Source organism: Microcaecilia unicolor, chromosome 3 (genome assembly GCF_901765095.1).
Source record: "Microcaecilia unicolor chromosome 3, aMicUni1.1, whole genome shotgun sequence".
Lineage (NCBI taxonomy): Eukaryota > Metazoa > Chordata > Amphibia > Gymnophiona > Siphonopidae > Microcaecilia > Microcaecilia unicolor.
This window is the reverse complement of record NC_044033.1, coordinates 242,047,778-242,191,956: the sequence shown is the minus strand read 5'-3', so window position 1 is coordinate 242,191,956 and position 144,179 is coordinate 242,047,778. Positions and strand designations below refer to the sequence as shown.

At 42.2% G+C, this 144,179-nt stretch overlaps 1 protein-coding gene across 1 annotated transcript; it reads left to right on the top strand.

Annotated features, from left to right (window-relative positions):
• Positions 1 to 69,673: 69,673 nt before the first annotated feature.
• LOC115464521 (vomeronasal type-2 receptor 26-like) lies at positions 69,674 to 134,081 on the top strand. The gene is made up of 6 exons (XM_030194885.1): positions 69,674 to 69,840; positions 83,285 to 83,576; positions 105,315 to 106,104; positions 124,424 to 124,647; positions 127,361 to 127,487; positions 133,177 to 134,081. Exons 1-6 carry the CDS (start codon positions 69,674 to 69,676, stop codon positions 134,079 to 134,081), a joined length of 2,505 nt encoding a protein of 834 aa, XP_030050745.1.
• Positions 134,082 to 144,179: the final 10,098 nt, after the last annotated feature.

The following is a 144,179-nucleotide window of genomic DNA, read 5'->3' as shown; positions in this document are numbered from 1 at the left end:
GCCAAACTGACAAGTTAAAGAGTGATAAATCACCTGGACTGGATGGTGTATACCTAAGGGTATTGAAAGAACTCAAACATGAAATTGCTGATCTGCTGCTAGTGATCTGCAACCTGTCGTTAAAGTCGTCTGTAGTACCTGATGACTGGAGAGTGGCCAATGTGACACTGATTTTAAAAAGGGTTCCAGGGTTGATCTGAGTAATTACAGACAAGTATTGGGCAAAATTTTGGAAACTATTATAAAGAGTAAAATTTCAGAACACGTAGACAAACATGGTTTCATGGGACAGAGTCAACATGGATTCAGCCATGGGAGGACTTGCCTTACCAATTTTCTTCATTTCTTTGCGTTTTTACTACGATTTTGGGTCACTTTTTTTGGACCCTTTTTTTTCACGAACAGGTCCCAAAAAAGTGCCCCAACTGACCAGATGACCACTGGAGGGAATCGGGGATAACCTCCCCAGATTCCCCCAGTGGTCACTAACACCCTCCCACCAAAAAAAACCCCACTTTACAAACTTTTTTTCCAGCCTATATGCCAGCTTCAAATGCCGTACCCACCTCCATGACAGCAGAATGTGTTCTATCCTGTGACAGCCTTTCCCTGGTTCTGATGTGGCTCTCGGGTGAGTGTGACACCTTTTGTGTTATGCGCACTGCAGAGTCTCATCAGCAATGCATCGTGGTGGGTGTAGGGTATTGGGCTCCGTGATTCCAGTAGCTTGTGGCAAATGCTCACGATGTTGGTAGTTGGTAGGTTCTACTCCCATGGTGCTTTCCCCCCTGCTTACTGGGTCAGAGTGTGCCCTGTTTTGTTTCCGGTAGTCCATGAGGTAGTGGCCATTTTTGTAAGCCAGTTTTAGATCCCTTTCACGTGTTAGCCACGTTACAGAACTTAGTTCTTCCCTTGAATGTGGCTGAAAGAGGACATTGTACAGCATTGTGCCAGCTCTGACCTACTGCTCATCTCAGTACCAGGGAGATTCGTTGCCAGTGGGGCACAACCTCTGATCTGCAGTTAACTGTGAGTAAGCGTGCTTATTCCAATAAAGGACATTTTCGGAGAGATTAGTCTTCAGGTGTCAACTGGTGTGCCAATGTTATATAGCAGCAACCAGTCCTAGAGGCCTGCGTGTATGCAGGTCCCTGGAGCACTTTTAGTGGGTACCGCAGTGCACTTCAGCCAGGCGGACCCAGGCCCATCCCCCCCTACCTGTAACACTTGTGCTGGTAAATGGGAGGCCTGCAAAACCCACTGTACCCACATGTAAGGGCCCCCTTCACCCCTAAGAGCTATGGTAGTGTTGTACATTTGTGGGTAGTGGGTTTTGAGGGAGGGGGGTTGGGGGCTCAGCACCCGTGGTAAGGGAGCTATGCATGTGGGAGCGTTGTCTGAAGTCCACCGCACTGACCTCTAAGGTGCCCAGTTGGTGTCCTGGCATGTCAGGGGGCGAGTGTACTACGAATTGTGGCCCCTCCCACAACCAAATGGCGCTGATTAGAACGTTTTTGAGCTGGGCATTTTTAGTTTCCATTACTGCTAAAAAAAACAAACGCCCAGCTGAAAAATGTCCATTTTTTCGAAAATACGGTCTGTCCCGCCTCTTCACGTACTCGTTTTTGGACATAGACGCCCATGGAGATAGGCGTTCGCGTTCGATTATGCCCCTCAATGGCTCTGTATCACTTTAAGTATTGTGTTCAATTCTGGTTGCCGTATCTCAAAAAACATATAGTTGAATTAGAAAAGGTTCAAAGAAGAGCAACCAAAATGATAGAGAGGATGGAACTGCTCCCGTATGAGGAAAGGCTAAAGTGGTTAGGGCTCTTCAGCTTGGAAAAGAGATGGCTGAGGGGGGATATTATTGAGGTCTACAAAATCCTGAGTGGAATGGAATAGGTGGAGGTGAAACGATTTTTCTCTCATTCAAAAAGTACAAAGACCAGGGGGCACTCAATGAAATCGCATGGAAATACTTTTAAAACAGATAGGAGGAAATATTTTTTCACTCAAAGAATAGTTAAGCTGTGGAACTCATTTCTAGAGGATGTAGTAACCACGGGATTAAAGAAGGTTTGGACAAGTTCCTGGAGGAAAAATCCATAGCCTGCTATTAAGATGGACATGGGAAAGCGTAGAATGGTACTACTTATTGTGTTTCTGCTAGGTACTTGGAACCTGGATTGGCCACTGCTGGAAGCAGGATACTGAGCTGGATGGACCATTGGTCTGTCCCAGTATGGATGTTCTTATGTAAATTGTGAGGTTTCCTGTGAGTTTTCTGCCATTTTGCACACAGGTCAGCTCTAGCAACCTATTAAAATTAGTTGGATAAGAATGAACCCCCAACATAACATGTGCAGGAGCAGCCCCACGGGGATATTTTCCAAGCTGTTTTGGACTGGAGCAGTGTTTTTGGAGAGATTTGATTGGCTGGTATTTTGAGCCAATAGGGGAGTTTCTTTTAGCTTTCTTTCTGTGGAAGGGAGGTTTTTTTTGCTGGCTCTGGTCTGAAATATTTTGTGGTAATTGTAATTTGGTGTTTGTGAAGCTGTTTTTATTTTTCACTTTGTGAAAAAATATTTTGTTCACGGTAGTCGGGTACATTTTGGGTGGAAAGAGCGTGCCGGGGAGTTCATTTCTGGTGCTGGTGCAGTGTGATTAGTGGTGGTGGTTTGAACAATGCTGCAGTAGCAGAAGAAGAATACAGTGAGTGATTGGGCTTTTTTATTTTGCTTTGGAGGATTTGGGCAGTTTGTGGTTTGTGCTTTGGAATTGGTGGAACGGAGGTAGTAGTGAGAATTTGTTTCATTTGAGTGGCAGCACTTCTAACAAGTTGGGTATTTGAATTGAAGTGAATGGTTGGGATTGTAGGTTTCCTGGGGTTAACTGGCAGTCTGGTTTGAATTATGGGTCCTAAGATAAATGTTGTTGGGTTGAGGGGAAGAGAGGTCTGGAGTTGGGAAGAAAAGACCCAGTACATCGGCTGCTTTGACTAGGGAGTCTTTGGCTCTTAAGGCTGCTAAAAGAACAATTGTAAAAAAGTGCAGTGGTTTCTATGAAAAATAAAATTACACAGGATGTGAATAAAAATTCTGGTGTGAATTTGAATAAAAGCCAATCTTAGAAGAATGCGGAGAGGAGTAATGCCAATAATCTGGGTTCCTCTATGGGGCTGAGGTGGAAGCGATTGGATCAAAAAGAATCTGAGGTGGTTAATAAGAACACTTCTGCTCAGTCTGATGGTAAGGATTGTTTTATGGGGAGGATTGTTTTACTCCTTCTTGTTCTAGTAATGGTGGAAAAGAGAGGTCTGGTAAGAAAAGAAGGAAGGGGATTGCACAAGCGCTTAAAAGATAAAATGTGTATACACAACTTGCATCACGTAGTAAAGAGATTAGATAGTGAAAAATGTAAGTGCAAGGATGTTGGTAAGAATCCAGCTGATGTTTGGGAGTCTTCTGTCTCTTCTGAATCATGCTCTTCATCTTCTAGTGATAGTGATTCTGAGGGTGCTTTGGAAGTTAGACCTGAAAAGCCTAGGAAGGACTTGCAGGTTGCTGAGCACAAGGTTGTTGATCGTGCCCTAAGTAAATCCAAGCATACCTTTAATGCTTTGCCCCCACTTCCTGCTCATGCTTCTTTGAAGTTGAAAAAAAAACTTTGAAAGAAAAATTTGTTGACCTGTTTGTTTTGTTAGTTAAAGAACAGGATTATGAAAGTAGAAAAACTGATGAAGGGATGGAAGAGAGTAAGAAGCGGGTGAAAGTACCTAAATCAATTCATAATTGGCTGTTGGGATTTAACATTAATGCAGTGATACTTGGGGAAGCAAAGCCTAATTTTATTCTTCATTTTTGCAGTATTCTGATATGATTTTATTACACATATTGACTCGTAACCACTTGTAACCACTCGCCTCCACCTACCCTCCTCTCCTCCTTCCTGTACACATTAATTGATTTGATTTGGTAACTTTATTTTTTGTCTATTAGATTGTAAGCTCTTTGAGCAGGGACTGTCTTTCTTCTATGTTTGTGCAGCGCTGCGTATGCCTTGTAGCGCTATAGAAATGCTAAATAGTAGTAGTAGTAGTACATATATATTGCACTTATGGTGGATGGTCATTGTTGAAGTATGATGCTAATTTCAGAAAATGGTAGCGAAGGATAAGTCAGATGCTTGGGGATTTAGAGATGTAGATATTTGGCTTAGATGATTCCTTTGCTGCCTTGGTCCTTTCAGAATTATGGACAACAATCGGGATTTGCAGAGTATGGGATCTCGGGAAGTCATTGGGGAAGTAATGCTGGAGGAAGTTGGCAGACAAGGTCAACAAATGGAGGCATCAGTTTGTTTGGAGCAGGTGTTGGGGGAAAAGGTGTTGGCATTGGCAATGCTTGTTTCCACCTCAATTCGGGACAGTGTCTCCATCAATTCTGTAATTTTCGGTACAGGTGTTCCATTTGTGGAGGAGGTCATGCACCCTTCCATTGTCAAGTCAAAGATGGTGTGGCTTCCAAGAACAATGAACCCCAGCTCTTGCCCCCTGGAGGTGTTTTGCAAGACCTAGAGGGGCATAATCGAACGGGGCACCCAAGTTTTCATGAGGGCGTCCTCGCAGGACGGCCCCGTAAATGGGTGGGGCAACCCGTATTATCGAAACAAGATGGGCATCCATCTTTTGTTTCGATAATACGGTCGGAGACGTCCAAATCATGAAATTTAGGTCGACCTTAGAGATGGTCAGCCTTAGGTCGTTTTTGAGATGGTTGTCCCCGGTTTTCGTTGATAATGGAAACCGAGGATGCCCATCTCAAAAGCGACCAAATCCAGGCCCATTTGGTCATTGGAGGAGCCAGCATTTGTAGTACACTGGTCCTCCTCACATGCCAGGACACCAACCGGGCACCCTAGAGGGCACTGCAGTGGACTTCAGAAAATGATCCCAGGTGCATAGCTCCCTTACCTTGGGTTCTGAGCCCCCCAAATCCCCCCCCCCCCAAAACCCACAATTGTACACCACTACCATAGACCTTAGGGATGAAGGGGAGCACCTACATGTGGGTACAGTGGGTTTGTGGAGGGCTTTGGAGGGCTCACATTTACCACCACAAGTGTAACAAGTGGGGGGATGGGCCTGGGTCCACCTGCCTGAAGTACACTGCACCCACTACAACTGCTCCAGGTACCTGCATACTGCTGCGATGGACCTGAGTATGGCATTTGAGACTGGCAAAAAAGTATTTATAAACGTTTTTTGTTATGGTGGGAGGGGGTTAGTGACCACTGGGGGAGTAAGGGGAGGTGATCCCCGATTCCCTTCGGTGGTCATCTGGTCAGTTCGGGCACCTTTTTGATGCTTGGTCGTGAAAAAAAATGGACCAAGTAAAGTCGCCCAAGTGTTCGTCAGGGACACCCTTTTTTTTCCATTATTGGCCGAGGATGCCCATCTCCTAAGCACGCTCCAGTCCCGCCTTCGCTACACTGCCGACATGCACCCGTGAACTTTGGTCGTCCCTGTGACGGAAAGCAGTTGAGGGCGCCCAAAATTGGCTTTCGATTATGCCGATTTGGCCGACCTTGCGAGAAGGACGCCCATCTCCCGATTTGTGTCGGAAGATGGGCGCCCTTCTCGAAGATTCACCTGCTAGTCTTCAATTAAGTTGGGAGCTTTGGAGCACTGGTTAGTAAATTATCCTAAAGGAAGTGATGCGGAATTGTTTCTTGGGGGGGGGGGGTCATGAGGGTTTTAGGATTCCTTTTTGTGGTCCTGTTTTGGTGCATAAGTTTTGTAATGCTTCATCTGTTATTTTGTATGAAGATAATGTGGCAAAAAAGTTGTCCAAGAAATTGGATTTGGGGCATATTGCAGAGCCTTTTTGTAGTCCCCCATTTAGGAATTTTGTTGTTACTCCATTGGGTGTTGTGCCTTAAAAAGAGAAAGGTAAATTTGAACTAATTCATCTGTAGCCCAGGCCCGAAGATGGTTGGCTGAACCTAATATTTTGGTGTTGCACTTCAGGGGTAATGATTTGTGTAATATGAAGGGAGTGGACCTTATTAGACAGATGAAGCAGGATGTTTTGGAAATTTATAATTTATTTCCTGGGTTAAAGGTTCTTTGGTCTAATATTATCCCGAGGAAAGTATGGAGAGGTGATCGCAAGGTGAAAGCTATTGAGTGCTTAAGGAAAAGGGTGAATTCAGAGATGGCCAAGTTCATATTGGTGACTGTGGGCTATGTGGCAAGTCATGATTTGATTTCTGTGGATTGCCCTGGTCTTTATAGGTCTGATATTGGTGTTAGTATTTTATTGAATCATTTTTGAGATATTTTGGAAGTAGTGGGTTCCTTTATCAAAGTCTCAGCTGTTGGTGGGAGCTGAAGTCAAGTGAATCACTGTCTTCACTTATGGCGGTGGAAAATAAGGTATGCCTGAGAATAATCCAACCTGAGATGTTCAGTTCATCAATTTTGAGCATAAGTATACACAGTGGTGTGCTGGAGCAGGCTCTCACGGGCTCGCGAGAGCCGTTTGTTAAGTTTTTAAGAATTTTGGGAGCTGGTTGTTAAAGTAGGCCTCCCCATGGCTACTTTAACAACTGACTCCCAAAATGTGGGCTTGGGCCCCCTCCTGAATTCTCTTTTACTTTGCTGGCAGTGATGCTGGCCCCACCAGCCAAGTAAATAGACTGTTGCTGCTCCCTGCTCCTTGTTTCTGACTCTGAGCATCAGGCTGGGACTTTTCATGCAAGCGCAAGAAGGTTCCATCATGCTGCTCAGAGCCAGAAACAAGCAGCAGAGAATGGTGGCAGTCCATTTATTGGCTGGTGGGGCTCAGCAAAGGTATGCCTAGCGTGCCTGCACAAGGGAGGGGAGAGAGAGGCATGTATTCCCCCCCCCCCCCCCCCCCCCCCAAATTTCAGGGCCGGCTATGCCCGGAGAGAGAGTTCGTTGTTAAAAATTTACCAGCACACCCCTGAGTATACATCTTCTCTTGGTCACCGCTTGAGAATGATTAGTGTGCTTTCTGAATAATTTATGAAGGTATTTGATCTGTGAGGGCCCTTAGCGTTACTGCAAGGGTATTCGATCGTCAATGTCATAAGAACCAACTGACTAGCTCATTATTGTCTAGTTGTACAGTTGAATAAATGTTATTTTGAATACGCTTCGCTGGAAGGGCAAGATTGAATTACTATAATGTTTTGTGAATATTTATGAATAATAAAGCTGTGGCCTTGATGTTCCAACATAAAAATTGTTTTTTTTTTAAGGGGAAAATGAGTGGAGTCTATGAATTGCACACGTTTGAACTTTTATATACAGTATAAGGGGGTAACCGTGAGATGTGCACCTGGGACCTTTTATGTGAAGTACTCTGCAGTGCCCCCTAGGGTGCCCAATTGCTCTGCTGGGATGTCTGTGTGGCCAGTTTACTAAGAATACTGGCTCCTCATACATCCCAATGGCTTAATTTTGTACATTTTTCACGTGGACTTTTTTTTTTTCCGAATATTATCCAAAAAGATAGATGTAGTGAGCACAAAAGCATCTAGCAAATGGCCATTTTGAAAACAAAAAGAGAGATATTTCTCAGGTTTGAAAACGGCTATGTTTGCTACTGCATTTTTGGATATTTTCCATAAAATATCCAAAGTCAGATTTAGACTTCATATTGAAAATGCCTATCCACATTTAAAAACACAATCTATGCAGTAAGATTCAGGAAAGTTAGTTGTGTGACCTGAGTTTTCTGGTACTGATGTACTCACCCCAGTGGCATAGCCACGGGTGGGCTTGGGTGGGCCAGGGCCCACCCACTTAGAGTTCAGGCCCACCCAACAGTAGCACACGTTTAGTGGTATCTTGTGGGGATCCCAAGCTCCACCAGCTGAAGTCTTCCCCCTGATGGTAACAAAAACACTACTCTCCATGATACCGGCACCTGCGCATGCTCAGTTTTCAGGGCATGCCTGCTGCAGACTGCCAAGGTGGAAAGAAGCATTTTCCCGCCAGCTGAGATATTTTTGGGGTGGTTGGGGAGAAGGGGGAACTCTTGGTGCCCACCCACTTCTTGCCTAGGCCCACCCAAAATCTGTTGTCTGGCTACGCCCCTGACTCACCCTTGAGTTTTCTGCCTTTTAACAGAAAAGTCAGCTATAGCTACCCATAAATGCAAATCACATTTCTCTTGCGGTGAAGTGGGTATGAAAACTTACAACATAGATTAGCCACATTTTGAAATTTACTAAAGTTTGCAAAGCTAAAACCATATTTTCCTGTGGTTGCGTGTTTTCTGCATTGTGTGCCTTGTGTGAATGGTGTGAGTATAATAAAGATCGGCATTCAAGGGGACTATTGCAGAGGGGGTTTGACAGTGCCAAACTGCTTCTTCCCACTTTCCTTCTCTTTCCACTTTCTCATTCTCCCAACATTTACTCCCCATTCTTTTTTAATCTCACCTCCTTTCCCCTTCCCTTTCCTTCCATTCTTTTCCCATCCCTTCCTTTGTTATTCTCTTGTGTCTGCTCTTCTCACTAACAGTCTGGGACACATCTTCACCTGTGATGGATATAAACTTCCGCTAACACTTCCAGCTGTTTCATCATAGGTCTGGTCTCATTTTTTTTGGTAGGGACTGGGGACTGGGAACTTCCACCCATGCCACCTCCACCTTGGGGATGAAGTGGAGAGAGAGTAAAGAAATGCATTTAATTTGTGCCAAACCAGCAGCATAAATTTTCCATTTTTTTTTATAAATACATATGAGAAGAGCACCATTTCTAACCCTCATTCTAACCCTATTTAACTCATGTCTTCTACCAATGTCTATGTCTCTGTATCTTATAGTTTGATGCTAATTTTATATTATCTGAAATTTATTGTCTTTAAAGTCCTGTGTCCTTGAATTATTACAACTTCTTGGCCTTTGTGTCTGCGGTGGAGGAAATTAACAACAGCTCGGAGCTCTTACCCAATCTCACACTGGGGTTCCACATTTATGACCCTTACAACAATTTATTCTTAATGTATACAGCTGCCATGAATATATTGTCAGGAATGGATATTGGAATCCCAAACTACAGCTGCAAAACATCTGGACCACTGGCTGCTGTCATTGAAGGTCTTCCAGCTGAGAAATCGAGTGAGTTTTTCAGCCTGTCCAGGATATACCAGTACCCACAGGTCAGGAAATATCTTGATTTTACTTCACACACTCTTCTATAAACTTTCCTTAAGGAACATCATCCTCTAGCAAAATTAAACCAAATTATTAACCCCTCACCTTAACTGTGATAATCTGCAAATTTCAAATGGTGATTTACAGTCAAAAAGTTGTTAAAAAATGCATAGAAGAAAATAATCACCGAGGCAAATATTTAGTCATTAAAGCAGTGGGCTAAGAGCCAGGGAATCCAGGGTTCAAATCCTATTCCCCAACCAGCACTGACAGTACTTATGACTCTCAGGCCAAGATGCACTAAAGTCGTCGTTAGAGCCGTTCCGTACTGAATTTCATAGCGAATCGGTAGGGAACGGCTATGCATGAAGGAAAGGGAATGCAGATGCTGCCCACCATAATATGACTTTAAGAAGCTTTTGGCAGCACCCCATCACCATGTATATACAAATGCTTTCCAGCCTGACGTGTAGGCACGGGACCATCGGTACTATAATATAGCTAAAAGAACACAACTCCTGGGGAGAAGGGAGGGTATGTGAGAATACATGTCCTGCTGTACTCAGAGAACACCTGCTACAGGTGAGTAACTTTGCTTTCTCCAAGGACAAGCAGGATATCCATTCTCACATGTGGTAATCCCTAGCTACCAGGCTCACTGAAAATATCCACATAAATAACAAGTCCAAGAAAAACAGCAGAGGTGGTCCAGGAAAGAAGGAAACAACAGAGGGTTCTTCAAACAAATTTTAATTGAAGAATGACCCTACTTGGTCAAATTTCAGCAGTTACCTTCATCAGGGGTCATCACACTCTTTAGTATTTGCCCAATTGAACACAAGTCCATATGAAATCTCCTTCTGACATTGGATGGCCCTCTGTACTGCAGTGGCATCTGCTGCTTTTCTTATACTTGCCAAAAACATCACAATAGGATAATAGATACTTATTTATTTAGATTTTGCTCATACCTTTTTCAATAGTAGCTCAAAGTAAGGTACTCTGGATATTTCTCTGTCCCAGGAGGGCTCACAATCTAAGTTTGTACCTGAGGCAATGGAGGGTTAAGTGACTTGCCCAAGATCACAAGGAGCAGCAGTGGGATTTGAACTGGCCACCTCTGGATTGCAAGCCCAGTGCTCTACCCACTAGGCCACTCCTCCACTCGCAATGGTAAGGCCAACTCAAAAAAAAAATCAACTTATATACAGCCTGTTATAAGTTGATTTTTTTTTTTGAGTGCAGCCTGAAACAGAAGAAAATGGCCCTAAAAGGGTGGAGTTGGATTCTACACATCAAACAAATTTTGCAGGACTATCGGACCAAACCGATAGTCCTGTCAGGTGTGCTGTTCAAAGCAGTAATGACATGTGAATGTGTAGACTGAAGACCGCATTGCTGCCTTGTAAATCTCCTCAATGGAGGCTGATCTCAAGTGAGCTACCAATGTAGCCATGGCTGTGACACTGTGAGCTGAGATATGGCCCTCCAGAGGCAGCCCAGTCTGGGCATAAGTGAAGGAGATACAGCTCACTAGCCAACTGGATAAAATGCATTTACCAATGGCTACCCCCATCGTGTTTGGTCAAAAGAAAGGGACAGGGACTTGATATACTGCCTTTCTGTGGTTTTTGCAACTACATTCAAAGCAGTTTACATATTATATACAGGTACTTATTTGTACCTGGGTCAATGGAAGATTAGGTGACTTGCCCAGATTCACAAGGAGCTGCAGTGGGAATTAAACCCAGCTCCCCTGGATCAAAGTCTGCTGCACTAACCACTAGGCTATGCCTTAAAGCTTGGTTGACTCTCTTTGTGCTTTAATCCACTCGAGACAGAAGGCCAAGGCTCACTTGCAGTCCAAGGTGTGCAGTGTACTTTCACCAGGATGGGCATGAGGCTTTGTGGAAGAATGCTGGCAGAACAATTGACTGATTAAGATGGAATTCTAACACTACCTTAGGAAGAAATTAGATGGGTGCGGAGAACTACTCTGTTATGATGAAATCTTGTATAGGGTGGATCAGTTACTAGAGCCTGAAGCTCACTGACTCTGAAGCTGAAGTGACCATCATCATAAATTTCCTGATATTCAGATATTCTATTTATAATTATATGGTTGGAAATATGCAATACATTTACCCCCTGATTCTATAAAAGTTTAATTTAGGTGCACCCTCAATGTGCACATGCAGTTTAATAGAATAATGAGCCAATCAGTGCCAATAACTTGCTTTTTAACAAGCAGTTATTGGCACTAATTAGATTTAATTGGGTCTTGCATGAATTTAGGTGTGGGACCTGTGCCTAAAATTTAGGCACAGCCAGAAAAATGGGACGGTCTTGGGCATTTTGTGGCAGATCAGAAGTGTAGTTTTGAGTTATGTACCTAATAATAGAATATGGGTGCTCCAAGTGTAAATTTAGGCATGGGAATTTGCACCACATTATCATTGGTGGAAATGGCAGTGCCTAAATTTTAAAAAACAAGGAGTGGGAACTGGATCAGGCTCTTCAACAACAGACTCAGGACATAAAAGTTATAGGTGTTTATTTAACCTGACTCTACACAGTTTGGGCAAATATGTGCCTGCCTCAGGAGTCTTGGTACATATACTTGGCAATCACATTAGTCCTTGGTAATGCGTCTGTTGAAATGAACATAAGCTGGTCTTTAAAAAAACATTACTGAAAAATGCAGATAATGATTAGCATATAAAATGCCGCTGTGCTTCAAAGTTAATGCCTCTGATAATAGAATCCCTTAGTAACAACAGTTTGCTGGTATGAGTTTCAATATTCATGCTTTGAAGGTGTCTGTTCTCTTTGGGCACCTTCATTGCTTTTTGTTCTACCTCAATTCTGTTTTCAGGGACATCACAGTGCTGTAATGGAGCAAAAGAATTCTGTAGGGGCAAAACTTGTGAGGGCGGACACTTCTGTGCCATGTGTCATAGTCTGCCTGAGCCTACTGTGAACCATCTATTCTTAGGTGGTTTTATTCTTTGAGACAGTGGTGAGAAGTTGGTATAATTCTGGTTTAAGGTCATCCAATTCCTGGTTTAGTTTGTTGAGCTCCTGTTTTATAATAGCAGGCTGAAGACAGATAGAACAAGCCTTAAGTCTCTAGATGGTTTGCCTTGGAACTAAAGCACAACAATTATTACAGAGAATAAAAGTTGTCATCATTGGTTGGAATGGGTATGAACTGGTGTACTATGATAGGGTTAACAGTCTGCAAGATTACCTGTGTATGAATGAGGAGTAAAGTTAATGATTTTCATTTTTTCTATATATGACTCACAAGTCCCAGTGAGTCAGCCAAGTGCTGTATCAAAAACAAGTTCTCTAGATTTGGCCAGAAATGATACAGTTTGATAAAAACAAATTCAGTTTGATCCAACAATCAAATTCAGCTAGAATATAACTTTCCTTTTGTAAATCTAAATATTCCCAATAATTATAGCAGTTTCATCAATGTAAAATGCAAATTTAAAACCAGTTGGGAGACTAAAGCTGCTTTCTTGTTGTTGATTTTGTTTGTTTAGTTTTGTTTTTTTACCTAGGACTGGCAGAACCTGTCCACAAAGTTAGAATGCTGCAGCAAGAGTTAACAGGGTATAGGCAAGAAGCAGTTAGAAAAACCTATCCTCTCTACTATCAGAGCTAGTCAGGAAGGGTAAGAGAGTTTTGTTGTTGTTTATTTTTTTGGGGGGGGGGGGAGCAGGGTTAAAAGACAGAGAAGAACACCACTTGAAAAAATTAATTAAGCAATAAGCAATAAATTCAAGAGAATTGATATATCAGGTAGCTAAACCTGTAGCCAGAATGTTGAGAAATTAGAATAAAATAATCAGAAATGATTTAGCAGTATTTTGGTTCAGGTCCAGCACATGGAATGCTCACTCACCCATACACATGCCCATCACAATAGACAGACTATAAAGTCATTACTTGTACATTTCTGCTAGTCAATATTCTATAAGGAGTCATTTATTTGCATCATTGACTAGAATACAATTATTTACATACCTTTTAGCTGCCAACAACTAGGTGGATCTTTGTAGAATTACCCCCAAAGGAGGAGATTCTATACACGGCACTTAAAAATTGGTGCTGAAATCAGTGCTATCTCAGTGCCTAGAACTACATGCATCCATTTACACCAATGAAAATGTGGCGTAAATCCCACACACCCTGGGTCATTTTCTATAACTATGCATGTAAATTTTGGAACGCTCAAGGAATGCCGATTTCCCCACCCATAACCACACTCCTTTTTGCCTGCATGTGTTAGAAGTTTGGCGCACTTTGTTGCAGAATACGCTTAGTGAGTTGTGCGCGTAAATTCAAATCAATGCCAATTAATGCTCGTTAGTGCTTATTAAGTGTGGTTATCAGCGCTTATTAGCATGCTAAGTTTCCTTTATTGTTATAGAATGGCTATTAGGGCACAGCCCTATACAGAATCTGGGGAAAAGTGTAGAAATTTACATATACAAATCTCTGTGCCTAAGCGACCCTTTTATAAAGCTGTGCTATGTGCTAATACATGTTTAATAGAGCTTAAAATGGTGTACTATGAGAAGTGGTCAGGCGCCCTGCATTAACTGCCAAATCTGCATACAGCATGCTAAAAGCTATTTTGTAATGATATGAGCGGGCAGAAAGTGGGCATTTCTGTGCTAATCAGTTATTCTAGCTGCATTATCGTGCACTAACTAGTTAGCACAGGAATACTGTGTGAGTTCAAACTGTCTACAAAATGGGTGGCAGTAAGTACTCACATGGTAAAAAAAAACTTTTAATAGCTGTGCCCTAATGGCAACATTAGCACGTGGACATTAATAAAAAAAAAATATATAAAGGCCATTTTTACGACTGTAGTAAAAATGGCCTTAGTGCATGGGAAAAACCCGGACAAGGGTGAGCTAAGGCCACTTTTCCCAAAGCTTAGTAAAAGCACTGTTCCCTCTAAACTTGGTTGGAGTCCTCCATCTACAGTCCTGCCACTGGAGGGAGCTGTTTCACTATCACGTTTTCAATACTGAGGGACAGGCAAGCTCTGCAGGACTCCAGGGAATCTGCCTGTCCCGCCTAGAGATTCAAAACACAATATTGAAGCACCACCCTCTATTGATAGTAATGCAGTTGAGGACACCTGAAAAGTGAGGTGAAGGAATCTATTAGAGCTAAAAGAAAATCCTTCAGAAAATGGAAGAAGGAACCAACTGAAAATAATAAGAAACAGCATAAGGAATGTCAAGTCAAATGCAAAGCGCTGACAAGGAAGGCTAAGAGAGACTTCGAAAAAAAGGTGGCGTTGGAGGCAAAAACACATAGTAAAAATGTTTTTAGGTATATTAAAAGCAGGAAGCCAGCAAAAGAATTGGTTGGACCGCTACATGACCGAGGAGTAAAAGGGGCGATCAGGGAAGACAAAGCCGTAGCAGAGAGATTAAATGAATTCTTTACTTCGGTCTTCACCGAGGAAGATTTGGGTGGGATACCGGTGCCAGAAATGGTATTTGAAGCTGATGAGTCGGAGAATGAATGCTCTGTAAACCTAGAGGATGTAAGGGGGCAGTTCTACAAACTGAAGAATAGAAAATCTCTTGGACCGGATGGTATTCATCCCAGAGTACTGACAGAACTGAAAAATGAACTTGCGGAGCTATTAGTAATATGTAATTTATCCTTAAAATTGAGCATGGTACCAGAAGATTGGAAAGTGGCCAATGTAACGCCGATTTTTAAAAAGGTTCCAGAGGAGATCTGGGAAATTATAGACCGGTGAGTCTGATGTCGGTGCCGAGCAAACTGGTGGAGACTATTATAAAGAATAAAATTACAGAGCATATTCAAAAGCATGGATTAATGAGACATAGTCAACATGAATTTAGTGAAGGGAAATTTTGCTTCACCAATTAACTACATTTCTTTGAAGGGGTGAACAAACGTGGATAAAGGTGAGCAGGTTGATATTGTGTATCTGGATTGTCAGAAGGCGTTTGACAAAGTACCTCATGAAAGACTCCAAAGGAAATTGGAAAGTCATGGGATAGGAGGTAGTGTTCTATTGTGGATTAAAAACTGGTTAAAAGATAGAAAACAGAGAGTAGGGTTAAATGGTCAGTATTCTCAATGGAAAAGGGTAGTTAGTGGGGTTCCCTAGGGGTCTGTGCTGGGACCGCTGCTTTTTAACATATTTATAAATGACCTAGAGATGGGAGTAACTAGTGAGGTAATTAAATTTGCTGATGGCACAAAGTTATTCAAAGTCGTTAAATCGCGGGAGGATTGTGAAAAATTACAAGAGGACCTTACGAGACTGAGCGTCTAAATGGCAGATGACGTTTAATATGAGCAAGTGCAAAGTGATGCATGTGGGAAAGACGAACCAGAATTATAGCTACGTCATGCAAGGTTCCATGTTAGGAGTCACAGACCAAAAAAGGGATCTAGGTGTCGTCATTGATGATACGTTGAAACCTTCTGCTCAGTGTGCTGCTGTGGCTAAGAAAGCAAACAGAATGTTAGGTATTATTAGGAAAGGAATGGAAAACAAAAATGAGGATGTTCTAATGCCTTTGTATTGCTCCATTGTGTGACCGCACCTCGAATATTGTGTTCAATTCTGGTCGCCGCATCTCAAAAAAGATATAGTGTAATTAGAAAAGGTACAGAGAAGGGTGATGAAAATGATAAAGGGGATGGGGCGACTTCCCTATAAGGAAACGCTAAAGTGGCTAGGGCTCTTCATCTTGGAGAAAAGATGGCTGAGGGGAGATATCATAGAGGTCTATAAAATAATGAGTGGAGTGGAACAGGCAGATGTGAAGCGTCTGTTTACGCTTTACAAAAATACTAGGATTAGGGGGCATGCGATGAAGCTATAATGTAGTAAATTTTAAACGAATCGGAGAAAATATTTCTTCACTCAATGTGTAATTAAACTCTGGAATTTGTTGCCAGAGAATGTGGTAAAGGAGCCGACGAGAGAAGGAAAAATTCTAGACTTAGTCATTTGTGGAGTGCATGATCTGGTACGGGAGGTTACAGTCCGGGGACCACTTGACAACAGTGATCATAACATGATCGGCTTTGAAATTTGCTTTCAATGAGGTAAATATAGGAAGTCAAATATGTTAGGGTTTAACTTTAAAAGGGAAGCTAAGATAAAATGAGAAGAACGGTAAAAAAAACTTAGAAGAGCGACTGAGAGGGTAAGAAACCTACAACAGGTGTGGATGCTGTTCAAAAACACCGTCCTGGAGACCCAGGCCAAACATATTCCACGTATCAGAAAAGGAGGATGGAAGACAAAATGACAGCCGGCATGGTTAAAAAGTGAGGTAAAGGAGGCTATTGGAGCTAAAAAAGGAATCCTTCAGAAAATGGAAGAAGGAACCGAATGAAGAAAATAAGAAGCGGCATAAGGAATGTCAAGTCAGATGCAAAGCGCTGATAAGAAAGGCAAAGATGGATTTTGAAAGAAAGATAGTGTTAGAGGCGAAAACTGATAGTAAAAATGTTTTACAAACATTAAAATCAGGAAACCGGCAAAAGAATCGGTTGGCCCGCTGGATGACCAGGGTGTAAAAGGGGCGATCAGGGAAGACAAAGAAATTGCAGAAAAATTAAATGAGTTCTTTGCGTCTTTCTTCACCGAGGAAGGTTTGGATAAGAAACCGGTGCCGGACAGGGTATTCAAGGCTGACGAGTCGGAGAAACTAAATGAAATATCTGTAAACCTGGAAGATGTAATAGAGCAGTTCAGCAAACTGAAGAATAGCAAATCTCCTGGACCAGATGGTATTCATCCCAGGGTACTGATAGAACTGAAAAATGATCTGGCGGAGCTACTGTTAGAGATATGGAATCGAGCGTGGTACCAGAAGATTGGAGGGTGGCCAATGTAATGCCAATATTTAAAAAACCTTCCAGAGGAGATCTGGGAAATTATAGACCGGTGAGTCTGACGTCGGTGCCGAGAACAAAATTACAGAGCACATTCAAAAGCATGAACTAATGGGACAAAGTCAACATGGATTTAGTGAAGGGAAGTTTTGCCTTACCAATCTACTACATTTCTTTGAAGGGGTGAACAAACATGTGGATAAAAGTGAGCCGGTTGATATTGTGTATCTGGATTTTCAGAAGGCGTTTGACAAAGTACCTCACGAAAAAAAACCAGAGGAAATTGGAGAGTCATGGGATAGGAGGTAGGGTTCTATTGTGGATTAAAAATTGGTTAAAAGATAGAAAACAGAGGGTAGGGTTAAATGGTCAGTTTTCTCAATGGAGAAGGGTAGTTAGTGGGTTCCACAGGGGTCTGTGCTGGGCAGTGGCGTACCGGGGGGGGGGGGGGGGGGGGGCGGTAGGGGCGGTCCGCCCCGGGTGCACGCCGCTGGGGGGGGTGCAGCGCCTGTCGGCTCTTTGTTTTCATGCTCCCTTTGCCCCGGAACAGGTTACTTCCTGACATCAGACGCACGCAGAGAAACTTGCAGAGAAGATGATTGAGGAAGCAACGCAAAGGGCACAACAGCACTTCGGCTATCGGGGGTTTGGGTCCCCCGTCAGCACAGGTAGTCCACAACGGCGGCGGGGGGGGGCGGTTTTCGCTGGCACGGGGGAGTCAACAGGGTTGCGGAAGGGGGGGGTCGAAGGGGCCGTAGCGGAAGGGGGAGGGAGAAATTGCCTGCCTAGGACTCGTTTCCTTGCCTTCAGAAACGGGCCTTTTTTACTAGTTTATTATAAAGCGGAGGAAGTTTTTCTTCACTCAACGCATGGTTTGACTCTGGAATTCATTGCCGGAGAAGGTGGTTGGGGCGGTTGGCTTAGCGGAGTTTAAAAAATTTTGGACGGCTTCCTGGAGGAAAAGGACATACAATATTATTGAATGGATGTAGGAATAATCCACTATTTCTGGGATGGATGGGATAAAATGCTTGTTCTTTTGGCTGCTGTCGGAGACAGAGTGCTGGGCTCGATGGACCCTTGGTCTGTCCCAGCATGGCGATTCTTATGTCTTATGTGGTAAAGGTGGTTAGCTTAGCGGGGTTTAAAAAAGGTCTGGACGGCTTCCTAAAGGAAAAGTCCATAGACCATTATTAAATGGACAGGGAAAATCCACTATTTCTGGGATAAGCAGTATAAAATGTTTTGTACTTTTTGGGGATCTTGCCAGGTATTTGTGACCTGGATTAGCCACTGTTGGAAACAGGATGCTGGGCTTGATGGACCTTTGGTCTTTCTCAGTATGGCAATACTTATGTAAATTAGAGGGAACAGTTACAAAGACTCCTAAATTTCTATGAATGTATGTTTTGCCTGTTTAATCATACATTGGGGATGGACTGAGGCAGGCATAACTCCTGCTGCAATATTTATAAAACACAGGTGCGCATCTCAGTAGCCCTGTGTCCTGGATCAGAGCAGGAGTTAGCCAACCTACTGTATGTATAACTACCACCCACCCTCAAGTTATCTGGCAATTTTGAGAAACAAAAGGTAGATTGTTCTTGTATTTAGAATAAATGCATAAATAGAGGAGCTGCGGGAAGATCTCCGGGTTGGCTCTTATTTAAGAATTTTATTGCCACCAGTGACAGAGATCACTTAGATGAAGATATAGATTTTTCCCGTCTGTTTCATTATACTTTTATTACTATTGTTATGGGGTTTTATTTGTTTGATTGACTTTAAGGAAAAGAAGCAACCGGAATATGAAATGAAAATGAATGCAAAAGAAAAAAACTTAACCACAAATATTTCCTGTGCATAGCTACCGTTTAATCTTCCATCTCTCCATGGAAGCTCGGTACAGCTTTTCTGATACGTCATACCAGTTGGCTTTCTACATAAGTACATAAGTATTGCCACACTGGGACAGACCAAAGGTCCATCAAGCCCAGCATCCTGTTTCCAACAGTGGCCAATCCAGGTCACAAATACCCGGCAAGATCCCGAAAAAGTTCAATACATTTTATGCTGCTTATCCCAGAAAGAGCAGTGGATTTTCCCCAAGTCTATTTAATAAAGGTCTGTGGACTTTTCCTTTAGGAAGCCGTCCAGACCTTTTTTTAAACCCCGCTAAGCTAACCACATTTAACACATTATCTAGCAATGAATTCCAGAGTTTAATTACACGTTGAATGAAGAAACATTTTATCCAATTCGTATTACAGTGGTGGAAATAAGTATTTGATCCCTTGCTGATTTTGTAAGTTTGCCCACTGACAAAGACATGAGCAGCCCATAATTGAAGGGTAGGTTATTGGTAACAGTGAGAGATAGCACATCACAAATTAAATCCGGAAAATCACATTGTGGAAAGTATATGAATTTATTTGCATTCTGCAGAGGGAAATAAGTATTTAATCCCTCTGGCAAACAAGACCTAATACTTGGTGGCAAAACCCTTGTTGGCAAGCACAGCGGTCAGACGTCTTCTGTAGTTGATGATGAGGTTTGCACACATGTCAGGAGGAATTTTGGTCCACTCCTCTTTGCAGATCATCTCTAAATCATTAAGAGTTCTGGGCTGTCGCTTGGCAACTCGCAGCTTCAGCTCCCTCCATAAGTTTTCAATGGGATTAAGGTCTGGTGACTGGCTAGGCCACTCCATGACCCTAATGTGCTTCTTCCTGAGCCACTCCTTTGTTGCCTTGGCTGTATGTTTTGGGTCATTGTCGTGCTGGAAGACCCAGCCACGACCCATTTTTAAGGCCCTGGCGGAGGGAAGGAGGTTGTCACTCAGAATTGTACGGTACATGGCCCCATCCATTCTCCCATTGATGCGGTGAAGTAGTCCTGTGCCCTTAGCAGAGAAACACCCCCAAAACATAACATTTCCACCTCCATGCTTGACAGTGGGGACGGTGTTCTTTGGGTCATAGGCAGCATTTCTCTTCCTCCAAACACGGCGAGTTGAGTTCATGCCAAAGAGCTCAATTTTTGTCTCATCTGACCACAGCACCTTCTCCCAATCACTCTCGGCATCATCCAGGTGTTCACTGGCAAACTTCAGACGGGCCGTCACATGTGCCTTCCGGAGCAGGGGGACCTTGCGGGCACTGCAGGATTGCAATCCGTTATGTCGTAATGTGTTACCAATGGTTTTCGTGGTGACAGTGGTCCCAGCTGCCTTGAAATCATTGACAAGTTCCCCCCTTGTAGTTGTAGGCTGATTTCTAACCTTCCTCATGATCAAGGATACCCCACGAGGTGAGATTTTGCGTGGAGCCCCAGATCTTTGTCGATTGACAGTCATTTTGTACTTCTTCCATTTTCTTACTATGGCACCAACAGTTGTCTCCTTCTCGCCCAGCGTCTTACTGATGGTTTTGTAGCCCATTCCAGCCTTGTGCAGGTGTATGATCTTGTCCCTGACATCCTTAGACAGCTCCTTGCTCTTGGCCATTTTGTAGAGGTTAGAGTCTGACTGATTCACTGAGTCTGTGGACAGGTGTCTTTCATACAGGTGACCATTGCCGACAGCTGTCTGTCATGCAGGTAACGAGTTGATTTGGAGCATCTACCTGGTCTGTAGGGGCCAGATCTCTTACTGGTTGGTGGGGGATCAAATACTTATTTCCCTCTGCAGAATGCAAATAAATTCATATACTTTCCACAATGTGATTTTCCGGATTTAATTTGTGATGTGCTATCTCTCACTGTTACCAATAACCTACCCTTCAATTATGGGCTGCTCATGTCTTTGTCAGTGGGCAAACTTACAAAATCAGCAAGGGATCAAATACTTATTTCCACCACTGTAAATTTGCTACTTTGTAGCTTCATTGCATGCCCCCTAGTCCTAGTATTTTCAGAAAGAGTAAACAAGAGATTCACGTCTACCCGTTCCACTCCACTCATTATTTTATAGACCTCTATGATATCTCCCTTCAGCCATCTTTTCTCCAAGCTTAAGAGCCCTAGACACTTCAGCCTTTCATCATAGGGAAGTTGTCCCATCCCCTTTGTAATTTTCATCATAGTAGATGATGACGGCAGAAAAAGACCTACACGGTCCAACCAGTCTGCCCAACAAGATAACTCATATGTGCTACTTTTTGTGTATACCCTACTTTGATTTGCACCTGTGCTCTTCAGGGCACAGACCGTATAAGTCTGCCCAGCACTAGCCCCGCCTCCCAACCACCGGCTCTGGCACAGACCGTATAAGTCTGCCCAGCACTATCCCCGCCTCCCAACCACCGGCTCTGGCACAGACCGTATAAGTCTGCCCAGCACTATCCCTGCCTCCCAACCACCAGTCCCGCCTCCCAACCACCGGCCCGCCTCCCAACCACCGGCTCTGGCACAGACCGTATAAGTCTGCCCAGCACTATCCCTGCCTCCCAACCACCAGCCCCGCCTCCCAACCACCGGCTCTGGCACAGACTGTATAAGTCTGCCCAGCACTATCCCCGCCTCCCTACCACCAGCCCCGCCTCCCGATCTTGACTAAGCTCCCGATCTTGACTAGTACATAGACAAAATGCTAAAGTATTGTAAGCAGTAGCTTACATTCGCTTAAAAAAAAAAATCGCCCTTCTCTGTACCTTTTCTAATTCCACTATATCTTTTTTGAGATGCGGCGACCAGAATTGAACACAATATTTGAGGTGCAGTCGCACCATGGACTGATACAAAGGCATTATAACGTCCTCACTTTTGTTTTCCATTCCTTTCCTAATAATACCTAATATACTATTTGCTTCCTTAGCCGCCACAGCACACTGAACAGAGGGTTTCAACGTACCATCAACAACGATGCCAAGATCCCTTTCTTGGTCGGTGACTCCTCATATGGAACCTTGCATTATGTGACTGTAGTTCGGCTTACTCTTTCCCACATTCATCACTTTGCACCTGCTCACATTAAACGTCATCTGCCATTTACACGCCCAGTCTCCCAGTCTCGTAAGGTCTTCCTGTAATTTTTCACAATCCTCTTGCAATTTGACAACTTTGAATAACTTTGTGTCGTCAGCAAATTTAATTAACTCACTAGTTACTCCCATGTCTAGATCATTTATAAATAGGTTGAAAAGCAGTGGACCCAGCACAGACCCCTAGGGAACCCAACTATCTACCCTTCTAAATTGAGAATACTGACCATTTAACCCTACTCTCTGCTTTCTATCCTTAACCAGTTTTAAATCCACAACAGGACACGACCTTCTATCCCATGACTCTGCAATTTCTTCTGGAGTCATTCATGAGGTACTTTGAGAAATGATTTTAGAAAATCCAGATACACAGTATCAACCAGCTCGCCTTTATACACATGTTTGTTCACCTTTTCAAAGAAATGTAGTAGATTGGTGAGGCAAGATTTCCCTTCACTAAATCCATGCTGGCTATTGTCTCATTAATCCATGCTTTTGAATATGCTCTGTAATTTTGTTCTTTATACTAGTCTCTACCATTTTGCCCATCACCGACGTCAGGCTCACCGGTCTATAATTTCCTGGATCCCCACTGGAACCTTTTTTAAATATTAGCGTTACATGGGCTACCCTCCAATCTTCCAGTACCACACTCGATTTTAAAGATAAACTACATATTACTAACAACAGTTCTGCCAGTTCATTTTTCCATTCTATCAGTACTCTGGGTTGAATACCATCTGGTCCAGGAGATTTGCTACTCTTCAATTTGTCGAACTGCGCCATTACATCCTTCAGGTTTATAGAGATTTCTCTGACTTGTCAGCTTTGAATACCATTTCTGGCACCTGTATCTCTCCCAAATCTTCCTCATGGAAGACCGAAGCAAAGAATTCATTTATTCTCTCCACTTTTGTCGTCCCTGATCGCCCCTTTTACCCCTCGGTCATCTAGCGGTCCAACTGATTCTTTTGCCGGCATTTTGCTTTTAATATACCTAAAAAAAATTTTACTATGTGCTTTTGCCTCCAACGCAATCTTTTCTTCACAGTCCCGCTTTGCCTTCCTTATCAGCGCTTTGCATTTGACGACATTCTTTATGCTGTTTCTTATTATTTTCAGTCAGTTCCTTCTTCCATTTTCTGAAAGATTTTCTGTTAGCTCTAATAGCTTCCTTCACCTCATTTTTTAACCATACCAGCTGTCATTTGGTATTCCTCCATCCTTTTTTAATACGCAGAATATATTTAGCATTTTTAAAAGCATGCATGCCTGAGGTAAATTTTTGACCCTCGCAGCAGCTCCTCTAAGCTTTTTTTTTTCACTGCTCTTCTCATTTTATCGTGGAGGGGCATAATTGAAAGGGACACCCAAGTTTTGCTGAGGACATTCTCGCAAAACGTCCTGATGGAGGGGCGTGGAAACCCGTATTATCAAAACAAGATGGACGTCCATCTTTCGTTTCGATGATACAGTCGGGGATGCCCAAATCCTGAAATTTAGGCCGTCCTTAGAGATGGTCATCCCTAGTTTCGCTTTTCAGCACAAGGAGAAGGCTCCTTATAGAGCTGCATTTTCGCTACTGTGGCAAACAGTGATAATTTTACGCTGGGGCACTGAACAAACTGTGACCCTTCTAGACCCCTGAGGAAGGCATTGTTTAGCGCCGAAACACGGCCCGTGTCGGGTCATCAATAAAGAACTTTTATGTGTCCCAGTCTTGAAGGCCCCAGTGTTGCTTTTTTTGTTTGTATACTTTCTGTGTATGCTGTATTACCCCCTCTATCTGTGTCATCCCTAGACTTGGTCATTTCTGATTTTTGGCGATAATGGAAACCAAGGACGCCCATCTCAGAATCGACCAAATGCAAGCCTTTTGGTCATGGGAGAAGCCAGCATTCATAGTGCACTGGTCCCCCTGACATGCCAGGACACCAATCGGGCACCCTAGGGGGTACTGAAGTGGACTTCAGAAATTGCTCCCAGGTACATAGCTCCCTTACCTTGTGTGCTGAACTCCCCCCCCCCCCCCCAAAACCCACTACCCACAACTGTATACCACTACCATAGCCCTTACGGGTGAAGGGGGCACCTAGATGAGGGTACAGTGGGTTTGTGGTGGGTTTTGGAGGGCTCACATTTACCACCACAAGTGTAACAGGTAGGGGGGATGGGCCTGGGTCCGCCTGCCTGAAGTGCACTGCACCCACTAAAACTGCTCCAGGGACCTGCATACTGCTGTGATGGTCCTGAGTATGACATCTGAGGCTGGCAAAAAATATTTTTAAAGATGTTTTTTGAGGGTGGGAGGGGGTTAGTGACCACTGGGGGAGTAAGGGGAGGTCATTCCCGATTCTCTCCGGTGGTCATCTGGTCATTTCAGCCACCTTTTTGTGGCTTGGTCATAAGAAAAGCAGGACCATGTAAAGTCATCCAAGTGCTCATCAGGGACGCCCTTTTTTTCCATTATGGGTTGCGGACGCCCACGTGTTAGGCATGGAAAGTCCTGCCTTCACTATGCCTCCAACACGCCCCTGTGAACTTTGGTCGTCCCTGTGATGGAAAGCAGTTGGGGATGCCCAAAATCGCTTTCGATTATGCCGATTTTGGTGACCCTGTGAGAAGGGCGCCCATCTTCTGATTTCTGTCAAAAGATGGGCGTCCTTCTCTTTCGAAAATGAGCCTGTCTCCTTTTTGAAAGTTAAACGCTAATGTATTGAATTTCCTGATTATACTTACTCCAAAGCTAATATCAAATCTGATCATATTATGATCACTGTTATCAAGCGGCCCCATCACCATTACCTCCCGCTCTAGATCATGCGCTTCGCTAAGGACTAGGTCTAGAATTTTTCCTTCTCTCGTCGGCTCCTGTACTAGCTGCTCCATAAAGCAGTCCTTGATTTCGTCAAGGAATTTTACCTTCCTAGCACAATCTGATGTTACATTTACCCAGTCAATATCGGGGTAATTGAAATCACCTATTATTATCGTGTTGCCAAGTTTGTTACCCTCCCTAATTTCCGATAACATTTCTACATCCGTCTGTTCATCCTGGCCGTGTGGACGGTAGTACACTTCTATCACTATCCTTTTCCATTTACACATGGAATTTTAATCCATAGGGATTCCAAGATGTGTTTTGTTTCCTGCAGAATTTTCAATCTATTTGAATAAAGGCCCTCCTTAACATACAGTGCTACCCCTCCACCAATTCGATCCACCCTATCACTACAATATAATTTGTACCTCAATATGACAGTGTCCCACTGGTTATTCTCTTTCCACTAGGTCTCAAAGATGCCTATTATATCTAATTTTTCATGTAGTGCAATATTTTCTAACTCTCTCATCTTATTTCTTAGGCTTCTGGCATTCGCATATAGACATTTCAAACTATGTTTGTTGTTCCTATTTACATCATGCGCCATACTTGACAGTATTAATTTACAATCTTATGTCTGATGTTTATTTTTATTTAAGGACACCTGATCTACTACGGACTCTTTTGCAACCTCACTATCAGGATACCCTATGTTCCCTGTTTTGGTGATATCTTTAAAGCATACCTTATTCTGAACCATGCGCTTTTGAGCGACTGTCGGCCTTCCCCCATTCTCTAGTTTAAAAGCTGCTTTATCTCTTTTCTAAATGCTGATGCCAGCAGCCTGGTCCCACCCTGGTTAAGGTAGAGCCTATCCTTTCGGAACAGGCTCCCCCTTCCCCAGAATGTTACCCAGTTCCTAACAAATCTAAAACTCTCCTCCCTGTACCATCATCTCATCCACGCATTGAGACTCCGGAGCTCTGCCTGTCTCTTGGGCCTTACGCATGGAACAGGTAGTGCTTTAGTGCTTTTTCTCCTTCACTCTCTATAGTATAAATATGTTATAAACATTCGATAAGTGAATAAATGTAAAATTTTCATGACAAAAATGGTGATGAATTCAATGTTTTATTCTCAACAGATCAGCTACGCCTCAGGGAATCTTCTCACGAGCGACACAGTTAAGTTTCCTTATTTCTACCGAACTGTCCCCACTGACCTGCACCTCTGTGCTGGGATAGTCAGATTACTGAAGCATTTTGACTGGACTTGGGTTGGTATCGTTGCATCTGATGATGAAAATAGCGTGAAGGGTGTGCAGATCCTGAGAGAAGGGATTGAGCAGAGCGGAGGTTGCATTGAATTCATAAAAACTTTCACTCCCTCCAGTTCGATAGTACTTCAAAATATGAAGACTATTTCCAAGACCATCCGTACATCTTCAACTAAAGTGATTATTTTGTATTGTAATACAGATTACTTAGAGATAATAAAATATACAGCCATTTGGGAACCACCTGGAAAAGTCTGGATCATCAAAGGTGAATGGGAATTTGTCTTACCCTCATATAGTTTTGATAGGAAAAACACCTTAGCTTTTGCTGTTGCAAAGAAGACTATTCCAAGATTTCATAAATTTGTGCGTGAGGTGAGTCCTGCCATGTTTCCAAATAATTCATTCGTAGAGATGTGGTGGAAGGACCTGTGTAACAACCAGTGCCCCGAGAGCATCCAAAGGTCCTGCAGCACTAATGAAACATCTGCTTACCTCCTACACTGTGACACCATAAACTCTGGGAACAGTTATAATGTATACAATGCTGTGTACGCCCTGGCGCATGCACTGAATGACATGGTCACTTCTGCTTCTGGAAATACCATGTGGAATGGAAGAAGTTGGAGATTTTTGGAAATTTTGCCATGGAAGGTAATATCCTTCATTAGAGGGATGCTCTTTTCAGAAACAAGGAAGCAGGATGCAGTTTTCTGTGTCCTCTGGTATAGTGTGGGTGAGACAGTGGGAGCAGTCCACCCTGGGTGCATTAAAGGGGTGCATGATCAGGGCCGTGCCTAGGGTCTCTCGCGCCCCCCTGCAGACTATCAGTTGGCGGCGGCGGCGGCCCTCCCCCCCCCCCCCCCCCCCCCCCCGTGAAAATGATCGCTCACCACTTGCCACACTGACAGGAATTGTCAGCAATATTCTTAGAAACAAATTGCTATACATTGCAAAATAAGATAGCAGATGTAAATTCTCAAAGTGGACATATTCCAAACACTAAAATGAAAATAAAATGATTTTTTTTCTACCTTTGTTGTCTGGTGACTTTCTTTTTCTGATCATGCTGGCCCAATATCTGATTCTGCTGCTATCTGTCCTCTTAACTCCGTTTCCAGGGCTTCCTTTCCATTTATTTCTTTCCTTTCCTCCTTTCTTCTTCATTTCTGGTCCTCAGCTTCTGCCTATTTTCTTCATCCATGTGCAGTTTTTCTCCTCTCTTCCTTTTCCCTCATTTCATCTCCTTCATCTCTCTTCCCTCCCCTCTATGTCCAGCAATTTCTCCTCTCTCCCTGAGCCCTGCCCTCCCATCCATGCTCCTCTGTCCCCTGCCCCCTCCATTCATCCCTTTCCAGCAATTCCCCTCTCTCCCTGAGCCCTGCCCTCCCAATCCATGCCCATCCATGCTCCTCTGTCCCCTGCCCCCTCCATTCATCCCTTTCCAGCAATTCCCCTCTCTCCCTGAGCCCTGCCCTCCCAATCCATGCCCATCCATGCTCCTCTGTCCCCTGCCCCTCCATTCATCCTTTTCCAGCAATTCCCCTCTCTCCCTGAGCCCTGCCCTCCCAATCCATGCCCATCCATGCTCCTCTGTCCCCTGCCCCCTCCATTCATCCCTATCCAGCAATTCCCCTCTCTCCCTGAGCCCTGCCCTCCCAATCCATGCCCATCCATGCTCCTCTGTCCCCTGCCCCCTCCATTCATCCTTTTCCAGCAATTCCCCTCTCTCACTCTCTCACTGAGCCCTGCTCCTCCCATCCATGCTCCTCTGTCACCCTCCATTAATCCCTATCCAGCAATTCCCCTCTCTCCCTTCCATGACCCCGCCTCGCATCCATGCTCCTCTCTCTCCTCTCGCTCCCATGTCCCATCATGTCCCAGTTGGCCTGGCCTGGCCCACCCTCTTCTCCCCTCCCCCTCCTTCACTGACGCTGCGCTGCCGGAACCGCCACGGAGGTAAATTTAAAAAGGAAAAAAAAAAGAAAAGGGATGTTGGGGGGGGGGGGGGGAAGAGGGCGGGAAGTTGAACAATGGGAGCGGGAGGGCGAGCGAGGTGAGCATGGTGCGGCGGCGCCCCCCAGAGGGAAGTGCCCCCCTGCCATGCTTACCTCGCTTACCGTGTTGGCACGGCCCTGTGCATGATGCAGGCACAAGACTGCTCTGCCAGTCCCCTTCCTCCTCTGACATCAACTTCCTATCAGGGCTGGTCTTAGCAGTTGTGGGGCCATGTGCAGACCAGTTTGGTGGGTCCTCCACCCCATCTAGCCCCGCCCCACCTAGCCCTGCCCCTTGTAGACAAGATGTGTTTAAAAAAATGTTTATTTCAAATAAAGACAAATCAAGCAAAACTTGTACAGAAAAACTAATTCAAATAAGCACAATGCTAGCATGCGAAACCTTTGGGTTTAAAAAGCAAAACCATGTGCATGTAAGGACTGGATACATGAATTTAAAAAAAATGCCCTTAATATGTAATACTTGGTAGCAATAATGAAACAGTGATTGAATATTCACATAGCAAGCAGCCTGAGCCAACAGATTTATTTTCCATTGAACATAATTAAATTTGTATGAAGTTAGCTGCTAATAGTGTGCTGAATTGGACAATATTATTCCTGCCGACTGCTGCTCACCCTCTTGCTGCCGCATCTTCTTTAAAATAGCTGCTGAGACTTCCAACGGCAGCATCATGAGGCCGCCGCTGGAAGGCTTGACAGCAATTTTTAAAAAGTGATGTGGTAGCAAGTTATTAGTGGTAAAAGTCTGTTATTAGTGGTCTATTCTCCTGCAAAGACCTCCTTCCTTTCTCAGCCAAGCTTGGCTACTTTGTTCACTTACTGTTATTTCCTGGTCATTCCTACTATATCTGTCCTGATGGGTCAGCTAGGTTTTGACCTTTCCCTGCAATTTAGGACTGCCTGCTGTGACCACCTCTGTTACCTAGTGGCAGGTTCTATTCATATTGGTCCTTTTACCTCCCCCTCCCTGGGCTTCTGTGGGATCTTTCTTGATCTCCCCTTATTCACCAGACATTCTCCATCTTGATTCAGACAGCACATGTCCTGCTACCCCCTCCCCCCCCAACAGCAAACTTGCTTTTTACCTCGTTCATTCTTTCTCTCAAGATATTGCACAAACCCAGCACCCTATCTCTGAACTGCTTTTATCTACCTGACCACTATCCTACCTCTGTAATAAGCTTCCTTTCTTCAGATTTCCATCTCCAACCACTGATACAGATCTCAGAATTACGAAGTCTCTTGCCTCGGGGCAATAAGTTCTGAAGATCTGCTGAGTAAACTGGCTAAGTTTATTCGATAAACTAAATTTCAGAAATTAAAGAGGCTTCAGGTGTGTGGTGATGTGTCGCGGTTGTACTTCTTAAACATTAAAGCTTTAAAGATATTATTCTTTAAAACACATTGTCAATGAGTCCAAAGATGAACCAAATGGGTAAATGAACTAAAGTTGAACCAAACTGAAAATTTTGCTGTGCACATTCCTCAAATTTGTGCACGTAAAGAAATTAAATACATACTGGACAACTTGTCCCATGTACGTTTTCTTTGTTGTTTCATTTCCAAATGAAAGCCCTTCACACAATCAGGAGCTGCTTGCATGTGCTTGACATTAGGAGTGTATCTCTTCACTTAATGTCACTAATAAACATGTTTCTTTTTTTATTAGTTTCATCATTATATGAAGAACCTCCACTTTCAGAATGCTCTGGGTGAGGAAGTCTTTTTTGATAATGGTGACCTTGCTATTGGATATGACATTATAAGCCCAGTCTATCTATCTGATGGGACGAGGAGTAATGACATTGTTGGAAGTTATAACCCTTATGCTTCACCAGGGCAGGAATTTACCATCCATGAGGAGGTGATCATGTGGGAGAGCACATTCACCGAGGTCAGATTTAAGTAACACAAAAGCCAAGATGAAAGACCGTGAACCATGTACAAACTTCCTTGAATTCTATATATAGTGCTCAGAATTGCACGTCCAAATTTGGGCATGTGCCCAATTTGTGTGTGCAAGCCAATTGAATAATGAGTCAATTAGCCTCAATAATTGGGCCTTAATCAATTACCAGTGCTAATTGGGATTAATTTAAATTTACACGCATATATTTACACACTGGGATCTGCACATAAATTTTATATGCAGCTCCAAAAAGGGGTGTGGCCATTGGAGGATCATGGGTAGATCAGGACTTTCCTGCAATTTATGCACTCTGTTATAAAATAAGAGGAATTCACGTCTAATTTAGATGTAAGGATTTACACTAGGGTTATTTGGTATAAATCTTCGCACCTAAGGTTAGGCAAGTGATATTCTATAAATGGCACCTAGCATGGGGTTTTCTTGGCACTGATATTTCAGCATCATTTGTAGAATTTGGCTCATTGTGTATGCAGTTATAAAATATATAACAATAAAAAAGCCAATATTATAACTTAGCTACAAATTCAACTAGGCATCTAAAAAATTTAGGGGGGAAGTTATCAAAGTGAGTTGGATTATTTTTATTACAACTCATGCTATTTTAGCATGAGTTGTGATAAAAATGAGCTAAAGGAACTGAAAACAAATTGTAGGAAGATGGAAAGGCAGTGGCAGAAGAATAAAACAGAAGATAACAGACTAAAATGGAAGTCTGCAACAAAAAATTACAAACTATTCTGAGAAAGACCAAATTCCATTTCTACAGTGAACAAATCAGTTTGGACTATAAGATCACCAGAAAATTGTATAACTTAATGAATAGACTCCTAAACCCTGAGACATTTACAAAAATAAACAAGCACCCACCCCAACAGATGAACTAGCTAATATTTTGAAGATAAAATAGTAGCTTTAAGCAGAGGTTTCCTAGGAAGAGAAAAAGACTGGGAAGCTTACATGGATGAGCTAACTAGAGTCGATGAAGCGAAAGATGCAGAGTTTGGACCTCATTCATATATACAGATCCAGAACCTGTCTGGTACATGCTGACTAAATTCTCTAAAGCCCATTGTATGCTGGACACCTGCCCAAACTACCTATTGAAAGAAGTACCCACCATATTTACTGACCAACTCACACCATACATAATAGTTGTACTGTCAAAGGGCCTTTTTCCTCCCACCCCAAAAAAGTCAACATCATCCTAACACCTATACCGAAAAATGTGATATCTTCTTTCGCACCATAGACCAAGTATCCTCAAATCCAGTCCTCGAGACCTACAACCCAGTGAATGCAAATAGATCTCATACATATTCATTGTGGAAATACTGAAAAACAGGATGGGTTGTGCAGCTCGAGAACTGGATTTGAGTACCCCTGCCATAGACCATTTGTGGTCAGGTCTGGTTCTGGATAGTGGACACAGATTGGATTTCTCAACAGGAGCCTTGATGTCAAAGTGAAATGGAAGCTCTGGGATTTCTTGGATCCATCTGAGTAAACAGCTGTGGTGCTCCAACAATGAACATTTGGTAGGGAAATATTGCTCATTATTGGTAGGTTTGCTTGTTATATGACTTCAGTTTAACAGCCAACTTTGATAAATGTTTCTGAAAATGAAGGTACCACCATAATGGAACTTATCACCAATAGAAAACTATTGATTATATCTAGGACCATTAATAGATCTGAGTCACAGAAACTTTGTCTTTTCTCTGTTCAAGTTAGACAATGACCTGTGACCCAATCTTCAATGATCCTATACAATTCTAAGTATCTGATAAGAGTATCTGATCAGTCCTTTAATACTGGCAATAAAACAGTAATTTTATCTGCATATATAAAATGTTTTGCTTTAACCTGATCTAAAATCACCCCAGTGGTTGCATCAGAACATTAAAGAATGAAGGTTATACCAAATTAGTTAAGGATCTCTGACATTGTCATGATCAACCAGATCAAAAACACTAGAAAGACTGAACTGAATAATGATAACGCATTGCCCTTTACTCAAAAAATTTATTTTCCATGGGCTACGAAAGTGCCTACCACTGTTTCTGTACTATAATTTTTTTTCCAGAAACCAGATTGGGAAGCAAGGAGAATATCATTTTGGATTAAGTAGTTCTCCAACTGTTCAGTAACATAGCCTTCCATTATTTTTATGATTAATGGAATAGACGCTACCAGACAATAATTAATTTACTTCTGACAGACTAGCTTTAGAGTTCTTAGAACTAGATGTAAGGACTATAATCGCTTAGGGTGTGAGAGGAAGGCATAGATATGGGCGGTGCATGGGTTATGTCTCTGAGATATGTATGTAAGTTATAGAATTCAATATGTTACGTGCACTTTATGGCATAATTAAGTGACAACAGTTACAACTGCCATGAACTTCACATAACTGATGGCACCTAACATTAGGCATGCCCATGCTGACTTAGGCTAGTATTCTAAAACAATCTTGGCACCAAGATACCACATTGGCGCTAAGCACATGGCATTGGAGATGTAAATCTTGATGCATATTTATACAATTGTCACTTTATTGATTATTTGTCTATATATCTTCATGCTATATTCAGTGGTAGTCCACTGAATATGCCTGCAAACTTTATATTGATAACTTATTTGTATAAAATTAGAACTGTTATTTCTGAGGCATAATTTACTAAGTATGAATAACAGTTGAACATTGTAATTTTCTGTAGAATTTTAGTCCCTACTACAGGAAAATTCTTGGGTATATATTGACTTATAAAGACAAAATATATCCATTTGGCAAAGCAACACATTTAAACAAAAGCACCCAATACTGAGCACATAAGTCCTTTTGAAAATCGACTCCATTATATAAATGTTCAAACTCAGAAGTAAAAATGTTGGCTACAAAATTATCATCTAAATGTCTTATTCTCATAATCCAAGCCTTATGAGTAGAGGGAAATTTCAAAGTTAATTGAGAAAGCAGAGGTATGTTTCCTACTGTTTAATCAAGTTATTAACTTTAAGGGTGACCTGCACAGGAACATTGCTCAAGACATTCCCTAATCAACTTGAAAAAGATTCCTGGCCAATTAAAATAGGGCTCATACCTTACTTTATATTCTACTGTATATCTTAGTAAGGAGCTCAAAAAACAAATTGGACAGAACTGACTCATGTTTAGACTGAAAAGTAATTCTACATTTGAAAAGTCATAACCCAGAGTTACCTCAAGTTATTCAGATTTTTTTCTCAATCCTCAGACACCTCCGCGGTCCAAATGCAGCCTAAGTTGCCCTCCTGGGTTTAGGAAATTAACCAGGGAAGGACCGGCTGTCTGCTGCTATGACTGTATCCCCTGTCCAGAGGGAGAGGTCTCCAACCAAACTGGTGAGTAAGTGATACCATTATAATGTAACTTGCCCTTGGGCACTGGTTAGTCACTATCAGAACCATATTCAGTATTGGCAGTCAGTGATTTCTTTTTTAAATGGTCACCATGGCTATGAAAGTTACAGATATTCAATGTCATCTAGGACCTTTTTTGATTATGTCGTATATAACACATTAGATTAGATTAGAACATCCAGATAAAGTTAGTACATACATACATATGTATTATATGAACTATAAGGCCAATATTTAATGCTAGGAAGCAAGGCACGGATGCCCTTATCGAGGGCTGACACCGGGAAAAGCTGGGGAGTCGGCTGAGGCACAGGTTGCAGAACCACTAGAGTAGATGCGGGAGCTGAATCTCAGCTGCTAGGAGACAGGTGCATCGGTACCTCCTGTATGGGGGGGGGGGGGGCCATCATCCTGACACTGATGCTTCTTGGATACCAAATCCCTCAACGCCCCTGAGCTCCAGACATCATGTGTTGAGGGTGACTGATGACAATGCTTCTTGGTCTTTGCTCAAAAGTGTCACCAAGGCTCCTTGGTGCCAACGAGGACAACGTCAAATCCTCATATCGCCTTGATGTCGAGTCCGTTGATGGACAGTCCCAGTGGCCCTGTACAGCAGGAGGCCTCAAGGCAGGGGGAGACCCACTTGAAGATTCACTGCTCCCAGGGTCTATGGTCTAGTAGCAACCATGCTTACCGACACTCCTGATGCCAGTGTGATGCTCAACGTTGATGCAGACATCTCTGACCTCGATGCTGATGTCGATGTCGAGGAACCAGACTTGGATCCAAAAATCCTCTCTTGTTGAGCATCTCTGAAAAGCTGAGTCCTCTTTTTCATGCAAAGACAGAGAACACAGTTAGCAGGGCTATGGTCGGGCCCAAGACACTGCAGACACCCAGAATACGTGTCAGAGATTGTATGATTGCACTGGGTACAGTGCTTGAAGCCAATGGGAATCTTTGTGGACATGGATGGAAAAGCTTTGACAACTAAATTAAACGATGCAATGGTACCTGAAAAAGGGGCAACCATCTGTCATAACAAGAAAAACCCAGCGCCTAAAACATTTTTCGACTGAACTTTCAGTACAGCATTGTTCAGTACAATATTTTAAAGTGAAATTGTGCCCTCTAATTTTCTTAATCTTATTTGGAAATTATTATAGAGAAAATTGTTTAGAATGAATTTTATTATGTGTAAAAAGGACCTCAGTTGCACATAGCGTGCAGCGGCGGTTCATTTATCAAGAGGTACAAACACCTTAATTCTCTTAACTCAACTTTGCCTCTTCATAGGTCCAAATTACTTATCAAATTTGATAAATTTGTAAATTTGATGTTCAGTCGAAAAATGTTTTAGGCGCTGGGTTTTTCTTATTATGATAGATGGTTTAAGATGGCCCCTGCTGTGAGAAGAAAAAGTTTAATTCTTAAGGTTGGCCATTAGTATGTTTGAAAAAAGGGGCAAGGCACGGAAAAAGGAAAGGAAAAGTCCCGGCTGAAGTCAGGGCCTAAAAGCAGCGTGATGATTACGGAAAAACAAAGAAAACTTAAAACCAGGCAATAAAAAAAAAAATCTAATGAAATTAAAGGAAAGGAAAAAGGAGGTTCCAACAACAGGAACACAATTAGGAAATGAAAAAACAGCCAGAAGGACAAAAAAAAAGCTTTCTAAGACCAAGCGAATGAGGAAATGATAAGAAAAAGCACCTTCTCCTCACACAGAAAAAGAAGAACTGAGGAGCCAGCGTTCGCGCAACGGTCAGGAAGGCACTCGCTCATGTGCAGTGGAGAGCAGCTCGTGCTCCACAAAGCTCTCATTTGGTTTTGTAAATGCTACACCAGCAACGCGGATCGGTGTCACCCACTTGTGAGAATACAGAAACCTGCTTGTCCTTGGAAAAATACATATACATGGGGAAATTTCTCTATTGAGTATTACGTCAGCTCAAAGGCATGCACAGATTTTTAACAAATGCTCCCTTTTGGCCAGGATTTTATACAAGGGACTGAGAGATTAATTGTCCTTAATCCCTGGTCATTTATTTCCATCTCCAAAATAAAGAAATGTAAAAATTGTGGCCTTACTATTTAATATGACAGACCTCATAGATCTGCCAACCAGAAACACAATAGGATCAGCTCGAACATACCTAAGTCTCCACTACCCAAGCTGCAAAGGAATCAAATACAAATCAACTTATGCATCCAGCTTTTCCTATTTAAGCACACAACTATGGAACACACTGCCAAAAGTTATAAAAACAACGTATGACCACCTAAATTTCCTGAAATCACCAAAAACAAACCTGTTCAAAAAGGCATACCCCACCGACCCAACATAAAAGCCTGAATATCTGCAACACAATGAAAACAAAGCTCATAATGGACATAACTTAACTCTTCCTCTCTAAGATCCCCTAATGTATCTGTCACACATGAACCTTATTCTACCACCACATCACCTTGTATTTGTTCATACTGGAATTGGCGAACGCCGATACGGTACTATGTAAGCCACATTGAGACTGCAAATAGGTGGGAAAATGTGGGATACAAATGTAACAAATAATAATAATAATAATTGGTGGCAGTTATATGTATAGGTTTGGAAAATTGTACAGCTAAATGTGAAAATGGTGCCAGTAAATACACATGGAAGTTTCATGCCAGTAAATACACATGCACTCCCGTGTGTCCTTACAGGTATTTTCCAAAAGGCTCCACTATTGGCAGAGTCTTTTGTTAAAATAAAAATCAGTGCTGGAATTGAGCAGGACCCAATCGGGACGTGTCAGTTGCAATCTCAATGTTCCATTTAAATGGGCTTTCACATGTCCTAGTTGAACAGCCCAAGGGCCCCGTTTACTAAGTCCTGCTAGAGATGAGTTAGTGCTTTTAGCATGTGTTAACCATTAGCACGCACTGTGTAGGTGCCCACAATATTCCTATGGGTGCCTACACAGTGAAACCTAATTTTGTGCATGCGCTAAAAACACTAGCGCACCTTAGTAAACAGAGCCCTTAATGACTTATCCATGACTAGGAACTGATCAATACCTACAAATCTAATCACACCTCTATTTTGTGAGAGATATAGAGGGGGATAATCGAACGGGGGCACCCATCTCTAAGGATGGCCCCATAAAGAGGCGGGGTAACCCGTATTATCGAAAAAATATGGACGTCTATCTTTCGTTTCGATAATACGGTCGGGGACGCCCAAATCATGAAATTAGGTCAACCTTAGAGATGGTCGTTCCCGGTTTTTGGCGATAATGGAAAGCGAGGACGTCCATCTCAGAAATGACTAAATCCAAGCCATTTGGTTGTGGGAGGAGCCAGCATTCATAGTGCACTTGTCCCACTAACTGAATAGAAAAGCCCTTCCCTTACCTATCCGGAAAGGAGTGGGCATGCATGAAGGAAATTGCTTGCAAATGAGCTGCTCATTTGCACACGATTTCCTTCCTAAGGAGGGGAAGCGACGGCAGTTGAGGACGTCCTTCCCTGCAACAGCAGTTGAGGACTTCCTTCCCTGTGAAAGTCCAAAATGTGGATGTTTCTGTGAGAAGGACATCCATGCCTTTGCTATGCCTTTGACACCTTTTTTATTTTTTGGATTTTGGATCACAAGCAACAGCAGTGGGATTTGAACCAGCCACCTCTAGATTGCAAGACCAGGGCTCTAAACACTAGACCACTCTGCCACTCCTCCACACTATTTTACTCCACTCCCTTGAAATTCCCTGTGGGGGGGGGGGGCAGTTGAGGACTTCCAAAATGTTTGAAAGAAGGACGTCCACGCCTTCGTTATGCCTCCATTGACACACACATACCCCCCCCCCCCCCACACACACAGGGATGGCCAAATTTCAGGGGAATGGAGTGAAGTGGAAGAGTGGCCTAGTGGCTAGAGCACTGGTCTTGCAATCCAGAGGTGGCCAGCTCAAATCCCACTGCTGCTATTTGTAATCCAAATAAATAAAGAGGGTATCAGAGACATAGCAAAGGCATGGATGTCCTTCTCACAGAAACATCCACATTTTGGACATCCTCAACTGCCAGAGGCATAGCAAAGGATATACTCTAAAAGATAAAAGTTTTTGAAGTTGTTTTTTTCGGTGTGGGAGGTGGTTAGTGACCACTGGGGAAGTCAGGGGAGGTCATCCCCGATTCCCTCCAGTGGTCATCTGGTCAGTTCGGGCACCTTTTAAATGCTTGGTCGTGAAAAAAAATGGACCAAGTCGCCAAATGCTCGTGAGGGACGCCCTTCTTTTTTCCATTATTGGCCGAGGACACCCATCTGTTAACCACGCCCCTATCCTGCCTTCAGTACACTGCTGACACGCACCCTTGAATTTTGGTCGTCCCCGCGACGGAAAGCAATTGATGGCGCCCAAAATCGGCTTTCGATTATGCCAATTTGGGCGACCTTAGGAGAAGGATGCCCATCTTCCGATTTGATCTCCTTCGAAAATAAGCAGGATAGAATCAGGGGCGTAGCCACGGGTGGGCCTGGACGGGCCCAGGCCCACCCATTTTCCCTCCAGGCCCGCCCATCCACAACCTTTGCACGCTGTCGCTGCCCTTTTGTCCCGCGGAGGCAGCGTTCAGTGTTTCCATCCTGCCCTGTCTTTTCCCCAAGCTCCGCTGCATTGGTCCCTGCAAGTGGAAATTTGGAATCCTTCTCCTTTTCGGCTGTCGCGCTGCGCTGCCATTCACACAAGCAGCTTTGCTCCTCCCTGCCGCGTCCATTCTGGCCCTCTATGATGCAATTCCTGTTTAGGGCCGGATGATTGCGGTGGGGGAGAGCGAAGCTGCCTGTGTGTATGGCAGCGCAGCGCGACGGCTGAAAAGGAGAAGGATTCCACTTGCAGGGACCGATGCAGCAGAGCCTGGGGAGAAGACAGGGCAGGAAGGAAACGCTGAACGCTGCCTCCGCGGGACAAAAGGGCAACGACAGCGCGCGAAGGTTGTGGATGGACGGGCCTGGAGGGAAAATGGCTGAGCTGCTGGGACATGGGAGGGAGAGGAGGAAGGGATTGGAGGGAAGGGAGAGAGCTACTGGGACATGGGAGGGAAAGGAAGAAGGGAATGGAGGGAAGGGCGAGAGCTGCTGGGACATGGGAGGGAGAGAAAGAAGGGACTGGAGGGAAGGGAAAGAGCTGCTGGGACATGGGAGGGAGAGGAGGAAGGGAGAGAGCTACTGAACATGGGAGGGAGAGGAGGAAGGGGCTGGAGAGCTGCTTGACAAGGGAGGAAGAGGAAGAAGGGACTTGCGGGAAGGGGAGAGAGCTGCTGGACATGGGATGGAGAGGAGGAGGGGATTGGATGGGAGAGAGCTGCTGGACATGGGAGGGAGAGGAAGAAGGGACTGGAGGGGAGAGAGCTGCTAGACATGGGAGGATAGGGAGAGAAAGAGGGGAGATGGATGAAAGGATGCAGAGAGAAAGGGGAGAGATTGGAAGGATGTGGAGAGAGAGGGGAGACTGAACAGAAAAGGGTAGAGAGATAGAGAGACACTAGATATAAGGAGAGGGGAGGTAGAGACACTAGATGGAAGGATCAGGAGAGAGGGTAGATGGGTAGAAGTATGAGGAGAGAAAGAGGGAAGAGACTGGATGGAAGGGTAGGGAGAAAAAGGAGACGCTGGATGCAAAAGAAAGAGGGGAGACACTGGAAGGATGGGGATAGAAAGAGGGGAGCTGCTGGATGGAAAGAGGGAGAGGACAGAGTAGGGAAAGACTGGAGAATAAGAGTAAGGGGCATGTGGAGAACAAGGGTGAGGAAAAGATGAAAAGCCATAGGTGATGAATGGACAGGAAACCCTGGCAAGAGAAAGACGAAGGAAAGCAGAAACTAGAGACTGGGAGCAACACAATGAGAAAAAGTAAATGGCCATACAACAAAGGTAAAAAAAATAATTTTATTTTTAATTTAGGATAAAGTAATATGGTACCTGTGTTAATAAAGTTTCAGAGACCAATACTTCCTTCCTTAGGTCAGGAGAGGATACCATAACAGCATTATACTGACCTGAGGCAGGAGGTTTTGGCCTCTGAAAGCTCATTGAAAAGGGTGTTAGGCTATTAAATTATTTTCTGAAACCTGATGCACTGAAAAGCAGCACTTTACCCCTGTGTAACAAATGCATCTGATTAGTGTGACTAAATTTTGCTGGGGAAGGGGGGTAGAGAGAAAATTTTGTGCCCACCCACTGTAGGTTCAGGCCCATCCAAAATTGGCAGTCTGGTTACGCCACTGGATAGAATCCATGAAAAGCTTACGTTTCAGGTACAACTTCTAACAGAAAATATATGCTTTGATTTGCAGTAAACTCATTGTACATTACTTGTTTAATATTTGATATTGCCAATTAAATGTTAAGACATGTTTCAAAACAGAAAGGTGATCATTAGCTGAGAGATAATATTTTTAATTCTCAGATATGGATACCTGTACAAGATGCCCAGAGGATCAACTGTCTAACCAGAAGAGAGATGCCTGTATCCCAAAACTGATAACCTTCCTGTCCTTTGAAGAGTTTTGGGGGATAGCTTTGACTCTGATCAGCATTTTCTCTTCTCTCATCACTGCTTTTATTCTGGGAATCTTCATTTACTACCAAGACACTCCCATAGTGAAAGCCAACAACCGAGACCTCAGTTACATTATCCTTATCTCGCTCATGCTCTGCTTCCTCTGTTCCTTGATATTCATCGGCCGTCCTGAAAAGGTGACTTGTATTCTCCGACAGACTGTCTTTGGGATCATTTTCTCCATTTCTCTCTCCTCTGTTTTGGCAAAAACCATCACTGTGGTGACGGCCTTCCAAGCCACCAAACCGGGAAGCAAGCTCCGGAAATGGATGAGTTTCAGGGTCTCAGTTTCTATAGTCCTTTCCTGTTCCCTTATTCAAACTGTTCTATGTCTTGCCTGGTTGTTCACTGCTCCCCCGTTCCCATATCTTAATATGAAATCAGAAGTTGGAACAATATTAATTGAATGTAATGAAGGGTCAATAGTTGCATTTTACTGTGTTCTGGGATATCTAGGATTTCTGGCTGGTATCAGCTTCATCGTAGCTTTCCTAGCAAGAAATCTACCTGACAGTTTCAATGAGGCCAAGTACATCACCTTCAGCATGCTGGTGTTCTGTAGTGTCTGGGTCTCCTTCATCCCAACCTACCTGAGCACCAAGGGCAAATACATGGTGGCAGTGGAGATATTCGCTATCCTAGCTTCAAGTGCTGGACTTCTGGGCTGTATCTTTTTCCCTAAATGCTACATTATTCTGCTGAAGCCTGAAAGGAACTGCAGAAAATACCTAACAAAAAACTGGAATGATTAATATTTATGCAAATGATATCCAACAAGGGGCTAAAATCTTAAATTAATCCAAGTCCAAGTTGAATGATATGTTCTTTTCCCAGGAACAGCATTATTTGTTTGTTTGTTTACATTATGGCTAAAATAACCTTGCCTTTACAAGTTAAACATACATGTTTTGTAAATATAAGTGTTAAAAAATGTTATTGGTGATAGTTTTCTTGCAGATTAACTTTACACATCGTAGGAGCCACATTAAATTTGCAAAGAAGCACTTAGAGGGGGCATTTTTGTTATTTTGTCTAAGTAGGACTTTGGATGTTTTGTGTATTTTTTAGGGTGTATTTATCCCTCCCAATATAGTAGTCCACCTACCGATACCTAAGAAGAAATAAATCACCCAAGGCTGCAGCAGAAGTGTTCTTTATTAGATACCTTATTTCTTATCAAGTATTTGTACAATTAGCAGATCAGTGATATCTCACTGGGAGTAGAGAACATTGCTACACAAAATTACTTCTATATCTGAGACTCCAAAGAATATACAAGCAATCGAATACTTCTATTTATTATTCTCCAAATATATGTACAATTAATTGCTTATGGGAATTCAGTACCATAGCTACACATAGGTGTTATTCTGGGTCTGAGTCTCAGAATGAGAAAGCAAAAGGATTCAATTGATTGGTTTCTCATGAGAGAAAGCAGCCCTGCTTGCACAAAGGTACTGGCTGTGACTGTCTCTCTTCAAAGAAATAGGAAGTACAATCACTTATATATGCTCATTAACATAACAGGTCATTCTGACAATAATCCCATTTATTGGATATATGCTAATGTAATGGTTAACACTGATTGGTTATGGCAATGAGTTGATTAGTATTTACTGAAAAAGCTTAATAATAGACTAGCTTTTACTGGAAGACTAACCTGCTTATTTTTGAACGAGAAGGGCGTCCAGCTTCTGACACAAATCGGGAGATAGCCGCCCTTCTCCCAATGCCGGCCAAATCGGCATAATCGAAAGCCGATTTTGGCCGGCTTCAACTGCTTTCCGTCGTGGGGCCAACAAAAGTTCAAGGGGGTGTGTCGGCAGGGTAGCGAAGGCGGGATGGGGACGTGGTCAACAGATGGCCGGCTTCGGACCATAATGGAAAAAAGATGGCCGGCCCTGACGAGCTTTTGGCCGGTTTTACTCGGTCCATTTATTTTTAGGACCCAGTCTCAAAAAGGTGTCCCAAATGACCAGATGACCACCATAGGGAATCAGGGATGACCTCCCCATACTCACCCAGTGGTCACTAACCCCCTCCCACCCTAAAAAAAAATTAAAAACTTTTTTTGCCAACCTTTATGCCAGCTTGAAATGTCATACCCAGCTCCATGACAGCACTATGCATGTCCCTGGAGCAGTTTTAGTGGGTACTACAGTGCACTTCAGGCAGGCGGACCCAGGCCCATCCCCTCCCCACCTGTTGTACTTGTGGTGGTAAATGTGAGCCCTCCAACCCCCCCCCTGAAACCCATGGTACCCACATCTAGGTGCCCCCCTTCACCCATAAGGGCTATGGTAGTGATGTACAGGTGTGAGGAGTGGGTTTTGGGGGGATTTGGGGGGCTCAGCACCCAAGAGAAGGGAAGTATGTACCTGGGAGCAATTTGTGAAGTTCACTGCAGTGGCCCTTAGGTTGTCTGGTTGGTGTCCTGGCAAGTCAGGGGGACCAGTGCACTACAAATGCTGGCCCCTCCCATGACCAAATGCCTTGGATTTGGCGGGGTGTGAGATGGCCGGCTTCAGTTTCCATTATGGGCAAAAACCGAGCCGGCCATCTCTAAGTCCGGCGATCTCGACATTTAGTTCGACCTAAATGCTGAGATTTGGCAGGCCCCAACCGTATTATCAAAACGAAAGATGGCCGGCCATCTTTTTCGATAATACGGTTGGCTCTGCCTCTTACCGGAGCCGCCCCCGGAGATGGCCGCCCTTAGAGATGGCCGGCCATCTTCGATTATGCCCCTCTAAGTCATCTTCCTGAGGAGTTATCTTGTTCTGTTTTTCACCAAAACATCTGTGACCACCATGTTGCCAAACGATGCCACTCTGTTTTTTCACCTACACCCGTTCCTCCTGCTGCATGAATGTCACAACAGATCATGAATCCTGCAGTCACACTTGAAGTTCAGGTTAAAGTCATGGGCCTGTAAGATTTTTTCCTCATTTTAGATCCTGAACCAAAGTCTCAGGCCTTGAATCAAAGTTCATAGCTGTGATAATAATAGACATTTGCACTAAATGTCCCAAATCTAAATAGCAAATATAATCGTTTTCAAAACAGCAAAATAACCACATGCTAGTTGGTTTCGTGCTCTGTGAATGTATCTTTTTGGTTAATTTTTGGAAAAAATACCCTATCCAAGTGCAAAACGCACAAAATCTAACCATTGGGATGTAGGTGGAGCCAACGATTTCACCATTACACCCTTATCTTGTCCCCAGGGCCTTCCAGAACCCACCAAAAAATCACCGACCCAACTGTATGCTACTACAATTGCCCTTATGGCTGAAGGGGTCACCTAAATGTGGGTGCAGTAGGTTTTTGGTGAGTTTTGGAGGGATCACAGTTTCCATCACAAATGTGACAGGTAGAGTGAGATATGGGCCTGGATACCCTTCTCTACAGTGCACTGCACTGACCAATACATTACTCCAGGTACCTGCTTGCTGCTCTAATTGAACTGGCTAAAAAATCTAAAGCTGTTATAGAGGCTAGTAAGTAATATTTTTATTCACATCTTTGGGGGGTGTGAGGGGTTCAGTGACCACTGGGGGAGTAAGGGGTGGTCATCCCTGATTCCTTCCAGTGGTCATCTAGGGCACCTTTCAGTGCCTTATTTGTTCTAAAAACATGTCTAGATCAAAATGTTGAAGTTTTAGCCCTACACATTTTAGCTTTGTTCCATTATGGCTATAAAACATCCAAGTGTTAGGAATGCCCTAAGCCCACACTAATCCCACCCCCAAAACACCCTTCACATGCCCTCTTGCAATTTGAATGCTTTGGATAAACTTCAGGAGGGCACTTTTCACAATATGTTTACTCAGGATTTAAGGTTGTCTGAAAATTTCCCTCTCTCTACATTGGAAAAAGTGCACACAGAGAAAAGTGTATTTCTATCTGCCATGAAGGTATGAGGACTTGGGAAAAGACAACAACACATCTAGTTGTGTATTTCTATGATTATTTTAAAGGGAAAAATATAGACAGAAAAATATGAAAGTCTGAGCAGGTTAATTTTTCCCCCAGGGCAACTTTCAAAAGGAAAATACTCATTCATTATCTGAGAGAACTGGTAAAAAGTCTAGGGGTTTTATCTGCAGTTCATGCAGTGAAAAAAACCCAAAACAAAGCAAAAGCCTACAAGCCTGTCTGAGATAGGAACTAAACCATGATGCTATTTACAACACTTGTCCTTCAAATAAGGGAACAGTTGCAAAGGATGGTTGATCAATTGAATAAAACATTTCCTAAGCTATGAGTCCCCCAATCATGATGCCCCTATCTCTATGGTATCCTGGTTTTAGTTCTAATGGCAAGTAGTGTACACTGACACTCAGTTATCTTCCACAGGATGTCACAGAGCATCAATACAATCAGAACCAGATGAACTTCCGTCTTTAACATTGTTAAAACACCTTCTCCTATGATAATGCTCGCTCTTCCCATTCTAGTTATTACACTTGGGTATTGTGGGGATGATGTATAGTTCTTGATTGTTCTATCAAATCGAATGTTTGAATGATTGGCAGAAAATATTAAGTATTAATTAGACCTGTGCTTTTATACACAAAGAGAATGAGGAAAGAAAGTGAAATGGTAATGCTGACTTTGAGGTGACCGCTCTATTTCTAGCTGAGCTCAAACACCTGTGAGGAAACTGTGTGGTCTCTGATAGACCCTGCTGCTCAGAAGTTCAGCCTAAAGGGATTTCTGCTCCTGACATCTGCATTTATCATGAAATATAGGTTGTTTCTTTTAAATATAATCTTATGGATCCTGTGTCTTCATTTACATAAAGATGAATATGAATGAAATGCTTGTGCAGGACACAATGTAATAACATAATAGTCAAACATAGTTGATGATAACAGAAACAGATGAAAATGGCCCAGTGCAGTCATTCTGTCCATATTGCCTTAACTACTTCTGAGATTCCAGTCAGAGATTGTGACTGATACAAACGGGGGAAATTATCAAGGTGCAATAAAAGGTAAGCCTGTACTGCATCTTGATTTACTATGGAAGTCACCAACCTGTGGTACCTTTGTACTACAGGCTGTTGACTCCTATGGTAAAGGACTAATGCTTCTGGGCCATATTACTTAAGGGTCAGTACTGGCCAAAAGTATCACTGACATAAGGATCTCCCCCAAACTAAATTCTCCTCTAAGATGCTCCCTCCCCACAAGACCTCCTTCCAGAGTGACTTCACAATCTGTCTAGCCCCCTAGTAGTGGAGGTCAAATGAAAGTGGCCTCCCCTCAATAACCCCTGGTGATGGTTATTAGGGGTATGAGCAATTGAAACATGCCCTTATATAGAAACATGACCCCCCTAATGGTAGTGTTACCTCTAGGGGATCACCAGCACCATTTTAGTTTTAGGTGTCAGCAAGGGAAGGAGAAAGTGAGCATTGCTTCTTCCCACACCACTAACCACCACCGATTCCATCAAAGTAGTCCCATATGTCCTTCAGGTGAATGGGGAGAGGGTCTGGGGTTGTTCCCTTGGACAGCTTGCCCAGGGAGCAATTCTGCCTGAGCCCCACCACTAGCAGGAGCTAAGTAAGTTGGGGGGGTCACTTTGTGGGGGGGAATGCCCTGAAGAACTATTTTGTTTTTCATAAAACCTCAATAATCATAAGTTACAATAATTTTCAATAGCCACAACCTTCTAGTATGAAATATAACCCACAACTTATTCGGCTCAGGGGTTCTATTAATCTAAATATAATGGCATTTTGATTAATTTCTATATTCCTGCACAAATGGTATAAATGTTACATTCACATTCTGCATTCGTCCAACATTAGTTGCCATATAAAAATTAATTAACTCAACTTAAAGGCTGCATACTGGGTAAGTTCTCCCTTCGAGTTCACAGTCAGTAACCATCAAAAGACATCAACCCAAATATTATTTATATTTATGTCTTAATGTTATAACAATCTCAATTTTCAACTGGATTAACCAAATTACCAAACTTGTTTGAAAATCCCCCACTATGATCATAATGTCATCCATTCAATTTGTTTATTGAGAACATTTGGGGTAACTGTATTCCGCTCATAAACGAATCACTGCTCTTTCTGAAGTAAAACTTGTTCCCTGGATAAGCAAGTATTATATCCTCTCTATATGCATTCATTCAATGTTTGTGATTAACTGGAGAAAAGAGTTCAGATGCTTCCTCATTAGTCAGAAAAACCTCCGGATATTCAATCACTTTTCAAGAATAATTCTATTTTTTTCATTTTTTTTTCTTTTTTCTTCATCTATGATAATAAACCTTATATTTTAAATAATACTAAAAGGGCACTTATCTGGAGCATGGCATACATAACATGGTTTGCTCTACAGAGAGCCTCCGTTTCACATTGAGCTTCTTTAGGAAATCAATTGCCCTTTAGTGTCTTGCCCTGCAATGAATAATAACTTGGATATAAAAAAAGGCACCTAGATTTATTCAAGGTACACTGATTTTCAAGCATTCTGCCTACCTTCTTACCACACGTCCTTCATTGAAACAAGTGACTCCAATTTGTCCTCAAACGAGATCACAGAACCAATGGAAGAAATCATTTTTAATCTGTCCTCTAGAGTCCTAACTCCTATTAAAATATCAGTACTATCAAAAGGGTTACCATTTGTACCTTTTCAATCCTTTGAGTTTTTCCAAATTCAAATTGATATAGAGAGGTTCATTAGAACCTTAAGTTTAAAGCTGTATTTTGCAGATAAAAAAAAGATCCCAGATAGGTCCATTAAGAAAAATAAATCGATTTGGTCTCCACCGAGTCATCTTGACTCTTTGTTAGCTACCTTTAAGAAATTAGTTTTACAAGATGTGTCACACATAAAATGCAATAACAGAAAAAGTCCAAATCTGTCTTCTGAGTAGTACAAGTATTAAAAACATTACAGACAGATGAATCAAGGGAAGTTGTATATATATATATATATATATATATATATATATATATATATATATATATATATATAAAGTTGTGTTAATTAGTTATTGAAGTAAAACTTGTGAAACATCATCACCATGATCCTTGTTGATCACCACTATAACAGTGAACCTAAAGTCAGCAAGCGTATGCTTGGCTGAATGTCAATGCAAAACTAGAGGAGCTTCCTCTTTCTGCATCTGTAAACAACTTAAATGCTCCGTAATTCACAGTTTGATTTTCCTCCGTGTCTGTCCTATATAATATAAATTACAAGGGAACTGGCCACAGTGCACTACTTGAGCAGTGTGCAATGTAGAATAATGAGAACATTGATATATTTTGCCTGTTACTGGATGCATTTAAAAAGTAGCCCTGTGGTATAATCACAATATATACATTGATGACATTTATAATGCCCCAAGCACTGATCAGTTGAAAATTCAAAATGTTTTTAAAAGGAAATTTCTCCCTCAACAGTTGGCAAAAGTTGGTCGCTCCCCAAACTCATCATCAATCTGTAAAACATGCCAATATTTCTGGATTAAATTGATGATTGCACTTGAATATGCTGAAGTGTTTGCCATCAAAAACAATACCTTCCACGTCAAGAACTTCAGGTGGAATGTTAAGCTTTATGCTTCAGAATTGTATTTATTTATAAACATCGTGTGTAGCCATGGGCTCCACTTTTGCATCATCTATTGCAAATTTGTACATGACTAAGGCGCGTTAGTGTTTTTAACATGCCTACAACTAGCGCGTGCGCTAACTGTGTAGACACCTATAAGGATATTGTAGGCACGTACACTGTTAATGCGCATACAAGGTTAATGCATGTTAAAAACTGTAATGCGCCTAAGTAAACTGGGCACTAAATTTGAAACATAATCGATAATGAATTCACCTTTTATTAAGCTTTATAGATGATACAGATTATAAATGATATATTGTTTTTACTGTGACTGGAGATGTACATGAATTAAAAGGGTATTGTAACTGGCTCAGTTTCTGTTCAGCATGTATACAATTTACTTGTCTATATTCTTGGGGCAAGATTAATTTCCTGGTTGTTGACATTTTTCAGATGGATCATTTTTCCACTAAAATATACAGTAACCCAACTGACCGTAATACTGTTTTGCATTCTACCATCACAGTGTACAGCAGTACAGTATTTTCTCAGCTTACGGAAGCCTAACAACTACACTCCTCTTGATTAAGCCATCAGCCAACACAACAGATTTCATAGACCCCTGATGCAGGCCTTGGAGCTGAAACACGGCTGTGTCGGGTCATTTTTTTAGGTGTTTTATTAAAGACCTCCTTACATCCTCCTTCAGCTGCCCTCACTTTTTTGTTTTATTGCAATATCAGAACTGTCATCCTGTTAACTTGAAGAATAGTTTGCTCTATTCACCATTACTGCGGTACAGGAAGACTTTTTCTCACACTTCAGATTTTAAGAAAGAAGCAAAGGGTTTGATGTGGAATTTAAAAAAACAGAGGATAGCCAGACAGAATTCTTAAATAAGGTGAACAACAGATCCAAATACAATCATTGTGAGTTATTGTGAGCGAGATGATAGTTTACAGACTTGCATTTTGCGATTTACTGAAGATTTCATATGGGTCACAAGTATCATCAGAAAAAGGTGGGAGATTATGCCGCTTCATCTGGTGATTAAAGACAGAATTAAGAGTTGCCTTTTTGGGACACAAAAATCTTTAAAAAGATTTTGAGTCCAGTATTAACAGCAGATCAGCGCAGTATAAGTAAGAGAGTTATTACTTCATTGTCTGGACTTTTCCAGTGCAGTATTTATTTACTTCTGCATTTGTACCCCACATTTTCCAATCAGGTTTAAGACAGGCAAATTAAGGAGTTCATCTATCCACTGTAAAAAAAAAAAGAAAAGAAAAATTTGTTGTCTCTGCAATATGTTACATGTGGGACAAACTCCTAGAGCATTATGTATTAGAATGAATGATCACAGATCCAGCATTAAAGAGGAAACAGTTGGATGTTGTCATGTCCCCTACCTCAACGCAAGCGGTGTCCTCGGGCTGCGCGGGGTCCCGTCGACATGCACACTTGACTGGCACTGCCTGAGCCATGTGTGTGTAGTCCTCTTTGGGTTTGTTCAGAAAGCGGTGGTTGCAGGCTCCTTAATTGCTTTGCTTCCATGCACCTGTTTCTGCTCTCTCTCTCTCTCTCTCTCTTTGACTGGCTTCCAGGCTCCTTGATTGCTTTGCTTTGCTTTGGTCTGCTCTTCCTCTGCCTGGCTTCTCTTGCTTCTATCTTATTGGTCTTCTGGTTCCTCCTTCCCCTGCTCTTGTCCTATGGCTGTGCCCCTTCTCCCTGCTGATGTCAGACGCCAGCACTATCAGCTGAGCTTTCCCTAGACTCCATGCTTTGGCTTCTACTTTGGTAGGTGTTTCTAACTCTGTAGTCTGTTTCTTATCTACTGGGCCCTCGTTGCTGACTTTGCTTGTACCTGGATTACCCTTCTGCCTGCCTACTGACTTTCGCCTGTACCTGGATTACTCTCTTGCCTGCTACCTGTCTACTGACTTTCGCCTGCATCTGGATTACTCTCTTGCCTGCCACCTGCCTACTGACTTTTGCCTGTACCTGGATTACTCTCTTGCCTGCCGCCTGCCTACTGACTTTTGCCTGCATCTGGATTACTCTCTTGCCTGTCGCCTGCCTACTGACTGCTGCTTGTACCTGGATTACTCTCTTGACCTGCTGCCTGCCTGGCCGATACATTCATCACCCCGCTTCTATCTCCGTCCCGTAAGTCCTGCAGGCCACCCACACCTAGGGGCTCAACCTCTGGGGAACAGCGGTCAGTGCAGGTGAAACCCGGGATTGTCCAGCCGTCAAGCAGAACCTGGCCCGAGTACCAGGCTCAGCAGTGCTCTACTTGGTTCAAGAACTCACAAGTCTGACAGATGTACCTTTAAAAGCCCATTGTGTTGATCAATCTCACAATTTTTCAGAGTTAAGATGTTTAACAATTGATTGTGAACCCTCTTATAGGAGAAGTGGTGACCATGGAAAGAGATCGAAACAATAGAAACAGCAATGGATGAACTGTTTAAATACAGTGATGCCAAGTGGTCTTAACAGCGATATAGAGTGGCGTGTCTTTTTTTAATATTTGAAGAGCATTTCCTATCGTATTGTATTGCTTTAAGATGACATCATATATAGAATTTTCAAAAAGTTACAAATAACTCCATCAAAATAATAGCATAAAAATTTCTCAATGTGCTTAATGCTTTTTTAGCCAAAGATGGAGGAAAAAGCCTCACAATTCCATTTGAGTAAATTCATGGACCACACAAGGCAAGATGCCTTCTGTGCTTAGTTCCATGCATATAGGCGTTGCCTTGAATGGTCCATTTTGGCCCTGAAGAAGCAGGAGAAGTCTGCAAAACAAGGAACATGTTGGTGGATTAGATCTGGATGGATGTTCCATATATCTGGAGTTCCTGCAGTTGGATGCTGGTGCCTATGGAGTTCCTGATGTGACAAACTGGTATTGAATAGATAAATTAGAAAAGTCATGTAGGGCAGTGGCGTGCAGTGACATTTATAGCAGAAGATTAAACAGATGTGCTAAACATTTGCGCAATGCATACCCTTAAATAAGGTTAATGTGCTCAATGTTTGTGCCACACAATGTCACGACTTTCTGAGTCACCTTTTGTCATGGGATGATTTGTTGGGGGCTATTACGTCAGGGACTTTTTTTTGTGTGTGGGGGGGGGGGGGGGGGTGTATTTTGGCCTGGTACAGTGAAATGCACAACCTTAACTAAGGTTAATGTACTCAGTGTTTGTGCTGAACAATGTCACATCTTGGTCTCTTTCTGAGAGTCACCTATAACATTTACCACTTCTCCTTTTGACTTCTGTGTTGATTTGAAGAAACGTAAGTTCTGTATCATCACCACTTTCTGAAATCTATCCTTCAGAGTTATACACAGATTGACAAGTAGCACTGTTCGCATTGCTCACAAAAATTAAAAATATTATTTCCCCATTCTATCCCACAGGAGGTGGAAGAGGTGGGGGCACTGGGCTATATGAGACTAAGAAGTAGCTCAGCAGCAGAAGGAAAAAAAAGTGGCAGAAAATCACTAACAAACTTGGAGAGAGGGGGAAGAAGGGACATGTGAAGGGGCATTTTTGATATAACGTCTAAGTCCAGCTTTGGATATTTTCCCCAAAACGTCCAAAATTCAAGTGGGGAATATAGCCATTTTCAAAACAGAAAAACATCTTCTTCTTTTTTTTTTTTTAAATGGCTCTTTACTAGATGTTTTTGTGCTCTGTGTGTTTATCTTTGTGGCCAACTTTATTCTGTTTGTGTATGTTCTTATTGCTTTTCTCCATTTGGATTTGTTTGTGTCTGTTTTGTTATTTGCCCATGTTCTTTCAAGTTTCCTGCACAGTTTTTCCATTTGTCGTAGCTCCTCTAGGGAAGTAGAATAACAGACTACTTCCTTAGACAAGCATTCCGGATAATGGTACAATCGATAGTACTATCACAACTAGACTACTGTAATGCAGCAAACATAGTGTAAGCCACACCCCCTCCCAAGTGGTTTAGACCAGATGCAGTGAATCAGAATTCTCTATGTCAGTAGTCGTGCCAGAAACTCTGAATCATCCGCAGGAGCAGGGCGAGGAATACAAAGAAAACGTATCCCCTTGCTCACCTTAAGAAGGCAAGGAAGGAAATCACACTCAATTTTTCCCCAATTTAACTCAACTCTTTGAATAACCAAACCTTCAATTTTACATGTTAAAAACTGTTTTTTATTTTTGTGACTTTAACTTGAGGTATTTAACTATATAATGTATAGAACAATTTTTCTTTACTTAACAAACTGTTTCCTTATAAATGTCATTTCACATTCAACTTTTGTTTGTTCTGTATGTCAACAGGTCAATTGAACTTCCCAGACAGAAAAACCCAAACATCAGATAAGTGTTTCTCCCTTTTACATTTTACATTTACTTCCTGAGAACTCTGTAATTGTTTCTCTTATGCAATTGCTTAACGAATTTGATTCTTTGGGTTTCAATTTTTATTTTCCAGGACCCTCTTTTTCAGTAGTCTGGATTACTCAGCAAAATTCTCAGGTATTTCCCCTTTCCTTCATACTAATTCAAATTGACAAAGTTTTTCCTCAGATATTGGCACTTAGCTGTAGCTGCTCAGTCTGTGACTAATGGGAGCGAATTCTTTCTTGCGTGGGGGCCCTTGAAGAAGTCTTTCATGCAGTATGCTTCACTGGTTTCTTCTTCCTAAACCTCACTTGCAAAGAAAAGAAATGGAGGCAAGACCCTAAATTCCCTGAGCTTAACCAGGAACTGGTTCCTCTCTAGTGACATTAATTGGTTCTCAATACTGGGTCACACTCTATAATTAAAACCAAATAAATTAGAGGATTACTCTCTTCAAAGCCTACTTCTCACTGTAGATTCCCTATTCTATGATGCTGCAGCAGGCTCCAGCACTGCACCCAGGTGTCTCACACAGTAACACACCCCATATTCAGATGGTGACTCAACATTCCATCGCATAGGCTTCATATAAATACATAGCATTGCCCTCTATAACTTGCAGATCAATCTGGGAAATACAGCATTCTCATAAATAATCAGTGCTGAAAATTCCTTAACCTGCATACAGATTCCAATTCTCTATCACAGGCCCCTAATACATATCACACTTCTCACACAGACACAACTTCCAGATTTCCTTCCCCAAACATCAAACTCCCCTTCAGACTCCCCTCAATCATACTCTAAATCCTGTCACATTATTTTCCTGTCATCCTTAAAGATCTTCTCATCTAATATAATAAAAGGCACCCTCAACGTTCTGAGGACAACGTTCTGAAGTCACTCAGACTCCCAGAACGGTTCGTAAGTTCGTGGTGGTGAAGCCACTGAACGACTTGCTGCCCCGCCCTCGCGTCAAACGTCATGACGTCGAGGGCGGAAAACCAACAGAAAAATGAAAGCAGGGAACGCATCAAGGAAGGGGGAGGAGTAGGGAAACACGCGGAGCGTGTTTCCCTACTCCTCCCCCTGCCAAGGAAACGCTGGCTACCAACCGCCCCGCGCGCCTCAGGTAGCCCCGCCCCGACCGCCCGAGCACCACTCTCCCTCCCTCCCAAGTTCAGCAACGCGCGACGGCGACGTGGTGGGGGCGCTCCGCCCCAGATGTCAGCGGGTGGGGGGAGCTGCAAGTCTGCTCCCGGCGCTGTCCTGCCTTTAAAACCCAATTTGAAGCGCTGGAATAACAGGCAGCAGCGCCTCGCGTCTGCCCTTCTACTAAAAATCTCTTCGACGACGTCATTGGGCCTTCCCACATTGAGTCCCGCCCTCCTCTCAGGTAACTTCCAATTACCGCGAGGGCGGGTGGGACTCAATGTGGGAAGGCCCAATGACGTCGTGGAAGAGATTTTTAGTAGAAGGGCAGACCAGTGTTGCCAGGTGGGCGGTTTTACCGCCCAATTGGGCGGTTTTCCGCGACCCGCCGCGGGAAATTTTTGCCCGCGGCGGGTTGCGGTTTTTTGGGCGGCTTTTTGGGTTTCTGTGCGGTTTTTCGGGCGGCTTTTTGCCTTTTTCGGCCGCGGGGGGGCAGGGTTAGTGACGTTTTTTGGGCGGGGTTAGTGACGGTTTGGGCGGGCCGATGACGTGGGAGGCGGGGCCGATGACGTAGGAGGCGGGGCCGATGACGTGGGAGGCGGGGCCGATGACGGGGAGGCGGGGCTGATGACGGGGAGGCGGGGCCGATGACGGGGGAGGCGGGGCCGGTGACGTGGGAGGCGGGGCCGGTGACGGCGGGGGCGGGGCCGGTGACGGTGGGGGCGGGGGTGATGACGCGGGGGTGGGGGTGTCAGGGGCGGGGTTTGTGTTTGGGCGGGTTTTGGGCTGGTTTTTGGGCTGGATTGGGCTAGAAAAAAATTTTCCACCTGGCAACCCTGGGGCAGACGCGAGGCGCTGCTGCCTGTTACTCCAGTGCTTCAAATTGGGGTTTTTTTTTAAGGCAGTGAGGGTGGTGGGCCTGGGCGGCAGGAGAATGGAGCTGGTAGGTGGGGAGGGACTCAGATGGGAGAAGGGTGTGGGGCTCTCAGGTGGGGGGGAGGGGGTTCTCAAATGGGAAGGAGACTGAGGTGGGAGGGGTTCATGGATGGGAGAAGCAGAAGGGGGTGGGGAGGGGGTTCTTGGATAGTTGAAGGGGATGGGTGGGGAGGGGACTGGGGTTCTTGGATGGGAGAGACTGGGGAGGGGGTTCTCGGATGGGAGAAGGGGACGGATGGGGAGAGGACTGGGATTCTTGAATGGGAGAAGGGGACTGAGGTGGGGAGGGGGTTCTTGGATACTTGAAGAGGACGAGTGGGGAGGGGACTGGGGTTTTTGGATGGGAGAGACTGGGGAGGGGGTTCTTGAATGGGAGAAGGAGACTGAGGTGGGGAGGGGGTTCTTGGATGCTTGAAGGGGACGGGTGGGAAGGGCACTGGGGTTTTTGGATGGGAGAGACTGGGGAGGGGGTTCTCGGATTGGAGAAGGGGACGGGTGGGGAGGGGACTGGGGTTTTTGGATGGGAGAGACTGGGGAGGGGGTTCTTGAATGAGAGAAGGGGACTGAGGTGGGGAGGGGGTTCAAGGATGGGAACGCTTCATGAAACCCCATACACACTCACTCTCTCATCTGGCAGTGCTTCCTGTACCCCCTGCCCCCCCCCCACACACACACACACACACTCCCTCACTCTGTCATCTGCCATTGCTTCCTGAACCCCCCCCCCCCCACACACACACACACATACTCACTTACTTTCATCTGGCAGCGCATCCACAATCCCCCACACCCCTCTTCTTCCAAGCTGAACCCCTCCAACACATCCCCCCCACCCCACACACACACTCTCTCTCTCTCTCTTCCTCTCCTCCAGCACACCAATTGCTTAGGTGCAGTGGCAGCAATCTCAGACACCAGAGAAAGAGGGGGGCCTGACACCATAGAGAGAGAGAGAGGGAGGGAGGGAGGTATCTCTGTCACACACACACACTCTCTCTCTCACAGACTATGTGTTTCTGTCTCTCACTCTCATACACTCTATGTCTCACATTGTATCACATTCACTCTCTATGTGTCACACAGTCACTTACATACTCGCTTGGTCTCATACACTCAGTCTCACAGACAATCTGTGCCTCACACACACTCTCATTCACGCACACACTGTATCTGTGTGAAACACACTCTCTCTCTCTCTATCACACTGTGTCTCCCATACGCAATTGCACACACTCTCATTCTCACACACACACTCTCTCACAGACACGCTCACACCCATACTCACTCTCTCTCTCACACACACACTCACACTTTCACTCTCTCTATCACACACAGTCACTCTCACATACACTCTCCAAAACATACACATTATGAGGAAAACCTTGCTAGCGCCCGTTTCATATGTGTCAGAAACGGGCCTTTTTTACTAGTTTAATATAATTACTAACAGAAAACACAGTCTCTCTCCACTCTCACCAGCTACTCACAACCTGTCTCAGCTGTTCTCCTCAGCATTTGCACTTTCTCTAAATAAAATTTCCAACTTTTCCTTCTCTTAATCACAGCTCACCACCAGCACAATCTCACACTCCCAGTGCTGCAGCCTTCTCCCCTTTTATTTCAAACACAGACACACTCACAGTGCTTCCTCTCTCCTCTTCTGCCTCAACCCTCAACTGACCAAGGCAACTAGATCTCAGCTTGCTCAGCTGTTGTCCCAGAGTGATGTCACTATAGAACCCTAATTTCTTTCCTCTGCAGGAGCTCAGGTAAGGTTATTTTAACCCCTTAGGGTTACAATAGAGTGTATGGAAGACACACCAAAATCATTGCAAACTGTCCAGAATACGGCAGCAAGATTGATATTCAAGAAGTCAAAATATGAAAGGGCAACCCCACTAATTAAAACCCCACTGGCTGCCTATCAAGGCAAGACTATTTTCAAAGTGAGCACCCTCATTTTCAAGATACTATTTGGCATGGCACCTGAGTATATGATAGACATGATCAAACTGTCCCCAAGGAATACAAGCCTAGAAACCAGAGCAGTGGCGTAGCCAGACGGCCAATTTTGGGTGGGCCTGAGCCCGAAGTGGGTGGGCACAAAATTTTCTCTCTACCCCGCCCCCTTCCTCCCCCTATTCTCCACCTCTCCCCTAGCACCTCCCAACTCAAAATAGAAACAGAAACACTTTAGCTCATGAGGAAAGTGACATCCGCTATGCACATTTCTCAAGCTATCATATTTCAGTTAAGATTCAAAATAAAATGCCTTTTCTACCTTTGTTGTCTGATCATTTTCTTTTTCCATCATGTTGATCCAGTTTCTCTTTTGAACTTTCCAATCTTTTTGCTATTTCTTCTTCAAGCAGCTGCTGTCCATTTGTCTTTTTCTCCTCTCTTGTTCCATTCCCTCACTTCACTTGCCTCTGACATATTGACCTTTCCATTTTAGCTCTTTCCTCTGTTTTTTTTCTTTTCTCTGTCCACCCAAATTTTATCCTAACCCCATTCCTTTGTTTTACTTTTCAGATACCTGTCAGATTTCCATTTCCTTTTCACACACTAGTTCTCCTATTCCCCATCTCTCTACTTCCCCAGCCATCCATTCCCTTCCATCTTCAATCTATTCCCCATTACCATATTTCTTTCCCCTGTAATCACCATCCTCCTCACGTTTATTTCCTTGCCACCCCCTTGGCCTCTCCCACATGGTTCCACCTTTCCCAGTGTCTCTCTCCCTCCACCCTTCTAGCCCAGCATCTGCTCCCTCTCTTCTCCCCACCCTTCACCCCCTCCCAGCATCTTCCTGTCACTTCTCTCTTTCGTCTTGCCCCCCTCTCCTGTGATCCAGTGTGGCCAGAATTTCCCCCACCCATCCTGTTTCTTTCCATCCCCCCCTCTCTCCCCCTTCACAGCATATCTCATCTCTGTTGGCAAAGAACGACAACGTGGATGCAGCAGCTCACAGGTTTGCTTGCTGTGTTTTTTACCGTTCTGATGGATTATCCCTAGTCCCTGTTCTGGGTTGTTGTTTCAGGTCTAAGGCTATTAAATAAAGAAAATTTTGAAATACTGATTTTCAGCTGCTACATTCATAAAAGCTTCCAAATTGAAATGTATGAGCCTCACTTATATAATGGTGTGGCATTTCAAAGTATGGTGCATTCTAGAGACAGAACATCTTGCCTTCCTATTTAAGCCTGACCTTTTGTTCTATCTGGGTACCCTTTTCAATTATGCAGAGCAGCTTACAATTGAAAATGCACTATTAATATAAAGTAAACTTAAAGTTCTGTTTCTCACTGATGGAGGGAGAAAGGATTAGAGATATGCAGATGGAAGGCTTTAATGACGCGAAGGCTGCGCGGGGGAGTGAAAACAGAAATATACCAAATGGCTTCCTTACAGTGGACTTCATAGGCTGGCTCACTTGCACTCCACTCCCGAGGTTGCAGCGGTGAACTGGCGGCCAGGGCGCTACTCTCCAGTAGTAAAAGCTGCAAGCCGGCAGGTTCGAGTCCGTCCTTTGCTTCCCTGCCCTCTCTGCGTCCCGCCTTCCTGTGATGTCATTTCCTTTCAGGCGGGTGGGAGGCAGAGAGGGCAGGGAAGCAAAGGACGGACTCGAACCTGCCAGCTTGCTGCTTTTACTACTGGAGAGCGCCGCACTGGCGCCGCCTGCCAGTTCATCGCTGCGGGCGAGGATTCAAAGATACGGACGGACGGGGATGGACTCGGACTCTGGGTGGGCGGGCGGGCCTGAGGCTAAATTGGGTGGGCCTGGGCCCATCCAGGCCCACCCGTAGCTACGCCCCATACCTACTCCACCGGTTTTGTAGGTTAAATTTCTGCAGTTGGCAGAAATTTAACCTACAAAACCATCTACACAGCAGGTTTCAGCGACCTGGACTCCAAATGGTGGAACTCAATACCAAAGTTAACGAGAAGCATAACTAACTACCTTCAATTTAGAAAAGAACTGAAGACCTACCTCTTCAAAGCATTTCATAGCTAACCACATAAGCTACTGAATTCCAACCTCTTTAAATCATACCTCATCTATCGATGTTCCCCAAATCTTGACTGCTAAAATTTATTGTAACTCCACTAAACTGGAAACTGCAAAATGTAAGCCACTTTGAATCGAAACTTATTTTTGGATAGCAGTGGGATACAGAATACATAAATAAATAAATTACTCACAGCCCTTGGTTGCACTATCCTTGGATGCAGAGAATGTAGAATGGTCTTATTTATTTAAGGTTCTATTCTGGTTTGGATTTGACACTCCTTTTATTAATATGATTAAAATCCTGTATTTAAACCCTCAAGCCAGAATCTTTGTCAATGATATGCTTTTGTCTGCCTTCTCTGTAACCAGGGGTACAAGACAGGGATGTTCCCTATCCCCCCTTTTGTTTAATCTAGCGATTGAACCTTTAGCCATTGTCCTTAGACAAAGTACATTAATTGAAGATTAAAAATTTAATAACTTTGAAATTAAATTGTCCCTTTATGCAGATGATTTACTTCTTTATACCATCCCAAATTCAATTCCTCATACATTAAACTTAATTAAATATTTTCCCACACATCAGGCTACAAAGTGAATTGGGATAAAACAAAATGTCTCCTTCTTAATAATTTAGTTGGCTTTCAAAATTTAGCATCCTTTCCAATTAAGATCCAAACAGATTTCATTAAACACCTAGGTATTTAAAAAAAAATAAATCTATTGAAGCTACCATTAATAAAAACATTATCACTGTTTTCTCCTTTCTGAAACATATAACTTCCCATTGGTCCCCTCTATTTCCTAATTGGTGAGGCAGACTAGAATCTATTAAAATGACCCTCACACTGAAAATAAATTATATATTAAACATGTTACCCCTTTGCTTGCCAAATCGTATCTATAGATCAATAGATAGAATTTTAATAAGCTTCTTATGGAAGAAAACACCTCCCCGCAATGCTTTAAATAAATTACACCTTCCAAAAGAAAAAACAGGAGTCAATTTTTTATTAAAATTCACGCAATATCCCCAATCATTCATTTTAAATGAAGCCTTAAAGTGGTTTCTGTTTATGGATGATAAATTAAATTTGAAATCCTCTCTTCCCTCTTTCCTTACTTGGCTTATTTTTGAAAGGTATTTAATAGATTCTATACCATTACATCTCCTATCTGAGATGATTACTTTTAAAAAGATCAAGGCTTTACTACTAGTTATTTCTGCCACTATTGATGTTATTAAAAGATTCAAATTTTACTTCAACAACAAACTGAAAGTTCTTTATGATATACCAATTTGGAATAATCTTTTAATAAAGATTAATAATAAGTCATTTAACTGGCCCCATTTGCATAAGGAAAAGAATTTATGGCTTCTCAATTAATATCTAATGGAAAATATAAATCATTTGCATAATTGTAACAAGAATTCCCCCCCATCAGTTTTTTAACTAGCACAGACTACAAAAGTCTGTACTTCATGCTACTTGAAATATTAATGTTTTACGTCATTCTCTCCTCTTTAAATCTCTCCTTGTCACTCACCACTCTGGTAAATACTCTGCCTCAGTATTTTTTTAAAGATATTTCAAACTCACTCTAAATAATTATGCTCTTCTTTGCAGAAAGCTTGGGAAACTGATTCAAGTGAGCAATTGTCAGATAATCAATGGTCTCTTTTCTGGCTCCACGGCCTCAGACCTTCTCTCTCTTCCTCCATCACTCAATCTCTTTTCTTTCTTCAATATAGAGCCTTATAACCCCCTATTAACTCGTTTAACCGCAAATTTTCTCCTACCAATCTGTGTTGGTTCTGTTCCAAACAAAAAGGATCACTTGGGGCCCTGTTTACTAAGCAGCGTTAAAGGCGCGTTAACATTTTTAACGCGTGTTAACCATGTATACGCATTAAACATATACGTGCCTACAATATCACTATAGGTACTTACATGGTTAGTGCATGCGCTAAGTGTAGGCATGCTAAAAACACTAATGCACCTTAGTAAACAGGGCCTTAAACATATGTTGTTTGATTGTATTAATGTAAACACCTTTTGGATTGATATTTGATCCCGAATACAGGAAATTATAGAGTTTACAGAACCCTTAGCTTTTAAACACATTACTTGGAAATCTCTTGTAATGCGTTATTCTCTCTCAGATGAAGAAGCCTTTCTGTTTGAGGGGTCCTTTAAAAAGGCTTGCAGAAAAATGGCTTTCGATAGTGTAGGCGCGGGTTTTGGGCACGCACCGATCTTTTTTTTTTTTAGATAGTAAGAAAAGGCCTTTTTTGCTGAAAATGGATGTGCAACAAAATCAAAATTGCCGTGCATCCATTTTGGCTCTGAGACCTTACCACCAGCCATTGAACTAGCGGTAAAGAATCCAGGCGGTAATGACCTGCCCGCGTCCGTTACACATGCCAGAAAATAAAAAATATTTTTCAGACATGCATAGCGGACGCGCACCAAAATTGAAATTACTGCAAGGGCCACACAGTAACCGGGCGGTAACTCCAATTTGTCATGCGTTCGGCGCACGTAGGCGCCTACGTGGCTTAGTAAAAGGGCTCCTGATTATCTTATCTCAGCTCTAAAATTGGTTATTCAACATTGGAAAGATAATTCTAACTTGTCTATTTTTTTATGGTGGAATACTGTATTACTGTTTAGGAAATATGAAGACATTTCTGTAAAGTTCATTTCCCTGATTTGTAAACATAAGTTTAAACAGCTTAAATCTGATCATTATTTATTTAAACACTCAGCAATCTCCAGTGTACAGTAAGAATGTTTCCTCTTATCTGCTCATTTGTTATCCTGTTTTATGCTTCATGTTTGAAGCATTTTGTTCCTCATTGTATGCATACATAACATGTTGATAATGAATACAATTCAGCTCTATATGACTTTATACTATTGTATTGATAAATAACCTCAATAAAGATGATTTTCAAAATTTAAAAAAAGGGGTGGTAAATTCCATGGACTAAAAACTTCTCTTCACTGCACTTCTTCACTCCAGCCCAGATTTTTAAAGGGAAGCTTTATTTATATGAGACTGACCTCACTAGAGATACAAGAACAACTGCTCCCCCACCCTGGCTCCGGTCTCCCAGCCACAGAAAGCTCAGGGGCAGGGCTCAGCTTCCCACACAGCTCAGCCTCTCTGCCTTCCTATGACTAGAAACCTTCCTATTGGCTGGATTCTATCACAGCCTCTGCACTAGAAAGGGGGGGGGGGGGGGGATAGAGAGCTGACTTGGGCTAAACTCTGAAAAATTTCCACATACTTAGCCATCATTCTGACTCTTAGTTACATACTGTATAAAGTTTTAGAATCCTGAACAAATCCAGACAGTTGGCAATCCTAGCCTCCTGAACCCTGAGCACATCTGACACTGCCCACCGTAATTTTTTAGAGATTCAGTGTATCCATATCCACTAAAGGCCTTGACCAAGGAGGTTTATTGGCCATGACTACACCCTACTAAGGCGGCATTACTCCTTTGCACCAATCGTGCTGTCTGTTCTGTTGCTGACAAAGAAATGGACCAACTGGATTGAAGTTAAAATAGCATGTTTGGGCAGTGCTGGGGGATTCTGGGAATACCAGTAGTGACCAATGGGAAGATTCCTAGTCTCAAGCCTTAACTGTGAGGGCTGTGTATGGGATGGGGAAGCTGAGCAGCGTTGCCAGATGGGCGGTTTTCCCGCCCAATTGGGCGGTTTTCCGCAACCCGCCGCGGGAAACTTTTGCCCGCGGCGGGTTGTGGTTTTTTGGGCTGGTTTTGTTTTTTTTCTGCAGGTTTTGGGGCGGTTTTTCGGCCGACGGGGGGTGGGGCTAATGGCGACAGAGGCGGGGTTTGTGACATTCTGGGCGTGGTTTGCCTACGTTTTGGGCGGGGCGATGATGGTGGGGGCAGGGCTAATGACGGCGGGGGTGATGATGGAAGGGGTGGGGCTGATGACGGCGGGGGCGGGGTTGATGACAGAAGGGGCGGGGTTGATGACGGCGGGGGTGGGGGTGATGACGGAAGGGGCGGGGGTGATGACGTCGGGGGTGGGGTGTGTGCGGATTTTGGGCGGGTTTTGGGCTGTTTTGTGTGGGAATTTTTTTTTTTATATGGCAACCCTGAAGCTGAGATCACATCACAGTTTTCTGGGCATGGGAGGAGATTGTTGAACTGAAGAATGAGGAAAGTGTGAAGGGTCTGCTGTTAGCTCATGAAAATGACTGGCAGCAAATGATGGTGGTGGGGTGGAGTGGAGGCACAGCCTGAATGAGCACATGAGCAGCAGGACAGCACTAGAAAAGAGAGAGAGTTTATGCACTTGTGTATGTTTCTGTGTCTCTGATGAAGTCAGTCGCATATAAATAAAGCTTCCCTTTGAAAATCTGGGCTTCTCCTTCTTACCTACAAATGCACTCAGTCTGCAGCCCCTCATTACCTCTCTACCCTCATTTCCCCTTACGTTCCCGCCCGTAACCTCCGCTCACAGGACAAATCCCTCCTCTCAGTACCCTTCTCCGCCACCGCCAACTCCAGGCTCCGCTCATTCTGCCTCGCCTCACCCTATGCTTGGAATAAACTTCCTGAGCCCTTACGCCAAGCCCCCTCCCTACCCATCTTCAAATCCTTGCTCAAAGCCCACCTCTTCAATGTTGCTTTCGGCACCTAACCTTTATACCTTTCAGGAAATCTAGACTGCCCCAATTTGACTGACTGTACATTTGTCCTTTAGATTGTAAGCTCCTTTGAGCAGGGACTGTCCTTCTGTGTTAAATTGTACAGCACTGCGTAACCCTAGTAGCGCTTTAGAAATGTCAAGTAGTAGTAGTAGTAAGAAGTTCAGTGAAAAGAAATTTTCAACCCATAGTATGTATCCTTTTAACTATTGAATTACTTGGGCAAATTCCTTTGAACACTCCAAATTCTGCCTTTGCCTATATTCTTTCAGAAGCATCAAAAAAAGCTAAAATATTTTATTTTGCTTTTTCCATTTGTGAACCTTTTGTAAAACATTGTAAATGTATGTCTGGGGCACATTGCCCTCAAATCTTACTCTTTCAGGCAGCCCATCCTTTTTGGCCTGGCCTATTTTTGAACGTATATCCGAATTTAGAGCTCTATACCGCCACTGAAATCAGCACTTCAGGTTCCATAATGCACCAGGATAAGGATGCAGAAATCCAGTATTGGCTCAAAATTTCCCTTCCTGGAATGTGGTAACTTGGCAGCTCTCCAGCTCTAACCATTGCATATGTTCACTCACAAGCTATAATGTTATCATACCCACAGCTAGGTTGTGTACTTTTTGCTGCTACTTCTGGAGAGGTGAAGTGAGGGTGGAGGATGGGGTCCCTGGTGTTTGTGTGTGTGTGTGTGTGGGGGGGGGGGGGCACAATTATATGTTCACCTAGGGATCCAAACTAAGAAACACACAGCGTTTGTAAGATGATATGTTTCTTCTCCCCCCCTCCAAGTTTCAGTGGTTTCCTGTCACCTCTTCCTGCTGCTGCTGTGCCACTTCTTTAGGCTCATATAGCTCAGTGCCCCCACCACTTCTACCCCCTGTGGGATATAATGGGGTAATAATATTTTTTTATTTTTGTGAGGAATGGGAACAGTGCTACGCGTCAATATGTGTATAAATTTGATTGATAGATTTCAGAAAGTGGTGATGATACAGAACTTAAGTTTCTTCAAATCAACACAGAAGTCAAAAGGAGAAGTGGTAAATGTTATAGGTGACTCTCAGAAAGAGACCAAGACGTGACATTGTTCAGCACAAACACTGACTACATTAACCTTAGTTAAGGGTGTGCATTTCATGGTACCTGGTCAAAATAGCCCCAACAACAACAAAAACAGACAATAAAGCCCCTGATATAATAGCCCCCAACAAATCAGCCCCTGACAAAAGGGCCTGCCCACAATTTGGACCCTGACAAGCCCCCTGACAAAAGGGCCCCCCTCCGAGTATTTTACCTGTTCTGCTCCTGCTGCTGCAACTGTGTGTCTTTCTGAGTCTTGCTGCTGCTTTGAACCAAGGTATGTCTCCCTTTTGCCACCCCAGGTTCAATGCTCACTTTCTGGAGCGTCTCTCTCTTCTTCTTGCCTTCCTTGAGCAGACCGGTATATCTCTTGCCCTCCCCCTCCCTCAATGATCCTCCAACATTCCTGTGGTCTTCCAGCAGCATCAGCAAGGGAAAAACAAGCTGCTTGGGCCGGCCCCAGCAGCGCTCCTTCTATTATGTCCTGCTTCATCTGACTTAACTTCCTATGTCCGCGTAGGCAGGACAGAACAGAGAGAACACTTCCAGGGCCAGCCAAAGAGGCTTGTTGACGCTACTGGAAGCCATGTGGGAAGGGGAGGAAGGGAGAGAGATTGCCAGAAAGCAGGGAACAGGGTAGTGAAACAGAGATGACAGAACCGGGGGGGGGGGGGGGGTGAGTGAAAGATGCTGCACTGGAGAGGGAGTTGAAGGAAGAGAGAGCTTAGATGAGTGAGCGAGGAATAGAGGGGGAGAAGAAATGCTGGACCCCCAAAGGATGGGAGATAGATTTTTATTATACTGTGCTTATTTTTGTGAAGGGCTATTTTCTTACAAGTGCCATTTTGTGAAGGGCTGTTTTTTACAAGGCTATTTGCTCGGGGCTTTTAGCTTTTTAACAACCAATTATTGGGCACAAATTACATTTAATTGTTATTTATGCCTGCAAATTTAAGTGTCGGATCTGTGCCTATAATTTACGCATGATCTGAAAAAGGGGGCACAGAAATAGGAGGCTCATGGGTGTAACAGGGCATTTCTAAAATTAACACATGTTGTTATGGAATACGTGTCTGATACAGGCATGGAAGGCAAAACAAAGAGGCACACCTTGTGAGAAAAAAAATACAGTCTTTGTTAACTAAAAGCTACCTGGATTTCAAACATCTGTGCCCGACATGGCCATGTTTCGCCTGAGATATTAGCAAGCAATGGTCCTGCTCCTTGATGCGTTTTTTTTTCCTCACAAGTACATAAGTATTGTCATACTGGCACAGACCGAAGGTCCATCAAGCCTAGTATCCTGTTTCTAACAGTGGCCAATCCAGGTCACAAGTATCTGGCAAGATCCCAAAAGAGTACAATATATTTTATGCTGCTTTTCCTAGAAATAAGCAGTGGATTTTCCCCCATTTTAATAATAATCTATGGACTTTTCCTTTAGGAAGCAAGCCAAACCTTTCTTAAAACCCCGCTAAGCTAACCACTTTTACTATATTCTCTGACAACGAATTCCAGAGTTTAATTACACGTTGAGTGAAGAAAAATTTTCTTTTGATTCATTTTAAATTTACTACTTTGTAGCTTCATTGTGTGCCCCCTAGTCCTAGTCTGCCTCTGTTTATCTTCCACATTGGATTTGGCGGACCGCTTGCCTTGTTTTATTCTGACTAATAAAGGCATGTACATTCACACCACGCTTCCATTGGTGCAAATGACCATACCTAAATTTAGACACAACTCCAGGGCATGAGCGCTATTCTTTAAACTGTGTCTAACTTTAAGTGAGGCTTATAGAATAGCGCTTTTTTCGTCATTGACTCTTTAGGCTCTATATATAAAACCTAGATCCTAAGGTCTTTTCCTCCAGTATAAAAAGTACTTGTTATAAATGACTGTTGTGATTGAAGTGAGGCAGATTCATATTTTTGACCAAGCGATTCTTTTGTATTTATGTAGTTCATTGGGTAATGTCTCTTTTGGCTCTGAGTTGTTATACAAAAGAATAGCAATGCACACAAACTTTTATTAACATGAATGTATAAATCAGGCCAAATTTCCTGAAAATGAACCTTGCAAATCTCTAACTGAGACACTACACTGCTCTCACAGTGCTTGACATCAACAGGTAGGAAATGTAGATCTGAGTGTTTTGAAAATGCTTGGCATGCAGCATGCTGTGCTTGGAAGGCATATCAAATAAATGTAACTTTGAAACTATATGGTGCTCAGAAGCCAAGGGATGGACCTGCTGCTTAGAGGAGTTTCCAGAGAGAGGTAGAAGGGTAGATAGAGTAAAAGTGAGGCCTAATGGGGATGTGGGAGGAAGGTCAGAGGCAGGAGCAGATGCTGTATAAGGTGGGGGGGGGGGGGAAGGAATGAGGCAAATCCTGCGAGTAGAGAAATAAGAGTTGATGGAGGTAATGGTAAACATGAGAAAGGTATATGGGAGGGATGATATGGAGATGGAGGTTTGGGGGGGGGGGGGGGGTCGGTATTCAGCAAGCATGGCTGCATCATTGTTTTACTTAATCCATAGAGTCAGCACCTTTATTCATATAGGTAACAATACTAAATATATTGATGATGTGGTGGTGACTTCACTGGCTTTATCTGTTTCACTTAGGCCCTGCTGGATAAATCTGTATCAAGCAGATTTGTTTTACTTATTATAAACTTTTATGTTTGGAGATAATAAAGATGGGGTGCAGGCTGGTAGTAAGGGGGATCATATACGCTCTGCTATCCAAGGTGATGGATTACCAAGGAAGGGACCGTCCTGGAGAGAGGGAAAAGGAAAGGGCATAGGATTTGATATATCGCCTTTCTGTGATTACAATCAAAGTGTTTTACATATTCATATTCACACTCTGACTGGAATCTCAGATGTATTCACAGCAGTATGGACACAATAACTGTGCAGGGTAACATAGAGGGGCATAATCGAAAGGGACGTCCAAGTTTTCATAAGGACGTCCTTGCAGAACGTCCCCAACCAGGGGCAGGGAAACCCGTATTTTCAAAACAAGATGGACATCCATCTTTTGTTTCGATAATACGGTCAGGGAGGTCCAAATCCTGAAATTTGGTCGTCCTTAGACTTGGTCATTTCTGATTTTCTGCGATAATGGAACCCAAGGACGTCCATCTCAGAAATGACCAAATCCAAGCCATTTGGTTGTGGGAGGAGCCAGCATTCATAGTGCACTGGTCCCCCTGACATGCCAGGACACCAACTGGGCACCCTAGGGGGCACTGCAGTGGACTTCATAAATTACTCCCAGGTACATAGCTCCCTTACCTTGTGTGCTGAGACCCCCAAAACCCACTACCCCTAACTGTACACCACTACCATAGCCCTTATAGGTGAAGGGGGCACCTAAATGTGGGTACAGTGGGTTTGTGGTGGGTTTTGGAGGGCTCGCTGTTTCCTCCACAAATGTAACAGGTATGGGGGAGGGATGGGGCTGGGTCCGCCTGCCTGAATTGCACTGCACCCACTAAAACTGCTCCAAGGACCTGCATACTGCTGTCATGGACCTGAGTATGACATCTGAGGCTGGCAGGACATATTTTGAAAGATGTTTTTTGAGGGTGGGAGGGAGTTAGTGACCACTGGGGGAGTAAGGGGAGGTCATTCCCGATTCCCTCTGGTGGTCATCTGGTCAGTTCGGGCACCTTTTTGTGGCTTGGTCATAAGAAAAACAGGACCAGGTAAAGTCGTCCAAGTGTTCGTCAGGAATGTCCTTTTTTTTTCCATTATGGGTTGAGGACGTCCAAGTGTTAGGCACGTCCAAGTACCACCTTTGCTATGCCTCCGACACGCCCCCATGAACTTTGGCCATACCTGCGACAGAAAGCAGTTGGGGACGTCCAAAATTGGCTTTCAATTATACCGATTTGGATGACCCTGTGAGAAGGACGTCCATCTTCCGATTTGTGTCGAAAGATGGGCGTCCTTCTCTTTTGAAAATAAGCCTGATAGTAACATAGTAGATGATAGCAGATGAAGTCCTGTATGGTCCATCCAGTCTTCTGAACAAGATAAACTCATAGCACAAGTTATGATGTGATATTATATATGTATTCTTGGCCTTCATTTGTCCTTGTCATTTTCAGGGCACAGACCGTAGAAGTCTGCCCAGCACTGGTCTTGTTCTCCAGTTACTGAAGCTGTCATTGACCTACTACTACTACTACTACTATTTAGCATTTCTATAGCGCTACAAAGCATACGCAGCGCTGCACAAACATAGAAGAAAGACAGTCCCTGCTCAAAGAGCTTACAATCTAATAGACAAAAAATAAATAAAGTAAGCAAATCAAATCAATTAATGTGAACGGGAAGGAAGAGAGGAGGGTAGGTGGCGGCGTGTGGTTACAAGTGGTTACGAGTCAAAAGCAATGTTAAAGAGGTGGGCTTTCAGTCTAGATTTAAAGGTGGCCAAGGATGAGGCAAGACGTAGGGGCTCAGGAAGTTTATTCCAGGCGTAGGGTGCAGCGAGACAGAAGGCGTGAAGTCTGGAGTTGGCAGTAGTGGAGAAGGGAACAGATAGGAAGGATTTATCCATGGAGCGGAGTGCACGGGAAGGGGTGTAGGGATGGACGAGTGTGGAGAGATACTGGGGACCACCCCCCTTCCAGCCCATCCAAATCTGTCCAGTCACAATCAGGGCACAGACTGTAAAAATCTGCCCGGCACTGGCTTTGCTTCCCAATTACTGGTGTCACTATCTAATCACCACTAAGCTTGTTTGGTTTCATGCCTCATATTCAGGATTCCTTTGTGTTTATCTCATGCATTTTTGAACTCCATTACCATTTTCATCTCCATCTCTTCCTGCGGGAGGGCAATCCAGGTATCTACCACCCTTTCTGTGGAAAAAATACTTCTTGACATTATTCCTGATTCAGCCCCCCTCCAACCTAAATTCTACCACCTTCTCGTCTGTGGAAGAGGTTTGTTTGTAGATTAATACCTTTCAAATGTTTGAATATCTGTATCATGTCATCTTTGTCTCTCCTTTCCTCCAGGGTATACATGTTCATGTCCTCAAGTCTCTCAACATATGTCTTGTCATGCAAACTCCCAAGTGGATGAACTGTTTCATTTTTTTTGTTATCATTGACTGTTAAAATGCTATGTTATTATATCATGTCCTTCACAACATTCTAATCAAGTTTATGTTTGTCTAGTTAATTAAGGCCTGGAATTCATAAGGTTATATTTAAAAGAAACAACTTATATTTCATAGTAAATGCCATTGTCAGGAGTAGATATCCTTTAAGGATGAGCCTCTGAGCAGCAGGGCCCAACAGAAACCACACAGTTTCCTCACAGGTATTGGAGCTCATCTAGAAATAGAGCGGTCACCTCGATGTCAGCATTACATTTTCACAGTCTTTTCTCATTCTCCTTGAGGGAAAACGTACAGGCTACTTCAGTGCAGTTTAACACTTTACATGTATTCCCCATCATTCAAACATTTAATTAGATAGCACCATCAGGAACTGACAGCATCCCCCACAATTTCCAAGTACAACTTTTGGAGCAGGAAGAGCGAGCATCTTCACAGGAGAAGCTGTTTCATAGCATTAAAGATGGAAGCTCATCTGGTTCTGATTCTATTGATGCTCTGTGACATCCTGTGGAAGATGGCTGAGTGTCAGTGCACACTTAGAAACTACTTATCAATAAATCTAAAACCAGGATACCATAGAGATGGGGACATCATGGTTGGAGGACTTGTAACTCTAGAAACCTCTTATCCACTTGCTCATCTGTCCTTCACAACTGTTCCCTCATTTGAAGGAACTACCTTGTAAGTAGCATCCTGGCTTAGCTCCTATGTGAGACAGGTTTGTGGATCTTATTTTGATTGATCACTGACATGAAGTGTAGATATAACCTGTGGAAATTTTACCGATACTTTCAGATAAAGTATGAATGATTTCCCTATGAGTATTGCTGTATGGACAAGGTATCTACTAAGAATTTCATCTCCTTTTTCTGTGGATATCTTTCCCTTGAAATCACTTTAAAGATGCCCAACAACATGTTTTGTTTCTTCTCTCAAGTCCTCATACCTTTCTGGCAAGTAAAAATACACTTCTCCCTGTGTGCAGTTTTCCTAATATACAGTGTGTGAAGTTTTCAGATAGTCTTAGATCCTAGGTAAATGGATTGTGAAAAGTGCTCGCCCCAGGTCTGTTCAAGGCACATGTGCATTCTGATTGTATTTTGTACTGAACTACTTTAAATATTCACCAAACTCTCTTTCAAAGAAAAAATTCATATTTTGTTTTTGCATTTCTTTCCTAATTACTTTGACATCCTCTTAAGAATGAGCTGTTCATTCTTTTGAAAATTCTTCTTACTTGTATCTTATTGAAAGCAGATAAGAATTTGAAAGCTTGCTTTTCATCTTCCTTTTCCATTTTTCTTTTATGAAGTGTATTATTATCAACTTCAGCCCCTCTGTATATGACACATTCTGCAGATTATGAACCATTTGGGTCTCTTTGAACTACCTCCACCTTATCAATGTTCTTTTGTGAATCTGCTCTCTAGTACTATCTTCAGTTAAATTCTCACAAACCTCACTCCCTGTTTGCAGATTCTGCTCGTCACTGAGGGCCTCTTTTATCAAGCTGTGCTAGCAGTTCCCACGCGGCAATGTTGATGGAGGCCATTCAAAGTGAATGAGCTTTATCAGGATTGCCGCACCGAGAACCATTAGCGCGGCTTGATAAAACAGACCCTAAATTTCTTAAGTACCTTAATTGCTTGGGTAGAGAATTCAACAGTTTGGTACTCAGGTATGTGAAGCCTGTGACAAGGGTTAATTTTGTAAGAAAAACCTTTGCAGTTTGGATATGAGCATGAAGTATTCCCCAGATGTTTTTACTGAATTACGTGAAGGTAAATCAACTAATTGCTGCATGAAGGAGAGTGATAAACTATATATAATTTGGTAAACAGTTTTGCATATTTGAAAGGTGATCTTGGTGTTTATGGGAAGCCATTGAAGTTTTAACAACAGAGGGGAAGCCTTCTCAAAAGTGAGGTGCACTGTACACAAGGCAGGCAGCGTTATTTTGTACTGTTTGTAATTTTTTAAGGAGTGAGATTTTAATACCTGCATATATCACATTACAATAATCAGATTTGGATAGTAACAGAGATTGAGTGATAGTATGAAGTGTGGAGCTTGGGAAGAATGGACACAGGCTTTTTAACTTCCATAGTGTATGGAAGACGCTCAAGACCACCTTTGAGACCTGAGCTTCGAATGACAAATGCTGGCCAGCGGTGATGCCCAGGATTTTCATCAATTGATCTAAGGCATATGATGTGTTGTCAACAGTGGCGTTCCAAGGGGGGCGGACACCCGGGGCGGCGCCCCGCCCCCTGGGTGCAGCACCCCCCCCCGATGCAGCGCGGATCCCCCCGGCGAAAGACCCCCCCGCAAAAGAGCCCCCCCAGGTGCATGCTGCTGGGGGGGGGGGTGCCGCAGCGCGTGCCTGCTGCGAGTTTACTAACTTTGCTCGTTTGCTGCAGTTCCCTCTGCCCCGGAACAGGAACCTGTTCCGGGGCAGAGGGAGCTGCAGCGAACGAGAGAAGTTAGCGAACTCTCGCAGCAGGCACGCGCCGTGGCACCCCCCAGCTGCGTGCACCCGGGTGGACCGCCCCCACTGCCCCCCCCCCCTTGGTACGCCACTAGTTGTCAATAATGACTTTTTTTTTTAATGAAATGGGTTGATAGGGGTTGGTAAGCATGAGGAATTTGGTCTTTTCCCAATTGAATTTGAGTTTGAAACTGGATGCACAAGATTCCATCAGGTCTAAACTAGTTTTTAATCTCATGTATAATTTCTAGTAATTCCCTTTTGAAGGGAATATAAATGGTGATGTCATCAGCATAGATGAAGGAATTAAATCCATGAGCCTCAGTAAGTAACCAGTGGTGCCATCATGATATTGAATAATATGGGTGACAAAGGAGAGCCTTGTGGAACCCCAAATATAGAGACCCAGGGTGAAGAGCTATGACTTCATTGTTTTACTTGGTAGGATCTTAATATTAGGAAACTGTGCAACCACTTTCATTTTCTCCTCAAAGTAATTTGCTAGTTGGTCTGCAGAGCTAGTAGATTCATTCAGAGATTGCGTGCTGAGTAGATCATTAACCAAATCATAGAGCTTTCTGGTATTTAACTTGAGCCCACCTACATATTTAGCATAATAGTTTGGGCTTTTTAAATTTTATATTTGTATTTTCTCTAGACGCCTGCATGATTTTTTTTGCCTCTAATAGTTCATCATTGAAACATTAAGATAGCATTTTGGTAGGTCTAATCTTTGTTTTTGTAGGAGCTTTATCATTTAAAAGATCTAAGTATATATGAAGAGATTCTGTATATGGCACCTAAAAAATCGGTGCTGAAATCAGTGCCGACTAAATGTATTCTATAATCGGTACCTAGATTTAGGAGCCAATTATAGAATACACTTAGGTGATATTTCAGCGCCTAAATCTATGCACATCCATTTACACCAATGAAAATGTGGCACAAATCCTGGTACATAGATTTAGGTGTACTGGGCCATATTCTATAACTAGACACCTAAATTTCAGAATGACTATTTCCCCACCTTTAACCACACCTCTTTTTGCCTGCATATGTTAGAAGTTTGGCGCACATTGTTACAGAATGCAGTTAGCGAGTTGTGCGCCTAAATTCTAATCAGTGCCAATTAGTGCTTATTATTGCTTATTAAGTGCTGTTATCAGTACTCATTAGCTTCTTAAATTACGTGAATTGTTATAGCATCCGCACCGATTTCAGCACAGATCTTTAGGTGCACTATATGAAATTCGGGGGATAGTCTTCCAGTCATGAAAGAAGTTTGATGACTGAGAAATAGATCCTAATTGGTCAAAAGTTATTTTGGACCAGAAGGTAGAGGGATCAATCTTCCCTCTTGATGTAAAGGAGGAAACCTAAGCTTTTATTCTTGATTTATTTTTGCCTTCTTTCCAGTGGAGGGTTAAAGGTAACTTATTATGATCGGACCATGGGACAAGAGTCCATACAGGATTAGAAATAAAGACATTTGATGGATCAGTAAATTGGTATGTTAATAGATCCGACTGATGGCCTTTGTTGTGGGAAGAATTTCTAAAGGGATTAGAGAATTGCCAAGTTTTAATGAAATCTAGAAAATGTTTAGTATGTAGGTCTTCAGGTTTGTCTAAATGGAGATTAATGCCACCCATCAGTAATAGGTTACCTGATTTGACACATGTGTTAGAGATGAACTCAGTTGAGTTCCTCTTCAACCGCATTCCAATACCTGGAGGACAGTAAAGCAACAAGATATTGAAATGATTTGCTAGTGAGTCATCAGAGATATTATATGCAACGATTTCTAGATAGGGTGCTAGGAGTTCAGAAGTGCTGGTGACTTGAAGAAAGACATATATTAAAGCAATGCCACCTCCTCTTTTCTTTTCTCTTGTGAGATGTGCGATGTAACCTGGAAGACATATGTCATTGAGAATAGGGTCAATCTTAGATCATACCCAAGTTTCTGTTATTAGTATAAAACCAGGATGTGACTCCTCAATCCAGTTTTTAATAGTTTCAGTTTTATTGATAATCGATCTGGCATTAATATTAGAATGGGTAGATAGGAAACAAAGGCATCCTTGAATGGAGTGATTGTGGTTAACTGACGACTACATTGAAATGACACTAATCATGGTTATTAGAATGATTGGATAGTGGAGGGAACTTCGATCCAGACCTAGCTGGATGACCAGGTTTTGTTATTATTATTATTATTATTTTGGCTTCTATCAGTGCACAATCTTTACTTCAGCTGAGGTAGCTAGTCCCCCCAACTGGCCTGAGACAGGGCACCCCATGGACCAATACTTAACTGGCTTGGGGAGGCATTCTGCAATAAGCTCTTTTTTTTTTTTGTCTCCATCTGAAAAAATGGTGACACTATTTTTTTGTCATTCCATACTGTTTAAAATATAGCAGTACTTGTGCATTCTATTAGGGAGTAAAAGTTCTTTTCTGCACATGCATTAGAAGTCTGTGTGCTGAAACTCAGTGCTCCGCTCTAACATACAGATTATTACACTTCTACCTTGACTGTACATAACCAGTGAGGTGGGTGCCTGCAAAACAGTTTACAACAATTGTAAAAGTGCTAAAAAGAAAAGAACTCCATAATGCAGACAGAAAAGAAATAGGGAGAACATGTGAAGAAAAGAGAACCAAAGTTATAAAACACTGAATCTCTAAGGCTGGCTAAAGGTGCTCTGCTCAGCAAACGCTCGGGTAAAAAGAAATGCATTCAGTGCCGTCTTGAATTTAGCCCTAAACCAGTGAAAACTAACAGGGCTGCCGAGAGACTGGGCCAGGCCCGGGGCCCTGCCCTCGCTGCCCCGTCCTCCAAGGTCACTGCCGCCGCTTCCCCCTCCACCCCCGAGGTCACCACCGCTCCCCCCTCCACCCCCTGAGGTCGCCGCAGCCACTGCCCCCCCCCCCCCCCCCCCCCCCCCCGAGGTTGCCGCCACCGCCGCTCCCCACCTCTGTCCGCCAACGGGCCGGACCCCCTGCATTGAAATCGCAGTCTCACCTCCATGAAAGTAGTGCTGCAGGCAGCAGAACACCTCCCTTCGGCCCTCCTTTCCTCCTTGTGTCCCGCCCTCGCAGAAGTTACGTCAGACGAGGGCAGGACACAGGGAGCGAAGGAGGCCCGAAGGGAGGCGTTCTGCTGCCTGCAGTGCTGCTTTTATGGAGGTGAGACTGTGATTTCAATGCAGGGGGCAGATGGTCGATGACGGAGGGCGGGTGGGACTGTGGCGCCGGGCTGGGCCCCCCTTGGAGGCCCGGGCTCGGGGAATTTTGTCCCCCCTGCCCCCCCTCTCGGCGGCTATGAAAACTAAAAACACACTATGCAGTAAGATTTAGGAAATGTAGTTATGTGAATGTAGTTTTCAGGCAACAGTGTTCTAACTTGTGGGGTTTCCTGTGAGTTGTCTGCCATCTTGCAAAAAAGACAGCTCTAGCTGGTTATAAGAAAGAGCTGGATAATGAACTTTTGCATGAAACACTGAGGTTTAGTGGTCTTGCTTGTGAAAACACATTTGCATGTGCTGGTTTTCAAAAATATCATAGATAACGAGCCGCTTTCCATGTTTTTGCGCCACCAGGGGAGTGGCATGAAATTTTACTACAGAGATTGGACACATTTTAAAAATTTCTTTGCAAATGTTTGCAAACTGAAAAACACATCTCCTGCACGTACATCAGAACTGTGTTGAAGCTCTTTGTACCACTCTGCCTCACAGATTATTACATCCATGGCTTGACAGCACATTACCAGTGAACTGAATATCTAGTTAAGGGCTCATTTTCAAAACAAAAAAACATCCAAAAAGTGGCACAAAATGACATTTAGATGGTTTCCCCCCCCCCCCCCCCAAAAAAAAAAACCCATCCAAATCACTATTTTCAAAATCCATTTTAAGATGTTTTTCTACACAATTTGTCTGCAGAGCATCAGAATCACAATGGAGTGTATCGTGGGCATGTTGGAGGTGGGATTTGGGTGTTGCTAAGGCTTGGATATTTTTCTGCCATAATGGAGGAAGACAAAAACATTCAGAGCTAAAACCTAGACGTTTTGGGCTAGACTTGTTTTAATAATGAGTAAGACACAAAAAAGTGCCCCAGATGACTACAGGAGGGATTAAGGCATGACCCCCCCCCCCCCCTTACTCCCTCAGTAGTCACTGCCCCCCTCCCACCCCATCCCCCAAAGATATGAAAGAAACAGAACATACCACCCTCTATGGCAGCTATTAGAGCAGCAAACAAGTCCCTGGAGTAGCCTAGTGGTCAGTGCGGTTCACTGTGGTGAAGGGGATCCAGGCCCATAATCAACTCTATTTCACTTCTGGTGGAAAGTGTGAGCCTCCAAAATCCACCAAAAACCTATTGTACCGAAATATAGGTACTACTTGCAAGCATAATGGCTATTATAGTGGTGTACAGTTGGGTACAATAGGCTTTTGGTGGGTTTTGGAGGACTTCTCATACAATATAAGGGGGTAACAATGAGATGTTTACCTTGGACCTGTGGAGGGGCATAATCGAAAGGGATGTCCAAGTTTTGTTTAGGACGTCCTCGCAAAACGTCCTGATGGAGGGGCGGGGAAACCCGTATTATCGAAACAAGATGGACGTCCATCTTTTATTTCGATAATACGGTCAGGGACGTCCAAATCTTGAAATTTTGGTCGTCCTTAGAGATGGTTGTCCCATCGACTTGGTCATTTCTGATTTTCGGCGATAATGGAAACCAAGCACATCCATCTCAGAAATGACCATATGTAAGCCCTTTGGTCATGGGAGGAGCCAGCATTTGTAGTGCACTGGTCCCCCTGACATGCCAGGACACCAACAGGGCACCCTAGGGGGCACTGCAGTGGACTTCATAAATTGCTCCCAGGAACATAGCTGCCTTACCTTGTGTGCTGAGCCCCCCAATCCCCCCCCCTAAAACCCACTCCCCACAACTGTACACCTCTACCATAGCCCTTACAGGTGAAGGGGGGCACCTAGATGTGGGTACAGTGGGTTTCTGGTGGGTTTTGGAGGGCTCGCTGTTTCCACCACAACACAAAGCATACGAACTCGAAGAGAGACAGTGCTTTATTTTTTCAGTCATGTACCACGGACCCTGAGGCAGTAATTCGAAACTTGGGCCGAAGTTGGGCCTCGTCTGGTGGTTTTTGACTGCTAAATATAAAAGAAAAGATAAGTAACCGATTAGTGAAAATTCACACGGTTTTTTCTATGTCAGTATTTGAGCGGATTTGCCATACTAGCGTATTAAAAAAGAGGTTTTTTGCCTATGATGATTTAGAGGACCTCCTCATGCTGATGACTCAGCGATAGAATGTTCCCCTAGATTTTGAGGCTTTTCCTCTCAATAAATAATCATATACATCAGAGATTTTGGATATTTGTCATAGCTAGATTGTATTCTATTTCTCCACATATCCTTGCTTGCTCTGTGGTGGTTTAGATTTTTCCACCACAAACATAACAGGTAGGGGGGGGATGGGCCCGGGTCCGCCTGCCTGAAGTGCACTGCAGTACCCACTAAAACTGCTCCAGGGACCTGCATACTGCTGTCAAGGACCTGAGTATGACATCTGAGACTGGCATAGAGGCTGGGAAAATATTTTGAAAGATATTTTTTGAGGGTGAGAGGGGGTTAATGACCACTGGGGGAGTAAGGGGAGGTCATCCCCGATTCTCTCCGATAGTCATCCAGTCATTTCGGGCACCTTTTTGTGCCTTGATTGTAAGAAAAACACAACCAGGTAAAGTCTTCCAAGTGCTCTTCAGGGATGTCCTTTTTTTTCCATTATGGGTCGAGGACATCCTAGTGTTAGGCACGCTCAAGTCCCGCCTCCGATACGCCGCCGTGAACTTTGGCCATCCCTGCGATGGAAAGCAGTTGGAGACGTCCAAAATCGGCTTTCAATTATACTGATTTGGACGACCCTGGGAGAAGAACGTCCATCTTCCGATTTGTGTCGAAAGATGGGCATCCTTCTCTTTTGAAAATGAGCCCGTTTATGTTAAATCCATTGCAGTGTCCCCTAGTGTGCCCTACTGCTCACTGGGATGTCTATGTGGCCAGTCTACTAAAAATGCTGGCTCATTCAACATCCCAATGGCTTTATTTTGTGTGTTTTTTTACTTGGACTTTATTTTCTTAAATGGTCCAGAAAATTTAAAACACAAGACTGGATGCTATATGGTGCCTGAAAATTCCGCATAGAAAATCATACACCTAGGCGTATTCTCTATAGTACACCTAAATTTTGTAGAATAGGCTTAAATTTCCACACAGTATATAGAATTACGCCAAGCAGCTCTCCACAAGACCAAGTTTAGTTGCAGCCATTTACACTATGTTTTACTTGGCATAAATCCTGATACCTAAACTAGGTGCAGAGCGGATGTATTCTATAGCAACATGCATAGATTTTAGAAACTCCAGTATATCCAACTAGCACCAATACACTGCTTACAAACTACTATCACTTGATGATTTAATGATTTAAATGACCTCAGCGATGTCCGTTGCCATCATATTTATTGTAATGGCAACGTTAGACAACATCAATCATCTTCATCGGTCTACTATAAAGTAGTTCAAACCTTTTATTTTTTAATTTTTAAATTTTTAAATTAACTTAGCTTTCGGCTTAGCTTTTAAAGTCCATCTATCTTCAGACTCAGGGGGTCAAATGCCCGACATATGTTTCGCCCGAGACCGAGCTGTCTCAAGGGACTACCCCTACATGCACAAAAACAAGACTTATTAGCTCCCCTGCAAATAGCCCAAACAATCTTCTATGGGAAATAAACAGGGAAAATATTATTAAAACACTTACCCTGAAGATATTCTAGCGTCAGCTCTGCCCTATATAACAAAGATGGCGACAGCGTTTTTTCTAAAGGTTTAAATATCCCCTCCTAGTGACGTACATAGCCCCTCCCCCTCCAATCCTATTGGACAGATTCTAAATCAGCGATGCCCAATCAAGCTCGCTATTCAGACCATTAGGATGAACTGTCTGTAAAGAAAAAATATACCACTGTTCCCGAAAATTCAAGATCTTAGCAGTAGATCCTCCTTCCCTCTTTTCTACAATTTGTTCAATAATCCTCCATCTTATATCCTCTACCCGATGTTTCATTTGAAGCCAATGTTCTACCAGAGGAGCTTGGAGGTTTTGAGTATGTATATGAGATTTATGTTCTGTGAGACGAGTTTTAACAGATCTTGAACTCCTCCCTATATAAATCAAGTCACAAGGACAAGTAATCACATAAATCGAATTCTTGCTCTCACAATTAGTGTACGTAGTAGATTTCAAAATTTTATTCTTACCTGGGACCACCCAAGAACTGCCTAAAATTGTCAAAGAGCACCACTGACAATGCCCGCATGTTCCATGATTCCCTCCCATTCCACGTGCTTCTAGATCATAAAACTTTTTAAACCCTATCCACTCCCCAATAGATCTACCTTTAGTATATGATATTAATGGTCTTTCTAAAAAACAGGGATATAATTGAAGAATATGCCAGTGTGTTTTAATAATCTGTGCTAATTTTTGGCTAATGTCAGTAAAAGGTAGTACACAGGTTAAACTATCCACCTCCTCACTAACATTCTTTTCCATCAGAAGCCACGATCGATGAGCATATCTAGCTCTAGTGTATGCTTTTTTAACAGCAGCATGTGGGTATCCTCGCAAGAGAAATCTCGATTTCAATTCTTGTGACTGAATTTTAAAATCTTCAACAGAGGAACAAACCCTCCTAATCCTCAGAAATTGGCTTACTGGAAGATTAAACTTTAGCTGATATGGATGAAAACTCCCAAATTGTAGGAACGTATTTCTACTGAAAGGTTTACGATATAAAGATGTTAGAAGCTTATTTTCTTCCTTATATACCCACAAATCCAGAAATTCAATTGCCACTTTACTTGATGACATCGTAAAGGAGATATTAACATCCAATGTATTTAACCATTCTACAAATTTCTGCAGAATCAATTCAGACCCAGTCCATAGAAAAAAAATATCATCTAAGAAGCGTTTCCACATAGATACTGATTCAAAAAAATGAGAACCATAGATTTTCTTCAATTCTAGCTGAGCAATACAGTATATAGGGTGGCCACAGAAGGGGCTAAAGTCGCCCCCATCGCTACTCCCTCAGTTTGTAAATAGAAATTCTTATGAAACCAAAAATAATTGCTCGAGATCACCAATTCTGCCAGCATGAGAATAAATTCCGATGATATCCGCTGGGGTCCCGATCGCGCTTCCACTACATCTTTAATGATCTGTAAAGCTCCTGATTGGGGAATCTTAGTATAAAGGGACACAATGTCCAATGTCACCAATATAGTATCTGCGGATATCCCATCAATTTCTTCAAGCACTCTCAAAAAATGTGAAGAGTCTTTCAAAAAGGATTTCATTTCAGATACTTGCTTCTTCAGGAATACATCAATAAAGATAGATAACGGTTCTAAAACTGATGACTTGGTGAAGACGATCGGGCGACCCGGTGCTCTTTGACAATTTTAGGCAGTTCTTGGGTGGTCCCAGGTAAGAATAAAATTTTGAAATCTACTACGTACACTAATTGTGAGAGCAAGAATTCGATTTATGTGATTACTTGTCCTTGTGACTTGATTTATATAGGGAGGAGTTCAAGATCTGTTAAAACTCGTCTCACAGAACATAAATCTCGTATACATACTCAAAACCTCCAAGCTCCTCTGGTAGAACATTGGCTTCAAATGAAACATCGGGTAGAGGATATAAGATGGAGGATTATTGAACAAATTGTAGAAAAGAGGGAAGGAGGATCTACTGCTAAGATCTTGAATTTTCGGGAACAGTGGTATATTTTTCTTTACAGACAGTTCATCCTAATGGTCTGAATAGCGAGCTTGATTGGGCATCGCTGATTTAGAATCTGTCCAATAGGATTGGAGGGGGAGGGGCTATGTACGTCACTAGGAGGGGATATTTAAACCTTTAGAAAAAACGCTGTCGCCATCTTTGTTATATAGGGCAGAGCTGACGCTAGAATATCTTCAGGGTAAGTGTTTTAATAATATTTTCCCTGTTTATTTCCCATAGAAGATTGTTTGGGCTATTTGCAGGGGAGCTAATAAGTCTTGTTTTTGTGCATGTAGGGGTAGTCCCTTGAGACAGCTCGGTCTCGGGCGAAACATATGTCGGGCATTTGACCCCCTGAGTCTGAAGATAGATGGACTTTAAAAGCTAAGCCGAAAGCTAAGTTAATTTAAAAATTTAAAAATTAAAAAATAAAAGGTTTGAACTACTTTATAGTAGACCGATGAAGATGATTGATGTTGTCTAACGTTGCCATTACAATAAATATGATGGCAACGGACATCGCTGAGGTCATTTAAATCATTAAATCATCAAGTGATAGTAGTTTGTAAGCAGTGTATTGGTGCTAGTTGGATATACTGGAATTACTACTTTGGGATTGCATGTTTGTTTTCCAACAATTTATTATAAAATAATAGCCATTGGTGTGAGTTATATAGATTTTAGAAACGCCACACCCCACCCAGGGACATGCCCCCTTTTCAACTATGCAGCATAGAATTTACACGCACCGTGTTACAAAATACGCTTAGCGATATGTGCACATAAAACTTAATGCCAATTAGTGTTGATAATTGCTTGTTAACATCCAATTAACAGCACTGATTAGCTAGTTAAACATTAAACTTACGCACATTGTTATAGAATACGCTTCGATTTCCACTCAGAAATTGAGTTGTGATATATAGAATCCCGGGGACAGAGCACAAAAGCATCTAGCATGTGCCCATTTAAAAAAAAAAAAAAAAAAAAAAAAAAAAAGATAGACGTTTTTCAGCTTCAAAAATGACTATCACGTTCACTACTAGAATTTTTGTATGTTTTCTGCAAGAAATGTTATTATTTACTTAATAATACTTAATATAATCAATTACAAGTATTCACTTGCACCAGAAACACAGAGCAAGCAAAAAAATAAATAAAGAAAAACAATATAGGATGCAAGGGTCTCTTCCTTAGACCATTAAAAAATTTTTAATGGCAGCACCCTAATGGCAACATTAACACATGATATAAGATACAAAAGAAAAGATCCTCTGTACTCTCAACTGTAAGCAATAGGAAAAAAATCTCAAAGACCAGTGAAAATAAAAAACAGGGAGGAAAAAGCCTGAAGAAGCTCCTAGCTTAATAGCTGACAGAGCAGGACTTCTTCATCATTGGCAAAAAACCTCCCTGATCAACATGATCTCAAAATAAGGAGCTGAAGAGACACTAACTTGTTAAAAAAAAACCAGCTTAAATACTTAGCTGTGGAGTCTCTTTCTCCCGACTATAGCACAGACCGTGACCAATGATGGCCAACATTTTGTAGAGCTCAATCAGAGTCAATCGGTCAGAAAATTTAAACTCTATTCAAAAAACTAACGGAAAGATGGAGACATACACCATTTGTTTTGTTATTCGTAACATCTGTTTTGTAGTTCGTAACATTAACACATGGCCATTAATACAAAAAATACTTAGCAAAAATGCCCCTCCACGTGTAAAAACACAATCTATGCAGTAAGATTCAGGAAAGTTAGCTGTTCGATCTGCTTTTTCAGGCACTAATGTACTTACCCATGAGTTTTCTGCCTTTTAGCAGAAAAGTCAGCTATAGCTACCCATAAGAATATGTTGGATAACAAACTTTGCATGAGAAAACCTGACCATTAACTCATTCTCATCTGCTGGTTTTCCAAAACTTCATAGACATTGAGCCACTTTACATATTTTTCTATTGCAGAAATTCATGGACTCTGAATTTAAATCACCTTTCACTTGTGGTGAAATACGTATAAAAGCTTTCTACAGAGACTGGCCACCTCTTGAAATTTGCAAAAGTTTACAAAGATTAGAACATTTTTCTGCGGTTGTGCGTTTTCTGCTTGTTATGTCAGTAGTGTGATACGGAGGTAATGTGAGTATAAGAAGGGTCGGCATTCAAGGGGACTACTGTAAAGGGGTCTGAGAGTGCCAATTTGTCCCTCCCTACTTTCCTTCTCTTCCTTCCTTCTTTCTTCCATCCTCCTCCCAACATTTATTCCCCTTCTCCAATCTCACCTCCTTCCCCTTTCCTTTCCTTCCTTTCTTTTCCTGTCCCTTCCTTGGTTAGTCCCTTGTGTCTGCTCTTCTCACTACCTGTCTCTTCTCCTTTCTGTCTGGGACACGTCTTCACCTGTGGTGGATAGGAACATCCACTAACACTTTCAACTGTTCCCCCATGGGTCTGGCTTCATTTTTGTTGGTAGGGACTGGGAACTTCCACCTATGCCACCTCCCTTTGTTGAAGGACAGAACAAATATGGGAAGATAGGGAGTGAGAGGAAAGAAATGCATTTAATTTGTGCTAAACCTGGAGCGTGCCCTTTTCCATCTTGTTGTTTGAAAAAATATATACGAGAAGAACATTGTTCTAACCCTATTTTGCTCATGTCTACTACCAATGTCTACATCTCTGTATCTTATAGTTTGATGCTAATTTCATATTATGTGTCATTTGTTGTTCTTAAAGTCCTATATCCTTGAATTATTACAACTTCTTGGCCTTTGTGTCTGCGGTGGAGGAGATTAACAACAGCTCGGAGCTCTTACCCAACCTCACACTGGGGTTCCACATTTATGACCCTTACAACAATTTATTCTTAATGTATACAGCTGCCATGAATATATTGTCAGGAATGGACACCGGGATCCCAAACTACAGCTGCAAAACATCTGGACCACTGGTTGCTGTCATTGAAGGTCTTCCAGCTGAGAAATCGAGTGAGTTTTCCAGCCTGTCCAGGATATACCACTACCCACAGGTCAGGGAATATATTGATTTTACTTCATAACCTCTTCTATACACTTTCCTTAAACAGCAAAATTAAAACAAATTATTAACCCCTCACCCTTAAGTGTGACAAGCTACAGAATTCAAATGGTGATTTACAGTCAAAAATTTGTAAAAAGAAATGCATGGAAGAAAATAATCACTGGGGCAAATATTTACTCATTAGAGCAGCAGGCTGAGTGCCAGGGAAGTCAGGGTTCAAGTCCTATCCCCCCCCCCCCCCCAACAATACTTGTGACTTTCAGTCATTCACTTCACACTTCATTGCCTTTGTTGAAAAGCAAAGTTACTCACCTGTAGCAGGTGTTCTCTGAGGAGAGCAGGACACGTATTCTCTGACAAAGCCCAGGTACAGATGCTGCCCAACATAATATTTATTTATTGATTTTAAGATGCTTTTGGCAGTGCCCCACCGCTCATGTGCAAGCACGGGATCATCAGTACTGTAATATAGCTAAAAGATTATAACTCTTGGGGAGGAGGGAGGGTATGTGAGAATACATGTTCTGCTGTCCTCGGAGAATACCTGCTACAGGTGAATAACTTCGCTTTCTCCAAGGACAAACAGGATATCCATATTGTAAGGTCTCCATCACCAGGAGACTCTTGGAAAAGTCTCCTGCACCGGGAGACTCTTGAGTCCCTTGGCCCTTTAGCTGAGCTGTGTGCTGTAATCCACTGCTAAAAAGCGCACAGCAATCCACAAGGTCAGATAATTATACTTTATTGTAATCCCTTTGTGTCAACTGCTCCTCCAAAGGTAGTTCCCACCACAGCATTTCTCAAGAAGCATAGCAGTTCAACATCATAATATTCAAAACAAAACAAATCCCAAAAGGTTCCAAAATCTCAGCAGTTCATATAAAGCAGTTATGCAAAGCAATTCTTCAAACAAAGTAGCTCAAAAAGGGTTCAAACTCCCAGCAGTTCAAGTATAGCAGGTATGCAAAGTAATTCTCCAAACACAGTAGCTCCAGAAAGGGTTCAAACCCTCCCCAGCAGTTCATGTCAGCAATTAGACAAAACAATTCCCCAAACACAGCAGTTCGGAAAGGATTCAAACTCCCAGCTGTTCATGTATAGCAGTTATGCCCAAAACCACCACTCCTCCTCCTCTCTCCCTTTCAAAAGAAATCAACCTAGGGAGAGTGGCAAGGGTCCTCCCCAACCAGTCCAGCATTATTCCATGACCACCACCCGCCTGACCCTTCCGTGGTACATAAGTACATAAGTAATGCCATACTGGGAAAAGACCAAGGGTCCATCGAGCCCAGCATCCGCCAATGACAGCGACCAATCCAGGCCAAGGGCACCTGGCAAGCTTCCCAAACGTACAAACATTCTATACATTCTATACATGTTATTCCTGGAATTGTGGATTTTTCCCAAGTCCATTTAGTAGTGGTTTATGGACTTGGCCTTTAGGAAACCGTCTAACCCCTTTTTAAACTCTGCCAAGCTAACCGTCTTCACCACGTTCTCTGGCAATGAATTTCAGAGTTTAATTATGCGTTGGGTGAAGAAACATTTTCTCCGATTTGTTTTAAATTTACTACACTGTAGTTTCATCGCATGCCCCCTAGTCCTAGTATTTTTGGAAAGCGTGAACAGACGCTTCACATCCACCTGTTCCACTCCACTCATTATTTTATATACCTCTATCATCTCCCCCCTCAGCCGTCTCTTCTCCAAGCTGAAAAGCCTTAGCCTCTTTAGTCTTTCTTCATAGGGAAGTCGTCCCATCCCCGCTATCATTTTAGTCGCCCTTCGCGGCACCTTTTCCAATTCTACTGTATCTTTCTTGAGATGCGGTGACCAGAATAGAACACAATACTCAAGATGCGGTCACACCATGGAGCAATACAACAGCATTATAACATCCTCACACCTGTTTTCCATACCTTTCCTAATAATACCCAACATTCTATTTGCTTTCCTAGCCGCAGCAGTACACTGAGCAGAAGGTTTCAGTGTATTATCGACGACGACACCCAGATCCCTTTCTTGGTCTGTAACTCCTAACGTGGAACCTTGCATGATGTAGCTATAATTTGGGTTCTTTTTTCCCACATGCATCACCTTGCACTTGCTCACATTAAACATCATCTGCCATTTAGCCGCCCAGTCTCCCAGTCTCGTAAGGTCCTTCTGTAATTTTTCACAATCCTGACACGAGTTTTAACAACTTTGAATAACTTTGTGTCATCAGCAAATTTAATTACCTCGCTAGTTACTCCCATCTCTAAATCATTTATAAATATATTAAAAAGCAGCGGTCCTAGCACAGACCCCTGAGGAACCCCACTAACTACCCTTCTCCATTGTGAATACTGTCCATTTAACCCCACTCTCTGTTTCCTATCCTTCAACCAGTTTTTAATCCACAATAGGACATTTCCTCCTATCCCATGTCCTTCCAATTTCCTCTGTAGCCTTTCATGAGGTACCTTCTCAAACGCCTTTTGAAAATCCTGTTCTCTCAGCTCCCCTCATGGGATAGCCACCTTTCCCCTTCTTCTACCAGGCTCTCCTCCCGAGCAGCCCTCTCCTGTTTCACCTCTTTCCTTCCAGTTTAGTCAGAGTAGCAATCTCCATCGGCTCCTCTTGCTCTAGTTCCTCTCCCTTTTCTTCCCCTTGCCAGTCCATAGGTTCCTCCCCACACCCATTGCTCAGCTGATCTCTATTTGCTTGATTGGGCAGGTTCAGAACTCCTTCCCTCATCCTGGCTCTCTGGGACAGGTTTTTCCAACTCCCTTCTCTTGCCCTCCTGACCTCCTCTGGGGGCAGTTGGGGATTGAAGTCCCTGTTTCTACCATGGGACCTACTCAAGGGCTGCTGGGAAGTGTAGTCTTTTCCTTTTCTCCAATCCCCCAGTGGAAAAGACTCCTTCCTTTCTCTACGCAGTCTCCCTCCCTCTCGAGCCTCCTCGTTCCTCCATGTGCCTTCATTCTCCCTCTCACCCTCATATTTCCCACAATACTCACATGTGGGAATCCCTAGCTACCAGGCTCACTAAAAACATCTGCACAAACAACAAGTCCAATAAAAATGTTATGGAAAAATTTCCTCTTACCAAAGAAGCTCTGACTCTGGGTTCAGATATATATCTTTATTGTAAAATCCTGTATACAGGGAGACTAGATGAACAAGAAATCTCAGCTTACAGTCTGACTATACTGATTCACTGCAACCTTAAATAGCCAAGAATACTATTATCTTTACCATCACCAGCTCACCAGGTGCTGTATTTCTGGTTAAGAAAGAACATATAATGATCCCCTTCTTGCCCCCTCAGGCTACTGTAGATAAGGCCCATACACCTCTGTTATTTTCCCAGTCAATTGACATTCCAGACTTCTAAGATGATTTTGGCCTATTTACTACTAACAAGCTAGTTAATTACAAGCATGACATATATATATGACCTTTCTAACGTCAGCAATTTATTTCAGTAATTATTATTCTGCAGTGAGATACAATTCTATTAGACTACAGCATGTACATTCTATAACAGAATAAGCATAATCCTAATATATACACATATAGAATGATCATGATTTCCATTACAAAAAATAGCAGAGGTGGTTCAGGAAAGAAGGAAACAACTGAGGGTTCTCAAACAAATTTTTATTGAAGAATAACCCTCTTTGGCCAAGTTTCAGCTCTAGTTTTCATCAGGGGTCATAACACTCTTCAATATTTGCCCAATTGAATGTAAGTCTATATATAATCTCCATCTGACGGTGGATGGTCCTCTGTATTGCAGCAGCATCTGCTGTTTTTCTTGGACTCACCAAAAACATCAACAATAAGAGAATAGAGACTTGCAATGGCAAGGTTAACTGAAAAAAAAAACCAATCAACCTTAACTTAACTGTTGTGAAGGTGCTATCTGGAACAGAAGAAAATGGGCCTAAAAGGGTGGAGTTGAATTCTAGACACCAACCAAATTTTGCAGGACCGTCTGACCAACCTACCATCATGTCAGGTATTCTGTTCAAAGCAGTAATAAGATGTGAATGTGTGGACTGAAGACCACATTGCTGCCTTGCAAATATCCTCAATGAAGGCTGATCTCAATTGGTCTACCAACCTAGCCATGGCTGTAACACTGTGATCCATGACATAACCCTCCAGAGTCAGCCCAGTCTGGGGGTAAGTGAATAAAGTGCATTTACCGATGACTGCCCCCATCATGTTTGGGTCAAAAGAAGCTAAAAGTTTCATGGACTGTCTATGGGCTTTATTCTGCTCCAGATAGAAGGCCAAGGCTCACTTGCACTCCAAGGTGTCTAGTGTACTTTCATCAAGATGGGCATGAGGCTTTGGGAAGAATGTTGGTAGAACAATTGACTGATTAAGATGGAACTCCAACACGACCTTAGGAAGAAAGTTAGATGGGTGCAAAGAACTATTCTGTTATGATGAAAACTTATATAGGGTGGATCAGTTACTAGAGCTTGACGCTCTCTGACTCTTTGAGCTGAAGTGACCACCATCAAAAATTCCCTGATATTCAGATATTCTTCTCATAGCTATATACAGTAGCTGAAAATATGCACATATTTAACCCCTGATTTTATAAAAGCTGCCAAAAAAGTGAATGCAAATTTAGGTGTACCCCCGATCTGTGCATGCAATTTAATAGGATAATGAGTGAAGTAGTGCTAATAATTTGCTTTTTAACAATTATTGGCACTAATTAGATTTAAATGGGAATTACATGCGTAAATTTAGGTGCAGGATCCGTACCTAAAATTTACACACCGCCTGAAAAAGGGTACGCAGAAATGGGAGGAGCTTGGACATTTTGGGGGAGTTTTATGCGTAATTATAAAATATGGATAAATTTAGGCTTGTGCATTTGCACTGTGTTTTCATTGGTTCAAATGGTGGTGCCTAAGTTTACATGCAACCTCTCCGCTTATGCGTTATTCTATAAACTGCGTTGAACTTTAGCTGTGGCTTATAGTATACCACTTAAGCCGGGCGGTAGGGGAGTTTGGTGCTGATTTTTTAGCCCCTAAGACACAATCACTAATGCCAGTCCTCTAGCTGGTATAAATGCGTATGTATGGATGTTCAAATAGATCTGGACAGTTGTATTTATAGCTGTGCGGGGATATTCATATGTCTATACCTCTAAACCCATCCCAAGCACAAATCCACTCTTAGTACATATTATTTTATGTTGTGAAGGATCTTCAGAATTAATGCAACAAGACTGCTTGATCACTAGTTTTCTGGCAATCAGGTGCAAATCGTCATTGATCCTGTGAATATGGTAAAAAAAATACACTTCATAGCATCAATGACGGATTTGCACCTGATTGCACCATGCACATACCCACTACAATAAATGCACTAAAATGTCACGGCTTGTACGTTTCTGCTAGTCGCTATTCTATAAGAAGTCATTCACTTGTGTCAATGACTAGACTACAATTAGTTACAGACCTTCTTGATGCCATCAATTGGTGACGCCTTGTAGAATTACTCCCAAAGTTTGGAAATGTACAAATACAAATCTCTGTGCCTGAGACCCTTTTATTAAACTGTGTTTGGCTGTAATGTAGCTTAAAATGTTGTACCACGCGATGCGCTCAGGTGTCCTGTGGTAACTGCCAAATCGGCGTATACTAACAGCACACGAAAAACTATTTAAACATTTTTTGAGGGGGCATGCAAGGGGGTAGACAGTGGGCATTCCTGCACTAATCAGTTAACGTAGCTACATTATCGTGTGCTAACTAGTTCGTGCAGGAACACAGGTGGCGATAAGAGCTCACGTGGTAAGAAATTTTTAATAGCCGTGGCCTAATGGCACATGGCCATTAATACAAAAAATACATAAAGACCATTTTTATGGCCGTGGTAAAAATGACCTTAACTCATGGGAAAAACCCAGCTATGGCCAGCTAAGCCCATGTATTCCCATAGCTTAATAAAAGCACAGTTCCCTCTAAGCTGAGCGGGAGTCCTCCATCTACAGTCCTGCCAGTGGGAGGTGCTGTTTCACTATCACTTTTTCAATAAAGAGGAACAGGCAAGTTCTGCAGACCTCCAGGGAGTCTGCCTGTCCCTAGTGATTGAAAACATAATATTGAAGCACCACCCCCTACTGGTATCAATGCAGTTGGAAGACTGCTGCTCAGCTTAGAGGGAACAGTAAGTAAAAGGACCTCTAAACTTCTATGAATGTATGTTTAGTCTGTTCAAGCATACGTTGGGGATGGACTGAGATAGGTGTAATTCCTGCTGCAATATTTATAAAACACAGGTGCACATCTCAGCAGCCCTGTTTCCTGAATCAAAGCAGGATTTAGCCGACCTACTGTATATAAAACTTCCATCCACCTTCCTCTGGCAATTTTGAGATAGAAAAGCTAGATCGCTCCTGCATTTAAAAAAAATTATTTATCAATTTTCAAAATATTATAATCACATTATAACAATGCAACTAAGGAAATAAAGGAAAACATCAGAAAAGGAAAAATATATATCATCATATATCATGAAAACGTTATAATCTTTAGTCCACAATTATTAGGTAACCGAGCCAAGATACTAAGAAATTAAAATAAAGGAAAAAGAATAATTAACAGAATATATGCCAATATCAGGAACAATCCTCAACTAGCATAACAATGCATCTAGAACTGTGGGATTTATGTCTGAACCTTTGTTTCCTGTTTAGAAACCACAAGTTCTAATAATCGCTTAAGGTCAGTAAAGACATAGGAATTATTATGAAAAGTGAAACAGCAAGCAAAAGGAAACCAAAACCAAAAACACATACCCAGAGCTTATGCCCTTGAGCACAAGGCCAAGAATTCCTGGCATCTCCTCTGGGTATTCCTAGATAAATCAGGAAAAATTCTTATCTTTGACCCCAAGAAATCACCATTCATATATCGAAAATATAACTTCAGAAAAATATCTCTGTCCGGTTCCAAGGCAAAAGTCACCAGGAAAGTGGTATGTTGAGTAACAACGAAAGATGACGACTCCAAGAAATTTGTTAAATTAGCATTTTGATTATCTTCTCTTTGTTTGGCTTCAGTTATCGTCAAGTAGTTAGCTAAAGGTGACAATCAGGGGCATTTTGGAAAGAGAAGGGCACCCATCTTCCGACACAAATTGGGAGATGGGCGTCCTCAACTGCAGTCCGTCGCGGGGACGACCAAAGTTCACGGGGGCGTGTCGGAAGTGTAGCGAAGGCGGGACTGAGGCATGCTTAAGAGATGGGCATCCTCGGCCAATAATGGAAAAAAGAAGGGCGTCCTTGACGAGCATTTGGTTGACTTTACTCGGTCCATTTTTTTTCACGACCAAGCCTCAAAAAGGTGCCCAAACTGACCCAATGCACCACGGGCCTTTAAAATGGAACAAAGTTCTTTAATGAATGAGCCTTGACCCGACACGGGCCGTGTTTCGGTGACTAGCACCTGCGTCAGGGGTCTACATAAAATACAAAACATAGAAATAATATATTTTTAAAAATTGTTAACATATAATGAATAAAACCAAGAATTAAAAATAATATTTAGACTCATCAAGCATACATATATAAGCCTATATAAACACCTAAAGCATTTAATATTTTAACATTGCATTTAATAATTTAACATTCTCATATATTATTATATAGTAATTTGAAAATAAATGGATAATTAATCAAAACAAAAATGGTAATGGTAACTCACCACAGTGATGACGTGGAAAACTTGGGGAATAACTCGAATATTTTCATCTACAATATTCCTTACTTTTGGACAAAAAATTTTTCATATATTAATATATGTTTAAAATGCTTATTTTAATTATTAATAATATATTTTATAGAAAGGCCATATTATATAATACTGGCTATAACTGAATTTAAAAATAATTTTTTAAAACATTTTAAAATATACAACAAATTTCAAACATTACACTGATAATATCATGAGCCTTCAAAAACATTCAAATCAGCACAGAATAAATAGATATATACATCTTCAAATATAAAAGCCAAAAATATAATATCTAGTGGCATTACTTGATCTTAATTTTGAAAAAACAGCATTTTGTCACTATATGTGTATATATATATACATATATATATATGCATATATACATATGTATCTGTGTATATGTATATCTATATATTATAGCATAAACAGGGCTTCTATTATCTTTTGAAGCTCTGGGTATATTTATTTGGTTATCTGCCAATTGCAATTAATTATGTAAACTTTATTTGTAACTGCTATAATGGTATTTTAGCTAATGACAAAATACCTTAAAAATTTGCATTTATTTTGTTATCTACCAGTCACAATTAATTATACAAATGGCATCTTGAATAGTGGCAAAGGATTAACAGGGCTTTAATTCACATGTATATGTTTCTCACATCAGCATTCATTTAATAAAATGTCTTCAATATATCTTTTAAAACATAGCAAAGATGATTTTCATAAACAATAAAATACTGACTTTCATTTTAACTCAAGTGTCAAAAGAAAAAAATCTGTATACCTCAAACTATATTGCCAAACAGAAGGGTTTCAATGAGTATAACAAACCATAATGCCACAGACATTACCAAAAAGATTGTGCAATTGATAAAAGTTGTTAAATCATGAGGCAGCAAATACTATAGTGCCTAACTTAGAAACTTCCTACAATTTATTGTCATGACAAAAAACTTACCCCCACGTCTCATGTAGTAAAAGCTACAAAGCACCAAGGCACTTTCACTTTCTGTATCAAAATGGATGAAAAGCTGTGCTCTCAAAAGGCTCTGCTTTTAATACCACGTCACACAGGGTGGAGACATTTTTTGATTAACTTAAGTGAAAACACCTAATCTTCACAAAGCATTAACCTTTATCCTATCAAATGAATTTAGGTGGTTACTGGGTCTAAAAGCCTGCCAGATATGCAGGAATCATTTACTGGGTCCTAAAGCCTACATTATTAAAATGGCCATTTGTTTAAAATATATATAAAATAACAGGATATTGAGTAATTATCAAAACAATTAACTAACTATATTGCAATTTTAATCTATTTAGCAAATCTATAAATTGTATCTTCAATTAACTCTTCATATTCCAATTTGTTATCTACTCTTAAAATGAATATTTATCAAATATTAAATGACCAAATTTAAAAAGATTTTCTGAACAAATATGAACTTACCATACCCCAATTTTAATTTACTAAGTCTATTAATTATATTTTAAATTTAACTGTTCATATACTATTTTATTATGTCATTAAAAAAGCTTGTAAATGCTAAAATTGAGTTTAAACAGCACTTCATTCTTATAATTGTATGTTTATATTGTGCCATTATTATCTACCTTGTGAGTCTATAAATTACATTTATAATTAATTATTAAATTCTAAATATAAACTTAAATAATATTACAAACATATGGTTTTATCATTAAATGTACCAATATATTCTAATGTATTTACTATATAAAATGATTATTAAAAAATGAATTAAAATTAATTAAAAAATTAATGAAAAACATTTTTTGAAACCTTAAAAACTAGAATGAAACGTGAGTGGCATTACAAATCTGTAGTTTTATCATAATGTTATGTTGAATATACCCATGCAATCAAATGTTAAACTTAAATAAGTACATGTGTGAATCATTTGTTCATAAATACATGACATCAAACGATCAAAAATATGCTTTAAACCAAGCATATCATACATCCATTAGTCACATATATAAATGTTCCTTAAAGTGAACTGCAAAGAACATCCTTCCAATGTTTGAAAAGAAAGAAAACAACATAGTTTAAATATTCATTGAAAAACAGACAAGTCTATCTCTAGATTAAGTCCTGCAGGAGTTACTGTATTGAATTCAAAAATAGTTCTTTGTTCTCGTTGTAACAAAAGCAGATCAAGGTCACCACCACGCCACGGCTTTTTAACCACTTGATAGACAAAAAAACGGAGATCAGACGGGGAATGCGATTGTTCCATATAATGTTGCACAAGTGGGGCAGTAAGATTACCCCGATTGATATTACTCCTATGCTCAATTATGCGCGTCTTGATTTTTCTCTTTGTTTTACCCACGTAAAGTAATGAGCAAGGGCACATAATAACATATACGACATGTGTGGTATTGCAGTTAGTGTGGTTCAGCAGTTTATAAATTTTGCCAGTCTGCGGATGTTCAAAGGATACAATATCCATTGACAACTGACATACCGAACAACTCTTGCATGGATGATGGCCAATAGCAAAATGATCCAGTTCTAATCGTTGATCATTGTTAGTTTGAGGCAGTGATGATGGGGCAATAATTTCTTTTAAATTCCTTCCTCTAGTGTGTGCGATTGTGACTTTTTTATCTTGAAAGCAACTGTGTTCTTCAAGGATATGCCAGTTGTTATATATAATTTTCTGAATGTCTCTTGAATAGTTTGAGAACTGTAGGCTGCAAACAATATCTGGTGTTTTTCTATCATCTCGTGGTTTGAGTAATTTTTCTCTGTCAGATGTTCTAGCCTGTTGAAAGCCTTTAGTAATACATTTTGAAGGATAACCTCGATCCTGGAATTTTTTCTGTAGAGGTTTGGATTGTTCTTCAAAATCATTTATTTGGCTACACAGTCTCCGGAGCCGTAGGAACTGTGATCGTGGAAGATTCTCCTTGAGACTTCTACTATGGAAACTGTCAAAGTGCAAAAACTGGTTTTTGTCAATCGGTTTCTTAAAAATTGTTGTATCAAACCTGTCCATATTTTTAATGATATTTATATCCAAAAAAGCAATAGAATTCTGATGGAGTTGCATTGTAAATCTGAGATTAGGATCTAGGGAATTGAGCCAGGTATAAAAGGTTTGCAATCTTTCAAGATCTCCCTTCCAAAACATCAAAATATCATCGATATAGCGTTTCCACAGTTTAATTTCATCTTGAAATGGATTTGTTTCCAAAAATTCTTTTTCAAATTGCGCTACATAGAGAATAGCGATGTCTGGGGCCATAGTTGCACCCATTGCAGTTCCCTTTATCTGTTTGTAGAATTTTCCTTGAAAGCATAAAAAATTTTCTTTTAATGCTAGTGTTGCTAATTCAATAATAAAGGATGTTGGAATCCGCATGTTGTCTGTGCGATTATCAAGAATATCCTTTAAAATATTAAGGGCCTTATCCTGAGGGATATTTGTATACAGACTTTCAATGTCAAAGGTCACTAATATAATGTTTTCATCATAACCTTCAAACTCGTCCAGAAGTTGAATCACATGTGCAGAATCTCTTATATACGATTTAACATATGGAATAAAAGGTCTCAAAAAAACATCTACAAATTTAGACAGAGGTTCTAAAAGTGATCCAATAGCAGCAACAATCGGTCTCCCAGGAGGATTAAGAAGTGTTTTATGCACCTTAGGTAACATATAAATTGTTGGTGTAATCGGATATGGCACACTTAAAAAATCTTTCTCTTTATTTGTTAAAAAACCAGACTCAAAACCAAATTTTATCCAGAAATCTATCTCTGCTTTTAATTCCATAGTGGGATCATTTTCTAGAAGTTTATAGAAATTAGTGTCAGACAATTGTCGTATTACTTCTTTTATATAGTCTGTCGAGTTTTGAATAACAACACCTCCTCCCTTGTCTGCAGGCTTAATGACAATTTCACTGTTGGATCTTAGAGATTGTAACGCCTCTTTCTCATTCTTTGTTAAGTTGTAAAAAAGTCTTTTCTTTTTCTTCTCTAATACTGTCAAATCACGCATCACACAACTCTGGAAGGCTTGTATTAATGGATCAGTGATACCTGGTGGAGTCCATCGTGATTTATTTTTGATGACACTGTTGTCTTGATAATCAACCGATTGTTCTTGAAAGTAATGCATGATCTTTAATTTCCTTTCAAACCGGTATAAGTCAACTCTTGTCTGAAACGGGTCATAATGATTCGTTGGTACAAACTTAAGACCTTTTTGTAAAACATGTGCTTGATCAGTGGTCAAAGTGTAGTCTGATAAATTGATCACCGGAATGTCGGTGGTCTGTTGTGCTACTGATTGAAGCTGGACGTTCTCTATCCTCGGCCCCTCCATATTCCTCCTCTCCCTCTGCCTCGTCCCCTTCCACGGTAGGGATAAGTCGGATACTGATATTTTCTGTTGTTTGTTGTTGAATATCGGTTCTCTCTGTTGTTCTTCACAGGTTGGTTCATGTCCCAAATCTTGTCTAAAAAATGATCTTGCTGACTCTCCTCAATTCTTCTGTTAATAACAGTTGAATTCTGTCTTGGAGTTGAACAAGGAGATGTAAATAGTTCGTCTGAGTCATTTCTAATTCTTTTCCTTGATTTTTCTGGGGGCATCCTGGAAGTCCCTTCATCAGCTTGTATGTTATCTTGATGTGATGTCAGATCCACCCTGTGACTCAGTTTACGTCTATTGGCTTTACTAGTGTATTTAGGAACAGCCCACGGGTATATATTACCACTCTTGTAATCGTTCTCATCACGTTTAAATTTGTCATATTTGTGACGTTTAATATCTTTTCGAAAAGTGTCAATCTTCTTTTGTAAAGAAGACATGTGTTGATCGAAGTTTGAATCTTCAACAGACAACACATCAGTTCTAATTTGAATTTCCTTTTTCAAAATGTCAACTCTTTCTTTGGATGTTTCTATAAGTAAAATCATTAGATCTAGCGAACATTTATTCAAAATTGCACACCACTTGTCCAAGAAAATTTTATTGTCTCTAAACATCTGTGGTTCTTTCTTAATTCTTAAACCACGTGGTATGCGTTGTACCCTACAATATTGTATCAGGGTTGCATAATGTAATTCGTTTCTTATCAAATTTTGTTTATGATTAATAACATCATGCCACTTATCAGATAACGTTTCATCCTCATTCTCATCGAAAATTGGTGGTTCCTGAAATAAATTATTTAGTCGATCCTCAGAATAACTGAGTACATTGTCCCAATTTTTAAAGGCCATCCCTCACTCGTGACTTGGGTATAACAAAAGAGAGGGAACAAAGTACAAACTAAAGTCCAAACAAAAAAACAGCACCACGGGCCTTTAAAATGGAACAAAGTTCTTTAATGAATGAGCCTTGACCCGACACGGGCCGTGTTTCGGTGACTAGCACCTGCGTCAGGGGTCTACATAAAATACAAAACATAGAAATAATATATTTTTAAAAATTGTTAACATATAATGAATAAAACCAAGAATTAAAAATAATATTTAGACTCATCAAGCATACATATATAAGCCTATATAAACACCTAAAGCATTTAATATTTTAACATTGCATTTAATAATTTAACATTCTCATATATTATTATATAGTAATTTGAAAATAAATGGATAATTAATCAAAACAAAAATGGTAATGGTAACTCACCACAGTGATGACGTGGAAAACTTGGGGAATAACTCGAATATTTTCATCTACAATATTCCTTACTTTTGGACAAAAAATTTTTCATATATTAATATATGTTTAAAATGCTTATTTTAATTATTAATAATATATTTTATAGAAAGGCCATATTATATAATACTGGCTATAACTGAATTTAAAAATAATTTTTTAAAACATTTTAAAATATACAACAAATTTCAAACATTACACTGATAATATCATGAGCCTTCAAAAACATTCAAATCAGCACAGAATAAATAGATATATATATCTTCAAATATAAAAGCCAAAAATATAATATCTAGTGGCATTACTTGATCTTAATTTTGAAAAAACAGCATTTTGTCACTATATGTGTATATATATACATATATATATATGCATATATATACATATGTATCTGTGTATATGTATATCTATATATTATAGCATAAACAGGGCTTCTATTATCTTTTGAAGCTCTGGGTATATTTATTTGGTTATCTGCCAATTGCAATTAATTATGTAAACTTTATTTGTAACTGCTATAATGGTATTTTAGCTAATGACAAAATACCTTAAAAATTTGCATTTATTTTGTTATCTACCAGTCACAATTAATTATACAAATGGCATCTTGAATAGTGGCAAAGGATTAACAGGGCTTTAATTCACATGTATATGTTTCTCACATCAGCATTCATTTAATAAAATGTCTTCAATATATCTTTTAAAACATATAAAAAGATATATTGAAGACATTTTATTAAATGAATGCTGATGTGAGAAACATATACATGTGAATTAAAGCCCTGTTAATCCTTTGCCACTATTCAAGATGCCATTTGTATAATTAATTGTGACTGGTAGATAACAAAATAAATGCAAATTTTTAAGGTATTTTGTCATTAGCTAAAATACCATTATAGCAGTTACAAATAAAGTTTACATAATTAATTGCAATTGGCAGATAACCAAATAAATATACCCAGAGCTTCAAAAGATAATAGAAGCCCTGTTTATGCTATAATATATAGATATACATATACACAGATACATATGTATATATATGCATATATATATATGTATATATATATATACACATATAGTGACAAAATGCTGTTTTTTCAAAATTAAGATCAAGTAATGCCACTAGATATTATATTTTTGGCTTTTATATTTGAAGATGTATATATCTATTTATTCTGTGCTGATTTGAATGTTTTTGAAGGCTCATGATATTATCAGTGTAATGTTTGAAATTTGTTGTATATTTTAAAATGTTTTAAAAAATTATTTTTAAATTCAGTTATAGCCAGTATTATATAATATGGCCTTTCTATAAAATATATTATTAATAATTAAAATAAGCATTTTAAACACATATTAATATATGAAAAATTTTTTGTCCAAAAGTAAGGAATATTGTAGATGAAAATATTCGAGTTATTCCCCAAGTTTTCCACGTCATCACTGTGGTGAGTTACCATTACCATTTTTGTTTTGATTAATTATCCATTTATTTTCAAATTACTATATAATAATATATGAGAATGTTAAATTATTAAATGCAATGTTAAAATATTAAATGCTTTAGGTGTTTATATAGGCTTATATATGTATGCTTGATGAGTCTAAATATTATTTTTAATTCTTGGTTTTATTCATTATATGTTAACAATTTTTAAAAATATATTATTTCTATGTTTTGTATTTTATGTAGACCCCTGACGCAGGTGCTAGTCACCGAAACACGGCCCGTGTCGGGTCAAGGCTCATTCATTAAAGAACTTTGTTCCATTTTAAAGGCCCGTGGTGCTGTTTTTTTGTTTGGACTTTAGTTTGTACTTTGTTCCCTCTCTTTTGTTATAACCAAACTGACCCAATGACCATCAGAGGGAATCGGGGATGACCTCCCCTTACTCCCCCAGTGGTCACCAACCCCCTCCCACCCTAAAAAAATTTAGAAAACATTTTTTGCCAGCCTGTATGCCAGCCTCAAATGTCATACCCAGCTCCATGACAGCAGTATGCAGGTCCCTGGAGCAGTTTTAGTGGGTGCAGTGCACTTCAGGCAGGCGGACCCAGGCCCATCCCCTCCTACCTGTTACACTTGTACTGGTAAATGTGAGCCCTTCAAAACCCACCCGAAACCCACTGTACCCACATGTAGGTGCCCCCCTTCACTCCTTAGGGCTATGATAGTGGTGTACACTTGTGGGTAGTGGGTTTTTTTTTTGGGGGGGGGGGTTAGGGGGCTCAGCACTGAAGGTAAGGGAGCTGTGCACCTGGGAGCAATTTGTGAAGTCCACTGCAGTGCCCCCTAGGGTGCCCGGATGGTATCCTGGCATGTGAGGGGGACCAGTGCACTATGAATGCTGGCTCCTCCCAAGACCAAATGGCTTGGATTTGGTCGTTTTTGAGATAGGCGTCCAGGCATCCTCAGTTTCCATTATTGCCAAAAAACGGGGACGACCATCTCTAAGGTCGACCTAAATCTTGATATTTGGGCATCCCCGACTGTATTATTGAAATGAAAGATGGCCGCCCATCTTGTTTCGATAATAGTGGTTTCCCCGCCCCTTCGCCGGGACATCCTTAGAGATGGGCACCCTTAGAGATAGTCGTCCCAGTTCGATTATACCCCTCAATGTCTCAGATGGAAGTTTTAAAACTTCTCTAAGGTATTTTCTAACCATTTCAACAGGAGCTATCAAAGGTCAGTGTGGAAAATTCAGAAATCGTAAAGTGTTCATTCTTAACCAATTTTCCAGATACTCCATCTTCCTACCGGTTAAATTCTTATCTTTTATAAGTGTCCCACATAATCCTTGTAATTCCAACTTGGTATTCTCCAGTGTAGTCACTTTATCTAGCTGCTGATGTAAAGCCTGAGAATGGGCAGCTACCATTCCTATTACAACCTCAGAAGAGAATATAGTAACTACTTGTATTAAAGATGAATTTACGGCATTCACAGTGTCCCACAGTGTGTCCAAAGTGACTATGGCTGGTCTAACCAGCATGTCCACCTTTAATCCTGAAGCTCCTTCCCCCACATCAGGCTCCGTACTCAGGGTTTGTTGTTGTAATCCCTGCTGCAATGAGAAAGAGCCAGAAATTACAACAGGGGAGGAGGTGAAAGCTGGCAAGCACTCCTGCGGAATCCCAGACGGAGAAGCTCCTTCCTCCAGGTCCACCTTAATACCAGTTAGCAGAGAGTTTCCAGGTTGTGGCGGGGCCTGGAAGCAGGGCTGAGAGAAACCCTGCTTGCATCACTGCCAGTTTCCAGTGGCACTGTCAAAGAAGAAAGTAATCCTGAGCATTCAGGGACTCTGAAAGAATCCAGTGGGGTCCACCCGGCAGTGGGGGCAACTGCTTAGTCTTCCCTCTCCTTTTCCCCATCATAAGACAGGTAAGGTGCCTGCTCAGCAAAGCTAGGGGGGTCTTTTACTAAAGCTTAGCTCAAAGATATCTGCAGCAGGGCCCATAGGAATAAAATGGGCCCTGCTGCAGATAACAAGCTAAGCTTTAGTAAAAGACCCCTTAAATGCGGTCCCAGACGGAGCTCCTACTCGAGCATCCACTCATGACGTCATCTTGGCTCTTGTTACACTCTGATCACGCCTACATTTAGAAGAAATGAATAAATAGAGGGGCTGGAGGAATGTAACCACCCTTCTCGGCTGGACTGTAGTGATGTGTTCCCAGATACCTGTTGTTGTAGTCGTGGCGAATATCTAGGGAACACACACTCACAGCCGAGGGAGTAGAACAAATAAACTAACCCCGTCCTTTACTCTCAAAGAATAAAGGAGGAAAAGAAGCTAAATTTAGGATTGGTTCCTGAAATGGAAGGACCAAATTCCTGAAATGGAAGGACCAAACTTTCAGATTTGCAAAATATCTTTTTCTTTATTGAATACAAATGCAAGCAAATTTTCATTCAAATAAATTTAACTTCCCAATTACTGTGTGGCTTAATAGAACTGCAATAACATATTCAACATTCAAATGTAGTTTTACATGTATACCCTTAACTTTTTCTGTTTCTTTTAACAAAATCACCTAAAAGGCAAAAAAAATACCTTTTCAGATAAGTGTTTAAATTGTCTTTTTATCAAAATCAGATATTTGTTGTTATTCTCTTTCCTGTTGTAAAAATTGGAGTCTTTGTGTGTACTATTGGTGTCTTTGCAGGGATCTCATGGATTTTTGGCTATTAGATGTACTGTTCCTTTGTTTTCCCTTAAGATGTTGTGAAAAAAAATATTTCTTTCAACACCCTTGGCAATGTCACTTAGCAGTAGTTGAATTTATTTAGGTGATTTCTTTCTTGCGTTGGAGCTCATCTGGAAAGCCTTCAGCGGATGATCCACAGAGTTCTTCTTCCTAAACCTCACTTATAAAGAAAATAATCAGGGAAGCAAAATCCTAAACTCCCTGTGCTTGTTCAGGAACTGACTCCACTCTGGTGACAAAATACTGTGGCCACACTCTCTAATTGAAATAAAATAAGTTAAAGGCTTTCTCACTACAAAACCTATTTCTCACTGTTGATTCCCTGTTCTAAATGCTCCAGCAGGCTTCAGCACTGCATTCAGAACCATCACACAGTACACAGTCCCTATTCCAATGATGTTTCAACATTTCATCTCACAAACCCCACTCAAAAACATAACATTACTCTGCATAGCTATCAGATCAATCTGGAGCATACAGCACCCTCATACAAAAGCAGGGCTTAATCTGCCACCTCAAACCTTGTTCTGCAATCAGAACATATGCACAAAACACAAAACACACCTTCCACACAGACATTGCCTACTAGCAACTTTCTCCAAATATCAGATTCACCTCTCAGTCCCTCCCCTGAGTCACACTTAAAATCCTTACACCCTTTTTTCCTGATACCCTTATAGGCTTTCTCGTGTAGTACAATTCCCACCACAAATCAAAGCCTCTCTCACCCTAAAATGGTAAATCACTTATCTCTGGAAATTCAGTGCTATACTGGAACATTCACACTCACCTCAGCTCACTTTCAATATCAAAGTACCCTTTTTCAATGTCACTTATTTCACTTTAAACTCATAAAATATACTTTTATTTCTTACATTTCACACAGTAAATGTTTTATTCCCTTTCTCTCCATGCTCACAGCCATCTCTCTCTCCATGTTCAGCCCTTGTCTTCAGCTCATCAGTCTCCCTAGCAACTCACCCCCCCTAGAGGAACATCTGACATCACTCAACCAAGTGTTTGTCAGCTAAAGACTGTTTTTTTTTTCTCTGAGCTGTTTTAGAATCTTGGCTGTTTCCCTTCCCCCATAGAAGTTAATGCAAAACTTACTATAGAGAGAATTTTAAAGTCAATTTTAACCTGACTTGTACCCAAAACAGCAAGAAACATTTAATAGTACAATCCCCACCTAATCCTAGGTTATTCCTGGTAAAATAAAACCATATTTAAGAAACATCTCACACTTTCTTCACCTAACTCCATTAAAAATCCCCAAACTAAATTTAAACCTTTTCCAGCCAGCACCATCCACCAAAACCCTGGAACAGCCCCTCTCAGAGCCCCAGGAAAAAAACATTTAACATATCTTACCATATATTACAGGAAGATCTCAGGGTGGAGCTTTTGTTAAGAATTTCATTGACCTCAGTGACAGAGGTCACTTAGGTGAAGGCAGAGATTTTTTTTCCTTCTGTTTCATTCAGGGGCATAGCCACGGGTGGGCCTGGGCCCAGGCCCACCCACTTTCCGTCCAGGCCCGCCCGCCCGCCCACGTCGCTCGCAGAAATTCGTTGTCCTCCCCAGTCCCCGCCAGCACTGCATTCTTTTCTTCGATCGTCGCCGGCAGCGCTGCCATTCACACAGGCAGCTCCGCCCCCCTTTGCTGCGTCCATCTGGCCCTACGTACACAGGAAGTGCATCAGAGTGGGCCGGATGGATGCGGCAGAAGGGAGCGAAGCTGCCTGTGTGAATGGCAGCGCTGCCGGCGACGATCGAAGAAAAACATGCAGGGACTGAAGCTGCCTTGTCTCTTCTGCTGCGCCGGTTGAAAGGGTTGCTGCCAGCGTGTAAGAATCACAGCTGCTGGCTGAGTCTCACCTGAAATCCTTCCCTCTGCCATGTCTTCCCCCCAACTATGAAGTAATTTCCTGGGAGGAACGCAGCAGAGGGAAGGCTTCTGGGTCATCAGCAGCAGTGCAGCAATTCTCTCTCTTACATGCTGCCAGCAACCCTTTGAAACGTGCTGCGGTGCCGTGATGCTCCTGATGCTGCATGGAGGGGGGGTTGGAACGAAGATAAAATTGTTGGGCTGCTTGGGCATGGGAGTGGAGGGGAGGGAAAGAAAAGAGATGCTACACAGGGGGTGTAGGAGAGGGAGACAGGCATGGGAGAGTAGAAGAAAGGGGATCATTATTGGGATATGGGGGGAGAGAGGGGGATAATTGCTGGATGTAGGGTAGGGTGGGGAGGGAAGGAGGGGTGAATGACAAAAGAAGGAGAAATGTTGGACCTGGGAGGGAGGGGAGGAAAAGGTACTGCACAGGGGAGAGAGGGATGAAGGAGAAATGTTACATGGTGGTGGAAGAGATGCTGCAAGGGGGGAAACAGATGTTAGACTTGGGATGCAAGAGTGAGAGAGAAGAGGAAAAGAGGGAACAATGTTGAACATGAGGGCGGAGGAGGGGGAAGAAGGAGGGAGATGTAGGATCCAGGGGTAGAAGACAGTGAGGGACAAATGCTGGAATGTGGGTGGGAGGGAAGAGGGGGAGAAATGCTGGCCCCTGGGGGAAGGGGCAAGAGAGAAAGGACAGGAAGATGCTAGGAGGGGATAGAGGGTGGAGGGAGGAGAAAGAGGGAGCAGATGCTGGGCTAGAAGGGTTGGAAGGAGGCAGACACTGGGGTGGTGGAACCATGTGGAAGGCCAAGGGGGTGGTAAGGAAATGAACGAGAGAATGATAGTGATTACAGGGAGTAGATTGAAGATGGAAGGCTGGAGAAGGAGTGAGATGGGGAATAGGAGAGCTAGTGGGTGAAAGAAGGAGATGGAAATCAGATAGGTATCTGAAAAGTAAAAAAGAAAAGGATTAGAAGATGAAATTTGAGTGGACAGAGAGCAGGAAAGAAAGAAAAAGATAGGAAAGAGCTAAAATGAAACAAACATCAATATGTCAGTGTAGTGAGGGAATGGAATGAGAGTGGAGAAAAGACAAATGAATAGCAGCTGCTTGAAGGAGAATTAACCGAAAGACAGGAAAGTGGAAAAGAGAAACTTGAACCAACATAATGGAAAAATAAAATGACTAGACAACAAAGGTAGGAAAGACATTTTATTTTGAATTTATTAACTGAAATTTGTTAGCTTGAGAAATGTGCACAGTGGATATCATTTTATTGTGTTCAGTAGAAAAAAAGAAATATATTTCTGATTTTATTTCTCCACTGTAACATGCCGAGGTTCCGAGTTCAATTTTTGTGTACATATTTTTATTTCTAATTTGTGATCCCTTGTTCTGTATTTGGTGAGAGTCTGGGCCCTAGCATGTCTAACACTAGTCCCGACCCTTGCTGTAGCTGGTGGGGATCCCCAACCTACATCAGCTGAGGACCTCCTCTAAAAGCAGCTAAAACTCCCTTCTACTAAGCTTGGCAGATGGCGGCAACATCCTTGAGCCACCAATAACTAAGCATGCATGGGGTGCCAGCATCAGTGACTAAAGGCATTGTTGCTATTGCTGCCTGCCAAGCTTGGTAAAAGGGATTTGTGGCTGTCTTCGAAGGAAGTTTTCAGCTGACAGAGCTTGGGGATCTTTATGAGCTAAAGTATATTTTGAATTGGGAGGTGCCAGGGGAGATGTGGAGAGTGCGGGGAGGAAGGGGGCAGAGACAGAGAGAAAAGTTTGTGCCCACCCACTTTGGGCTCAGGCCCACCCAAAATTGGCCGTCTGGCTATGCCACTGGTTTCATTATTCTATTATTATTGTTGTTTGTTTTCTTGGATTGGCTTTAAGGAAAAGAAGCAACTGTAATATGAAATGAAAATGAATGAAAAAGACAAAAAATAACCACAAATATTTGCTGTGCACAGCCACCTTTTTCTCTCCCTGAAAGCTTAGTACAGCTTTTCTGATATGTCATACCAGTTAGCTTTTGTCACCCAGTGCTTTTTCTCCTCCACTCTCTATAGTATAATTATGTTCAAAACATTTGCTATGTGAATGATGTGAACTTTTCATGACAAAAATGGTGATGAATTCAATATTTTGTTCTCAACAGATCAGTTACGCCTCAGGGAATCTTGTCATGAGCGACACAGTTAAGTTTCCTTATTTCTATCGAACTGTCCCCACTGAGCTGCACCTCTGCGCTGGGATAGTCAGGTTACTGAAACATTTTGGCTGGACTTGGGTTGGTATCTTTGCATCTGATGATGAAAACAGCATGAAGGGTGTGCAGATCCTGAGAGAAGGGATTGAGGAGAGTGGAGGTTGCATTGAATTCATAGAAACCTTCAGTCAGTCCAAATCGATACTACTTCAAGATTTGGAGGCTATTTCCAAAACCATCCGTACATCTTCAACTAAAGTGATTATTTTGTATTGTAATACAGATCACACAGAGATTATAAAATATACACCCATTTGGGAACCACCTGGAAAAGTCTGGATCATCGCAGCCGAATGGTTATTTATCTTACCCTCATACAATATTGATAGGAAAAACACCTTAGCTTTTGCTGTCACAAAGAAGACTATTCCAAGCTTTCACAAATTTGTCCGTGAGGTGAATCCTGCCATTTTTCCAAACGATTCATTCATAGCAATGTGGTGGAAGGACCTGTGTAACAACCAGTGCCCCAAGAGCATCCAAAGATCCTGCAGCAGTAATGAAACATCTGGTTACCTCCTACACTGTGACCTCATAAACTCTGGGAACAGTTATAATGTATATAATGCTGTGTACGGCCTGGCACATGCACTGCATGATGTGTTTACCTCTGGTTCTGGAAATACCATCCTGTGGAGTGGAGAAAGTGAGAGCATTTTGGAATTTTTCCCTTGGAAGGTAATATCCTTTGTTAGAAAAATGTTCTTTTCAGAAACAAGGAAGCAGGATGTAGTGAAGTCTGTATACTCACACAGATGCTTCCTGCTCACCCTCAGAGATGGGCACCTAATTGCAAAGATAAAAAGTGGAATGTAAAGCACATAGAAAAACTATAGGAATAGTATTTATCCGCAGCTGTCAGGGTTTTTTTTATTTTAATGTTGACTGTTGCGCCTGAACTAGACATGGGTATTCAGTGCCGGGCAATCTAGTATTGAATATCCAGGTCTTTGTAGGCTGCCAGAAGTTTTCTATGTCCTGTAACGTACCAAGGGTGGGGTGGTGGGGCGGTCCACCCCAGGTGCAGCAAGGGGATGCATGGAGCAGGCGCACAGCTGTCGGCTCTGCCCATCTCCTGCCTCCTCTGATGTCAACTTCCTGTTTCGGGGCAAGGGACCGGCACAGTGACAGCCGCACACCCGCTCTGTGCACCCCCTTGCATGGAGGAGGGTGGTGCTCCGATAACTAACCAGGCATAGTTAAGACAGTATTATATGTGGTTAAGCGTGATCAGTTAGTTATCTGGGTACCAGAACCAAATATTAGAGGTGGCTGGATAACTTCCAGGTCTGTCTCGATTCTGCTCCTGGACCAACCTGGCACTAACCAGATATTGCCAACAGAATTGATATTCAAAGAGGGGCATAATCGAAAGTGGGTGCCCATCTCCATGGGCGCCCATCTCCGTGGGCGGCCAGGCGAAGGGGCGGGACAAACCGTATTTTCGAAAAAAGATGGGTGCCCATCTTTTTTTCGATAATACGGGTTGTGCGGGGCAAATGCCTAGGATTTGGGCGTTTTTGAGCTGGGTGCTATCGATTTTCATCGATAATGGAAACTAAAGGCGCCCAGCTCAAAAACAAACAAATCCAAGGCATTGGGTCGTGGGAGGGGCCAGGATTCGTAGTGCACTGGTCCCCCTCACATGCCAGGACACCTACTGAGCACCCTAGGGGGCACTTTTACAAATTAAAAAAAAAAATTAAAATAGCTCCCAGGTGCATAGCACCCTTCCCTTGTGTGCTGAGCCCCCCAAATCCCCCCCAAAACCCACTGGCCACAAGTCTACACCATTACTATAGCCCTAAGGGGTGCAGGGGGCACCTACATGTGGGTACAGTGGGTTTTGGGGGGTTTTGGAGGGCTCAACATTAACCAGCACAAGTGGAACAGGTAGGGGACGGATGGGCCTGGGTCCGCCTGCCTGACGTCCACTGTACCCACTAACAGCTGCTCCAGGGAGCTGGATATGACATTTGAGGCTCGCATACAGGCTGTCAAAAAATGTTTTTAAAGTTTTTTTTTGTGGTGGGAGGGGGTTGGTGACCACTGGAGGAGTCAGGGGAGGTCATCCCCGATTCCCTCCGGTGGTCATCTGGCCAGTTGGGGCACTTTTTTGGGACTTGGGTCGTGAAAAAAGGGTCCAGCAAAAGCGGCCCAAATTCTCGCTTCTGCTGCCCTTTTTTTTCGATTATCAGCTGAAGGTGCCCATCTCTCCTCGGTCGATAAACACGCCCCAGTCCTGCCTTCACCACACCTCTGACACGCCCCCGTCAACTTTGTTCGTTCCCGTGATGGAGTGCAGTTGAAGATGCCCAAAATCGGCTTTCGATTATACCGATTTGGGCGCCTTTGCGAGATAGGCGCCCATCTCCCGATTTGGGTCGAAATATGGGCGCCCATCACTTTTGAAAATAAGGCTGAAAGTCACCCAGATAAATAATGTTGAATGTTGACACCTACCTGCTTTTCAAATATGAGGATCTTACACAAGATGACTTTGATAATTTGGCTTCCTCTGCAGGGAAAATGTTGATATAATTTTTTACATTTTAAAATAGGCTTCAAGGCTTAGATGTATGTCTTTTTAAAAATTAGGGCCTGATATTCAAAGCGATTTAAGCAGGTAGAAGATCATGATCCCTAGTGGGGATACAAGGGATGATTCATTTTCATAGCCATGATTTTTTTTTAATTACGACTAAAATAGCACGTCAATCGCAGTGCTAACTGTAATAAATCTGCAGCTCTAGTTAATTTGTTCAGAATGTGCCTTTACTTTTTGGACATCTGTTAAAATGCAAGAAATTAGGGCATTTTCACTTTCTATACCTTTAAACGATCTAGATACTGAGGAGCTAGTTTGAACCAAATCCTTATCTGTTGCACTTATTTTCAGCTCAAACACAGGCCACAGGATTGGAGAGAGCCAGACAAATTGTAGCCTATTTGAGAGAAGGAGAAGACAGAAGGACAAGGCACTTCAGCAATCATGAAAAAAAAAAACAACAAAAAAACTATTTGATAAGCAGCTAAGTAAGCCCATGCCCATGATCTTTCCCTCATATTTCATAAGAATAGCTTTACTTGGTCAGACCAATAGTCCATCTAGCCTAGTATCCTGCTTCCAACAGTGGCCAATCCAGGTTACAAGTACCTGGCAGAAACCCAAATAGTAGCAACATTCCATGCTACCAATCCCAGGGCAAGCTGTGGCTTCCCCCGTGTCTGACTAGATAAAAGACTATGGACTTTTTCTCCAGAAGCTTTCCAAACCTTTTTTAAACTAGGATATACTAACCACTGTTACCACATCCTCTGGCACTGAGTTCCAGAGCTTAACTATTCATTGAGTGAAAAAATATTTCCTCCTATTTGTTTGAAAAGTATTTGCATGTAATTTTATTGAGCGTCCCCTGGTCTTTGCACCTTTTGAAAGATTGAAAAATCAATTCACATATACCCATTCTACACCACTCCACGGATAGTGATGTCACTGGCACCTAATTAGGAAAGAAAAAGAAAGCAGCGCTGGCCACCATTACGTTTTTTGCACTGAGACAGAGAGGATCAGAGAGAAAGATGCTAGATTGCAAAATTACTTTGCAGAAGTCCAAAATCTTTTGGAAAATAAATAAAAGAAACATATACAGAAATCAGCTAGTGATCAAGAACGAGCTCTCAATGGCAGCTACTCAACTAGGCAGCACAGTATATGTATTGGAGATGTATTTAAAAAGGCGGAAAGAAGAGGCAATGACAGCCAGTATGATTAAAGAATAAAGTGAAAGATGCCATTAGAATCAAAAGAATATCTTTCAAAAAATGGAGAAAGGATCTGAAGAAAGTAAGAAGGAACATAAACTCTGGCAAGTTAGATGCAAAACATTGATAAAGAAGGCTAAAAGAGAATATGAAGAGAAATTTGCAACAGAGGCAAAAACTCATAGTAATAATATTTTCAGGTACATCACAATGAAAGCTTGTGAAGCAGCCCATGGCAAAGTAGAAGTACATAAGTAATGCCACACTGGGAAAAGACCACGGGTCCATCGAGCCCAGCATCCTGTCCACGACAGCGGCCAATCCAGGCCAAGGGCACCTGGCGAGCTTCCCAAACGTACAAACATTCTATACATGTTATTCCTGGAATTGTGGATTTTTCCCAAGTCCATTTAGTAGTGGTTTATGGACTTGTCCTTTAGGAAACCGTCTAACCCCTTTTTAAACTCTGCCAAGCTAACCGCCTTCACCACGTTCTCCGGCAACGAATTCCAGAGTTTAATTATGCGTTGGGTGAAGAAACATTTTCTCCAATTTTTTTTTAAATTTACTACACTGTAGTTTCATCGCATGCCCCCTAGTCCTAGTATTTTTGGAAAGCTTGAACAGACGCTTCACATCCACCTGTTCCACTCCACTCATTATTTTATATACCTCTATCATGTCTCCCCTCAGCCATCTGTTCTCCAAGCTGAAAAGCCCTAGCCTTCTTAGTCTTTCTTCATAGGGAAGTCGTCCCATCCCCGCTATCATTTTAGTCGCCCTTCGCTGCACCTTTTCCAATTCTAGTATATCTTTCTTGAGATGCGGCGACCAGAATTGAACACAATACTCAAGGTGCGGTCGCACCATGGAGCGATACAACGGCATTATTATATCCTCACACCTGTTTTCCATACTTTTCCTAATAATACCCAACATTCTATTCGCTTTCCTAGCCGCAGCAGCACACTGAGCAGAAGGTTTCAGTGTATTATCGACGACGACACCCAGAACCCTTTCTTGGTCCGTAACTCCTAACGTGGAACCTTGCATGATGTAGCTATAATTCGGGTTCTTTTTTCCCCACATGCATCACCTTACACTTGCTCACATTAAACATCATCTGCCATTTAGCCGCCCAGTCTCCCAGTCTCGTAAGGTCCTTCTGTAATTTTTCACAATCCTGTCCCGCGTTAACGACTATGAATAACTTTGTGTCATCAGCAAATTTAATTACCTCGCTAGTTACTCCCATCTCTAAATCATTTATAAATATATTAAAAAGCACAGTTCCCACTGAAATGGGTGGAAGATTCATTCCGCTAACTGGGCATTTATTTAACACCAAGGACAAAGGTGCTTTATAGAACAAATGTGCAGTGGCTGTTAGACAAAACAAAACAACAATTGGAAGCCTGGAAAGGATTGACATTGTCATTATCAGGGCGCGTGTGTCTAATTCGCATGGTAATTCTCCCCAGGTGGTTATATGTAATGCAAACTCTGTCTTTGCAGTTATTACAGAAAGATATAAGGATGTTCTACCGTATAGTGATGAAATTTTGTTGGGCACATAAGAAGGCAAAGGTTCGGATGTCATCATTACTGGGGGGGGTGGAATCAGGGAGGAATAGGCTTGTCCAACATTAAATACTATAACATTGCATGCAATCTGAGACATGTGCGTGACTGGATCTTTGCCTCGGAATACCACACACCTCTGGAGATAGAAAAAGAGCTGTTTAAACCATACCAGCTGGTTTCATTACTGCAGGGGGATAACAAGTCCTTGCCTCAGTTGATGAGAAAATCAGTATTGCTGGGCCCTGTACGGGAAGCGTGGAGATTCCTGGGTAAACAATTGGGAGGTGACCCAAGGGTATCAGAGCTTCTAACGATAAGGGGGAACCCAATGTTCAGACCTGGACAGGAGAATTCAGTGTTTATGCGGTGGGAGGCTCAGGGTCTCCGTAACTTGGGAGCAGTGGTAGATCAGACAGGGGTGCCTGGAGCTCTGGACAATTTGATTCCGCATGAATCAATTCGCTGGGGTGACAATTTTGCCTACTGCCAGCTGAAGCACTATGTTCACTCTCTTGACAAAGAAGCACTTAAGTTTAAATTGGGAGAGAGAATACAGAATTTATTTACGGAAATCTCAGAGGAGGCGCCAGCCATATCCAAGCTACAGAAGAAAATCTGGTCTTTAGCACCTAGGAAGGAGCTGACCCAGCTTCGGAGAAGATGGGAGTTGGATGTGGGATGTGATCTTGCTTTCTGGGATATTGCAGCTCATCTTAAGGGCATTCCCCAATTAATTAGCAGGGCAGGATACCGAGAATGTGCATATAGAATTGTTCACAGAGCCTATTTTTTACAGGTCCAGCTATTTCGAGCGGGGGGAATTGAAACACCTACTTGCCCGAAATGTAAAGCTACTGATAATTCTCTATTCCATGGGTTCTGGGAATGTCCAGTTATAAGATTTTTTGGAGGAGGGTGGCAGCTTTCCTCTGCCTTTTGATGTCAAGTCATGTTCAGGGGACATCTATTCAACTGGTGCTTGATTGCCCGGGTTCATTTGGGGGGCTCAGAGCGGGAGAGGTGCTGTTGTGCCGTAAGCTATGTTTGATTGCAAAAAAATGTATATTGCAACAGTGGACTTCATCGGATGCACCAGAATTCTGGCACTGGCGTAACCAAATACATCAAGTACTTACATGGGAAGCACAAGAGGTTAGAGGCTCATTTAAACGTAAAACCCGATTTATGAAGCTCTGGAATCCTTATTTAGCCAAGCTATCACATCAGGGGAGAAGCCTAATCCTTAATAAATTATGAATATAGGTGGTAAATGTATTGGTGTTTATGTAGAGAATTTATATGAGGTATAAGGGGGGGTGAGGGGAGGGGGGATATAGAGAAAGTTAAGAAGGCTAAAATATGAGAATGGATCTGAACGATGAGTTGCTGTATAATTTGAAGGTATGACAATATATACTTGCTGAAGACTGTAATTCTGAGAATTTTTGATCTCAATAAAAAAAGTTGAAATATAAATATATTAAAAAGCAGCGGTCCTAGCACAGACCCCTGAGGAACCCCACTATCTATCCTTCTCCATTGTGAATACTGCCCATTTAACCCCACTCTCTGTTTCCTATCCTTCAACCAGTTTTTAATCCACAATAGGACAGTTCCTCCTATTCCATGGCCCTCCAACTTCCTCTGTAGCCTTTCATGAGATACCTTGTCAAACGCCTTTTGACAATCCAGATACACAATATCAACCAACTCCCCTTTGTCCACATGTTTGTTTACTCCTTCAAAGAATTGAAGTAAATTGGTCAGGCAAGATTTCCCCACACAAAAGCCGTGCTGACTTGGTCTCAGTAATCCATGTTCTTGGATGTGCTCTGTAATTTTGTTTTTAATAATAGCCTCTACCATTTTCCCCGGCACCGACGTCAGACTCACTGGTCTATAATTTCCCAGATCTCCCCTGGAACCTTTTTTAAAAATGGGCGTTACATTGGCCACCTTCCAATCTTCCGGTACCACGCTCGATTTTAAGGATAAATTGCATATCAATAACAGTAGCTCCGCAAGCTCATTTTTCAGTTCTATCAGTACTCTAGGATGAATACCATCTGGTCCAGGAGATTTGCTACTCTTCAGTTTGCTGAACTGCCCCATTACGTCCTCCAGGTTTTCCGTGAAGTCAGTAAGTTTCTCCGACTCGTCCGCTTGAAATACCATTTCCGACACCGGTATCCCACCCAAATCTTCCTTGGTGAAGACCAAAGCAAAGAATTCATTCAATCTCTCCGCTACATTGTTATCTTCCTTGATCGCCCCTTTTACCCCTTGGTCATCCAGCGGCCCAACCGATTCTTTTGCCGGCTTCCTGCTTTTAATATACCGAAAAAAAGTTTTGCTATGTTTTTTTTGCCTCTAATGCTATCTTTTTTCGTAATCCCTCTTGGCTTTATCTGCGCCTTGCATTTGCTTTGACACTCCTTGCTGCTTCTTGTTATTTTCAGACGGTTCCTTCTTCCATTTTCTGAAGGCATTTCTTTTAGTCCTAATAGCTTCCTTCACCTCACTTTTCAACCACGCCAGCTGTCTTTTGGACTTCCGTCTTTCTTTTCTAATTCGCGGAATATGTTTGGCCTGGGCCTCCAGGATGATATTTTTGAACAGCGTCCATGCCTGTTGTACAGTTTTTACCCTCTCAGTTGCTCCCCTAAGTTTTTTTTAACCGTTCTTCTCATTTTATCATAGTCTCCTTTTTTAAAGTTAAATGCTAACGTATTTGACTTCCTGTGTATAGTTACTTCAAGGTTGATATCAAAACTGATCATATTATGATCACTGTTATCAAGCGGCCCCAGTACCATAACGTCCCTCACCAGATCATGCGCTCCACTAAGGACCAAGTCTAGAATTTTTCCTTCTCTCATCGGCTTCTGCACCAGCTGCTCCATAAAGCTGTCCTTGATTTCATCAAGGAATTGTACCTCTCTAGCGTGTCCCGATGTTATATTTACCCAGTCTATATTTGGATAATTGAAGTCACCCGTTATTATCACATTGCCCATTTTGTTTGTGTCTCTGATTTCTTTTAACCACCTGGACTGTATACACCCAGGGTACTGAAAGAAAACATGAAATTGCTGATCTACAGTTAATGATCCGTAACCTGTTTGTTAGAATTGTCTGTAGTACCTGAAGATTGGATGGTGGCCAATGTAATGCTGATTTTTAAAAAGAGTTCCAGGGTTGATTTGAGACAGCAAAGTTACTCATCTATAGCAGGTGTTCTCCAAGGACAGCAGGCCAAGTATTCTTACTACTGGGTCCGATAGAGCCCAGTAAGAACGCTAGTGAATCTAAGAACTTTCTAGTAGCATTCCACTGTGCATGCTCTGGTGCTTTCCCGCCAGTCAAATAAGCATGGGTCCTCAGTCATATACAATAGCTAAAGAATTCAATTCCAAGGGGAGGTGAGAGGGTATGTGAGATTACTTGACCTGCTGTCCTCAGAGAACACTTGCTACAGGCAAGTAACTACTTTCTCCAAGGACAAGCAAGCCTTCATATTCTCACAACTGGGAATCCCTAACTACCAGGCTCACCGAAAACAACAATTATAGGACTATAGGTACTTGAAACATTGAAGTCTGGAAGTCAATTAACCTGAAAATATTTACATGCTAGCTATCAAAGTATAGCCCTGAACTAAATAAAACTGGGTCTAAGAGGGGTGGAGTTGGATTCTAGATTCTGAACAAATTCTTTAGGCCTGCCTGAACCGGCAGTAATGAGATGTGACCTCAAGTGAGCTACCGAGGCATAACCACGAGCAGGACTCGACACGGCCTGTGTTTAGGCATCAGATTCTTGTGCCCAGTCAGTGGAAGAGAAATGCTGCTTGACTTTTTTGATGTATGCTCCTGAAGCAGCCATTGCCGCCAGAACACAGCCCGTGTTCAGTCCTACCCATGGTTATGCACTTCTCCGTAAGGTTTTATGGTGTTTCAAAGATTGCTAGCCCAGGTGTCTAGTTGTGAACCGAAATGAGTGCTAATTCCACCCATGTGCATGCTCACCAGCAAAGTATGTGACATCTTCTCCACAAGTTGGTAATTTATAAGATGTAATAAATGTGTCAATGGGATCAATTCTATAACCGAAAGCTTCCTAGAAGCCGAAAGGGAGTGTGGTAGGAACCTAGGTTCTGTTATAGAATGTGATCATAACCAGCTATCAACACACCTAAAATTTAGTTGCTCACATTTATACCAGCCGTAGAGCTTGTGCAAGTGCAGACACTTAAGTACAGGAGGAAACTATGGGCGTATTTTACTAAGGCGTGCTCACGTTTTTAGCACGTGCTAAAATTGTAGGCATGCTAAATGTTAGAGACGCCCATAGGAATGCATAGGCATCTCTAACGTTTAGCGCGTCCACAATTTTAGTGCATGCCAAAAACGTGAGCGCCTTAGTAAAAGACGCCCTATGTAACTTACAAAGTATTTTGTAAGCTACGTGTGTAAGTGAAAGCTCTGCTTGTGTCTCACCGATGATCCATCTGGTGAAAGCTCTCTTTCAAACAGACATGGGAAAGGGCATTTTTGATATGACATCTAAATCCACTTTTGGACGTTTGCTGAAAGAGTCCAAAGATCAAGTGGCGAACATACGTGCCAGAGACAAAGAACTATTTTAAAAATATCTTACTCTCCCTGGATCTAGAGACTGAAGAGACAACATAAAGAAAGGAAACTCAACTATACTATAAATAGGACACACAGAGGGGCATAATTGAAAGGGACGCCCAAGTTTTGCTGAGGACATCCTCACAAAACGTCCCGGTGAAGGGGTGGAGAAACCCGTATTATCGAAACAAGACGGATGTCCCTCTTTCGTTTCGATAATACGGTCGGGGATGCCCAAATCTTGACATTTAGGTCATCCTTAGAGATGGTCGTCCCTAGACTTGGTCGTTTTTGATTTTCAGCGATAATGGAAACCAAGGACACCCATCTCAGAAACAACCAAATGCAAGCCCTTTGGTCATGGGAGGAGCCAGCATTCGTAGTGCACTGGTCCCCCTGACATGCCAGGACTCCAACTGAGCACCCTAGGGGGCACTGCAGTGGACTTCACAACTTGCTGCCAGTTACATAGTTCCCTTACCTTGTCTGCTGAGCCCCTCCAACCCCCCCCCCCCCAAACCCACTACTCACAACTGTACACCACTATCATAGCCCTTACGGGTGAAGGGGGCACCTAGATGTAGGTACAGTGGGTTTCTGGTGGGTTTTGGAGGGCTCACATTTACCATCGCAAGTGTAACAGGTGGGGGTGGGGGATGGGCCTGGGTTCGCCTGCCTGAAGTGCACTGCACCGACTAAAACTGCTCCAGGGACCTGCATACTGCTGCAATGGACCTGAGTATGACATTTGAGGCTGGCATAGAGGCTGGCACAAAATATCTTTAAAGCTGTTTTTTGAGGGTGGGAGGGGGTTAGTGACCACTAGGGGAGTAAGGGGAGGTCATCCGTGATTCCTTCGGTGGTCATCTGGTCAGTTCGGGCACCTTTTTGTGCCTTGGTCGTAAGAAAAACAGGACCAGGTAAAGTCGTCCAAGTGCTCATCAGGGACGCCCTTTTTTTCCATTATGGCTCGAGGACGCCCATGTGTTAGACACGTCCAAATCCCGCCTTCGCTACGCCTCCGACACGTCCCAGTGAACTTTGGTCATCCCCGCGACAGAAAGCAGTTGGGGGCGCCTAAAATCAGCTTTCAATTATGCCGATTTGGGCGACCCTGTGAGAAGGACGCCCATCTTGTGATTTGTGTCGAAAGATGGGCATCCTTCTCTTTCGAAAAAGTACCTAACAGGCAAATGTATTCACCAGTCATCTGGTATTACTAGTACTATATATTATTGCTGAAAATCTACCAATAATTGATTTATATAATTTATTTTAAAAACTAGTAAAAAAGGCCCATTTCTGGCACAAATGAAACGGGCGCTAGCAAGATTTTCCTCGGAGTGTGTATGATTGAGAGAGTGTGTGTGAGAGTGACTGTGTGACAGAGAGAGAGTGAGACTGGGTGCGAGTGTGTCTGTGAGAGAGAGAGTGTGTGTGTCAGAATGAGGGTGTGTGCCATGGGCCCCCAGCCCCTCCCTCCCTCCCTCCCTCCCAGTTCCAGGGCTCTCCCTTCCAGGGCCCTCCCTCCCTCCCAGTTCCAGGGCCGTGCCCTCCCTCCCTCCCAGTTCCAGGGCCATGCCCTCCCAGTTCCAGGGCTGTTCCCTCCCTCCCTCCCAGTTCCAGTGCCGTGCCCTCCCAGTTTCAGGGTCGTTCCCTCCCTCCCTCCGTCCTTCCATCTGTTTTCCCTCTTTCTCGCCCCATCCTTCCATCCGTCTACCCCCCTCTCCCATCCTGTGTCTCTCTCTCTATCCCCTTCTTTCCCTCCAGGCCCGCCCACCACAGACCTGCCAAGTCTCCCGCGAAACACACGGTGCCAGCTCCCATTTCCGGCCACTGCTGCTTCTCCTGTTGAGCAGCAGCAGCTGCTACAAAAACAAAAAGAGCTGTTTTTAAAAAGCAAGCGTGGCACCGCAGGCAGCCATCAGGCATTGGCTGTCGGATCTGCAGCCGCTCCTCTCGCCTCTCACTTCACTGCCCCTGGAGGACGACCCTGGAGGAGCGCAGCGACTTGGCAGGTCTGTTTGGGTGGGCGGGCCTGGAGGGAAAGTTGGTGAGCCTGGGCGGCGACCTCAGGGGGATGGAGGGGGGAGCAGTGGCTGCGGCGACCTCGTGGGGGGTGGAGGGGGGGAGCCAATCTGGTGTCTCCTTTCCGGTGATGTCAGCCAGGGTTTCAGAGCCTAGCAGAAAGTCAATGACACAGGCAGCAAGATTAGAACGTTGGAGGTGAGAATTATTATATAGGATGTCTAGTCCACACAATCGTACAACTCTCAGCAGATCACAGCAGAACATACATAATATAATTTTAAAGGAAGACATAAACACACATATGCAATAGAAGTTTCTTGACCAAAACAAATCCGTCACTAAAACAATAAGGAGTTTAAACACACAGCTTTAGACTGCCATAAAACTTGGGAAAAAAGGAAAGCCTTCAAATGTTTACAGAACCGAAGAAGTAAAGTCATACCTCTTAAATTAAAGGGCAACAAAGTTCACTGCCTCATACCCTCAATATAAAAAAATAGTTGAATGGTACTCAGTTAGCTTAATATAATGAAAGGAAAGAATGTCAAGCAAAAGTTTATCTGAAGAATGCAATGCGTGAGCAGGCTGATAAAACTTCAAAGAACTAGCCACAGAAACTGGCACATCGTTGATTAAAGCCTTAAAAATTAGCAACAAGATTTTAAACCTGATTCTCCACTGGATGGGTGACCAGTGCAGCTACTTAAACCAAGTGAGAAGTATCTATGAGCAAACAAGTAAATTGTAAAGGATGGATCTTACCCACAGGTAACCCAACATACAATATGTTACAGTAATCAAACAAGGGAGTGATCACACACTGCAGTACAGACCTACAGTTAGTGCACAGTGCTATCAGGCACATCCTTATGCCAAAGAGCCTTCAATCTAATCTGATTAAACTGCAGTGCTCGAGAAGGTTAAGCATGAAAATAGCAGTAGAAGTAGAGGAGGAAACTCAGCTGATACTACTAATGAGAGATCTAATGTAAGCAGCAGACAGCAGTGAAGAACAGAGAAAATGGTCTACAATCTACAGCAGTTGATTAGTCAAGCCTAAAAGATTGTTCTAAAGAAGAAAGTATTCACACCTGAAAAATCTAGGGCATCTATGAAAGATGAGTTTTCTCTCCTATCTTCACAGAGGTGAAGGAAGGAAGAAGCAATGTAGGGTCAGGGGACAGGAGACAATAGAGTTTACAGTAAAGCCAACAGAGCAGAATAAGAGGCCCTCTATTCCCTGCTGAGAATGATATGGAGCAGCTTCTGGCTGATACAGATTCTGATGGATCCCTATTTCAGGGATTTCCATTAGAAGCATCAGATATGTACAGTTTATTTGTACTTTCTATATCCCTTTACTGGTAGGCAGGCCAAAACAACATACAGACTAAATCAAAGGGAAGAAAAGAGCGCCAAAATTTCAGATAGGACAAAACAATTCACACAAGACCATTCACCAAACCAGAACAGGCAGTAAATTGCAAACAACATACAACCAATCAAGGTAGCAATACAACAACTACCTCAATACAGAAGATGGTTGTAGTTAAATCTATTAGACAGTTGTCTACATCCTTGTCTTATTAGGCTGCTTCGATCTGGAATTCCCTTCCTACTTCAATTTGGGCATTGCATGATTATTTACGGTTTATAAAACAATTAAAAACGTTCTTCTTTAGTAAACATGTGAGCTGATTTTTCTAATTAATGTTGGTAAAGCTGTATTTCTCGAGTTCTGATTGTCTCTTGTTTTTATGATCCACATAGAACTATATAGGCTTTTACGAAATATAAAACTGATGTGTAATATAATGAAGATAAAAATTTGTAGCCAGTATGTACATCAGCTGATTTGAAAATGCTTTAGTTGACAAGGGTCTACAAAATGTGGGTGCTTGAGTGTTAAGTGTTAAAGTAGAACCTACAACAGGTAGAACAAGTATTGGAGAAGTAAGAATGATTCATCTGGCAATCACCTCCTCCCCCCCCCCCCCCCCAAAAAAAAAGAAAGGCAGAGAGGAAGTATCACAAAGCATTAGAGCTATGGAGGCATTTTTATTTATACATCTATTGGAATAAATCACATGTTCCAAGTATATCATAAACACTGCCAATGCTGGTGACACGTTAACACTCTTCCAGTGGCCTGCTGTCGTTGGTGTTGCCCTGACCCTGCTTCTACAGTGGTGGAAATAAGTATTTGATCCCTTGCTGATTTTGTAAGTTTGCCCACTGACAAAGACATGAGCAGCCCATAATTGAAGGGTAGGTTATTGGTAACAGTGAGAGATAGCACATCACAAATTAAATCCGGAAAATCACATTGTGGAAAGTATATGAATTTATTTGCATTCTGCAGAGGGAAATAAGTATTTGATCCCCCACCAACCAGTAAGAGATCTGGCCCCTACAGACCAGGTAGATGCTCCAAATCAACTCGTTACCTGCATGACAGACAGCTGTCGGCAATGGTCACCTGTATGAAAGACACCTGTCCACAGACTCAGTGAATCAGTCAGACTCTAACCTCTACAAAATGGCCAAGAGCAAGGAGCTGTCTAAGGATGTCAGGGACAAGATCATACACCTGCACAAGGCTGGAATGGGCTACAAAACCATCAGTAAGACGCTGGGCGAGAAGGAGACAACTGTTGGTGCCATAGTAAGAAAATGGAAGAAGTACAAAATGACTGTCAATCGACAAAGATCTGGGGCTCCACGCAAAATCTCACCTCGTGGGGTATCTTTGATCATGAGGAAGGTTAGAAATCAGCCTACAACTACAAGGGGGGAACTTGTCAATGATCTCAAGGCAGCTGGGACCACTGTCACCACGAAAACCATTGGTAACACATTACGACATAACGGATTGCAATCCTGCAGTGCCCGCAAGGTCCCCCTGCTCCGGAAGGCACATGTGACGGCCCGTCTGAAGTTTGCCAGTGAACACCTGGATGATGCCGAGAGTGATTGGGAGAAGGTGCTGTGGTCAGATGAGACAAAAATTGAGCTCTTTGGCATGAACTCAACTCGCCGTGTTTGGAGGAAGAGAAATGCTGCCTATGACCCAAAGAACACCGTCCCCACTGTCAAGCATGGAGGTGGAAATGTTATGTTTTGGGGGTGTTTCTCTGCTAAGGGCACAGGACTACTTCACCGCATCAATGGGAGAATGGATGGGGCCATGTACCGTACAATTCTGAGTGACAACCTCCTTCCCTCCGCCAGGGCCTTAAAAATGGGTCGTGGCTGGGTCTTCCAGCACGACAATGACCCAAAACATACAGCCAAGGCAACAAAGGAGTGGCTCAGGAAGAAGCACATTAGGGTCATGGAGTGGCCTAGCCAGTCACCAGACCTTAATCCCATTGAAAACTTATGGAGGGAGCTGAAGCTGCGAGTTGCCAAGCGACAGCCCAGAACTCTTAATGATTTAGAGATGATCTGCAAAGAGGAGTGGACCAAAATTCCTCCTGACATGTGTGCAAACCTCATCATCAACTACAGAAGACGTCTGACCGCTGTGCTTGCCAACAAGGGTTTTGCCACCAAGTATTAGGTCTTGTTTGCCAGAGGGATTAAATACTTATTTCCCTCTGCAGAATGCAAATAAATTCATATACTTTCCACAATGTGATTTTCCGGATTTAATTTGTGATGTGCTATCTCTCACTGTTACCAATAACCTACCCTTCAATTATGGGCTGCTCATGTCTTTGTCAGTGGGCAAACTTACAAAATCAGCAAGGGATCAAATACTTATTTCCACCACTGTATGCCTTGGGTTCTTCATTTCACTCTTTCTGCCTCTTTGCCCTTTGATAGGGGCTTCGTGCAATTGTTACTGCCCTTTGCCCCATTATTTGTTCCATGGGGTCATCTTAAAGACTTGGAGGGGCAAAATTGAAAGGGACGCACATGTTTTGTTGAGGACGTCCTCGCAAAACGTCCTGATGGAGGGGCGGGGAAACCTGTATTATCAAAACAAGATGGACGTCCATCTTTCGTTTCGATAATACGGTCAGGGACACCCAAATCTTGAAATTTTGGTCGTCCTTAGAGATGGTCGTCCCTAGACTTGGTTGTTTCTGATTTTTCGGCAATAATGGAAACCAAGGACGCGCATCTCAGAAACGACCAAATGCAAGCCCTTTGGTCGTGGGAGGAGCGAGCATTCATAGTGCACTGGTCCCCTTCACATACCAGGACACCAACCGGGCACCCTATGGGGCACTGCAGTGGACTTCATAAAACGCTCCCAGGAACATAGCTCCCTTACCTTGTCTGCTGAGCCCCCCAACCCCCCCCCCCTAAAACCCACTACTCACAACTGTACACCACTACCATAGCCCTTATGGGTGAAGGGGGGCACCTAGACGTAGGTACAGTGAGTTTCTGGTGGGCTTTGGAGGGCTCGCTGTTTCCTCCACAAACATAACAGGTAGGGAGGGGGATAAGCCTGGGTCCGCCTGCCTGAATTGCACTGCACCCACTAAAACTGCTCCAGGGACCTGCATACTGCTGTGATGGACCTGAGTATGACATCTGAGGCTGGCAAAAAATATTTTGAAAGATGTTTTTTGAGGGTGGGAGGGGGTTAGTGACCACTGGGGGAGTAAGGGGAGGTCATCCCCGATTCTCTCCGGTGGTCATCTGGTCATTTCGGCCACCTTTTTGTGCCTTGGTTGTAAGAAAAACAGGACCAGGTAAAGTCATCCAAGTGCTCGTCAAGGACACCCTTTTTTTTCCATTATGGGTCGAGGACGTCTATGTGTTAGACATGCCCAAGTCCCGCCTTCGCTATGCCTCCAATACACCCCCTTGAACTTTGGCTGTGCCTGCGATGGAAAGCAGTTGGGAATGTCCAAAATCGGCTTTCGATTATACTGATTTGGACGACCCTGGGAGAAGGACGCCCATCTTCCGATTTGTGTCGAAAGATGGGCGTCCTTCTCTTTCGAAAATGAGCCTGATAGTGGTCCTTTTACTAAGCTGTGGGAAAAAAGGCCCTGCAGTAGCAGCAGGGTCCGTTTTTCCTGCACACCAGGGCCCTTTTTACTGCAGTGGGTAAAAAGCTTCCCCCACACATACACAAATTGACCATGCGGCAAGATAACTCTTGCACTTTCAGGGCTCTGTTCTTTCCTGGTTTTCTTCTTATCTCTCCCAGCGTACCTTTAGCGTATGCTCTAGTGGATCCTCCTCTACTTCTATCCCACTGTCAGTTGGTGTACCTCAGGGATCTGTCCTGGGACCTCTTCTTTTCTCCATCTATACTTCTTCCCTTGGTACTCTGATCTCATCCCATGGTTTTCAGTATCATCTTTATGCTGATGACTCCCAGATCTACCTCTCCACACCAGAAATCTCAGAGGAATCCAGGCCAAAGTATCAGCCTGCCTGTCTGGCATTGCTGCCTGGATGTCTCAGCGCCATCTGAAACTAAACATGACCAAGACTGAGCTTCTCATCTTTCCCCCTAAACCAACCTCTCCTCCTCCCCCATTCTCTATTTCTGTGGATAACACTCTCATCCTTCCTGTCTCATCAGCTCGTAACCTTGGGGTCATCTTCGACTCCTCCCCCTCCTTCTCTGCACATATTCAGCAGACTGCTAAAACCTGTCGTTTCTTTCTCTATAATATCAGCAAAATTCGCCCTTTCCTTTATGAGCACACTGCCAGAACCCTCATCCACACTCTTATCACCTCTCGCTTAGACTATTGCAACTTGCTTCTTACAGGTCTCCCACTCAGCCATCTCTCTCCTCTTCAATCTGTTCAAAATTCTGCTGCATGAATAATATTCCACCAGTGTCGTTATGCTCATATTAGCCCTCTCCTCAAGTCACTTCACTGGCTTCCTATCCGTTTCCGCATACAGTTCAAACTCCTCTTATTGACCTATAAGTGCATTCACTCTGCAGCTCCTCAGTACCTCTCCACTCTCATCTCTCTCTACATTCCTCCCCGGGAATTCCGTTCACTGGGTAAATCTCTCTTATCTGCACCCTTCTCCTCCACTGCTAACTCCAGACTCCGTTCCTTTTATCTTGCTGCACCATATGCCTGGAATAGTCTTCCTGAGCCGGTACGTCAAGCTCCATCTCTGGCCATCTTCAAATCTAAGCTGAAAGCCCACCTTGTTGATGCTGCTTTTAACTCCTAACCCTTATTCACTTTGTTCAGAACCCTTATTTTATCATCCTCACTTTAATATTCCCTTATCTCTTGTTTGTTCTGTCTGTCTGTCCTAATTAGATTGTAAGCTCTGTCGAGCAGGGACTGTCTCTTCATGTTCAAGTGTACAGCGCTGCATACGTCTAGTAGCGCTTTAGAAATGATAAGTAGTAGTAGTAGCACTTACCGGCTCCTTAATGGGTGGTGGTAAAGGCTCCTGCGGTAATTGGGCAGCGCACAACGATGCCCGATTACTGCCAGGTTAGCGCCATACTATAAATAAAAACAATTGTCCGGAGCACCAGAAATGGCGCACGATCAAGCAAAAACTACCGCCGGCAGCTGCATTAGGCCAGTGGTAGTCCTGAGTTAGCATGCAATAAGCTTTGTAAAAGGGCCCCTTAAAGTAGTGTTGCACCTATGAGAGATGAGCAACAAATAGAAAGGAATTTGAAAAAGAATAGATGGAAAATCTCACTAGTAGAGTGCAAAAATTACTTTCCCAGTTACTTTAATAATGCAAATGATTAAAAGTCCAAAGAGGTATTAAACTGAAAATTTTTCCTGTGCACATTCCTCATATTTGTACATATTAGGAAATTAAATGCATTTTGACCACCTTGTCCTATGTAGGTTTTCTCTGTTGTTTCATTTCAAAGTCACATGAAACAAATGTCATTGTTTGGGGGTTGCTTCAAAATGAAAGCCCTTTGTACAATCAGGAGCGGATTCCATGTGCTTGACATTAGGAGTGTATCTCTTAGTTTCACTAAAAAAATGTTTCCCTTTTTTCATTAATTTCATCATTATATGAAGAACCTCCACTTTCAGAACGCTTTGGGTGAGGAAGTCTTTTTTGATAACGGTGATTTTGCTATTGGATACGACATTATAAGCCCAACCTATCTACCTGATGGGACGAGGAGTAATGACGTTGTTGGAAGTTATAACCCTTATGCTCCACCGGGGCAGGAATTTACCATCTATGAGGAGGTGATCATGTGGGAGAGCACATTCACCGAGGTCAGATTTAAGTAACACAAAAAACCAAGATAAAAGGCCCTAAACCATGCACATATTACCCAAATTCTATATATGGCATTCAGAATTGCACGCACAAATTTGGTCGAGCAAGTTCCCACCCTAACAGTTCCCACCCATCAATTCCCCCCGGCACAATTCCCACCTAGGACAATTCCCCCTGGAACAATTTCCAATTAAGGCGACAATTCCCATCAAGGACTTTTCCCCTCCGGACATTTTCTACCCTCTCTAGCCTGTAGCTTCTTTCTTGTATCAGGTCCCTTAAGTCCTGGCAGTGTTTTTTTTTTTTTTTTTTAGCGGCGTTGAAACAAGGCTAGAGCAGCATACGGATGTACACAGAGGACGTATAATAACGGAATAACTTTTCATAGGTAGAGTAGTAATTTGTTATAAATTGTAATCAGTGTGTCATTTTGAGGGGCTGGATTAGGTTGAAACCCATGCCCCCCCCCCCCCCCACATGAACTGCACTTTGTATTTATTTATTTATTTACTTATTTATGACGTTTAGATCCCAGATTAAACATGAATTAGGTTCAAACCTAGTTTGGGAGGTGTGGGGGGCATTGCCTCCACATGAATTGCATGTCTGGAAGAGGAAAGGGATGTGTAAAAGGTAATGTTGTGGAGGGGGGTGAGGGTGTACTGGCCCCCCAAATGATGTGGAAGAGAAAAGGGAGGGATATTATTTGTCCTAGTGTGTTTTTTGTGGTATGGGTGGGAATTTTCATCCCTGGTGTGGTGGGAATTGGTTCAGTGGGAATTGTCCTAGGTGGGAATTGTCCAGATGGGAATTGGTGGGTGGGAACTGTCCAGGTGGGAACTGACCTAGAACCTGAGCCAGTTAGAACTGATAATTGGGCCCTAATCAATTATCGGTGCTAATTGCGATTAATTTAAATGTACACGCACATATTTATGCACTGGGATCTGTGCATAAATTTTACTTGCAGCTTGAAAAAGGGGATGTGGCCACTGGAGGGTCATGGGCGGATCGGGACATGCATTGTTATCTGCTTCTAATTTAGGTGCGAGGATTTATACTGGGGTTAGTTGGTGTAAGTCCTCGTACCTAAAGTTAGGTAAGGATCCCAGTGTTAAGCGCTATTCTATAAAGGTCACTTAGCATGGGTTTTTTTTTGGCACTGAGGTTTCGGTATCATTTCTAAAATTTGGCCCATTGTTATGAAATATATAACAATAAAAAAGCCAATATTAAAAAAAAAAACAATACTCAAATTTAGGCCCCCATGTTAGGTGCTTAATTTTAGCCAAACTTAGAGGCCTTTTTACTAAAGGGTTGCCAATCCGTAACTACCGCCCCCAGCGTGCTCTATTTCTGGTACTACAAAAATATTTTCTATTTTTGTAGTGTTGGTGCTTACCCTGCAATAGTTGGGCAGCACCGCACATTGCCTGGTTACCTCCGGGTTAGCGCGGGAGCCCTTACTGCTACCTCAGTGGATGGTGGTATGTGCCTCCCCCAAAATGGTCGCATGGTAAATGGTTCACATAAGTACTGCCACACTGGGAAAAGACCACGGGTCCATCGAGCCCAGCATCCTGTCCATGACAGCGGCCAATCCAGGCCAAGGGCACCTGGCGAGCTTCCCAAACGTACAAACATTCTATATATATTATTCCTGGAATTGTGGATTTTTCCCAAGTCCATTTAGTAGCGGTTTATGGACTTGTTCTTTAGGAAATCGTCTAACCCTTTTTTAAACTCTGCTAAGCTAACCACCTTCACCACGTTCTCCGGCAACGAATTCCAGAGTTTAATTACGTGTTGGGTGAAGAAAACTTTTCTCTGATTTGTTTTAAATTTACTAATTCACTTACCGCACAGCCATTTATTTTTGAGAAAATAAGAGACAGCCTTTTATCTGCTGCGGTAAAAGCAGGCCTCAGTGCGCATCAAAAACGCAAGCCTCCTTTTACTGCAGCTTAGTAAAAGGATCCCTTAGGAACCCACTCTTCAGGTACAAATTCAACTAAATTTAGGCACCTAAAAATTTAGGAGGGAAATTATCAAAGTGGGCTCCCATTAAAATGGATTATTTTATTTCAACTTGTGCTATTTTAGCACAGGTCTCATTTTATGCAATGGGATACAGAGATATGTGTACTAAAAGGTGTTAAGCCCTTCATTCATGCTAAAAGGGCTACCACATGATGGTGTTAAGGCATTAGCGTGTGCATTAGGGAATTTTTCTCGGAGAATGCATGGTATGGACATGGAAACATTATACTTTTAGCATCTTCTAGGTGACATGCGCTAATGGGATAACAGCTGAATTAACGCTGGATCACTTAGGGGTCTTTTCTCTAAGCTGCAGGAAAAGGGGGATTGCACTGGCGGCGCATGTTTTTGATGAACGCTGAGGCCCCCTTTTACCACAGTGAGTAAAAGGCAGGTTTCTCTTTTCTTAAAGAAATGACCGTATGGGAAGTGAACCCCTTGCTGTGCGGCCATTTCGGGAGGGAGCTTTTACCGTCACTCATTGGGTGCCTCCAGGATCAGGTTTGAAAAACACTGCCTTACTCTATTGTACTGTATAGCTTAGTAATGAGCTCAAAAAACTAAATGGGCAGAACTGACTCATGTTTAGACAGAAGAGCAACATTGCATTTGACAAGTCATAATCCAGAGTTGTCTCAAATTATTCAGATTTTTTTTCTCAATCCTCAGACACCCCCACAGTCCAAATGTAGCCTAAATTGCCCTCCTGGGTTTAGGAAATTAACCAGGGAAGGACAGGTTGTCTGCTGCTATGACTGTATCCCCTGTCCAGAGGGAGAAGTCTCCAATCAAACTGGTGAGTGATACCGTTATAATGTAACTTGCCCTTGGGCACTAGTTAGTCACTATCAGTCAGTGATTATTGTTTTCAAATGCTGGCCACCGTGGTTATAAAAATTACAGATGTTCAGTGCTGTCTAGGACCTCTTTGGATTATGGGGTATATAAACCATTAGATTAGATTAGAACATGCAGATAAAGTTAGTAAATATATTTATACTAGTAAAAAAACCCCGTTTCTGATGCAAATGAAACGGGGGCTAGCAAGGTTTTCTTCTGTGTGCATGTGGGAGTGTGTGTGTCCCTGCCCTCTGCCCTCTCTCCCCTCCCCCCTCTGAGTCCTTCACTGTTACAGAGAGAGGGATTCGATTTTGTGCTTTGCTGTGTTTTCCTTCACTGACTGTTTGTGTTACAGAGAGGGCGGGGCAGACACTCATGGGGAAACCGGATATCTCTCCCCCTTCACACTTCCGGCTGGAGGCTTCATAGAATGTTGGTGTTGCCTTTTATATAGAGAGATGTAGTATATACACTATGGGGGCAATATTTAGTGCTATTTAACCGAGTAGGAGTGGTTGACTGGGTCATAACTGGATAGTGCCACTCAAAATCCTGCAGATGGTGCCTTGCCAGTCTGCATTAGTACCAAGGTGGTCCAGTCTAGGCAGTTATCCAGCTACTTCTATTTCATATCAGTGTTCATGCTGCCAATGACCACTGCTGGACCACCAGGGTACAGGCAGGCCTGGAGAGACCTACCTGGATGTTGCATAGTAATCTAGTAAATGACTGCAGATAAAGACCTGTACGGTTCATCCAGTCTGCCCAACAAGATAAACTCATTTTACATGGTATGTGATACTTTATATTTGATTTGTCCTTGCCATTCTCAGGGCACAGACTGTAGAAGTCTGCCCGGCACTGGTTTTGCTTCCCAATTACTGGTGTTGCCACTCAATCTCCACTAAGATTCCGTGGATCCATTCCTTCTAAACAGGTTTCCTTGTGTTTATCCCATGCATGTTTGAATTCCATTACCATTTTCATCTCCATCACCTCCCGCAGGAGGGCATCCCATGTATCCACCATCCTTTCTGTGAAAAAATATTTCCTGACATTACTCCTGAGTCTGCCCCCCTTCAACCTCAATTCATGTCCTCTAGTTCTACCGCCTTCCCGTTTCTGGTAAAGGTTTGTTTGCAGATTAATACTTTTCAAATATTTGAACGTCTATATCATGTCACCCCTGTTTCTCCTTTTCTCCAAGGTTTAAAAAAGGTTTGGACAAATTCCTGGAGGAAAAGTCTATGGTCTGCTATTGAGATAGAAATGGGAAGCAACTCTTTGCTCTGGAATTTGTAGTGTGGAGTGTTGCCTTGATTTGGGCTCCTGCCAGGTACTTGTGACCTTGCTTGGCCACTGTTTGGAAAACAGGATACTGGGCTAGATGGACCATTGGTCTGACTTTATGTTCTTAAAACATTTACGCACTTATCAGGTGCATAAACTTGGTGCCTCCCTCCATTCTGAATGTACAACAGCAAATTGGATTAGAGGTTTGGCTTCTATTGGAGTTCCTGTTTTGACTTTGTTAGTAAATCGTTAGACTCATGTAGTGTAAGAACATAAGTGCATAAGTGTTGCCATACTAGGATAGACCGAAGGTCAATAAAACCCAGTATCCTGTTTTGGACAGTGGCCAATCCAGGTAAAAGATGTTATGCTGCTTATCCTAGAAATAAGCAGTGGATTTTCCCCAAGGCCATCTTAATAATGGCTTATGGACTTTTCTTTTAGGAAATTATCCAAACCTTTTTTAAACCCTGCTAAGCTAACTGCTTTTAACATATTCTCTGGCAAGAAATTCCAGAGTTTAATTACACGTTCTGTAAAGAAATATTTTCTCCAATTTGTTTTAAATTTACTACTTAGTAGCTTCTTTGCATGCCCCTAGTCCTAGTATATTTGGAAAGAGTAAACAAGCGATTCACATTTATCTGTTCCACTCCACTCATTATTTTATAGACCTCTATTATATCTCCCCTCAGCCGTCTCTTCTCCAAGCTGTAAGATTTCAACTGTGAAGCAGCTCTTTAAAAAACAGTTCCTTGGATGGCTTGGCTTTAGATAATTATAGGCCGATTTCAGTAGTTCCTGCTGTTTTGAAAGTGATAGAAAAGGTGGTTTTACAGCAATTGATTTTGTTGATGATGTGAGGTGTCTGGATGATCATCAATATGGTTTCAGGACAGGGCATGGTGCTGAAATATTGTTGTTGCCATTAGTGGATGTGAAGATACAGGGAATTGACAAGGGTCTGACTTTTTGTCTGGTCTCACTTGATGTTTCATTAGCATTCGGTACTGTAGATGTTGATTTGTTACTTGAGAAGCTGAAAAGGATTGGGATGGGGGATGGAATGGAGTTGGTTTGCATCATTTTTGAAAGGGCATTCTGTGCAGGTTTTTAGTGATGGCACAGCTTCACAAGGCATGTTGTTTAACTTCTATATGGCCTCATTGGGTAAGGTGTTTAAAGATTTACAAGCAGAACATAGGATATATACGGATGATGTTCAGTTCGCTTTCAATTACAAGGGGAACTGTATTGGTTGAGAGGTAAATTGAAGTTATGTATGACATCAGTAGGGGACTGGAAGAAAATTAATAGAGTAGCTTTAAATGCAAGTCTGAACTGATGATTTTTAGAAAAGATGAAGAGGTACTTCAGTGTCACTCTGTGCGGGTGGGTGAGATTGACTTGCCTGTGAAAGATGATATGTGTGCATTAGTTGTTATTTTGGATTCTCAGTTGTCTAAGAAAGATCAAATTTTGAGTATAGTGAAGTCTGCTTTCTTTCACTTCCACTAGTTGATCAGATTGAAGCCTACGTTGTCTAGTCGCGATTTTAGGTCAGTGGTCCAGAGACTGGTAATTTCTCAGATAGATTTCTGCAATGCACTGTATCTGGGAATAAAGAAATCTAGGATGCAGGCATTGCAGACTATCCAGAATGCTACAGCCAGGTTGTTGGCCATAATATCTCGGTCTAACATGTGTCGCCAGTGCTTTGATCGCTGTGTTGGTTACCGATTGCATCTTGTTTGCAATTTACGATTGCACCAGGCATTATATTGTAAATTGGTTCCTTGGTATTTTAAGCAGGTGATTGTTGTGTATCACCTGGTGAGAACTTTGCGCACAGAATCCTTAATGTTACTTGCAAATGAAAATCCTTTTAACATCTTTGTGAGCGATGTTGCGGAAGGGCTGTCTGGTAAGGTTTGTCTCTTTGCGGATGATACTAAACACCCTGGAGGGAGCGGATGACACGAGGAAGGATCTAGCGAAGCTTGAAGAATGGTCTGATAATTGGCTACTAAGATTAAATGCTAAGAAATGCAGGATCATGCACTTCGGTTACAAGAATCCGAGGGCATGCTACCATATAGGGGGTGAAGTGCTTCTGGGTACGAAAGAAGAGCGTGACTTGGGGGTGATTGTGTATGATGACCTAAAGTGGCTAAGCAGGTAGAAAGGGCGATGCTCAAATCCACAAGGATGCTTGGCTGCATAAGGAGAGGGATGACCAGCTGTAAAAAAAAAGTGGTGATAGTGCCCTCGTATAAGTCTCCGGTGAGGCCCCATTTACAGTACGGTGTGCAATTCTGGTGACCGTACCTACATAAGATATAAATAGGATGGAGTTGTTCCAGAGGGAGATTACTAAATTGGTAAGCAGTCTCGGTCATAAAATGTATGCAGGCTTAGAACCCTCAACATGTACACACTAGAAGAGAGACGGGGAAACAGGGAATATGACAGAGATGTTTAAATATCTCAGTGGCATTAATGTACAGGAGGTGAGCCTTTTTCAAATGAAGGAAAATTCTGGAATGAGAGGACATAGGATGAACTTAAGAGGAAATAGGCTTAGGAGGAATCTAAGATAATATTCTTTCATGGAAATGGTAGTGGATGCATGGAATGGCTTCCCGGTGGAGGTCGTAGAGACACGGACTATGTCAGAATTTAAGAAAGCTTGGGGCAGGCACAAGGATCCCTTAGGAAAAGGAGGAGTTAGTGGTTACTGAGGAAGGACAGACTGGATGGGCCATTTGGCCCTTATCTGTCATCTTGTTTCTATGTTTCTATGAGTACTGTGAAATATGCCTCCACTCAAGAAGCGGTATTCTCAAGTGCTGGTCCATAGATTTGTAATAATTTACCTGTTTTTTTAAGACTGTGCAGAAGTATGGAACTATTCTGCAAGGATTTGAAAACACACGTGTTTGTAAAGACCAGGGCCGCTGAGAGGGGGGGACAGGGGGGACAAAAGGGCCCGGGGCTCCGGGGGGGGGGGGCCGTCGCCGTCGCTCCCGGAACTGATTTTAAAGTGCCTCCCTCACCTTCACAGCAAGCAGCGGCAGGCCACTCCTTCCTTCTGTGTCCCGCCCTTGCCTGACATAACGTCTGCGAGGGCGGGGCACGGAAAGAAGGAGAGGTCTGTCGCTGCTTGCTGTGAAGGTGAGAGAGGCGCAAGGTTAGTGCACAGGGCCCGCGGGGTGGAGTGAGGGCCCGGCCCAGTAGCGGGTGGAGGGGGGCCCGGTGACCTTGGGTGGGGGGGGGGGGGCCCCGGGGCGGCCTTGTCCCGGGCCCGGCCCAGTCTCTCGGCGGCCCTGGTAAAGACATGGGGTTGATTCCCTTGTTAAGGACTTTTTAAGCGTATTTTCTGTTTTTGTGATTTTATTATGTATGTAATCATGCGAGTCACTTAGTTGTAGACGGAATAGAAATGTCTAAATAAATAATTAACAATTGGGAAAATTGTGAAGAGATACAGTTCAAGGGTTGTTATAGAAAATATCTCCACATATAAAAAAGTGACATTTGCATGAGTAGATTACAGACACTTGTAAATAGTGATTTTAGAGAGCCACTATTTTAGGGTTATCATATGGCTCCAGAAAAAGGAGGACAGATTGAGCCAGTCTGGGTTTTACTTCCATTGCTTTCAATGGAAGCAAAACCCGGACTGGATCAATGTGTCCTTCTTTTTCTAGAGCCATATGGTAACCCTACACTATTTACATCTGGAGAAACACACTACACAATATGTACATATATACATACACATGCACCTAAATATGGGGACATTTCTCTGTTGAGTTTTACATCAGAACAAAGGCATGCACACATTTTTAAAAAAAATGCTCGTTTTGGCCAGCAAATATACATGCACTCCTGCATATACATATAGGTATTTTCCAAAAGGCTCCACATTTGGCTGAGCCTTTTGTAAAAAAAAATGCTGCTGGAATTGAGCAAGTCCCAACCTGGACATCAAAGTTGCAATCTCAGTGTTCTGTTTAAAATGGGTTCTCACATGTTCTAGTGGTACAGCCTGATGTCTAATCCATGACTATGAACTGAACACTACCTGCAAACACACTACCTGCAAACCTAATCACACCTCTATTTTGTGAGCGATACAGATTCCATAAAAAGCTTACATTTCAGGTGCAAGCACATCTAACAGATAATATATGATTTGCTTTGCATTAAGCTCTTTGTACATTACTTGTTTAGTATTTGGCATTGTCTGTTAAATATTAAAGACGTTTCAAAATGAATTATAAGAGAAAAGTGTTCATTAGCTGTTTTGTAAATGATGCTATTTGTGAGATAATATTTTTCATTCTCAGATATGGATATCTGTACAAGATGCCCGGAGGACCAATGGTCCAACCAGAAGAGAGACACCTGCACCCCAAAAGTGATAATCTTCCTATCCAATGAAGAGTCTTTGGGGATAGCTTTGACTCTGATCAGCATTTTCTTCTTTCTCATCACTGCTTCTGTTTTGAGAATCTTTATTCATTTCCAAGACACTCCCATAGTGAAAGCCAACAACCGAGACCTTAGTTACATTCTTCTCATCTCTCTCATGCTCTGCTTCCTCTGTTCCTTGATATTCATTGGCCGTCCTGAAAAGGTGACCTGTATTCTCAGACAGACTGTCTTTGGGATCATTTTCTCCATTTCCCTCTCTTCTGTATTGGCAAAAACCATCACTGTGGTGATGGCCTTCCAAGCCACCAAACCAGGAAGCAAGCTCCGGAAATGGATGGGTTCCAGGGTCTCAAACTCTATAGTCCTTTCCTGTTCCCTTATTCAAACTGTTCTGTGTCTTGTCTGGTTATTTACTGCTCCCCCGTTCCCATATCTGAATATGAAATCAGAAGTTGGAACAATATTAATTGAATGTAATGAAGGGTCAGTAGTTGCATTTTACTGTGTTCTGGGATATCTAGGATTTCTGGCTGGTATCAGCTTCATCGTAGCTTTCCTAGCAAAAAATCTACCTGACAGGTTCAATGAGGCCAAGTACATCACCTTCAGCATGCTGGTGTTCTGCAGTGTCTGGGTCTCCTTCATTCCAACGTATCTGAGCACCAAGGGCAAGTACATGGTGGCAATGGAGATATTTGCTATCCTGGCCTCCAGTGCTGGACTTCTGGGCTGTATCTTTTTCCCTAAGTGCTACATTATTCTGCTGAAGCCAGAAAGGAACAGCAGAAAATACCTAACAAAAAACTTGAATGATTAATATTTGTGCAAATGATGTCCAACAAGTAGCTAGAATGTTAAATTACTCCATGTCCAATTATATGTTCTTTTCCTAGGAAGTGGATCTCTGGCCGAGATCATACTCAGTTTCACATCTAGCCCAGTATCCTGCTTCCAACAGTGGCCAATCCAGGTCACAAGGACCTGACAGAATCCCAAATAGTAGCAAGATTCTGTACTACCAATCCCAGGGCAAGCAGTGGCTTCTCCATGTCCATCTCAATCTCAATAGCTTCCTCCAGGAACTTGTCCAAACCTTTTTTTAAAATCCAGATACACTAAGCGCTGTTACCACATCCTCTGGCAACAAATTTTCATTTAACTATTTGTTGAGTGAAAAAATATTTCCTCCTATATATTAAGGGACCTTTTTACTAAATTTCAGTAAAATCTGCATTTACTGATTCTTTAGCGTGACATATATTGGGGGCGTTACAGGGGCCATATTAAATTTGCTCAGGGCCACTTAGCATCTTATTTACACTGTTCTAATTGCAAAATGTCTTTCACAGCCATTCTCCACTCATCAATTGTCCCCTAACGCAAAAAAGCACGTAACTCATTGTTTACAGTGCATTAACTGCAAAAATACCACAAAACCCTTTAATGTGGCTGTGTGGTATCAGTTACCTTTCACATTAAGGGCACACAATTTTTGATGGTCTTTATTCATAGAATTCGGAGGTAAGTGTCATTAGCTGTTGACATATAAATTAATAAGCTGCTATTGTACATTCATTTCAACAATTATCTTCTGGTAAAAACATAAGAACATAAGAATTGTCATACTGGGTCAGACCAAAGATCCATCAAGACCAGTATCCTATTCCCAAAGAGGCCAATATAGGTTGTAAGTACTTGGCAAGATCCCAAAAGAGTAAGAAACAGATTTTATTCTGCTTATCCTAGAAATAAGCAGTGGATATTTTGAAGTCCATCTTAATAATGGCTTATGGATTTTTCTTTCAGGAATGTATCAAACCTTATTTAAACCCTGCTGAGCTAACTGCTTTTACCACATTTTACCATATGTTGAGGGAAGAAATATTAGAATTTTCATAAACAGGTCAACAGATGGTTATTTCAAACTTAAAGTGGTTGATAAAACTGTTGGGAAAGGGAGGTGGCCAGTTCAGAAGGATGTTAGGAGAATTTCTGATTACTTTTTATTAGGTTTGGGATGTTTTGGTTTTTTTTTAAATATGTGAATAATGCTTTTTTTTACATTGTTATTTTCATGTGCCATACTTGATAAATGTTTTGATTTAAGGCATTTAGTCAAATTGAAATAAATAATAAATAAAATAATCTAAAATAAAAAAAATCTTAGGAACCAGGATCGTACACCTCTGCTCTAAGCAAAATGCTGTGTGATGTCACTTCCTGCCAAGCTTTCCTCCTCTGCAACACTACAAAGACTGGACACTAGCTGCACTCAACAATTCTCCCGTATCTCAAGTTTCCATAGCTCAATATCCAGAAGTCCTCCTTCCCATAGACCTCTCTTCCTCCAGTCTTTAGCTTTAATTTGTACAGTATAGTATTGTATATTTCAAAACAAGGAAAAAATGGAACATAAAAAAAGTGACCCAGGTGATAGGATGACAGGTTATCCAAAAGCAATGGAGCCGGCTAAGGTTTTATTTGAAAATTGCCTCTTTCCGCTATAAATTTTAAGGGTGCAATATTCAATGCTGGCCTGTTTCCAGTGACCAGCTTGGAATACCCATGTTTTTTGGCTGGCCAAGTTAATATTCCACTCTGGCCAGTTCAGTTTACAGTGGCCAAAGATAGGACTGCTACTTAGGTGGTCCAAATTGCCCGCTAAACTTAGCCAGTCAGTGTTTGAATATTCATGGATAGCCAGCTATATCGTGTGATGTGGCCGGATACCTGCTATGTGCTAATATTCAACGGAGATAACCGGCTATCTTACGCGAATATTAGCGCTTAGCTGACTAAATGCTTTTTAACCGGACAGCGTCCATTTCTGGACGGTTAAATAGCGTGAATATTGGGGGAAATGTCTATATTGAGTCTTTTTGTGTCTGTTTCAAAGTATTTTATAATCTTAATATGAAATGATTTTGATTCTTATGTAATTCCAATATTCCCTCTAAATACTCTGATTGTGAAGCCATAAAATGAATGAAATATTATTCTGTCTTTCTGTTTTATGTCACATCTGGGAAGACTGATTCATATGCCAAATTTTTGGCCTGGTGTAATGTTATCATTGTTTACACTGGATCACACATGCTAAACCGCTATCAAATTATACTTATGAATCTTAGGGCTTCTTTTACTAAGCAGCTTACAGGTAAGCCCAATGCGGGCTTACCGCTCGCTACTTAGGAAGTACCACCGGGCTAACACAGCAGTTAGCTCAGTTACCACCGGGTTAGTACTGGAGCCCTTACTGCCACCTCAATGGGTGGTGGTAAGGGCTCCTCCCTGAAATAGCCATGCGCGGCAAGTGCCTTACTTGCCACCTGGCCACTTCCTGAAGGAAAGCGAGACCGGCCCTTTTACCAGCTGCAGTAAAAGGGGGCCTCAGCGCACATGTAAAACACGCACCGATGCCAACGCAGGCACAGCTTGGCAAAAGGGGGCCCTGGTTTGAATGTCCTTCCCATGCGGCTAGCAGGAAAGTTGCAGTCAATGCAGACAGATTTGTTGTCCCTTCCATCAGTTAAGAACTGTCATTTGCAGTCTACAAGAAGAAGAGTGTTTTTATTCTGAGTAGCTCAAGGTTTCTTACATTCAGGTACCCTGGGTATTTTCCTGTCCCCATAGGGCTTAAAATCTAATTTTGTACCTGCATTTTCCCAAATTAGTGAAGGTGTGACTATGGGAACAAGCATTTGCAGATTTGTGATGGACAATAAAATGAAATTTGGGAAGTTATGTTCAGTTTTGTAGACATTGGATGATATAGAAACATAGAAAAGTGTAGGCAGATAAAGGCCAGATGGCCTATCCAGTCTGTCTATGCCATCTACTCTCCCTATCACTCCCTTAGAGATCCTAAGTACTTGTCCCAAGCTCTCTTCAATTCAGATACTGTTTTCATCTGCACCACTTCCACCGGGAGGGTATTCCACGAATTTACCACCCTTTCCATGAAGAAGTATTTCCTCAGGTTACTTCTGAGCAGTGTTGTTTTTCTAGCAAAAAAGGTGCCGGTACTCAAATGCTAGGCCACCCTTCAGGAGTGGGGTAATCACTGAGGGAACCACCCCATAATAGCCAGGCCACCTGCAACCAGTCATAGAATCTATGACAAGACAGAATTGGTGTGTAGAGCCTCAGTTCTTTCATTTAAAACTTGGGTTCCATGGGTCAGTTTTAGCAGACAATGAAAAAGGTGCCGGTACTCAGTACCCCCAAGTACCCCCTCAAAAAAAGCCCTGCTTCTGAGTCTCTCCCCTTTCACCTTCATCCTATATCCACTTGTTCCACAGCTTCCATTCAATTAAAAGAGACTTGCCTCCTGTGCATGTATGCATTATATGCATTTAAATGTCTCAAACAGGTCCCAAAGTTTGATATCACTTAGCTGTTTCACAATCAGGGAGGGCTGGGGGATTAACAGGGTGACCTCCCCTAATTGATCCAGTGGAACACTGCTCAATAATAACCTAGACATCTTGGGTAAAAGGTGTAAATCCTTTCAATCTCTTCATAAACACAGACATGCATTCCCCTTCTGAAATATGGCATTCACATGTATTTTTTGGCCGGCACTAATCCCATCTAAAATAGGTCTAGACCACACCCCTAACCATATGCATCTTTCAAAGATTTAGATGTGTATATCCCTGCTTTGCAAAATTGTGAGTTAGACATTTGTGGGAATAAAAGTCTAGATGATGGTTTATTGTCTAAAATAATCACCATGATAAATCAAAATTGAATACAGTGAAGGTAAATATCCAGAAGCAGGGGTAGGAGTATTCAAATAATCATCATAATCTCAGCACTGCATTCCAGTCATAAAGTCTTGAATCTACAATCTCTAATATCCAATATCTCAGTTTTAGTATTTTATTTCAGTTACAATGTCAGACCACTTGAACCATCACAAACAATTCATTTCACATGAACCCGAAGTGCATGGCTTGTCTTCACTCCTCATCAGTTACAAATTTATGTGGTAATGAACATTAAGTATTCAATCGATAATATGTAAAACTCCATATACTTTAATTTCAAATTTACTTATAAAAATGTGGATCATGTTTCCATACTGTGTTAGGGAAGGTTCTGAAAGAAAAAACACACTTCTCTTAAATATTGCCCAATAAATACTGGATTTTAAAGTTTACAACTTACAACAACATTCAAAATGATAATAATAATATGCCATTGTAAGCATATTTCCACACATAGGGCTCCGTTTACTAAGCCGCATTATAGGCACATTAGCTTTTTTAATGCACATTAACCATGTACGTGCCTACACAGTTAGCATGCGTGCTAATTGTAGGTGTGCTAAAAATGCTAATGCGCCTTAGTAAACAGGGCCCAAAGTGTTACAAATTTATCAAAGATAGTGCAGGCATAAGTACCCTGCAATTTAAAGGGGTCAGTTGACCCAAACAACCAATCAGAGCTGAGTCATTTCACAGCAATGAACTCCAATCTTGCCTTGCTTTCAGTTTTCCAGTATCACTTTTTTGCTTTGCTGCATCTGAACATCCGAGCCAGCCCAAGGTCTCAACAACCCAACATCTTTTTACTTGAGAGCCTGCACATCAGTATTCTTCTACCTGGGCAACCATCTGATCCTGATATGAACAGGGGATTCATTTTACTAGTACAACTCTGGAGCCCAGCACAGCTCTCCTGGCGTCGTAGCTGACACATTAGTCCCAAGCTGAGAAAAATCTAGAAGAGTTTTCTGCCCATCCACAAGTATTTCCACCACAATGTATCTATTGGCTCGCCAGTTAGTTCAGAGCCAGCTTCAACTCCAGGAAGGTGGGAATTTTACACTAACTTCAGGCTCACCAGTTTATAATACTGGTCTATAATTTCCCGGATCTCCTCTGGAACCTTTTTTAAAAATCAACATAAGATTTGCGTATACGGAGGATAATGTACTAAGGCTTGCAGTTCTCCAATTTGCCTTGCTGAAGTGAATGCCACTAAAAAGCACTGTCTTCCAAGACAGATATTTCAAAGATGTTGTAGACAATGGTTCAAAAGGCTGTCGCATGAATACTTCGAGAACCATATTAAGGTCCCATGATTCCATCTGTAGCTCTCCTGTCGGCATCAAATCTCCTCCGGGTCTCAGTGGAGCTGTTTGTGGAGGCGGGCTCAAAGAAACCACCTCTATGCTAAGATCTCCCGGAAGTCCCGAGGATCCAACTAGGGTCAGTAGCTGTGCTCCAAGCGTTTGGACTCTGAAAGCCTCTAGAGTCGTTTGCTGGAGGGTTGGAATAACACCGGGGCTAAGAGGGGCTTTAGCCCCAGTTTTCCCCTTTCTTTTTCCCATATACTTAGGGGAAAAAAAGAAAGTAAACTCTGCGGTTCGTTCTATGAGGTTCAAGAGCACTCAAGCAGCACACCCTCTCACGGATGCCATCTTGACCCATCTTTACTCCTCACTTTGGGCTGGCATTTCTTGAGAATAGTTCATTCATGTTAAGCATATATTTGGGTGCAATTCCAAATAGTATTTTGAAGATTAGCATGCTCGCTTTGAAAATTACTCTTGCTTTGACTGGTATCCAATGTAGTGTTTCAAACAGTGGGGTTACTCTTTCATATTTCGATTTCTTGAAAATCAGTCTTGCTGCAGTGTTTTGGACTGTTTGCAGTTCATTGCAGTAGTCTAGTTGCGATAGTATCATTGATTGGACCAGTATCCGGAAAGATTGTCTAGGGAAATAATCTCTTATTTTTCTCAGTTTCCATAGTGTTCTGAAGCATTTTGATGTTACTGCTGATATTTGATTGTCCAGTGTTAGATGTTTGTTGGGGATGATTCCTAGTATTTTAAGTTGTTTTTTGATGCGGTATGTTGGTTGATTGTGAATTTTTGGTACGATGTGGGGTTGTGTGGGCTGATTAGTGCTAGGAATTTGATTTTGTCTCTGTTCAGTTTGAGTTTGAAAGTTGTTGTCCATTCTTCCATGAGGTCTAATCCTTTTCTTTATTTTGTCCTTTATGTTTGTGATATTGTTTTGGATAGGTATGAAGATGGTGATGTCATCTGCATATATGAATGAACTGAAACCCATTCATTCCAGTTTTTTTCTGAATGGCACCATCATTGCATTGAACAATATTGGTGATAGTGGTGATCCTTGTGGTACTCCGCACTCAGAGATCCATGTTGCCACTGATTCCTATGTTGTTGAGCAGTGTCATTAGTGTGGTGTGATCTACTAGGTTGAACGCACTTGACATGTCGAATTGTGGTAGTAATACATTTTGTTCTTGGCATATTATGCTACTGAATTTCGTTATCAGGGTGGTTATGGCCATCTCAGTTCTGTGTTGTGGTTTGAAGCCTGATTGGGATTTATGAAGAATTGCAAATGTTGTCAAGTATTCTGTTAGTTGCTGTGTTACTAGTCCTTCCATCGTTTTGGTCAATAGTGGTATTGAAGCTACTGGTTTATAATTTGTGATATCGCTGATCTTGCTGGTAGTGTTTTTGGGGATAGGTGTGAGTACTATGTCATGTTTGTCTGTTAGGAATTGACTTCTTTCAAACATGTATGTGATGTGTTTGGTGAGGTACTCATTGAACCAGCCTGGTGGGTTTTCCATCATGTAGTTGGGGCATTTGTCAAGTAGTCAGTATGCATGTGCATATTTTTTCAATAATGTTTTTACTATGTCTAGTTCGGTTGGTTTGAACGTGGTCCATATTCTGCCTACTGCTGTATGGTTGTCATGTGTTTCGTAGTCCTGTAGGTAGTCTGAAATGTTTATTTGTAGTTTTGCAAGTTTTGATCTTATGTTTGTTATTTTGTTTTTGAAGTATTCTACAAGTTTGTCTGCATTTGGCGGTGTTTCAGTTGTTGCAAGTATGTTCTGAGTTTTCAGTAATTTGTTCATGAGACTGAATATTTTTTTTTGTATTGGTCTGGTCAAGGTTCGTGTATGTCCTCTAGTGTTCTGCTTTCACTTTCTTTATGCTATTTGTGCATGTTCTTATGGCTTTTCTCCATATGGGTTTGTTTGTGTCTGTTTTGATTTTGGCCCATGTTTTTTTTGTTTCCTATACAGTTTCTTCATGTGCAGTAGTTTGTCATTAAACCAGGGACATGGTTGTTTTGTGATATTTGTTTTGAATGTTGCTATTTTGTTTGGTATGTTTTAACTTGTTCCTTCCCAGTTTCTCATGAAGTGTTTATCCTCAGGTGATATTTCATTTAGTTCCTTTATTGTTGTTGACCAGAATGTGTGTCGTCTACTTTTCTTCTGGTTGTGTATGTGTGTTGGGTTCTTTGCTGTGGTTTGACCATGGTACCTGTCATCTATTAGTAGGACACTTGGGTGATTGGTGCAGATGTTTGATAGAAGTTTGCAAAATTGTCTTGGGCGTTTGTCCATCTTCCTGGAGGGTGGTAGAATAATGAGATGCATAGTTGGTCAATTAGTGTTTTGTCAATGTTTTTGTATGCCAGGATTTCGATTGTTGTGTATGTGTGTTTAGTGAAAGAGGATTTGTATATTATTGTAATGCCTCCTCCCCTCCTTTTGATTCTATTGATATTTATTGTTTTGTATCCTAGTGGGCATAGGTCTAGTAGTGCATGGTCGTCTTCGAGGTGCACCATGTTTCAGTTGTGAGTAGTAGTCTGAGTTGTTCCAATTCTATCCAGTCTCTTAGTATTTTTGTGTTATTTACTGCTGATCTTTCATTTATGTAACCTATTTGTATCAGGACATACGTGTCATGTTTAATGTTGGGGTTTTTTAAGATTTGTTGTTTTGTTGGATATTGTTCATGTTTGGTTTCATGTTGCTGGTTGTTTGGCTTCTGTGTCATGGGTTGGGTGGTGACTGGGTTCTTCCAGTTGTTGAAGTGGTTGTCTTCTTCCTGTGATTCAGTTGGAGTTGCTGCTGGTATCCCAGTGATCCACATTGTTATTGTATAGTATATGATCAATGCCCTTAGGTTGGCCATTTTTGGGGGGGTGTTTGCATGTGAGTATATTTGTATTTGGCTCCGAGGTGCTGGGGGGAGGTGGATAGGGAAATTCATCTAAGGATATACCTCCTGCAAATAATCCCTAGACTTTTCTGTGTTAGCCAGCATGTATTTCTTTTAGATGTTCTTGCGGGGATTTCAACCACCCATTGGCCAGAATTACTGTCTGGTCCTCTGGAAGAAAAGGATGCAGCAGGTTTTCCCACCGTGGCATTGGCATTCCCATTAAGGCTTCATAGGATGCAAAACCTGTGGATTTACAGATATTCACTCTGATATGCATAAGGAGCAGAGAAAGTACCTGATCTCAGTTTTTTCCAGTCATATTCAGTATACAATTGAGATGGGCTTTGATTGTTGATTCATTCTTTCTACCTGCCCTGCTGCCTGTGGATGGTAAGGAATCTGTAATTGCCATTCTATGCCTAGAAGGTATAGTTAGTGCTCAGTTAAATGAATTTTTGTCTGTACACAATATTCTACACTCATCCCAATCGGGGTTTTGAATGTGTCATAGTACAGAGACGGTTATTGGATCAATATTAGATAAAGCTAGATCTTTATTGAATAATAATTGTAGGGCCCTTATATTACAATTCGATTTTTTTTGAGTGTGTTTGATCTAGTTGATCATGACATCCTGTTATTTGAACTGGAGAATATTGGTATTGTTGATAAGTTTTAGATTGGTTTAAAAGATTTCTTTCTACTAGATCTTATAAAGTCAAACAGAGAAATATCTTTTATCTTATTCGGCATAACCGCTGTGGAGTGTCACAGAGATCTTCCCTATTTATGACACTATATTTAATATTTTTTATACAGTTTAGATTTGGAACTGGAATATCATTGGTTTGTCAGCCACCTCAGGCGACCATAACCTTACAAAAATGCATTTGTCTTATTGGCTCCTGGATGAAGAAACATAAACTTAAATTGAAGCCACGCTAGCAGCTGCCACGTGGCAATGCCAACATAGCTCATTTAAAGTGAATGGGCTGTGTCGGCATTACCGTAACAGCAGCCACTAGTGTGGCTTTGTAAACAAGGGGGTAAGTTTTTGTTATTGGATAATAAACCTGATCTTTTGACTGATCATATCTTTATTGATCAGGCAAAATATACTTTTTCCTCAGTAATTAAGGTCCTAGGGCTTTACATGATCCTCATATTAATTATTTAATTAAAAGCTCATTCTTTCTACTATGAAAATTAAGACGTAGTAGGAAATATTTTGAAGTAGAACAATTTAGATTGTTAGTTCAGTCTTTGTTGTTGTCAGAGTTGGACTATTGTAACCTTAATTATATTGGTGGTACTAAGCAAATGTTGAAAAGACTCCAGACAATTCAGAACCTACTGTTTGTGGGGGAGGGAGAATAGGGATACAGAAATGGGAGATGCTCAACATGGCAGGAAGATGAGGCTGATGCTGGGTCAGATAGATAGGGATGCAGAAAGAAAATGGATGGTGGAGATGGACAGAAATTGCCAAATGGACAAGGAGACTCTGGCAAGAAAGTAATGGGAATAAAGAAGAAACCAGAGACTAGGAACAGCATAATAAAAAATAATATTTTTTCCTTAAAAAATATGATAGTATTACTTGATATTATATAAAATTACATTGGCTCCCAATAGAAGCTAGGATCATATTCAAGTATTTATTTGTCTTATTTAAGCTTCTTTAAATGGCGATTGTCCAGAATATATACTCTCTCAATTTTAATTTACTATTTCTTCTAGAATTAGGCAAACTATTAATAATTCACCTTTTACCTTCCCTTCTATCAAAGGTAGGAAAAGATTTAAGCTACATGAGATGTTAGCCTATCAAGCTCCCAATATTTGGAAAGAAATTTCTGTATGTTTTGATCAGTTCTACTCTTATCAGGTTTTTAG

What these genes read in the sequence shown, in the direction of transcription:
- LOC115464521 (XM_030194885.1), top strand. Translation starts at nt 69,674, where the DNA reads ATGGCTGAGTGTCAGTGCACACTTAGAAACTACTTATCAATAAATCTA. An exon ending in TCATTTGAAGGAACTACCTT is followed by an intron (nt 69,841 to 83,284) that starts GTAAGTAGCATC and finishes TTGTTCTTAAAG; the next exon opens with TCCTATATCCTTGAATTATT. An exon ending in GGATATACCACTACCCACAG is followed by an intron (nt 83,577 to 105,314) that starts GTCAGGGAATAT and finishes TGTTCTCAACAG; the next exon opens with ATCAGTTACGCCTCAGGGAA.